Source organism: Castanea sativa, chromosome 9 (assembly GCF_040712315.1).
Source record: "Castanea sativa cultivar Marrone di Chiusa Pesio chromosome 9, ASM4071231v1".
In the NCBI taxonomy this organism is placed as follows: domain Eukaryota; kingdom Viridiplantae; phylum Streptophyta; class Magnoliopsida; order Fagales; family Fagaceae; genus Castanea; species Castanea sativa.
This window is the reverse complement of record NC_134021.1, coordinates 28,647,653-28,791,831: the sequence shown is the minus strand read 5'-3', so window position 1 is coordinate 28,791,831 and position 144,179 is coordinate 28,647,653. Positions and strand designations below refer to the sequence as shown.

The 144,179-nt window shown below is 36.3% G+C and overlaps 6 protein-coding genes and 3 pseudogenes across 12 annotated transcripts in view; 5 read left to right on the top strand and 4 right to left on the bottom strand.

Annotated features, from left to right (window-relative positions):
* Positions 1-34,824: 34,824 nt before the first annotated feature.
* Positions 34,825-35,670, bottom strand: LOC142609013 (uncharacterized). Its single transcript, XM_075780659.1, has 2 exons — positions 35,560-35,670; positions 34,825-35,343 (listed from the first exon to the last, which is right to left on the bottom strand). The coding sequence occupies exons 1-2, from the start codon at positions 35,668-35,670 to the stop codon at positions 34,825-34,827; spliced, it is 630 nt and encodes a 209-aa protein (XP_075636774.1).
* Positions 35,212-37,077, bottom strand: LOC142609617 (KH domain-containing protein At4g18375-like). Its single transcript, XM_075781245.1, has 4 exons — positions 36,964-37,077; positions 36,217-36,823; positions 35,957-36,060; positions 35,212-35,343 (listed from the first exon to the last, which is right to left on the bottom strand). The coding sequence occupies exons 1-3, from the start codon at positions 36,987-36,989 to the stop codon at positions 36,019-36,021; spliced, it is 675 nt and encodes a 224-aa protein (XP_075637360.1). The 5' UTR covers positions 36,990-37,077; the 3' UTR covers positions 35,212-35,343; positions 35,957-36,018.
* On the bottom strand, positions 37,001-41,993 carry LOC142609618 (putative receptor-like protein kinase At5g18500; annotated as a pseudogene).
* An 11,208-nt stretch (positions 41,994-53,201) lies between these two features.
* LOC142610974 (uncharacterized) lies at positions 53,202-79,837 on the top strand. Of its 5 annotated transcripts, none has more exons than XM_075782966.1 (24): positions 53,202-53,551; positions 53,657-53,757; positions 54,088-54,283; positions 54,387-54,468; positions 54,565-54,847; positions 55,582-55,684; positions 55,781-55,917; positions 56,748-56,921; positions 57,807-58,009; positions 58,112-58,255; positions 58,343-58,431; positions 62,922-63,069; positions 63,312-63,364; positions 63,941-63,996; positions 72,054-72,217; positions 72,545-72,735; positions 74,573-74,624; positions 74,704-74,776; positions 77,853-77,954; positions 78,080-78,176; positions 78,266-78,382; positions 78,468-78,709; positions 78,830-78,970; positions 79,356-79,837. In XM_075782966.1, exons 1-24 carry the CDS (start codon positions 53,356-53,358, stop codon positions 79,536-79,538), a joined length of 3,327 nt encoding a protein of 1,108 aa, XP_075639081.1. In that variant the 5' UTR covers positions 53,202-53,355; the 3' UTR covers positions 79,539-79,837. The 5 variants fall into 5 exon arrangements, with proteins under 5 accessions (XP_075639081.1, XP_075639080.1, XP_075639078.1 ...); XM_075782965.1 differs by having other exon boundaries at positions 72,542-72,735; XM_075782963.1 differs by having other exon boundaries at positions 58,340-58,431.
* A 14,744-nt stretch (positions 79,838-94,581) lies between these two features.
* LOC142609012 (uncharacterized) lies at positions 94,582-95,043 on the bottom strand. Its single transcript, XM_075780658.1, has one exon. The coding sequence runs from the start codon at positions 95,041-95,043 to the stop codon at positions 94,582-94,584; it is 462 nt and encodes a 153-aa protein (XP_075636773.1).
* Positions 95,044-112,867: 17,824 nt separating this feature from the next.
* LOC142609011 (zinc finger BED domain-containing protein RICESLEEPER 2-like) lies at positions 112,868-117,879 on the top strand (annotated as a pseudogene).
* A 4,783-nt stretch (positions 117,880-122,662) lies between these two features.
* Positions 122,663-126,910, top strand: LOC142609010 (uncharacterized; annotated as a pseudogene).
* A 2,220-nt stretch (positions 126,911-129,130) lies between these two features.
* LOC142611124 (uncharacterized) lies at positions 129,131-137,820 on the top strand. Of its 3 annotated transcripts, none has more exons than XR_012839954.1 (8): positions 129,131-129,309; positions 130,045-130,221; positions 130,401-130,597; positions 130,723-130,830; positions 130,985-132,829; positions 133,238-133,313; positions 134,280-134,466; positions 137,468-137,820. XR_012839954.1 is itself a non-coding variant. In XM_075783163.1 (8 exons), exons 2-7 carry the CDS (start codon positions 130,122-130,124, stop codon positions 134,436-134,438), a joined length of 2,631 nt encoding a protein of 876 aa, XP_075639278.1. In that variant the 5' UTR covers positions 129,131-129,309; positions 130,045-130,121; the 3' UTR covers positions 134,439-134,466; positions 137,468-137,820. The 3 variants fall into 3 exon arrangements, 1 of the variants encoding a protein (XP_075639278.1); XM_075783163.1 differs by having other exon boundaries at positions 130,985-132,975; XR_012839953.1 differs by lacking the exon at positions 133,238-133,313 and having other exon boundaries at positions 130,985-132,975.
* A 5,944-nt stretch (positions 137,821-143,764) lies between these two features.
* Positions 143,765-144,179, top strand: part of LOC142611336 (dehydration-responsive element-binding protein 2F) — a 1,243-nt gene continuing 828 nt past the window's right edge. The window contains exon 1 of the mRNA XM_075783448.1: positions 143,765-144,179. This exon is cut by the window's right edge and continues 828 nt beyond it. Coding sequence (XP_075639563.1) covers positions 143,825-144,179 — 355 coding nt within the window. The 5' untranslated portion in view covers positions 143,765-143,824.

The window sequence follows — 144,179 nt, the reverse complement described above, 5'->3', positions numbered from 1 at the left end:
TATCATTCACTCTCCACTCTCAAACGTTCACGTTCACTCTCCACTCTCAAACGTTCACTATCACCACAGAGACACTATATTTCAGTCTCTCAATTCCTCTACACTCTCAATCGTTGTCTACCACAAGGAAATTCGTTGTCCTCAATTCTTCTCCCTAAATCAAACCCTAAATCCACACACTCACCCAAACCCACACACTGAATCCCGCTACCTATACTTCACCCACGATCTTTAGAAGCTCGTGAAAAACTAGGTAATCCATTTTGTTAAATGCTTTTTTTTGTTTTGTGGGTTTGATTTTTTTTTTAACGCTTTTTTGTGTTGGTGGGTTGAATTGTTGATATATGGTTAAATCATTGAATCATGTATATCAGGTAAATCAAATTTCTATCTTGCATTTTGTCAAAAAATGGGAACGCATTGTTTTGTGATATGCATTGTTTTGGGAGAGCTTGTGTTGTGGTTTTTTGGATGTGCCTGGTGAAAAGGCCTAAACCCAATGGTTTTGTTTTCTGCTGGTTAAGAAATGAAATGAAAGTTAAATTTTACTTAGTGGAACTTTTAATTTTTAATTTTTTTTTTTATCTTTTGTAATAGATAAAAGAGAAATTAGCAATTAGTGAAAATTTAGGCCGTGATTCTTCTTCTGCCTACAGACATCTAATTTAGTGAGATTATATACGCAGCCTACACTCTGAAAACATATGCATACGCATATGCTATCTAGAGAAATTTTAAGAGGATTTCTTGCATGTGGGCCTTTGCATATATAACACATTGATATAAAATTAGGAATTGGTGTGTAGATTTTGCTGGTTGTAAAGTTACTTGCTTTTGGCATTGGCACAACATCTATCCCAAATCTAATTTTGGTTGTGTTTTAGGATTTATAATGTTGGTCTCTTTGGTTTAATGGAAGCATAATGATGCCACATTGAAATATCCTCTATATATGTTAATTTCTTTAAAATAAGTCTTACTTTTTATTTGAATAAACTTGTAACCCCATGCATATGCATGGACACGCTTAAAAATATACAATAAGATTCATAATATAATTCATACATATATAAGTTAAATATTATTAATAGTCATTTTTATATTTCGTTAACTTTTTAAAAAATTTTGTATGGATATTATTAGGTATAAAATGTAAATTGTCCATTTAAAAAAAAATTATTATGAAGTACTTTTTTTTTTTTTTTATGATTCATTTATTCTAGACTCTTTGATTTTTGTACTTAATAACTCATATGAATGAATATTTTATGATGTGATCCCACATTTAATTCTAAAATTAAGAAATAAACTCTTCAAGAATAAAAATTCAAGACACATGGCACAAAATTAGAACTCTAATTTGGAATTCTAATTTGAATTTCTTTCAGCTTCACCTATTATTACATATATATATATATATATATATATATATATATATATATATATATATATATATATATATATATATTAAAGCCATCCAAAACCTCAGTTGTCTTATTTTCTTTTTTGTTTTTCCCACTAGTCCCTACTAGCAAGGTTAAAGCTATAAGATATTGTTCTCGAAATATGTGCACTTTATTCATCTAAAGTATCATACACAAATTACCAGGCTATCAAGTGCTTCAAAGTCAAGTGAACTCAGATGAGGAGGTAGTTCCTTAAAAATGTTGACTTCATCCTTTAGGCTACTCATAAAATACTCCTCTTGATAAATATCACCAAACTGGTTTTACTTATGTCAAATTAAATGTGTGCATCAATAAATGAGGCTTGTACATCACAATTTTTTTTAAAAAAAAGCACTAACTGTAGTCTGTATCTAGGCATTGATTAAATCATAGAGGTCATTTAAAACCTATCAAGTAATCAACCAGAGATTCTTGGAATGGATTTACAATTCATCACGAGCAACATTTTATTGTTCATTAATTGATATCATTCAAATGCTCAGAAGTATGGTGTGCACAAAAAAGTACGGTATCATTAATTGATACCACTAGGCATACTGGGTTTCAAAGAGAAGAAAACTTTGGTTTTAACAAAAAATATTTTGTTGAAAGTATAGTGATAACTACAAGTCATGCCTGCTATGTGTTTGTTCAAGAAAAAGAATTGCTAAACAAGGCAATGTTTGTGAAGAGTATTGTGGTTTTTCCGTATTGGGAGAGCTTGTGTTTGAATCCCTTTGTTGTAAGTGAAAAAAATAATTTATCTTCATGTTAGGGAAAAAGGGTTCTTAACCAATTTGATGAATTGATTGATAATTTTATTTGTTATGAGTATGTATAATGATTGCAGCTTAGGTTGAGTTGCTAAACCTAGAAGGGCTTTGTGAATTCGCGTTTGCATTTTGATATTCTTATCAATTTTTTGTTGTATTACTAGATACGTGAATTCTTTATTGTTTTCCATTTGCATTGCGTATCAGATCTTGTATGGTGGGTTTTATTACCATCTGTGATGATGACTTGTTACCACTTGCATGACTCATCAATGCATGATGCGCACAATTTAGTTTTGATTGACCTTCTAATTATAAGATTTCTATTATCCTTTGCTACGTATATTATTAATGCGCACTTCACCGCCTCTTTATTTGCAAAAGTCAACCCTTTATTAAAATTCATCTCATATTTCCAAGTACAAACAAATGGTATCTGAAGACATGAAGGATCAACCATATTTTCTCAAGTATTTGCATAGAATGACGAGGTAGGAGGGGTGTAGGAAATGGTCGTATTTGTAACATGCTAGACACCAATATCATCATTCGCATCACCTTCATCACAATCAACCATATTTTCCTCTTCAAAACTGGGAGCAACTTCATGGTCATTAATATCCCTATCAAAATCGTCTCGCTCAATCCTCTCTTCGTACTTATCTATATCATCAAGATTTTCACCATTATTGGCAGCACGATCTTCATCGTTGTCTTCCTCCCCTAAATGTGTCTCTTGAGATGGGAGTGTATAACCTCTCATTGTATAGCCTCCTATTGTAGTGCATCCATCATCTAGGGCTGTAAATTGTAAAGATGTAGTTGTCTGTTGCACCTCCTTGGCATCAACTTCTACAAGCGGCTCTGAACTTACGTACAACTCAGTAGCATTAACTTAGGGCATTATATGGAACCTATTAAACATGATCTTTACATGTTTGTCTCTTTAATCGCCATATACCTATAATTTATCCGCTCATGAAAGACTTCTTGTGGGTAACGGTAAATAATCTTTATGTCATAACAAGCAGGGTTCAAATTCAATTCTTCCATAATTTTCATCTTTAAATCATTCAACGTCTTCAACTGACAACGTATCATCATATAATAGTACTAAATACCGGGCCCTTTAAATGAGAATCCATCAATCTTGTCAAGATTGACAAGGGGTCCACCGTAGTATATATTTATATCAATCATCTTCAGTTAGGATTGTGAACTTATTAGAGTCAAGTGTAATATATTAGTGACATATTTTATCTCTTTCATTTAACATCAATTACAAAACCATTTATCTAGTCAAAATACAAAAATTACAACTTGTTACATCATATGTATATACAAACACACCCTACATCACATACAAACACACTCAATCACTATCATTTCATACTCAAAAAAAAAAAAAAAAAAGACAAAACTCACCCCCATTACAAAATTTCAAATCATTCTAACAAAAAAATAAAGAAAAATATCAAACCAAAAAAAAAAATAGTCATGATACATACCTATGATAAAAACCTAACAATACAAATATATCTTAAATAATTTTTACTTTTTATAAAAACCTATCAAATATATACACTAACAACTAGATACACATGAACCTAGCAAATATATACATATACAAACCTAGCAAATATATACACAACCTAGCAAATATATACACTAACAACTAGATACATATGAACCTAGCAAATATATACATATAAAAACCTAGAAAATATATACACTAACAACTAGAGGATGTGTTAAGCCCTTACCTAACATGGGGATGTGTAAATGTGAGTGTTAGGATTGTATGAGAGTGAGAGAGGGAGAGTACAAGAGTGAAGAGAGGTTTTCTTCACTAAATGCCCGAGAGACCCATAACAGAGAGAGTTGGGATGTGAATGAGATTTATGAGGAATGGGGACCCTTCAGAAACCACCTGGATTAATATCCACCACAACTTGCAAATCGAGTCTTTAAAGCTCAATTTTGCTTTTAGGAAACCTAGCCTCCAAGGCTCGATTTCCAGGTAGATTCTATGTGGATAAACCACGTCATTCACAACACGGAAATTGAGCTTCTAAGGGTCGTTATGGAACTTGAGCCTCTAAGGATTGAGTTCTAGGTGGACTCCATGTGGAAAAAAAAACCAAATCAGAACATGAAAATTGAACCTTTGAGGCTAGAGTTTATAGGGGAAATCGAGTTTCTAAAACTCGAGATGCTAGTTTTGTATATAGTTTCAAAACATTGCCAACTAACTATATAGTTTGGGGATTGGTGTCAGATGGCAATTTTGGCCCGACCTCAATGTCAAGTATTGTTGGGCTAGCATAGGAGAATTTTGCAGGGGCAGAATTGTGCTGTAGTCATTATATTTAGATTTTAGTTACTTGAATGTTGGAACAAAAAAAATGGTGGCTAAAGGGATCATTTTAGTACATGGACGGATCATATTTTCGAACTTTTGGAGAAGGAAAAAATTGTTAATAACTTCAAGGAGTTATGTGATTTTAGCTCACTACTGCATCATTAAATTTGTGAATTTGTTATGCAGATTTTCACACCAATAATCAAAATTCCTTTCCTTTCAATATACATAAAAGCAAATTGCCACATGCAAGACAACATAAAATGATGCCCTTTTCACCATCGATTTGGGGAGATAGGATGATGTCATGCATAGGGCGAGCTTGAGGAATAATATCAACTTATCTCCAAATATGTGGTGTAATTTGTTGTCAATGAGATCTAGCTTAATGGCACCTCCTCCCTTTGTAAGAGTAAGTTGGAGGACTATCACTACAAAAAATTTGGCTATTTTCAACGGTTGAAACTGTGGAAAAAAATATTAAAAACCATCGAAAAAATTATTTTCAACGGTTGGAAAGACCATAGAGAACCGTTATTAAAAACCGTGTCAAGAACATTTTTCTACAGCCTATGCAACCGTTTAAAAAAGTATTACATATTTATCAATGGTTAATAACTGTTGAAATATATACACATAAATGTCGCTTATTACTTTTATCCACAGGCACCCAACCATTGAAATAAGTATTTTCTTAAAAAAAAAAAAATTTGGATGCATTCTTTCACATTAATCAAAATTTAATAACTTGAAACAAACTATAAAAATCAATACAACTCACCTACTTTGCCTACTGCCCTTTACACTCTTAAATTTACATTGTTCATCTACCTTTCAAAATAGAAGATTCTTATAACCTTTAACCTTCAAGACCAATTCATTGGAAATTTTAAAAACATAGTGACTCACATCTGCCATCCAGACATCTATAGCAGGGTCCTCTTCAATGCGAATGAGATCCCATTAATCACTAAGTTCTTTTGATGCCTGCAAAAAGTGTCGTCCATCAGTCATTGTTATAAGTGCCAAACCTAAATAAAAAGCCAAATAAGGGTAGTTCATTCTAGGAAGAAAATGCACCTGCCTAAAAAAAAAAAAAAACTAGCACAAAAAAAAGTCACATATTAGCAATTTACAAATGTATAGATGCAAACTTGGTAAGTGAAAGTGAATGATTGGACTGAACTATCAACATTTTAAGAGTGGTAATTTATTCTATTAACAGTTCCAAAATTCAAATTCAAATAAGAAAACACTTATAATTGAATAAACTCATTCCTTAAAATTAAAACTGATCATATCAAAACAGAGCAAACTAACTAAAACTAAAAGAAACGCAATAAACAAAAACAAATAACTATGCACATGCTTAAACTCATCTCCATTCCCTAACAGTAACAACAACTATTTTTTTTAAGGTCAAAATTTCCCTATAATGTTCCCAAAGAAGAAACAAAGTGTGTGTGTGTGTGTGTGTGTGTGTGTAACAGAAACTTGCAGTTTAAAATTAGCTATAAAAAAAATCCTCCAAAAAAAAAGGCTAAAATGTTCTAAGACCGATGCCAAAGAGAATGTATTGAATTTGAGTACCTTAACCTCAGCTTCAGTATATGGTGTTGTTCTGGACTGTTCCAAAGAAAGACGAGCAAACAAAAAAAAAAAAAAAAATTAAGTGAGCACTTTTCAAGATAAAAAACTGTAAAACCACTGTTTTCACTATCACAACATGAGAACAAGCATTTACAAAATCAAAGGCTAATTGTACTTCAAAAGGAAAACCAAAAAATAATTTTCTACAGCAATACCTTTAGCTTTAAAAAGGCTATGCAAAGAGATTCCAAAAAGAAGACATCCTTATATTTGCAGCAGCAGTAACAAACTCCTTAGCTAACTGATCATCTTTGTCAAAAGTCAAACTTCCAATCTCCTGCTTACCAACAAATTATAATATAAAAAAAATTAAAAATTAAAATAAAAGCCCTCAAAGTATAGTGTTGACTATAGACATCAAAAAATAAATCAAATGGTCAACAACTTTATCCAAAGTACAGAAATAGACCAAACCTTCATTTTGAAACATTTAATCCCGTTAATTCATATCAACATGATCCATATCTACCATTGAAATATCCACAAGAATGCTGGGTATGTCAGCCCTATCTAATGAAATAATAGAATCATCTTGATTAGTAGTACTTGTCAAACCCATTTGATGACCATGTGAATCATTATGTTGGTAAGGCTCTTGATCATCATCTTCTTCATCATCATCATTTTCCTCCTCTAAAGACAACATTGTAGACACTCGATTTTGCACTCATGATTTAATCAAGGAATATGACTGGAATGACCATTTATATACCCAAAATTCATGATCGCATTACATGCATTAATTCATTCATTACATATCATAAAAATGATCTTGATATTCTAACGGTTGCGACGGTATGTCCGATTTCCAAATCGGACTGTCGGTTTGAAAAATATCACAAGATCAAGTTTTTACGGTTTGCATGGATTGTATGGGGTGAAGCCAATCACGTGTGATTAATTGAAATTAATTTAGATTGGTTAATAATTAAAATTAATTAAATGAATTTTTGTGATTGGTTAAGTATTTTTCTTAAAGTGAGATTTGTTGCATGGGATTAAAACAAATAAGCTGATAATATTTAAAGACTGTAGATAATTAGGCTTTCGAGATAATTATATTCAAAATAATTATTTTAAAAGTCCTAATTATTACTTTGGAATGAGGTTTATCATAAAAATAGCTCTAGAATTTTTCCAAATACAGTTTTAGAGTTGGAAAACACTTCAAAAACGTGCTAATCAAGTAGCAGATTTCAAATTCATGTTCCAAGGTACTTTTGGCATAGTAGAACTCAAAATTCGGACTAGGCTATTTCTGGCAAAGTTGTATAGAATCGAATTTCCCTTTAGCTATCAAAATTTCAGCTTAATCCGAATCTCCTTTTTTTTTTTTTAGGATTTTTCCCCTTACATTTTTTGCTTATTTTTAAAGCATTCCAACCTCTATAAATAAGGGATGCCTCTCATAATTCGACACTTTTCACCCCTCTTCAACTCCCCTCTTTCTGACTTTTCTTTTCCTCTTACGTTAAAGACATTCTGCAGGCTTTAGCCTTAGGAATTTCTTTTTTGTAAGCAAGATATTTTAGGTCTCAAAGATAATTGAATAAATTTCTTTGAACTCTAAAATATTCCCTCAATAAGAAGAGCACGTCCATGCAAGAGGTAGTTTTTCTTTTTTTTTTCTTTTTTTTTTACTTGATGATGCATGAATGTATGTGTCCTTTTATTTTTAATTTTTGATGTTGTTGTTTAAGTCTTTAAAGCATGTTCTTAATATATGATTGCCATGATTAGATGCTTTTAGATGATTGTTTATTTCAATTGTCTCTAACTTGCAAGGACTATCTAAAATAAAACTGATTTGTATCTTCTTTAGATGCAAATCTAAATTTTTTTCAAAAATAAAACTGATCTATATCTTCCTTAGATGTAGATCTGAATTTTTTTCAAATATAAAACTGATCTATATCTTCCTTAGATGTAGATCTGAATTTTTTTCAAACATAAAAATTGATCTGTATCTTCCTTCGATGCAAATCTGAATTTTTTAAACACAAAAACTGATCAGTATCTTCCTTAGTTGCAGATCTGAAATTTTTAAACACAAAAATTGATCTGTATCTTCCTTAAATACAGATCTGAAGTTTTAAAAAAAAAAAACATAAAACAAATCTGTATCTTCTTTAAATGCAGATTTGAATTTTTTTTAAAACACAAAAATTGATCTGTATCTTCCTTAAATGCAGATCTGACTTTTATTTATTTATAAAATTGCAAATTTTGAAATTTGAAAGAAAGGATTGAAAGTTAGGTTGTAATTTTTTAATGTTTGATGCATGTAGCGTAGGTTTATTTCATGAGTGTAGTCCTCTTTTAAAAAATATTTTTCTTATTTTATTTCACATAAAAAACAGATCTGATTTTTTTTCTCTCTACAAATCTTAATTTTTTATCTGATTTTTTTATATATAAAACAAAAATCAATTTTTTACTTTGTTACAAAACATATATGAGATTTTTTAGCAAAAAACCTTGTTCTTTTTATTCGCCGAAAAACAAATCTGATTTTTCTTTACAAAACTAATTTTTTACACATACAAAAACAAATATAGTTTCTTTTTAATGAATCAAATCAATTTTTTTTTTCACAAAAATAGATTTGAATTTTTTTCTCAAAAAGAGGATGCATTCATAAAATAGATTCATGTGACTTTGTTTGGTTAAGTGTGTCATGTATGCAACATATCATTCACATAATGCATAAAGGGTATATTAGGCATGAGAGTCTAGAAGACCAGACTCTGCTTTGGCGGAATGGGTGCTTAACACCTTCCCATTCTGTAACCTAACCTCCGAGCTTAGTTTCTTTTGGATAAGTAGATCCAGGCCTTGTCTTTTTTTTTTTTTTTTTGGTAGATTGTAAATAGGACAAAAAGGCATGTATTTTGGTAGTTTGTAACTAAGACTCAAAGCGTTGTAATATTCAATCTATCAAAGTTTGTATTTTTTTATTCAATTAATGACAATAAAACTTTTTGGTCATGTAAAGTTGTATTTAACTTTTCCTTATTTTTTTGTATAAAAAATAAGTGGCGACTTCATACCACTTACCCAAAAAGAGAAGTGTCCTTAAAAAACACCTAAATCTCTCTTTTTTGAGAGCACCTAATTTCCCGGTCTCTCACAGGCATGTTGTAATAATTTTGAGGTTCTATTTTTATTACAAAATGCCACTAAGAATTCTTTATACTATTCACATAAAATACTTGCTCTGCTTGACATGCTAATACAAAAGGTTCATTACTCTTTAATGAACGTGTTACATTCGCAAGAGTTTGACCATATATATCAACCACAATCCCCTTACCATGATGATCAACATCCCTCCATTCACATTTAAACATTAATGAAGTAGAAAACTGCAGCTCGTCAGTATGCTCCTCATCACTGGTATGGATGACCGTTACTACCTGTTTCAAAGAAACAATGTAAGAGGGCACCTAGGGTCCCGGGGGAGCCTCCGATGCTTGAGTCAGTATCTCCTTGAGAAACAGAGTAATGTAAGAGACAGACTGAGTATCTTGTGGAAGTGTATGTGTCGATGCCTACTTACTTGTTGTTGTTTGTCTTATATAGCATGTCTGTGAGTAAATGCTCGGTGCATTTATTGTGCCAGACATTGGAGGCTTTGAATAGCCTGTTGAATGCCATTATATCCTTGTTTAAAGTCTTGTAACAGTTTTACACCGGTCAGCTTAGCTATCTAAGGCTGTCTGCTAAGGTTCGTAACATTCAGACCTTGTTAAGGAAATGATTTAAGACCGAATCATTAATGTGTGTAACGGTCGTCAGTATTATTAACGACCTACTTTACTCATGGTATGTAATCTTATAGTCAACCAAATTCATTGAAGGTTTGTTGGTCAAATGTGGCTTTTCATTTGCCCCTTATTCCTTAGTCGTTCCTTCTTTGAAACGAGTAGAGGAATAACTCTGGCATTTTTTGATTGTTTTTCCTCTTCTCGAAATTTTCATCCCATTACATTAATGGCAATGTGATTTTTTGTCAAGTACGGGCCACGTGTAGCTCATGCCTTGGTTGCGCGTGTGAGGGTTTTTATGCATCTTGAGCTTTTGGTGCCATAAACCGAGTTTCCTTTTTTAGAGAAAAGAAAAACTCTTCATCTCCTTCCTTCCTCTCTCTACACCGGTTTCATATTTGAGGTCTTGAAGTATCAAAACTCCTTGCTTCTCAAAATCTCGGTAAGATTCTCCTTCTTAGAACTCTATTTATGGTTGATTTGTCTTTGGTTTGGCATGAGTGTCCTTCTGTTTCCTTCTTCTTTGCTAGATTAGGAGTTTTTCTTAAGAATTCTGGTGGAAAACACCTTCGGGTGGGGTCATTTCTTCCCTATGATTGTGTTGCTTTTAGGCTTGTGCTTCTTGATTTTTACCCATTGATTCGACACTTATTGATCTCTTATTGCATAGAGATGGGTGATAGAGAAATTGAGGCTAGGGATAGTAAGTCTGAGTCTAGTTCCTCTTCTAGTAGTGACTCGATTTTTGAAATTACTTCGGTGAAGCCATCCTCTTCTTTAAAATCTTCAGTTTCCTCTACACTTCTCAAGTCCTCAACTCCTTATTCGCGTACTCGCTTTTCTTTGCAAGCTTCTTCATTCTCGTCTGTGACTCCATTCCATGCTCTTTTTGAGGAATGTTTCTTAGATGACAAGGATTTGGAATCCATTAGGGGCAGATCTCAAATTCCTGATGAGGCCTCTTTAGATTGCCGTATACTAGTGAGAAAGCATGTAGCTTTGCTCACGAGGAGGTGAGCTTCTATGGGGCTGCTTTCTCTTGTGGACTAAGGTTTCCTGTTCACCCTTTCGTACACCACCTTCTATCCAATCTTAATATCATTCCTGGGCAGCTTGTTCCCAATGCCTAGAGGATGATCATCAGTTGCATGGCCATATGGTTCATGGTTCATTACGGGGAGATGATTACCCTAAATGAATTCTTGTTTGTATATAAGTTGAAGCCTTCTACCCATTACGGGTATTTTGAACTCTCTCCTTGGGATAAGTAGACCAAGATAGTCCATGAGTTTCCTACTTCCTTTCGTGATTGGAAATCACATTACTTTTTTGTGTATGGAGAATTCGAGACATTAAGCAACGACCTTTGGGGTGAGGTTATGAGGTTATTGCGAAGATGGGAAATACCCACTCTTGGTGCGCTCTTTTTCTCTTCTCGTCTCTGTTTTCTTTTCATTTTGTTATTTTCTGATTCTCTAACCTTCTTTCTTATTTGTTTTGTAGCTATTGAGCGACCTGAGTTGGAGGAGCAATACCAAGGATGAGTTGAAGCTGCTTTGGAGTTTGCTCTTACTCTCTCGTCTGAGGATTTTAAGGGTCTTATAGGTGCTCGTCGGTTATATGAATGCTATCTTGGGCCTGAACCTTCTGAATTGGTGCTGGAGAAGATAGCTCTCGAAGTAAAGAGTAAGCTCTTTTTATTTTTTAATGACGAGCAATTTTCCTTACCTTGATGATTACGCACTTCTTATGACGAGATAGTTTATTGATAATGACGATTGTTTGACTTTTGCAGAGATGGCAACTAGGCAAAGCAAGGATAAGTATGCTCGTATGAGGAGCATGAAGAGTGAGCCTCTGTCTTTGCTGGCCCCTGATGCAAAGAGGCGAAAATTTGGCGAAGGAAAGTTTGAAGGGCCTACCCCTCTGGCCTTGTTCCAGGCTTCCGTTTCCCTAACTCTTTCTCTAGAGGTGGTGGCCACGCTTCCTTCGTCAACTATCACTCCTCTAGTTACCCGCTCTGAAGGGAAAGGCAAGGTTAGGAAGAGTGTTTGGGAGGACCTAGCTACTGCTGTTGGCTGAGCCCATAATATCATCACTAGCGAGAAGCTAAGGGGCCTTTCTGCTGTACCTTCTCATGAGCTTGTTAGTCTTCATATCCACAAGTTGGTGCAGGTATGTTATTTATTTATTTTTCCTTTGGCACTTCCTTGGATTTCATTCTGCAGAAATGTGAGATTCAACCATGCCTTTATCTTCCAGGCCCTTGGTGAGTCCCTTCAAATGACAACTGGCTACCTAAGTATTGAGGAAAAAGTGGTTGTCGCTCAATCTAAGGCTGAGTCTGCTAAGGCTAAAAGCTCACGTAGGAAGGACTCAGTTGAAGCTATGGACCAGGCCGTGAAATCCAAGGAGAAGGCGGATAAGCTCAAGAAGGCCTTAAAGGTTGAGAAGAAGCTCATTGCCCAGAAGGATGATGAACTCCAAGTTGTTCTCCTTCGGACTGTTGAGGCCAAGGAAGGGGTGATTGCTCAATTCCAAGAGTCCGAGCATTACTCCAACCTTCTGTTCACCCAGTACTTCAAGGGCTTTGAACTACTCCGCAGGTGGATGTTGAAGCACCAAGGTGAAGCCATTGACCTCTCAGCTTTGGATTTTGAAACCGTTGACATAGAGATGATTGATGATGAAGCCTATAAGAGGAGAGGCGAGCTGCTGAAGAGGTTGCTTTTGTTCTTGCTAATATTGAAACCAAAGTTGGAGCTAAAACTACTGCTGTTGGGGCAGAGACCACTGCTGCTGAAGGAGGTGAGGCTACCGACAATGTTGATGGATAGACCGTCATTGCACCTACTGATCATCCTTTAGAGCAAGCTAAGTTTTTTTTTTATCTCTATTATTTAAAATTCATGAACAATGGATGCCTCCTATTTTGAGGCTTTTATTTCCAAACAATGATTGCCTTCATGTTTTGAGGCTTATTTTGCTTGAAAACAATGACTGCCCTAAAGCTTCTCTTGCTTAAAAACAATGGTTGCCTTTTGTTTGAGGCCTTTTAAAATTTCATGCTTTGTTTGCTCTACTGTCTGCATTAAAGCTTACTTGTTTGAACCTTGGTATCATTCCCTTAGGAATTTTACAGCTTTGAGGTTTGTCATGTGATCAATAGAGTTTGCAATATTGTTATGTTGCAAATAAGTTGTAAGAGCTTTATAGAGAGAATGTAGGTTACCCACTTTTAAGCTCACCAATAGAGTGGGAATGATGTATATTGAGCTTTAAGCTTGTCAATAAAAGACATAGTTCAAGGTTATTCGTGAGGTTTGGCCTACCAATTGAGTTTGTACTATCAATTGTGCTGAAAACATGCTGTTGAAGCTTTGTAAAGATATTGTGAACTAGCTGCATGAACTTATGCTCGTCAGTGAAGTTTGTAGTTTTGAGATGATGTGAACTGACTACTGAGGATTTGACAGTAGAGTTCGTATCACTGCATTGATTTAAACTGGCTACTAAAGATTTGCTTTTTCTCAAAGTTGATCTTGGCAGTAGAGTTTGTATCACAAATTGCTCACTTGAGTTAATACTCGTCAGTGGAATCTGTTTTGATGTAGATTGACTGCTTGAACTTATGCTCTTAAGTAGAATTTGTATCGTTGGTCTGATGTAGATTGACTACTTGAGCTTATGCTTATCTGCAAAATCTGTATCGATGATTTGATGTAGATTGACTGCTTGAGCTCATACTCATCAGTAGAATCTGTATTAACGATTTGATGTAGGTTGACTACCTGAGCTCATGCTCATCAGTAGAATCTGTATCATAGACTTGCTACTGAAGCTTTGTGCTATCCTTGGAGCTTATATTACTTTTGAACAATCAAGTATTTGAATAGCTTGGAAGTTCTTGAATAGCTTGGAAGTTCTTTTGTTTCATTCACCTTAATAAGGGAATTGCAAGGGAAATAATCTTGACTAAAAAGAAATGCATTAATAAAATTATTTCTACTCATCTGATACTTCAACATTTTTTGCTAGTATCAAGCCATTGTTTAAGCTGCGTCGTCTCTGACTTCAGGTAGGTAGTCTAGGTTTGGCTTTAGTGTTGAGATGTTGAAAGACTTGTCATAATGAGTTCGTTTTAGACTTGATAATCCAACTCCAACAGGAATCGTAGTTTCAATACCAAAGACTAGCCTGAATGGAATTTTTCCTGTCGGTGTTCTTGCAGTGGTTTGATAGGCCTATAACACTCCGGTTAGTTATTCTGGCCATAGCCCCTTTGCCCTCTCAAGTCGAGCTTTGATGATTTTCAACAAAGTTCGATTTATAACTTCTGTCTGGCCGTTTGTTTAGGGGTGCCCAAGTGACGAATAATGGTTTTTTATGCCTAAATCTCCACAAAACTTTCTGAACTTATGGTTGTTGAACTGATGACCATTATTTAAGACGATTACTCTTGGGATTCCAAACTTGCAAACAATGATCTTCCTTGAATTGGAAAGGTCTGCAATCCTTCCATACTTGAGGTTGTCTGTATATCCAAGTGTACTCCCTGCTGGTTTGTGACATCACTGGATGAGGCCATTCTAGCCAGCTTTGTCAGCCCTTGGAATCTATTAAACTCTGACATCATCAAAGTAATCAACCAATTGTTGAGTTAGTCTTGAAAACTTTTACATTCTTATCTCTTTCGCCTTGTACTTGTTGGTCATCTGTCCAACGACGAGCATGTAGTCGGTTTTCAGTTTTAAGTTCATTGCCCCCAGAGCTTTGGCTATCCTCAAGCTGGTGAGAACGGCCTCATACTCTGCTTCATTGTTGGCGGTTGGGAATTGTAACTGCACTTTATATTTGAGGATGTCCCCCTCTGGTGAGATGATAACTACACCAGCTCCGCCAAGGCCTGTAACAGACGAACCATCTGCATATGCTATCTAGTATTCTAACTAAAGGTCTGGTTCGGGAAGCGTGAATTCAGAGATGAAGTCTACCAAAGCTTGAGCTTTGATTGCTGTTCTTGGTTCGTACTCAATTTCAATTTGACTAAGCTCAATTACCCATTGAATCATATGTGCTGCATCAGGCTTGCTCATAGACTTTTTAATGGGCTAGTTTGTTATTACAATGATGGCTTGAGCTTGAAAGTATGAACGAAGCTTCCTCAGAGCGATGACCAAAGCAAATTCCAATTTCTCCATCATTGGGTACTTCATCTCAACCTCTTTAAAAGCTTGAATTGTGTAGTATACCGGCCATTGGATCTTGTTCTCTTCACAAATTAAAACTCAACTGACTGCTGCCTAGGATACAAACAAATACAAGAACAAACCTTCTCCCTGTATTGATGGGCTCAGGGGTGGAGGCTTTGCTAAGTACTCCTTGAGGTTTTGAAAATCTTCTTCACACTCGTCTATCCACTGGAAAACCTCATTTCTAGTTCTTGGTGAAGCCATGTCCAATATATCCTTCTCCTCCTCTAGGCTTGCTACAATCCCTCGTTAAGAGACTATGACGTTAGGATTAGTGTCCTTAAATCCTATTGTATGATACTATATATGATATTAAGTATGACATTATGTATGACTTAATATTGTGATTAATAATTTTTTATTATTATTATCTAAAATAATAGTAACATGAATATTTGGACATTATCATATAGTCCATGAGATGCATAGTATGTGATTTATGTGAAAAGTCACAGAAGATATAAATCCCAAGTTCTTTGTAAATTCAGAATTTTAGTTCGTAGTCGGTGATGAAATTGAGCATTTCATCTGCGAAAACTATTAACATATCAACTAAGATGATTTGTCTTGATAATAGAAGTGGAGACTTCTAGTTGGTATGTTAATATGTTTTAAGAGTTAAAACATATTGAACTGGACCGTTGTGAGATTTATTATTCTCCTAACGACTATCAAATGAATAATAAATCTCACAACTTCTATTTACATGAACTCTTAATCCTGAAAGGATAATGGACCTGATCATGAAATGTAGGTTGCTTTGATATATTAGGAGTGGGATCTAAAATAATGATCAAAACCTCAGTATGTTGGGCAGCCACATTTAGTGTTGATGGAACATATATTCTCAAGATGGAATTCATAGTTTCTTAACGGAGATACAAAATATTCCCTTAAGATAAGTTTAATAGGTTTGGTTATTCAAAGTGTTAGGCCTAACCACTTTAGTAAGGAGTACTAAAGTATATATTTATGAAATTGAATTTTATAAATATATGAGAATAACATAGAGGATTAAACCGGGTACTCAAGGATTAAGATGTAGTAATTTATAAAGTAGCAGTCTACATTCATGACTTTGTATTATTACGAATATTTAATGAAGGGGTTGCATGTATAATAAAGTATTGGGATATAATTTATAAATAAGGCCTAGAGTGCAACTATATTTATATAGTGATATTAAATATAGTTAATGGTAACTTTGGACTTGTCAAGAGTTGAAAAAAAAGTCCAAGGCCCATTAGAGCTAGTGTCTTATTGGTCCCTTTTAGTCCCACACCAAGCCACATGTTAAAACCCAATTGGAAATGTCCAAAAGGCTAGCCCAATTAGATAATCAGTTATAAGGAGAGAAACATAAATTTTTTTTCTAAAAACATGAAATGGTGTGTATATGAGTGTAAGACACTTTCTTATTCTCCCTTTGAAAATTGATTGAGAGACCACACTTCTTGGGTGTAAAGTGGAATTGGAGTGAAGATTAAAAGTGTTCCCGAGTTCTTCTGATATTTTGTTTTGAATTTCACTACACCAAGGTACGCTCTCTTGTTCTTGAATTCTGAAATTTGCATAGTACATGTTAACAATTGCGAATGAAGTAGATCCGTTAATTTTCTGCTACATATGTTTTGTAAGCGATACAAACATGTATTTTTCCATCAATTGGTGTTAGAGCGGTCTTCAATTTCGAATCTGTATAACATGTTTTGTGAGTTTTGAAATTAGAGATAATAGTTTCATGATGTTAGAAGATTATATATGTATTTAATTTTCTGCATGGTTGTTGAAACTATGGTTTGATAAAAATTGATATTGATGTTATGATATTGTTCAAATTTGAATTCAAGTATGTTGAATTGAACTTTAAGGCTATAACATTAATGGAATTCAGTTTTGATATCAAATTCTATCTATTATATTCATATGGTGGTTGTTTGTTCATGGAAAACCGTTGAAAATTGTCCACTTTTTCCCTTTAAAAACTGAAAACACGAGTTTTTTGCCGGTTACCTTCTCGCGAAGTTACTCACGAAAAATGCCTTTGAAGCAAAAAACTTTTCGCGGGTAAGCTTTATTCGCGAAACAGTCACAAAAGTTTCTGTCTGAATTTTGTGTTGTCATTATTTTGCCTTAACTCATTTTCGCGGGAAGAGCTTAGTTGCGAGATTCTCGCGAAAATGCCACTGAAGGGAATTTTGAACTTTTTCCAAGTGTTTTCAAATTTAAAAAGTGCAAGGCTATGTGTGATTAAATTACACATGTTTCATGATTAAAAACCTTTAATTTAAAACATCTAGTGGGAGAGAGATACAAGGGTTGGATCTCATGGCCTCCATTGTCAGTTTATAGTAGTATGATTAAGCACCTCGTCTTGGCGTATATGCCTTACTCCCTTCGGAGGGTGTTTAATTCATGGAACTACAGATTAAATTTCTTAATGGTGGATGATATGTGTTTTTACATTAAAAACGACCACGCTACCGTGGAGTTACTAAATGACTCACATAGAATTCAATCAATGGTGTACACTAAACTAAATTTAATGTTAACCTCCCTTCGGAGCTATGTCATTATTACTTAGAGGCTATAGGGAATACGGCATGTTATTAGCGTTTGATAAGAGTTATCATGATAGCACTAATAATGAGAATAGTTCTCAATCAATCATAGTGTTTATAATTTACTTGCTTCCAATGAATTTTAAACATGGGATTGGGTTGTCGTTGCATATATTATATTATGGTTTTATTAAAGTTCTATACTATATGTTTATATGCTAAATTGATAACATCCAATTTACTTATTATATTCATGTTCATTATTTTTAGATTTGATCATGGCATCTTTTAGCCCACTTGTTACTATTCTTAATCAAAACAAACTAACTGGATCTAATTATGTTGACTGGAAAAGAAATTTGGACATTGTTCTTACATCTAATGTAGCACTTGGCCATCTTATTAGGTTTCTCCCTCTTGCTGCTTTATGGTCAACAAATATGAAGTGAGCCTTTTATGTCGCTGGCCTCCAATGAAGTGACGAACAAAGAAGTCGCTTAACTGCTTAAAGTTATCAATTGAGACCACTGGTAGCTTACTAAACCACTCTCTTGCAACCCTCCTTAGGGTGGCTGGGAAGGATTTGCATGTCACCTCGTCTGGTGTTTGCTAGAGGTTTAGGATTGTCTTGAATGCACCAATGTGATCAAGATGATCTTTCGTGCCGTCATAGACCTTCAATTGCGGAAGTTTAAACTTGGGGGGAAGAGGACACTCAAGTATTTGGGCAGTGAAAGGCTAGTTTTTCCTCTTGAACATGCCATCAAGGTTTACAGCAGTTTTCCCTTTCATGGAATTTTTGACCTCATCCAGCTCTTTTCTCATGGCTTCCATCATCTGATCTTTATTGAGCGTGGTCTGCCCAGTTCATTTAGAGGTAGCTCTACTGCTGCTTGGACTGTGGTCTTCATCATTGTTTCGATTACGTCATACCAGGGAAGTGTTACTGTTCTTAGGACATTCTCGGTTCTCGAGACGCCCTCATTGGTTTTGCTTCATCAACTCTTGGACGCTGACTATCCGAATACGGATCTACTCAGTCATCACAGTTGGGTCTGCAGGAGGTGATGAGGTGGAAGTGTCCATGTATCTCGAGGAACTTTGTTGGTAGAGATACGATGACTTGCCTGAGAGTATTGCAACTCAGTCGTTCCCCACAAACGGCACCAAACTAATGAAGCAGAAAACTGAAGCTCGTGAGTATACTCCTCGTCACTGGTATGGACGAGCGTCAGTACCTGTTTCTAAGAAACAGTGTAAGAGGGCACCTGGGGTCCTAAGAGAGCCTCCGATGCTTAAGTCAGTCTATCTCCTTGAAAAACAGAGTAATGTAAGAGACAGTCTGAGTATCTTGTGTAAGTGTATGTGTCGATGCCTGCTTACTTGTTGTTGTTTGCCTTATATAGCATGTCTGTGAGTAAATGCTCAAGGCATTTATTGTGCCAAACGTTGGAGGCTTTGAATAGCCTATTGAATGCCATTATATCCTTGTTTAAAGTCTCGTAACCGTATTACACCGGTCAGATTAGTTGTCTAAGGTTGTTTGCTGAGGTCTGTAATATTCAGACCTTGTTAAGGAAAGGATTTAAGACTGGATCATTAATGTGTGTAACTGTCGTCAATATTATTGACGACTTACTTTACTGATTGTCTGTAATCTTATAGTCGACCAAATTCACTAAAGGTCTGTTGATCAAATGTGGCTCTTCAAACATTACAATCTTATCGTCCCCATGTAGTGTAATTCAATGATATTGGTTAAGATACCATAATAGTCACGATTGCCTGTACTTGCATCTCCTTTTACCAAGACTCCACAACTTTGAGTATTTCTTTTACAATCACTTTCATTTTTACTAAATCTAAAACCATTAACAATGTACCCATTATAACATACGGCTTCTTCTGACAATCCACGAGCTAGATCTAAGAGTTCTTCTCACTTTCCCGTCATCATATAATTGAGTAATCTATTCAAAACAAGATCAAAATGAACACAATCATTGTAATTGTCTCAAATCAAGCATAAATCACAATTGTAATAATTTATATATAGATAGAACTTACATGATTTTCAAACCATAATTGGAACTGTTTGTTATGTCGATTGTCTATATTCCTAGCACTTGCTTGTAGGATCATGTACTTGTGCTCCCTAGATAACACATAATGCAATTAAATTGTAAATCAAGCTAACTCTTGAAGAAATTTATATTAACTACAATTCAACTTACTCAATATATGGGAGCTCGATTGACAGCCGCCACCAAACATTGCTTTGCCACGTGCTGATCTCCTTTTACCACTGTAATTCCTTGCTCGGTATGAAATTTCACCTTCACATGCAAAATAGACGGTACAGCTCCCATAGCGTGGATCCAGGGTCGGCCGAGAATTATTGTATATAGGGAGAAGGAATTCACCATAATGAAATTCACCATTACCTTTCTGTCTTCAATATTAACAAGCAAGGAGATCTGTCCCTCGAGGATCACCATTCTGCCATCAAATCCCACCAAGGGTACATTACCTCGACCCTGCTTCCTTGATCTACTAACACCCTTTTTACCACAAAACCACTGATTTTGGTAGTGACTACGAAGGTGTCGTCATGTGGTTGGGTCATCCCCTCCAAGTCTTCATCTCCAAATTCAATTGGTCCCTGACTCAATCTTAGCTTCTTTTCAAGCTGAGCGTCGCCTTTGGGATTCTCCACTAAAACCACACTCAAGATCCCCTTGCGTCGACTTAAACTTGTACCAATTAAAGCCGCATGTATAACTTCAATAACCCCTAATGGTGGTAGGAGTGCATGTTTGGCTCTTGGATCCTTAATTCCCTCCTCGGCCTTGGTTGAAAGCCCTCTAGTCGTGAATCCTTTGCATACTGTGAAGTAGCAAGTGTCTTGCCTTTACTTTGCTGCCGATCATCCTCGAGCCTTTTGTATTCCTCAATTTGCCTTATTAGTTGGTGCATATTCTCGGGGGGCCTCATGGTCAACGAATCTCTCAGTTTCGAATCTTGTATAAGTCCCAATCTAAAGGTGCTGGCCACCACCTTCTTATTGCCTCCCCTAATTTTATTATACAATTCCTAATACCTGTTAATGTAACTTCGAAGAGTTTCTCCAGCCCCTATCTTTATGGATAGCAGTACATTAATAGGTTGGGCACCGGACTACAAGCCATAAACCGAGCCCCAAACTCCTAAATTACCTCACCAAAATTATGGATCGACCCCTTCTTTAACCCATTGAACCATCTTAAAGCTGTAGGTCCGAAGCTAGAAGGAAATACCTTGCACATAAGTTCATCATTTTGACTGTACAACGACATCATCTGGATGTAATGGCTGACATGTTCTACAGGGTTAGCCGTACAGTCGTATGAAATAAACGGCGGTCGGTTAAAACATCATAGCATTTGAGAGCACTCAATCTCGTCAGAAAATGGTGACCGAGCCTCCCTTCATAGGGCCCGGCTCATCGCGTCCATCGCTGCACTATGATGCTTATGTTAGTTGGGGGAATTCGATAGTTGCTGGACAAAATCACGCGATCTCTCTCTTAATCGACTGGAGCCACTTCGATGAGAGGACTCCCACCCGACTTTCCCTCGTGCTGCTAGAGTCTTCAAGGGGTTCACCATGATTCCTTCTTCAACGCCTACCCTGTACTTCTAGCTCTAAATTTTAGACTTGCTTACATAAATGCTCTAACTCCTGATCCCTTCTGTCATACTCTTTGTATTCAGGAGTGTAGGACGCAAATCGGTACAGCTGAAAGGACCTTTCTCCCGAGTTCGACTACTCCCCATGATCATCGTACCTATAGTCCTGATCCCCTTTTTTGCCTCCTTTCTTGCCAACTCGAACCCCTGGATGAACCCTTGGACCGACTATCTGCGAAACTCATCGAGCGCTGATCAACCATACTCCAAAGTGACTAACTTCGCCCGGAACTACAGCTAAGTAGAAGATTCCCATAGACGACGCCAATTGTGCGGCCTAATCCTCAGTTAATGGGCTAACTCTCTTGTTGGGCTCATAATTTACTTGTTGTAATGGGTATATGGATATCCTACAATGGGAAGCTCCTCAAGACCAAATTTAATACTTGGGATAAGGTTGTCTATCTTCTACTTAAGGTTTCTTGCTCTCGGTTTCTCTCTCTCTCTCTCTCTCTCTCTCTCTCTCTCTCTCTTTATGTAGCTTTCTAGTTCCTTGCCCTTTAGTGTCTAACCCCCATTTCTCCTTCTTTTTCCCTATTTATATCATTCCTTAGTGGGTTAATAATGATTGATTTTCAGCAGTTTTTGTGCATGTGGGGCCCTTCAGGATTATTCCTGACGAAACTGGGCCCCACTTTGGAAACCGAGATTTCAGTCTTTGGGACTTACAACAGATGTTAGGCGTTGTTCGGTGCTGATGTTCCCCAAGGCATTACCGAGGTACCTCGAGCTGGGCCCTAAGCAAGGGCTGGTACCAAGGACTAAACAGTCCACGACTAAATCTAATAAGCATCATGGATTGGGCTTGCTAGGGAACCATTGTCCAACTTATAGAATATGGGCCTAACAATAATGGGCCAACAACCGTATAGTATATATTGCAATAATAATAAAAAGGCTGGCAATTGGTTGTATTAACTATGGATGCAAGCTCCCGTAAATGAGTGTGGTTTCTTTGTGGGAAGTACGCCTCAGCTTAGAATAGATTGAGTAAAGGGTGAAAAAATGGAACCGCCACCCAGATTAGGTCTAGAAACCATATCAAGTCTTTTGGGCCACTTACTTACATGCATAGGTCTACATACTAGATTATGGGTCCGGAGTTTGGGTTCAGCTTGGGAAGGTGTTAGGCACCCAAGACTGCCCGGCTTGTAGGCTAGCCTCCATTATGTATTGCTAGGCCATGTTAAAATAAAGAAGTTATCAAAGGAACCCTAATCCTTAACATAAACATACATCATGCACTTAAAAAAATAACACAACATGTTAAATATCATATCACAATATAAAATGAAACAAATCAAACAAAATAAATTAAACATGGAAAGTTGACAATTAAATAAAACACACAAGGAAAATATATCAAATAAACCAAACATAAAGAAAAGACTCAAACAACATGGAAAATGATTAAACATAAATAATTAACCTAAACAGAGTCAAACAAAATCAAATAACATATGAAAAATGATTAAAACAATAAAAACAGGATTTTGTTCATGTTTGGGTTTAAAGGTGTGTACGCACACTCAACTATGCATTCATATGGTCGAAACCATGCACATGTATATTCGATGATGTGAATGCATCCTTTAGCACAATATGTAAAAATCACATTGTTATGATTTAATCAATTACATACTTGAATCTAAATCAAACAGATAAACAAAGGAAACACAAAACTAAATAAAAACTACATCAAGGTTAGACTAACATGCATCAAATAAATATAACAACAATGAAATAAAGCACATGTGAATAATCAAACTAATATCAAAACAAAGAACATGTTAATATAACATAAAAACCAAATAAAATCACAGAAGCAACTTAGAACAAATTACAAACAACCTAAAATCAAATTAATACATATCATAGAATTAAAAAAAAAAAAAACAAAGATAACAATTAGAGAAACTACATTAAGAAACTCATGTGAATCATATTAAACAAATAAAGAATTCAAGGAAATAATACTCAAATTACTTAAGATTATGAGTTTAGAGATTGTTTAACTAACCCCTTAGTGTGTTATGATCCTAGCATCCCATATTGGTTAAGTGTAAGCTTAACTATTAGTTTATAAGCTCTTGAGCACCCTCCCCTTGCAAGCCGAGTTTCAAGGGTGAGTTCTATTCATGGGTTTGTAACATAGTGCATACAACACAAAGATTAGATTGAGAGGACAAGAATAATCAAAAGAACATAATAGTTTTTAGAAATCACAACTCAAAAACAAAGTTTAATTGAAAATAGTTTTGAAAAAAAATTAGAAGATAAAATTTTGGCCTTAAAACTAACTAAAGAGAGGTTTTGAATTTGTAAACAAAGTGCAAAGGTGTTGTGTGGGAGTTTAGAAAAGATTAACTAGGGTTTTAGAGAAGTTGGTGGCAAAAAATAAATTCTCTCTAGCTAGGGTTTTTATTGGAGACATAAGGTGAGTATTTTTATGTTAAAAATTAGGTTTTCGAGGCTTGTTAGAGGCCTTTGGACGTTCCTAAGGGTCTAGGGGCTGGCCCCATAAAAAATGATGTTTTGAGGGCCCAAAAATCATATTTAATAAATTGGAAATGAGCATGTGCGCGCATGTTTCGAGGGTGCGCACGCACCCTTGATTCATGCGTTCGCATGCTCCTAAAAAACCCTTTGGCTATTATGTTGGCCCAACTTCAAACGATCATAATGCATTCAATATAAGTCCAAGTTAAGCAAACGTTTTGTTTAAATTGAAGCCTAGGATGTCTACTTTCCAATGAAATAAACCTTACTTAAACTTTATTTGTGAATCAAAAGTTATGGTGAAAATAGTGAGCAAAGGTTACTTTTCAGTATCGTTTTCAAAGCGATTTAAACACTTTTGAGTTGTGATTTCTTTCAAACTATTGTGAACTCTTTAATTACCCTTGATTGACGTATGTTAAGCTCATTAGTAGGGCCAGGGACCAAACGTTATTAACGGGTACAAAATGAGGTGTCTACATTAATCATTACATTAATGTTTGGAAAATTTTCCTATCTAAAAACATTGACAACAGATATTCAAATTCTAATTAAATTTGAATTTCAAACTTTAGCAAAGCTTATGACATTTTTGCAAAAATATCCAACACCTCCTCTATTAGGCAACCAATTTTGGACGGGTGTGTTGCCCATGACTGTTGTGCTGAAATGATTGAATTAGCGTCCCCATCTAAATTGCATCTTGAATCCAATTTCCAGAGCAAATTCCATTGCTCTCCTTAGTACTTGCTGCCTCTACTTCTTCCCCATCAGATATTTTTTGGCCCTTAGAATTTAGCGCCATAAGCAAGTTTCCTTGCTCATCCCTTACGACGACAATTATGCCTAATATATGCTACTCATTAAAAACTTGTCAATCAAATTTATCATGTATAACTGGTGGTGGCGGTTGCCATGTAGATGTTTGTTATGCTTTGTCTCCTTGTTTACGCTGTGGTATTTATGGTCCTTGATGCATGCATTTTCATTTCCATAATATATAAATCTCATACAAGTGATACCTACAAATTGTGAGATGGAGAATGCAAACATCTAAAGTATGCAAGGAGAAAGATTTATAGAACATTGAATGAAGGGAACATTTATTGGTATTTGGTGTGCTAAAAGCCTAAAATATAGCAACCATCCAAGTTAAATAATGGCTTAGAGTGACCACTTTTAAATTTTTTTTTGTAGGTGCTAAAATTAATCTGTTTAATTGTCACTTTAAAAATTCATAGTAGATTTTGGAGGAGGGGGGAGGAGGTGAAGGTAAAATCTAACACCCACTATCTATCAAAAAACAAAAAAATAATAAGGAGAGAGAAGAGAGAAAAGAGAGATAGTTTGCATGGTTTTCAAACTTGGGCCGTTCAGAGAAACAAAAAGGGAGAGGTTCAAGGTTTTTAAGGTCGGACCGAGGTTCAACCGTAATGATATCATAATTAATTAAAATACAAATAAAAGTATTTTAAATATATAAATAGTTGCAAAATTGACTAAAAATATCTAAAAATAATTGAAACAGAATTTATAATAGAGATATTATAAGGTTAATATAATATAGTACAACATAAATAAGCATTAAAAAAAATATTTTATAATAATCCTACAAGTTTAAATCATTTTGATTAAATAAAAAATTGCTTTTGATTATTTTAGTAAATTCCCACGCAAAGGCATAATTCTTTAATCAAAAGTAAATTCATCAAAGAAAATAAATTTAGTAATATTTGATAAATTGAGAGAGATGTGATAGAATAAGTTGAAAAATTATAAATCACACAAATCTATAATAAATATAATATACTTCATAGTTGTTCACAAGCAACCTAAGTGGTGTGTTGATTATGATGCTGGATTTGGTTCTTAAATGAGGCATAAGTCTCAGGTTCTACATTCCATAACTCCCTTTTCTCTATTTTTAAAAAATAAATGCAACTCTTTGACCCGGTTGAACCGCCTCACAATTCGGTCGGTTTTTCAGGTTGAATCCCAGTTCAAGAGGTTCACTCAAAATATTTAAATGCCCGATTTTCACATATAAAAAACCGGATTTGTGATCGGTTCACGGTTTACCTAGTTTGACCGGCCAATCCGGGTTTGAGAACCTTGATAGTTAGTAGAGAGGAGAGAGAAATTAAAAAAAAATAGCACATAGCTAGAAATAAAGAGAGTTAGTAGAGAGGGGAGAGAAATTGTAGCATGTGTTAAAATAATTTGGCATGCCACGTGTGATGAAGGCGTTTTTTTGGTATTTGGTGTGCCAAATGCTAAAATTTTAGCATTCGGCATACTTGATGCCAATGCTATCATCTCATGAATGCTTTGGGTTAAAATTTAAATTAAAATAAGGATGTTTAAAAGGAAAATGATCAGATTGTATTATTTTGGCTGAGTGAAAGACTGAATTGACATAAATTAAATATTTAAAACTAATTTGACTATTGAAATAGAAAAAAAAATTTTAATTTAATTTAAAAAAAAAGACAAAAAAAAAAGAAAAAAAATATTAAATTACAATTTTGGTCTCTAAATTATTATTATTATTGTGGGGGGGGGGGGGGGGGGGAAAGCGAAACTAATGAGTAAATCGGGTTTTGATGTGTAACTTTTTGCTTATACAATTTATTTGTTAGAGGCGAGATGCAAGGTCAACTTTTAAATGCCCGTTAAAAGAAAAATAACCATAATCACATCAAACTATAGCGTAATATGATTGTATTCAATAAGGTAAAGCCTTGAAATGGCTAAGTGTTCATCCTTGGGTTTAGTCTAAGGATGAGGTTACAATTGGATAATTTCTCTCCTTTCTTTTTTTCCCAAAAACTCCCCCTTGATCCAGATGCTTCTTGGCTTTATATAGTTAGCCAAAATGCATTTGGAATCTACATTTGGAGGATTAGGATCAAACTTTCTTGATAGTCTCATCAAGGCCTTGCTAGAAGACTTTTACACTATGTTATGAACTATGTGGGCACTGTTCAAAGTCATTTCCCCATTAGTGCAGTCAGCTAAGTGGTTGCAGTGCATTGAATGCGGATGGGATGGTTGCTTTGTCCTTCATTTTTCCTTTCTTTCTTGCTCAACTCCAAGTCACCCTTTTCCACCCTTAGTGTATGTTGTGCTCCTAACTCCAACTCTCGTTTAGCTTCTACAGATAAGGGCTAAAGATAAGGGCTAACTATATAAAGCCAAGAAGCATCTGGATCAAGGGTTAGCCTTTCTCGTTTAGCTTTATAAGTACTTACCTATATAAAGATAAGGGCTTTATATAATTTCTCTCCTTTCTTTGTACTTCCCAAAAACCCTTGGTCGTTTAGCTTCTACATGAGTTAGGTAAGTACTTTCCGAGGGAATTCTGCCAATATTTCTCGAGGTTTAACTCTTCAGAAATGCCCTTATCTATTTTATCAATTGTTTTGGATCCTCGTCCCCCCAAAATTATTTTTTTTTTAATTTTTTTGTTATACAAGATAGAATTCTATTCTAGCCTAATATATATGTATATGTATGTGATGCTCACTCCTGGAGACTTGAACCTCATCTTTTGCCCCCTACACTCTACAAATACTTATACTTATGGAGTGACCATCACGCCAATGGTGCATGGTAGTGATCTCTACGTTTGACATTATTTTTATTTTAGCATTTTGGGTCTGTTTGATTGGAGAAAAGAGATGAAAGAAGAGAAAATATAAGAGAAAATGGTGTTTGGTTGGAGAGGAGAGGAGGAAGACAAAATGATGGAGCATAAGGCTTGTTTGGTTTAAGAGATGGAAAAGTAGAAGGGTAGAAAATAGTGGGATGATAAAAAAGTAAAAGGATAGAAAAGATTTAGTTTTCCTTTATGTGTGTTTGGTTAGAGAGATGGAAAAAGTGGAGGGATGGAAAACTCCTTTATTTGGTTGAGAAGAAAAATGAGATTATGAAAAATATAGTTGGTAAAAATTTACTTTTATACCCTTATTATATAAAATATTATATTTTTTATATTTAATTATATTACCCACAAATATATAAATATATTTATAAGCAAGTGAATCTAATTTTGTTAGGGCTTGTTTGGTAAGAGTATTTAAATAGTTTTTTGTTTTGCAATCTATAAAATGGTAGGTCCACACTTGAATTTATTGTTTGACTAATATTTTTTAAATATAGTTTTCAAAAAACTGTATTCTATTTTCTTGGTTTAGAATAAGATTTTGAAAACGGTTAAGAGGGTGTTTTTAGGATACATGATTTTGGGTGGCGAATTTAACGGCGTGAAATTTTGTGGGCGGCAAAGGGTGACGACGACTTGGCTAATGATCTACGTGGAGGACAACAACAACTTGCCTTTGACTCAGTCTTGACTGAGATGGACAATCTAAGGGGTATATGCATCATTTCAGGATTGAAGCTATTTCTCGCCTTTGTTTTCTTCCCGATTTAGGGAGATGAATTTTTGTGGGCCCAAGTGACGTGTTTTCTCCCTTATTTTCTCTCCCTTCAGTTTTCTCTCCCAAACCAAACAAGGAAAAAAAAACATTTTCTCCTCTATTTTCCTCTCTCCCTTGTTTTCACTCCAACTGTGATGTCCCAATTTGATTGATTGTGTGATGTGTGTGGGTGTGTGATGAGTCCCACACCGGGTATTTACTGGGTTGAACTGGGCTTTATTAACAATTACAAGGAGCCTCAATTGTGACTAGTCTTTTTAACGTATAGCGCAGATGCGGCTAGCGCAGATGCCCCAATTTTTTTCTTTAAGGAAAAAAAAAACCATTAGTCAAGAAGTGAAAGGCTGGTTTGGTAAGAGACTTCCCTTGTTTTGTGGGAACACGTGTAAAAAAAAAAACTGAAAATACGTGTAATGATTTTTAACTCTGAACCACTATTTTATAAAACAAAGCACCAAACACGGCGTTTTTTCAGAAGTAACTAAAAAACTCAAACTATATCATTAGTAAGCAAAGGTTTGAAACAAATTTGGTTTCTATCAAATTGAGTCCAATGGACTCGATTTTAGGCTTATAAATCAAATGCGTTGTTCTCAATTTCTCCATCGCGGCACTCGCTGAGCTGGACAAGAGTCCACGTAGACACAAAAATCAAGTTCAATGAACTCGATTTTTGGTCACACAAATCGAGTTCAATGAACTCGATTTCCAATTTCCACATATGGTCACGGGCGCACGTGAGCACTTTAAAGTAAATCGAGTCTACTAGACTCGATTTTTGGTCCCCATGGTTTTCGGGCACGTGGACATAACTCAAGTAAAAGAGACTCGATTTATTTGCTTCTAAAAATCGAGTCTCCTGAACTCGATTTCTGGGAATGGTCCCCAACCCATCCACGTGTCATGTGGGTCCCAACTGGGACCTTTTTCCCCCTTACCCGGCTCACACCCTCTGTTATGCTCTCATTTCTCTTCTGCTCTCACAGTAGCACCACTCACACAACCCTCATCACTCACACAACTTACTTCATCACTCACACAACAATCACACTCAACTTTCATCAACTCTCAGGTAATGTTTTTTACAATAGTGATAATATTTTTTGTTAGTTAAATATAGTGGTTGTTTGCTAGGTTATTTTTTTAAGAAACAATTAGAACATATTAGGAAAATTTTTTGTTTTTTTGTTTGTTAGTGTAAAATATTGTGATTAATTTATTTGTTAGTATATTGTGGGTAGTTTGTTAGTATATTGTGATTATTTGTTAGTTTTTTTTTAATTATTATTATGATTAATTATTGGAAATACTTAGTACTAAATATTGTGATTAATGTTATTACAACATATTTGGAAATATTTTTTTTTTGTTAGTGTAAATATTGTGATTAAATTATTTGCTAAGTTTTTTTTAGGAAATTAATATTGTGATTGTAAATTGGGAATTTTTAGTACCAAATATTGTGATTAATTATGTTATTACAACATATTGGGAATATTTGCTTATTTTTTGTTAGTGTAAATATTGTGATTAAATTATTTTCTAGGGTTTTTAAAAAAATTAATATTGTGATTAATTATTGGGAATATTTAGTATTGGGGAAATATTTAGTACCAAATATTGTGATTATGCTAGGTTTTTTTTTTAAATTAATATTGGGAATATTTAGTACTAAATATTGTGATCAATTGTTAGGAATATTTAGTACTTTTAGGTTTTTGTCATTGGTATGAAATGGATTATGAGTTTGATACCTAAGACACCCATTATAGTCTTTTTAGTATAAATTATTTCAAGATATAGTTGTTTCAGATTTGTAACAAAGATTTCAATGGGTAACTAGTTGCTATAATATTTTTGTTCATCATATCTTATTTGAATGGGTTTTGAAAGTCATGCCTCTAGAATGATTTGGATGTGAGTATATGCAAATTTGGTTGAGGTTAGTATTGTTGGCATGTCATACCCAAAGTTTTGTGATTGATGTTGATTGAGAGTTATAAATTTGTCACTAACACAATTGCACTTGATGATCTATAGGTTGATAATGATCTATATAAATATATACTACGGTGGATCCCTTAGCAATGCCAACCTTTATGACGGATTTCCATTTCAAGGTCCGGGTATCCAGTGCTGTTATATGATGATACGCCATAAGTTAAAGACCTTGAGTGATTTGAAGATAAAAATTATGGAAGAGCTGCAACTAAACCCTGCTTTGCATGACATACATATTACTTTCCATTCTCCACATGAAGTCCTCAATCAATGCATTAATTACAGATATATGGCGATAACAGAAGACAAACATGTGAAGTTCATGTTTCACAAGATGCGTCAATGGGAACAAGTAGCAAATTTTGAGTTGTACGTTAGTTTGGAGCCGTGTGCAGAAGTCGGCGCAGAGGATATTGTACAAACAACTACATCTCTACAGTTTGCAGTCCTAGATGATCAATGCACTACGTTGGGAGGCTATACACCCCCTTTTCAAGAGACACCAAGAACAGTTGAGAGCGAACCTGGCAATAGATATGAAGATCAATTGTGTATACATCGAGGTGAATCCTCTACAGTTCCAGTAGTTGAAGATGAAGACGAACACTGTGTTGGGGAAGATCTTGACGATAGAGATGAGTACGAAGAGAGGATTGAGCGATGTGACTTTGATAGGGGTGTTGATGACCATGAAATTACTCTCAATCCTAATGTTGATGATATGGATGAATGTGATGAAGATGATGCAAACCCTACTATTAGAGTTTAGCATGTTACAAATGCAACCCCCGTTTATGAACCTCCCGCCTTATCATTTTATAAAAATACTTGGGAAAATATGGTTGATCCTGAAGTTGGTGAGCAAGCATTTGCTTCTTCTTGGAATGCGAACATGAATTTTTGTACGGGGTTGATTTTTGCGAATAAAGAAGCGGTGAAACGTGCATTAACAATTTATGCCGCAAAGCATAACAGAAACTTTCTGACTAGTAGGTCGACCAAAAGTAGACTGTATGTGAAATGCATGGATGGGTCATGCAAGTGGTACGTTGGAGCAGTCATGAAGCCTAAACAGGGAACATGGATGGTCACATCTTATGGGGGTCCTCACAGTTGTATGACCCTTGGCATGGCTCTTGATGGTAGAATGATGGATTGTAATTTTCTTACAGCAGAATTTGTTCCAATGTTGCGAGAAAATCACATGGCAACAATTCAACACCTTAGAGATTACATCAAAGGGAAGTATTATGAACATAAGCTTTCTTACTATAAGATATGAGATGCGAAACAAAGGGCTATTGCAAAGATATTCGGCGATTGGGAAGAGTCTTACGAAAGGCTGAAAAAGTTGTTGTTGGCATACTTGGATCAAGAAGCTGGCACCCGGTACTGGTATCTCACTGAACCAAGGGAGGAAGGTGTTACAATATTGCGATATGTATTTTGGGCTTTCGCTCCTTGCATTGAAGGATTCAGACATTGTAAGCCAGTAATCAGTATTGATGGGACCCATTTGTATGGTAAATATCGAAGGGTGTTGATGATTGCAATGGCCACCGATGCCAACAACAAGGTTTTGCCTCTCGCCTTTGCTGTTGTGGACAAAGAGTCAGGGCCTAGTTGGAGGTGGTTTTTAGATTGCGTCAGGTTTGCACTGGGGGATGTGATAGCAAATAAGGACATGTGCATAATTTCTGACCGACATAAGGGTATTCGAAACGCAATTGCAAACTGGCCTAGAAATGATCATGGACGAGTACGAGTATACCACAGATATTGCTTTCGACATGTTGCTAGCAACTTCAACACGCATTTTCAAGAAGCCACTTTAAAGTCATTGGCCTTGAAAGAGGGGTATGCTACTCAGGAAGCTAAATTTGAGTTGTACATGCAACCTATCAAGGAAGCCGAGATCGAGGCCCTTAGGAAGAAATCAGCCACTAAACAACAGGTAAGTGAACCTGACCCATCCATCATGCCATACACATATCTAATGAAAGAGGATATAGAGAAGTGGACCCAGCTACGTGATGGTGGATACCATTATGGGGCTATGACAACCAATGTCTCGGAGTGCTTCAATGGAGTACTCAAAGGTGCTCGTGGCCTGCCCATTGCTGCACTGGTTGAATTCACTTGGGGCAAACTTGTCGCGTATTTCCATGATCGACACAAAAAAATTACTCATGATCTCTTGGAGGGCAAGGTGTGGAGTAAATATGCCTTAGAAATCTTTGATGCAAATTTGAAAAAATCTAAAACACACCAAGTAAGGCCGTTTAATAATGTCCATGGTGTATATCAAGTAACGACTGCGTACAACATCCATAGCTCTGGAGGGGGACAACATAGTCATGAAATAAACATATTGGCCAGAACATGTGGTTGTGGAAAGTGGCAAAATCGAAAGATCCCTTGTTCACATGCGATTACAGTTCTTCAGTACATGGGGTAAGATGCAAGTGCATATATTGACCCATGTTATAGTTTGGACAACGCCATTTGCACCTACTCACACCAATTTGTGGTGCCAAAGTCAGAGTCATTGTGGAGGGATGTGGAAGGTCCAAAGTGGGTGCCTGACCCAGACCTGTTGCGGGCCAAAGGTCGACCTGTGAAGTCTATGATACGGAATGAGATGGATGGGGTCCGGCGAAAACCGGGAAGCCAAAGGCTAGATTCTGACTTGAGGGAGATTCAACAAAAGCAGAGCTGTGGACTATGTCATCAACATGGGCATAACCGTAGAAGATGTCCGCTTTCCCGTGGGGCTTCGACAAGCAATACTGACCCAACCTAGGTAAGTGATGTTTTTATATAAAATGTCATGATTGTATCAATTATCCAAGTTACGTAGATTAGTACCATTGTTTTGGCTGTTGGTATCTAACGACAATATTTCAATTTTTCTCAAGTATGCAGATTCTCGATTTTGGAATGCCATTGTAGATGTAAATTGTGGTTCTCTTTATTGTGTATTCGAACTTACTACTGGGTTGTATCGGCACAATTATTATTTTCTTTTAGCACTGAATGCACTTGTAATCGAAGTATTCTGTATCCAATGTACCCATTTTCTTCCTCATCTGTATAGCTTTGGATTCTTTTACGACCTTATTTTCGTCAAGTCTTATCTTATTTTTACTCTGCATGACATTGTTCACTTATTTTTTATAGTTTTTAGTCTTGTTAAGTTGATGGTGGCATTACTTGTAAGGAAGGAAAATAACCAATAAGGTGGTTTTCTAAAAGTTTTGCTTATTCTTCAGTTAACATACTGAATAGAGAGAGCAAAATATCGTGTTTCTGCACTACAGGGAAAAAAAAGTAAGAAAAATAAAGGAAGAAAAAAAAAAGGAAAAAAAAAAGTAAGAAAAAAAGGAAAAAAAAATAGTAAGCAAAAAAAAGGAAAAAAATAGTAAGCAAAGAATAAGGTAAGAAAAAAAAAGGTAAGAAAAAAAAAGGTAAGAAAAAAAAGTAAGCAAAAGAAAGGAAAAAAAAAGTAAGCAAAAAGAAAGGAAAAAAACAAGGTAAGAAAAAAAAGTAAGCAAAAGAAAGGGAAAAAAAAGTAAGAATATAAAAGGTAAGAAAAAAAAGTACGCAAAAGAAAGGAAAAAAAAAGTAAGCAAAAAGAAAGGAAAAAAAAAAAGGTAAGAAAAAAAAGTAAGCAAAAGAAAGGAAAAATAACAGCAAGAAAAAAAACGGAAAAACAAATCCAAGCAAAAAAAGGATACGAAAAAAAGTAAGAAGGAAAAAAAAAAAAAAAACATAAAAATCGACTTCATAGGGATCGATTTTGTCCCAACTCTCTGCCTGGACACTCTGGGAGTCGAGTACTCAATGTAGAACTCGAGTCCATAGTACTCGATTTATAGCAACATAAATCGAGTTCAATGAACTCGATTTATAAGGCCATATAAATCAAGTTCAATGAACTCGATTTATAGGTTTTTTTAAGTTTTTTTTTTGGGTGGTTTCCTGTCACAAGCCCTACGTGTCAACCTCACAAAATCATAGTACTAATAATTTTACTTTTGATAGAAGCATAAATGGAACACAAAAAGTAAAATAGATGATTTTTATTTATCAAATTAGTATGATTGCGGTAAATCTCAACATAATTTAAAAGCTATACACAGAAAAATCCAACTACAAGCTATGCAATTCACATACAAAGCATTTCACAAACCAGCATACGGATTATCAAGAGGCTATACGACCATAAATAAGATCTAGCTAAATCCAATCCATTTAACCAAGGATGGAACAAAGTGACAGATTACATATCAAAAGCAATCAAATTATATAGCCAAAATGGATAGATGATACACAGCTACATTATTGTTGCTTATAGTAGCCACTTTGGTAAGGAGGAGGGTATGGAGCTGGGATGGTGTAAGGAGGCCGAGGATGAGATCCAGATTGTTGTGCATGGGCATTGTAGTATGGATCTCGCCACCCCGGATAAGCAGGTTGGCCATACTCATGGCTTGCATGTGACTGCTGCTGTTGGGCCTGAGGATGTGGATATGGAACAGAAGCAGGTGGAACATGGTAAGGAGAAGGCACCTGTGGCGAGCTATAATCAGCTTGTGGGGGACCATACCCAGGCATTGTAGGCTGCTCTGGTGGCTGATAGGAAGGTGCTTGTGGCCGAGGATCTGCTTGCTGTTGTGAATTGGATCTTTGATTCTTATGTCCTACTGAAGGGTAGTTGTTGTAAGCACTTGCGTTTTTATTATCCTGGAAATTGAGGCCCGCCATTTGTCTTTGCACATCTTCAGTCATTTCCCGGCACTGGATGTTTCTAGTCATGACAAAATCGCTGCATTGCTGCTTTACATTTGTGATTGCATCCTGTTGAAAAAAGACAGCTCATTTATCCACTCTTTTTTATGTTAATTCTATTGAAAAAAGAAAATCTTGCAAACACATGATGTATATACAAGTTACAAACATTCCTAAAGAATTAGGAAGAGAGTCCAACAAAAAATAATGCTCTAAAAGAAATAGTCTATATAATCTATAATGGAATGCTCATCCCTAGTTCCAAGAGTAAAGAACTACTCATACAACACTCTGACTCTCAAAAAAGAACATTTCAACTCCATAACTGGAATCTCCACACCAATTTAAAAGTGGAAGGAATTCCTCCCTCTCACTCCACACCAAATGCATTACCATGATTACCAATACTAATATGCCACCTAGGACCAAAAGATACACATCTCCCCAAAAAAAAAAACTAAAAAACTAAAATTTATGGTGCAGACAAAATAACGAGTCGCTTCTAAAAACTCCCCAATTTCAATAATGAAAAAATCACGTACACATGCTCACAAGGAGAGATCTATGCACATCAATAATATTAAATCTCACCCACAGCTACAAAGAGGAGCAAGCGTATAGTTGAACAATAACTTTATTAAATAAATACTTGCACCACACAGTCTAACCAAACAATTCTAACCTGTAGAGTAACATAAAATTTCAGTCCCTCATTGATGTTCTCCTTAATCTCTCGGAACTTTGCTATGGCAGCTTGAATCTGCTTGTAACATTTCTCACGAGATGCTGGAAAAAATAGAAGGGAAAAGATCAACACAAAACCTATAACAAACTTCAACAAAAATGGTATAAAAAGCAATTGAATGAGTTATAGTAATACTTTTTTTTATAAGTAAAAAGATTGATAATATCAAGGGAATAACGAGGTATAGTAATACTAACCATGAGAAAATTGTCGAAGTCGAAAGCACAGGAATGAGTTGGGTCAGTGGCATCCTTGGCTGTGACCTTAATGTTTGTCCTCGTCTTACCTCTCAGTTTTTTTATTGTTGCACCAGTCTTACCAATGATATTTGCAGATTGGCTAGATGGAACAAGAATTTGACATTCCTCCCTATCCTTCCGCTTCTTGTCAGAATCTCCAATGGAAGCCATAGCATTTGCAATGGCAGCATGAACTCTGAGAAGAGCATCCTGAGCAGCACATAAAGGTTCCCTGTTACTGAACTCATCATTAATTTCAACCTCCGCCTTTTCATTAATATAGCAGTAGATTGTTATGACACGGTCCTTAGCACCTGGATATGGATCCACAACCTTAACTTTTGCCCTCGTCTCTTGCCTAATAGAATTTATGACTTTCCCGCTCTTGCCAATAACACTACCAATGACAGCATCCCTACATAGTATTCTATAAACAACCACTTCATCATTCCCCTTTTCATCTTTGTCATTCATCCGTCTCTTCTGATTCTTATCCCCATCATAGTCCCTCTGCCCATGATATCGCTTCCCAGTCTCACCCATTTTTCTAATTTCAACTTGGCTCCTGAAAGTGTAAAATCAGTCTAAGTTTATATACTTTTTCCTACTCAACCTAAATGCACAATTTTCACAAAAAATTCATGCTGCACAAACGGTCATGGAAAAGCAAAATTCACCCTTGCTTCAATTTAATAAATAACATACCTTATTAGACAAATTAAATCCATCATAGTAAAACTTGAGTTTCTTTTGAACCCACAGATGATTATGGCTGATCAGCTAAGGAAAACAATGCTGGATAAAAACTAAACCCAGGGTGCTGCCAAAAGCCAAACCAGCCAATATAGGTCAATAAAAAAATAACTAAATCAAACAAATGGTCAGCATTTTGTACTTAGTGAATTCTTATTAGCAATAATAAAAAGGGCATCCCTAAAAATGATGAGAAGTAAGCTGTACAAAATTTATTAGTGTGAGAAAGGAGAAAGAAATTCCAGTAAATCTATTTGCGTCCCATTTCTTAGATACCAACTTCTCAGAAACTTAGAACATAAAGTCTAGTACTTTGTACAGTAGGAAAATGGATACTTTTTATTTTTGGTTGGGGGGGGGGGGGGGGGGGGTGGATTGCTAGGTGAAGGGTCAAATGGATGACACCCCCAAGATTTGAATTGAGGCATTCCCCATAGTGGAAAGCCAGACATGCCTTGCACTGGTGTCAATTATGCTTGCTGATGATTTGAAACTATCCTTGCAGCACTGCTCTAAAAGGGCAGTAAGCTAAAATCACAGTACTATCAATCCACATCCTATAATCTTTGCCACTTTCATAAACAAAATAATCTTCTTCCCAACATCTAAATCTAGGTATTAAAAAGGAACAGAATATGAACCATGCCGCAATCACTAATTTATGTTTCCATCCCTTGATCTCAACAAGGGCAGGCATAAGAATATATAAGTTTCAAAGAATGCAAGATTCAACCTTCAACCAATATCTCTCATCAGATCCTGTGATTGGCTTAATGAAATTGTCTATGCCCGATAGTTCCTTCTGCCATTTGATCTCAAATCTGGATTGTCAATCCTATCCATGTCAGAATTCTCTCTCTGAGAATCTTGCTCTGCATTGCCTGCTTGACTCCTCCTGCGTCTTCGATCCTGAAAATTCCAAGGACATCATACATGAAGGGTCAATTTGCGTATACATATATACATGAAGGAAGAAATTGACCTTTAAATTTTAGACTAAAGTACACTTTTGGCCCTTAAAGTTTGAGGCTATTTTAATTTTGGCCCTTCTACGTTTTAAAATTTTCCCTCTGTCACTTAATGTTTTTGTTTTTATATTGGCCTTGCACTCCATTTTCATTAGAATCTTGATCGTTAAGTGCCTTTCATTTTTAAATATTTCATGAAACACTAGCTTTGAAATGCTGTAGAATGCAAGAATTTCATTGAAGTAGGCAGAAAAATATAATATAGACAGTCAGAATACTGGCAAAAATGGATAATAGGACCGAATGAAAGTGGAATTAAACATGAAGGCCCAAACTTTTAGGACCAAAAGAGTGCTTTAGTCTACATTTTAGTAGTTAATCATTTTCGCATTCAAAACGAAATGTATTTTGTAAGCAAATATGGATTTCTAAACTTTCAGGTGTTGATTAACTTACACCCGAAGTGAAAAAGAGACACAAGTCTCATATGTTTCTAACATGTAAAATTTTGGTCGTAAGCATGCACTGCACCAAGATGTGTATATCTGGTTCTAAGAAGATTTTATAAGCTCTTAGACCGGAAAAAAAAAAAAAAAACAAAAAAAAAGAAGAGAAAGGATTTTAGAAGCAACCTCTCTAGGTATAGGATATTCCTCAGATTCAAGCATGCGAACAACTTGACTCATCTTCGGTCTTTTGTCACCATCTGGATCAACACATCTCAAAGCAGTCAAAAGGGCTCGCTTAAGGGCACTTGTTGATGGTCTAGCCTCAATGTTTGGATCTACCACCTCTTCTGAGCGCCTGCTTCCAACCATCAACTTCAGCCAGTCAACTAGATTTACCTGCAAGAACCACCCATGGGATCACACCGAGACAAGTGTGAGTTTGTAAGTGTATAGTGCCATGTCATGCATTTTGAGATAAATTTTGGAAGCAAAACTGCATGATATAACAAATTAAGCTGCTAAAAACTCCAAAGTAACTTTGGTATGCATGTATCCATTACATTGAAATTGCAAGTTATATTTAACTAACTCACAACATGCATCCATGAGAGGGGAAAGTGAAATCCTATAAAACACCTTCAGTAACTGCTACGCAACAAATACAGTGAAATAACAATACTCATGCGGAATTTCAAATAACTGTTGCAGCAGAAAGAAATATGATTGCATACCTCATGCTGGGGCCGGCCATAATCCACTGGGTCTCTTCCCGTAATTGCTTCCAGAAGCACCACCCCAAAACTATAGACATCACTCTTCTCATTTAGGAGGCCAGAATTAGCATATTCTAGAGCAACATAACTGACACACAATCAAAGCAGGGGAAGAAAAAGGATAGTTAAATACCAATCAGTTAAAGTAATATTTTCTCGTACATATACTAAATCTAGGAAACTAAAACAATGAAAAAGAAGAGCAAATAAATCGGTGCCTATTGACAATGCAAGAATCTGTTTATCAGAAAGGGGGGAAATACTCACCCAAAGGTACCCATAATTCTAGTTGTAATATAACTTGTCCCAGCACACAGCAATTTGGCCAGACCAAAATCAAATATCTTAGCATTGAAGTCATCATCAATCAATATATTGCTTCATTTGATATCTTGATGGACTACTTTAGGCTCAATAGCCTCATGTAAATAAGCCAGCCTGCAACATGTAATCATGAGTCTAAAGGCAACAAACTCAAGAGAAGGCTACATAATCAAATTAAGGTATGGCTGGACTTACGCCTTAGCAGTGCCAAGGAGAATTTTCATCCGAGCCTCCCAAGTAAGAAATCCATGTTGACGCATAGCTCCATGAACCCACTGCTCCAAATTGCCATTGTTGACATACTCATATGCCAACAACCTGACAAGGGAATCTATTCAATTGCAAAGATGCATGCAAAAATTAGTCAACTCATTCAGTTGCAAAGATTACAGTTTCTTTTGTTTTCTAGTAAAAAATATCCTAGTGAATTCTTGACACAATTTTATTATTTTCATATGAAGAGTATTAATCAATGCTCAATAGATTAGTGAAACACTGAGGGATAAGAAAATTTTCATTTTACAGTTCATTTGTATAAATTTATTTCAACACAGTCATGAAATTAAAATATAATTGACTAGTGCCAAAAATACAAAGAAGGAATATAAATGGATATGATACCTTTCTGTTCCTTCAACGCAATACCCCAAAAGACGAACTAAGTTCTTATGCCGAACATGACCAATAGCCTCAACTTCCACTCTAAATTCCTTCTCGGCTTGTCCTCTATAAGATAATTGATACAATTATAGAAAGAAAATTATAACCTACAGAAAGTCCACAAAGGAAAAAAAATGTAAGCGAAACAAGCATTGAAATAACTTACAGATTGTTGAACAGCTTCTTAACAGCCACAGGAGACCCATTAATGAACTGACCTCAAAAGACAGTTCCATAATTTCCCGGCACCGATAATATTTTCCTTTGAAAACCAATTTGTTGCACGATCTAGGTCCCTTAGTGTAAACCAGTGACCCCAACCAAGGTGAGAGAACTCAGGCAGACCAGACAAAGGTGAAGGAGCAGTTATGGGGTGAGAAGAAGGCCTGTGCACAGAAATTGTTCCCGCACCTCCCTCTTCTTCCCACAGGAGAACCAGCAGCTTCTTGCTGAACATTATTAAATGAACCTGATTGACTCCCATTATCTCCATTCTTTGATTGGATCAAAACCTTCTCCAACTCTTTGTCAGGGAACTTATCACTGAGGGTAAGAAAAGCACCATCTTGGGGAAAATAATGGTTTGCTGAAGCTTCATCAACCTAAGCTCTTTGATTTCCTCTGAAACAGCTGGAATTTGGCTAAGGGGAAGCATGTCATTACCCCTTTTAGATTTCTTTCGGGAAGTAAGACAAAATGATAGCAACACAAGGATTACTACAATAAACAACCCAACAGTGATCCCCATTAACACCCACACTTTCAAACCAAAAACAAATGTCTTTTTGGACAGTCCTGTGTTAAGATCAGTTGCCATTTTTTCTGATACCAAGTTGCCTGCAAATTACACAGTAAAAACATAAGAAAAATGCAATTCCATAAAACCAAAAACTCTACTTTTGCATTATGTCACCAAAGACCAAATCTTCCACCCAATTTTCACCATTCAAGATTCTCATCAACAGACAGCACAAGCCTGTCTCCTACTCAATACAAATGCCTATAACTAATCCGGATTTCAACCAAAGAAAGACAAAATCAAAATCAGACAGATAAACCGTGTAGTTGCTTTCTGAAAAACCAACACATTCAACAAGCACATTCATATATCATTTCATACAAACCAATAACCAAACAACCCAATCATCCATACACACACAAAAGAAGAAGAAAAAGAACCATACAACCCGGAAAGACAAACTTTCACCGTTTGGGGGCTACGAAAACCAAAATCTTCCCCAAACCTATCCTAAAACAACCACACCGACAACAAACCTACAGGTTTAAAAGTTATGAATTCTGGAAAACACTTAACAATTACAAAGTTCCATTATCTTTTAAAGATTTTCCCAGTTCTCTAAGCAAACAAATAGAGAATAAATGAATATATAAACACTCAAAGAAAAAACAAAAACAAAAAACACAAAGGCTCTATGCACAGAAAAGTTTCTCAATGCTTACCTGTTCACAGAACCACTTCTGAAATCACTTGCTCCACAAGGCCCTCCTAAAAAAAAAAGAACAAAACTCAAACCCCAGATCTCTTCTTAAAAGAACCTCAAAATCTCATTCCCAGGCTCCCAAATCCATTTAAATCAACCCCATTGTCCAAAATCTCCCAAATATGCAAGGATTCAGTTTTAGCTTTCCTTTCTGGGTTTTACTCAAACGGTCAAATGCTGTCACTATACTATCCCAAAGCCCCAAAAAAAGGAAGTTTCAGCTTCTCTCAAGCCACACTTGCCTGTTTTGGAACAACCCAAAACAAAACAACACAAAACAAATGTGATAGCAAAAGCAAAAGAGGCAAAAGACATTTTAGGTACTCCAAAAGAGACTATCTTCCTATAGCTCCAAACCAAACTATCCACAACCAACATCAATAGGTACTCCAAATTCGTTTGCTATGCATGCCAATGTATTGAGTTTGGATCCAATCTTACATCATGCAATGACATTTCATTGAGCAAATCATTGGACACATTAACAACAGGATCATCAACAAATTCTCTTGCACTGAACCACAATTATGATTAAAATCATGCACCAATGTAAAGATATGTATATAAAAATTGCAACCAAATCTCAGCACATAAAACCATAAATAAAATTGAAAAATTTTGGTGGTTCAGTTAACAATTTGTTAAGAATTTCCAACTAGATTTTCATTCATAAATCAACATGAATAGTCACGCTATCTATCAAATAAAGAAAATATTCATTTGCACTCTACAATGCTCATGAAAACCTGCATTGGCCGTGAACTTTGCCTTATAGTCTGTACATGAATACAGTGACTTGACACACACACAGTTCCATTTTCTCAGGTTGCGAATCCCAAATATCCATAAGTTCCCAGTTATCAATTGAAAGACCACCATATGTTGGGTCCATTTTTAGACAAGCATACCTCAAATCAGCAAGTTGATAACATTAGCTTTCAAGATGAGTCAAATTCTTCTTAAATTTTTGGAAGATAGAAAACGATTTAAAAAAATTTTAAGAAGAAAAGTTTGAAACCAGTTAGTTTTAGCAAAATTTTAGTATGCAATATACCAAGCAAGATTTTCAAAAGGCACACAAAAGGAATTGTATGAAGGTCAAGTACATTTACATGAATCTGAAAATACTAAATTCATGGACAAAGTTGGCTCAAAATAAAAAAATAACCTTGTAGGACCCAACATATCCCGCTTTCACCAAAATCTCTGATAGGTCATAATACTTGTCCACTTCCTGACACAATAACACCAGACACCATAAGTCCATAAGTTTACTATAAACTCCAATTTTAATGAATCACCTTACAAAGATCAACACAAATAATAATTAAGAACTAAGCCTTACTTGCAAACAGATTATATACATGCTGAATTGAACACCATTTGTAGGCAGATGGGGTGCTGACCCTATGGCACTTGACGCTTATGCTGTCTTGTATAATGTCTGGTATGTGGGGGAGGGGGTACCACATCTCCTTGGTCAGGCTCCTTGCGTTGTTGCAAAGACGAAGTTACAAAGAAACAAAGGATCAAATGAATTTTAATACCAACCATAACAGCAGTCACGAAAGTATTCAAAGCTAGTGAATGACCAATCATACCGTGGGGCCAGCCTTGTGTCCTGCTTTGTGACCACCTGTCCCACAAGGAGGTGCTTTTCTTGTGCGTTTAGGCCGACCTTGTGGGGGTGAGTGTAACCCAACTACTTGCTCATTCTCGACATGCACAGCTGGCTGATTTGCTTGACTCCCAACAACTGAAGATACTACAACGGCGTGGGAGGATGGTGTAGCGGACGAAATGTGAGTGAGGCTCATAGTCGTAGGAGCTGTATGCAGTCCAGGAGTGGGCATGAATGACATGGAGTCACTATGGGATGGTACATGGTGTATATGACCAATGCTGTATGAGGGAGATTGAGCGTGCATGACAGGAGGGGCGTCATTATAATCAATGCCGAGATCAAAGGATGGTGGAGTAAGGGATAGATGAGCGGGGTCAGAAAATGTACATAGCGTGGGTGAAGGGATCTCGGGGTGAAAAGATGCACGTGCAGTGGGTATAGGGATCTGTAGGTCAGGAAATGCAGGAGTAGTACGAGGAGGGATCTCTGGGGAAGGAGATGCATGTGGGGGTGGAGGGAACTCTGGGGCAAGTGATGCATGTGGGGGTGGAGGGAACTCTAGGGCAGGAGAAGCATGTGGGGGTGGAGGGGGTTGATTTTGCCGTTGATGGGGTGCAGCACACTGGCCATGGCTATGGCTGGCAGGAGTTGAGCTCGTGCTTGGTCGTCCATTATGTTCTGGCAGTTCTGGATTTGCTGTATCGGCATCTTCCAAGGGAAGATGGGTAGCTAGACGGTGAAGGCGATCCACTTCCTTTAGCATAGCTGTAATCAGCTTGTGCTCATGACTGTCTACTACATAACGTATCAACATCTGCTTGTGCATGGCGACCTGCAATTTGTGTAATACAATTAGTACACCTAACGCAAAAATGGTAATATGCAACAAAATTTGGAAAGAAAGATCAAAGCGATTACCGTAATAAGAAGTGAGGCGCTAGTGTGGTCGACAAACCTCCATGTGACTTTACCATACCAGCCGAAGTATGGATGAACACTCGACATAGCACCCTCTAGTCGTGCTCCATGACATAGTTTCTATGCTCTCGTATTCCATACTTGGATGTGGCTAAAATTTCTGACCCTCCAATCAACTTCAATCTTCCCCCTCAAGTCTATCTTATGAAGGGCATCGTCAATATCAACATCTTCAGGAATTTCTTGCACCATCCCAAACTGACGAAGAACATGATCCGGTGTATGTTTCTCTACTAGCCAGAAACATACAAGCGGCACCCTCGCCATCCACATGTCCCGTCCTGCTACACAGAACGCAGGCAAGTGGCCTAATTCGGCTTCATATGGTTGCCACACCACCTGTTGTAGTAAAAAAAAGGCGCAGCACATTATGCAATGTTCCATTATTTTGAATTGACATATTTTACAGTTATAACAATATACACTAAGATAACATTACAAGAAACACAATTTGGATACCTGGTTGGGATACATAGAATCTAGAAGCTGACGGTACCGAACCAAACAGATTTCGGCGGGGCTATTCTTCGTGCTCACGACCCAAACCAACCTACAATGAAGAAAGAGGAAATCAATATCTACCAATTATGCAATGTAATAAAAAAGAAAAAGGATATGTATGCTGATGGAAGCTTAAAAAATCCACATTTTATCGAGTTTTTCCTTGGAATACTACTACTACACTACATATGCATCTTTAATTGTAGAATAATACTTGAATAATGCTAAGTTCAATTATTTTGTAATGCTAAGTTCAAAAACTTAAGTAGTTGAATAATGCTAAGTTCAATGTGTCATATCGTTTAGAATGATGGATCCAAAAAAAATAGAGAGAATCGACCAAGAAAGAGACTTACTTAATAGACAATGGCGAAGATGGCAATGGTGGGCCATATGCACCATCTGGTGGGAGGTCCATCCTTGGGCACAAAAAAGAATATCTGGACCATGCCCAATATTGAACGAGTATTAAGGCCCCACCAATCTGACTAGCGTTTTTGTCGGTTGCCCTGCATAACTCTCTGTACAACCATGCAAGGCAAGCGCTCCCCCAACTGTACCGATGTGGATTATGAAGGTCCCTCAACATCTGCAACCACATCGTATGCACCCTATCGCCAGACTTGTCAGCAAAAATTGTGTCCCCTAGGAGTGCTAGAATATAACACCGTGCATACTGATGCACAGCAACCTCTTCTGCACCATCGGGCAACCCTTGGTCAATTTTTTCAAGTAGCTTCTTGATTTGGATCCTCTGTCCTTTAAGCACCACTGAATTAGTAACAATTCCAAGCATTTGCTGACATTCAACAGCCCACCTCAAGGCACAAGTTCCAACAATTGCCTCACCATCGATTGGAATCCCCAACAGAACCTCCATGTCTTGTAATGTGATCGTCATCTCACCATGTGGAAGGTGGAAGGTGTGGGTTTCAGGCCGCCATCGCTCAACAAAGGCCGTTATCAAATTATGATCAAGCTCTCTAAATGGGGTCCTATACAGCCCCTCTAATCCAATTCTCTTGACAATGTCGAGGATGCGATCATCCACCATCGGGCTTCGTTTTCGAAACTCCTCATTACGACCACGACATTTCAATACCCCCGGATCCTGCACATGATAGAACCATGGTGATGAGATGTAATATGCCATTACCTTTGTATAAATGATTGTAGCTATTGTTGGGAAAATAGACTATAAATTCTTCAATTGGAATTTCCATGAGTCTATGACAACTTATTTAACGAAGCGTTTGTAGTCTCCTTATTTTTTTTATACAAAAACCAAAAATACAAAAGCTATATATCAAGATTAAGGTTATGCTCAAGAAGAATTTCATCAACAAAATCAGGAGTATAGCCTAAAACAAAAATGATAAGAGGTAGATAATTATTTAGAAACCATTTTCAAAGAACATTACTATGCATTCAAAGCTAGTGATACCATTGACAAACTTAGGATTTTAGAAATGAAAAAAAAAAATCAACATAATGTAAAAGGATAAGAAAAGGAAGAGCTGGTATTCAGCAGGTCGTCGATTTTAATTTTACCTGGCCTTCCCAAACAGCGGATGATCGATGTTCTGTTAGAAACCTTAACACCGAAGGAACCTTGGGACCAGGACCGAACTCATCATCCACCTCAACAACGGCAGCCATACTACACAAATTTTAGGGAGTCAAGAGTAATATAAGCCCATGTTCAAGATAAATTGGCAAGGATCTCAATGTATAGCCTAATTTATTGCACAATTCTCCAAATACCACTATGCACACAACCTCCATAAGAGATAATATTTATGTCAATAAGATAGAATCAAGTGAATAGAAAAACTAGCTAAATAGAAGACATCAAGTTAAAACTACTAGGTAAGTTCGGGTGACATTGCAAGGAGAAAATTGGCATATAAAGATAATTTTCAAACATATATGTTAGTTAACATTGTTTTCAAACTAATTAGCAAACTAACATCTCAAGGTTTTTAAACTCGATTTCACTGTAACAACTCGAAACTCAGAAAATTGAGTTCCACGTGAACTCGACTCTTTAACACTCGATTTCCCTAAAACAAAAACAGAACCAAAAGGAGAAAATTGGCATAAGACACCCATTTTCAAACATATACGTTAGTTAACATCGTTTTCAAACTAATTAGCAAACTAACATTTCGAGTTTCTTAGACTCGATTTCACTGTAGCAACTACCAAAACGGTAACACGAAGCATGGGACTTCATCTAAGTTTTTTTCATCGCTCCTTGAAATTTAATTAGCAATTGGAGTCTAAAGCTAATTTTGCCACTCTACTTCAAACATCAAAAATCTAAAACATAAACTCATACTTCTGGGTATTTGTTTCGTTTACAATAATGATGCACTAGAGTTCAAAATTTTTGTGTAGTTTAATGATTTAACCATTGGATTCTTATAGACCTTCAAATCTCTATTTTAAAAGATCTAATATTAAAACCAAACGAAGAAGGGAGGAAGAAAATTAAAATAAAAAGGTTGCTACCATGTTCAGTAGAAGGTAACCATAGTTAAATAAAAAAATAATTATTCAACCTCATGATAAAAAGAAAAGGCTAAAGGAATCATTAAGAGGTTGATTAGCCCATGAAGAAAAAATCTAAAAGAACGAAGTAAAAAAAAAAGAAAAAAAAGAATTGCAACCGTTGTATGTTTACCTAGCTAGGCTCAAAGCCAAAATCCAAATAAAATTCTGCAACAATAAAAACATACAACATATTAATTGTAAATCATGCACCCAAAGATTCAATTTATCAAGAATTTCAATAAACACTATTGCCACATCTATGTTAGTTCTAGACATTTAATTTACACATAAACCAATAGCAACTGCAATTAGCTATCATGGTTACTCAATGCTTTGACAATCTTGACTCAAGCATTCTCCTCCTAAAATATCATCTCTTTCCTATAAACCAATTGAAGAAGAATGATCCATACATGCTAAGAACTACAGTAATGCAGAGAAACAAAAATGCCTATATTTAGCTGGAATATTGCAAGTAGAATAACAAAGACAAAGTCAAAAGCAAAACTCAAATGATATGATCCATATAGGCTAAGAACTACAATAATTCTTTGCATCGGAGTGGTAAAGGTTGAGCATGAGAAAATCAATTCACATCTATAAATAATTATAGATATAAACATGTTTGGAACTCTGTTTTAACATAGGAAAGTACAAAAGGCTACGGATATAATTCCTATTATAGTATTTGCTGTTGAAATTGTAACTTGGTCTAAAATATAAGTTATATAACTTAGTTATATATGATTACGCAGGATGGGCATAGTATTAGATATTATAAATTTGAGGCAAAGATTCAAAGAGAGGGTTGAGAGAGACTTAACAAATAGCAAGCTTTAATGAACACCTTTATCACTATGCAAAACTAAAAGGCATATTATAGATTCTTAAATGAATTTTAAGTTAGATGATACAAAAAAACTCAACACCAATTATGGAATCTTTTTTTTTTTTCCTACAAAAGAAACAAAAAAGTGGTATTAAAACAATTCTCCATTTATGGCTTGAATGAAACATACAAGATACAGATTGTGTTTGAACAAAGTAAATTAGTAAAACAATAGGTTATTAGCTTCCAAAATTAAAACTATACTCCTAATCCTTTACAGCTAACATGAATATTGGAGCAATATCATGCACTCCACATTCTCTAATAAGATGTTAAGCTCCAACAAATTACATCAGATGTAATCCTGAAAACAAATTTCTTTATTTATATATTTATATATTTTTTGGCTTGTGGTAGACCCACTTCCTTTGTAACTGAAATACTCCATGCTAGTCTAAAAAAAAAACTAAATACAAAAGCTGCTGCTCTTGGCATAATACACAAAGCTTCTAAATTTGATTAGCACTTATCTTAAAATAAGTAAGATTGACAAATTAATTAATTTCTACTTGACATACCAGCAATTTTTCAAGATCAGAGAAGGGATATTATCATTCATCTCTTTGAAGGCTTATAAGATGCAAAGATAAAATGCGTATAGTGAGGCTAAACTATCTACAATACAAAAATAAATATAAACATAGTGAGTCTACACCATCTAAGCTGCTCCACATCAAACACAGGGCGAGGAAAACCATCTAAACAAAAACTAATTGGAAAATTACATTTCAAACAAAACATGCATACACGCATTTATGTTACCAATTTCAGCATGTAATACAAATTTTGAAGAGTATCAAACCAAACCTATAAAAAAAAGTGAGTGATTGCTGTGTTTTTTTTTTTTGCAACAATTAGGAAAGCAGCCATTTTCACTATATTCAATCCTCAAATAATAGGTTGAGTCAAAATAATAAACAAATAGATAACATATCGTTTTTTTATTTCAATGCCTTAAAAAAAGATTTACCAAGCAGGTAACTAAATTCGAATGCTTGAAACAACTGAAACTACAACTCTTTTCAACTCTCAATGCATCTGTATGGCTGCATTGTACTAAAACAGAATAACAATGACTCAAAATTCAATGAATTCACCCGACATTGTGATACAATAATTGTTCAACACCTATAGTATTACATGCAACAAAAACAAATTCTTATATATATATATATATATATATATATATATATATATATATATATATATTATCTATTTCATTAATTATTTATCCAGATTTTTATCAACTGTATTTCTTTTGTAAAATAACCCTAAAACTAATCATAAACTAGTCTCAAAAACCAAATCTTGCTGGACTTTGAACATATAGCACAGATTATCCTCCTCCTCCTCAACAAATGCCCTCAAATTTCATTAGCCAATTAATAGTAAAAATTAAATTATGTAAATACAAAATCAACCATTTATTAACACAAGAATAAATTAAGAACCAGAAAAATAAAGGGGAAAATTAGTAAAAACTTACCTTTCAAAATTTTACAGACTCTCTCTCTCACTAAATTTTCTTTTTCTTTTTTCAGATAATTTTTTCTGCTATGTATATTGATTCAGTTGTTTTAATTATTTTTAAAACGTAGAATCAGTTGTTTTAATTATTTTTAAAAAGTAGAAAAGAAGTCTTGTTTCTGAGTATTTCTGCAAACAGGGAAAAACTTGTGTGGAGAAAATGTTTCCAAGTTGTTGCAGGAATAGAGAGAGAGAGAAGAATGTAAAGAAATAGAGGGAGAAGAAAGAAGTTTTTTTTTTTTTGGGGAAGGGGGGGAAGAGATATGAAACCACAGAATTTTTTTGTAACTACCTAGGCAGAACGTTGCTTCTATAGATTAATTTTTAGGCATTCTTTTGTTTCTCTAAAGATGTGCGACTGTGTGAGGTGTTTGAGAAAGTTTTCTGAATAACGCACCTTCGCCCAATTTAGAAGTTTCAATTGGAGATCTGAAAAAAGTGAGTCCTGTAAAAGAGAAATAAAATTTCCTAGATTGAAATATGACTCAATAACTTGACAATAACTTGAATCAAAAAACTAAAATGGAACTTAGCATTACAACCCGCAAAATGTTTTTGTAAAAACCAAAGGTTCACCACCGTTTAAAAAGAAAGGGTGAAGAATCAGAACCGAAGTTGAATTTTTGGTTCTTGATTTTTGTCCAAAGAAATATAAAGTGAAATTTATTTGTAACTGTATAAAATCTATAACTGCCCACTGTAATGGTGTTTCCCTGGGAAAAACAAAAAAGTACAAAGAGGAAAACAGATTAGGAATTGAAATCTATAATTGCAGCAAACCCTAATTAGGAACCCCAAATCCCAAACATTTGTGCCTCAAATTAATTTTATCTTTCGTCCTAATTCAAGAATGTTCAGAATGGAAACAAAAAACCACAAATTATTCATTAGCAAATAGATTAGGATAATTAACAATGTTATGCTGACCTTGCAAAAACGAAATAAACAGAGCGTGAAGAGGGAAGAGTTTCTTTTTTTTGCTTGTTTTTGTTGAACGAAACGGAAACAGCGGATGATAACATTTTTGTTGAGATGCAGCACCAAATTGAACCATGAAGATCTAAAGAGTAAAGACATATACCCAAAACAAATTGAACCCAAATATCCCAAAGAAAAACTAGATAACTGATATTAAAAACCATTGTAAACCGAATTCCTTACTCAAAACCGAACCTAAGCCAAAACCCAAATTCAATTCAATCATATTTAACCCCAAATTTAAAGAATCAAAAAACAAAAACTATACTAGTGGAGGGTACAGGGTTTGACAAAGGCAGAAGCGTGACTGTCTTCTCAAAATTTTTTCTCTCCATTTTCTATGCCTGATCACTGATCGAATTTTTCTCTCTATCGTTCTCTCTCCACTTTCTGTTTGGATGGGTTTAATGTTTGATTTTTTTAAGTGGTTAGTTTTTATACCGAAAGCCTATCAAAAGGAGTTTTCGCCTTCTGAAACAGTATAATTTATAGCAGTGTCGCTGGGGTTTTTTTAGTTGCAATGCTTTTTTTTTTTTTTAAATTATAAACAAAACTGTCAAACAGTGTTACGCTTGTAAAACAATATAATGCATTGCTTTATTAAGTTGTATGCGTCTAAATTTTAGATAGCCACTTTTCCTATATAGCAGCACCAAAGGGTGGATGCACGCACATATGAAATGCTGACCTTGGGTATAGGTGCTACAGAAAAGAAGCGAAACAGAATAGGTGTCAAATTAACAATTGGAAGGAGGGAGAGGTTTTATTTGGCTGGTTTTTCTTTTACCAACTGCCTGTCCCTGTGAATGTAGGCCATCTAATGGCTTAGATTGTCCTTGATGACATTGTGCACCTTTGTTGAGTATTATCTCTAATTTTCTATTTCAAAGAAGGCAGTAAATAATCAAAGAATATAATAATTCCAATTTGGAAAAGATTACAATGTTAGTAAAGTAGGAAAAACAAAGATTATAATCTAAGACCAAAACATTGTAAGAGAGAGAATAAACATCAGGATTTTAATTCAAATTCGAATAACAAAAAGTAGTGGTAAGGATGTGAAATAAGTAGAAGGGAGAATTGGCTAAAGAAATCAATTTGCAAAGACAGAAGCTGGCTAAAACATGCAAATCAAAGTTCGACCCAGATAACAACTTTCAACAGATTTATCAAATAACCCTTCAAAATAAACAAAATTTTTTTTTTCTCTTGAACAAACATGAATCAGTGAAAGTACCGGCGAGAAAAATCAGTGGTGACGCCAAAGTAGGTTTTGATGGGGGTGTTGGTGGAGAGAATGAGATAGACCGACCATGATCTTGAGCTCAATCTAACTTGTGATGTTTTTTGTGTTGTTGATGATGATGATGATGAGGATGGGCATGGTTTTGAAGGATTAGGGTTAGGGATTTTGACAGAGCGAAATGTCTTGGATAGCAGCCTCACCATATTGGGCAATTTATTTTCTTTGGAAAGTTTGTAAATTTTTGAATTTTCCCATTATATATATATGTCCAGAGAGTCGTTAACAAAATGTAAGAAAGCTAAATTCAGTAACTCGAGTAAAGGAGACTCGATTTATTGGTCCCCATGGAAACTAAAATCCTAAAAATATTATACCTAAAGTTCACACTACAATGGCTCCTTTAGACCCCTTCTCTGGTACTGTTACCAAGTACCAACAATGCAATTTTATGCTTGCTTTAAACTTAAAACTTTGAAATTAAGATTTGGTTACACCAATCAATTAGTTCAAATAAGCTATATGTACAGAACCCTTTAAAAAAAAAAAAAAAAAAACCAAGGATGAATCAATTACCTAAGAGTGAGAGAGAGACGGTGAATGACAGAGTGAGAGAGATGCTGGGCTCGCAGAGATGGTGGGTCAGAGACTGACGACAAGCGGAGCCAATGATGACAGACCGAGCCACCGATGAGGCCGAGTCGCCGATGAGTTGAGCGGAGAATGACAGACTGAGGGAGAGTCTCGTGTTTGAGTGGGTTTGAGCGTCTGTGGTTTGAGAGTGAGAGATGAGGGAGATTTTGAGATTCTGTGAGTGAGATCTGCAAGGTGTTTGAGAGTGAGATTTTGAGTGATTTCGAATTTTGGGAGTTTTGAGTGTGATCTGCGCACTGTGCGAGGGTGTTTTGGTGTGAGTGATCTGGGAGTTTGAGTGTTTGGAACACGTGGACGGCTGAACACAAATCGAGTCTGTTAGACTCGAGTTCTTAAAACGACTCCAATGCACCCGACTTTGTAATCTACGTGGACATTTTTATCCAGCTCAGCGGGTGCCGCGATGGAGAAATCGAGTACAATGTACTCGATTTCTGAGCCCAAAATCGAGTCCACAAAACTCGATTTGTTAGAATCCAAATTTGTTTGAAACATTGCCTAACTAATAATATTGTTTAGATTTTATAGTTATTTAAAATGTTTTTCCACCAAACACCCCGAAATACTCTAGAAACACAGTGAAACAGCAAGCAACCCCTAATTCATTTGTGTCTCAGTTTAGTATGGATCAGTACGAGGCGAGTAGATATGTGAATAGGGCGAATACTCTTTCTCGGTAGTAAGTTGTTGAATTTGAAATAAAAACGTCTCTCAGCAAATGGAAGTAGAAGAAGAAGAAACGCAACAATTAATATGGAAATCAGAAGAAGAGTCACCACCACCACGACAATCCATGCTCTCCGTTACGGTTGCCCGCGTCATCAACACTCTGCTCAGCGCTCGCCCCAAAAAACTCTACGACGCCGTTTCTAGCCTCTACCCAGACCCTAATAAAAAAACAACCTCAGGCTCAGGTAGTAATTATTCAACTCTAATCTTTTTGTGTGTACTGTACTGTACTGTAATGTAGTTCTTTGAATTGAATCTGTTTTTGTTTTTTATTTTATTTTGTCTTATAGGCTCTTTGGAGGACTCTCTCTGGTTTTTACACAAGTATGTAAACGACGCCGTTGAGGACCAGGATGCATTTGATCAAATCCTTCTCCCCATTATTCAACATGTACCATTTTTTACGCTCCCTTTGTTTCAATGAAGATAGTTTTTCGCATATTCCTGTTTTGTAGTATCAGATAAATTTAACTACTTGGAGTGAGATAGGGTTGTTTTCCGCTAAAATTTTCTGGAAAACAACTCTATCTCAGGCTAAATAAGGGAACTTAAGAGAGATTTGCAATTCATTTTAAGTCCACTACCAAACATAGGAAAGTGAGATAATTTTCTAGAAAATTCTTTTTTGGAAATTGTTAATGTTGAAACAAATATTCATTGTGTATTACTATGTTCTTGTTATTTGATTTTGATTTGTTATTATTATTATTTATAATAATAGTCATGGAAGAATGGAGGGCAGGCAATGATACTTGTTAACTGGCTATTTCAAGATGAGCTTCTTTTCCGACCTCTGGCGACTAATCTTGCCAACATTATCGTTAGAAAAGATGACCGTTACATAGCCCTTGGTTGGTGCATTCTTGTTCGCAATCTTCTCGAGTTTGAGACCTCCATGACTCAATTTTCAATGAATGGTAAACACCCCAACCACATTTTGACGGTTATTGTGTGTTAATCCGTGTGAATTGATGTATTAAGAAGTCTTAGTATATTACTTTAATTTGTTATTGATGGCAGGGATAAGGGAGAGGTACAATGATGTTTTGAAGATACTTTCTTCATGTATGCCACGTCTGTTAAGTATTGTATGTAAAGGAAGGTACTGCTCAATTTTGAGAAACTATGTGTCGTTTACTATGCATAGCAATTCCATTTTGTATATTATGTGTGTGTGTTTGACCATTTGTTTCTATAGCACTTTGCAGGATGGATTTGAGTTGCCATCTCGTCTCTCGGTGTCTGCAGCTGATTGTATGTTAGCTCTTACTGAAGCATTGGCAAAAAAGGTGTCAAGTGACAAGCTGAAATCAACTTCAAATGCTTTGAGTCGGCCGATTACTTTAGTGCTTGAATCATCTACTGGTGATAAGAAAGTGAAACCAGCTTCTAAATCTTCAGAAGTCTCAAACCTGGAAATGGGACTTTTATTTTGGGACCATTTAGAGGAACTTGTTAATTTAGTGCAGAGACTCATTGCTGTATGTTCTGTACTTGTGTTATATTTATTTGGCTCCAACACAGAACCTGCTTGCTCCTTGTTCATATCATGTCATTATATTTACTTTTAATTGGAAATGCTGAGTTGGTGATACACGTGCTTTTGCTATATGTGTGATTATGATAGATGTCATTAATTATGATTTGTGCTCTAGACAGAGGAAATTAGTTATATAAATGAGCTAAAAGAAAACTAATTGATATTCACAACATGTGCCTGTATGCAATTCAAATTCTTTATTGAAACCAAGAATTTTGCTCAAGGAGAGAATACATCTCCAGTGATATGTACCCAGTTTTGCCCTCCTTTTTCTTTTTACTAAACTCATAGCTTCCGTCTTGTCTTCTATATTTTTTCTCCATGAGTTTGAGAATAGAATCAGGAAGTTTTGTGTGAAATCCTGATAGATGAGCGAAGGAATTTCAGACAAAAATAATTCATGTATCTATACCTATGTGTAACATGCTGTTACGGTGCTTATTTTAAACAGTTACGTTTAACTTTTAATGAATGCCCCATGAAAGAGGTTGTAGAATAATATAGATGTCTGCAAAAGAAACATTTGCTTTTGTTTGGTGACAAGTTGCCTGAAATATTTAATCAGTTTCTACTCTTCTCAAAACCTTGCTTCAACCACTGATTTGATGGCACTATGTGTTACTTGAAGTTTGTCATGATAATGAACTGTAATGGGGATTTTCCCATGCTGTGCAGTGGAGCAGAAAAAGTCGATCTTTACATGCTAAAGGATTGGAAAAAGTGCTCAAGTGGTTGCAAGAGATAAAAGGGCAATATGGATGCTTTCAAGATGAGGCAGGTCCAACACCCAATACATGCTTTTGAGCATATCGTATATCTTAGTATGTCTAATTTTCTATACATTGTGATTTCTTTTGCTACGCATGGAAGACAGGCTCAAAGATAGTCAAGACTGGAGTAATGTTACTCTCTTCTTGTTGGAAGCATTATGGCATACTATTACACCTGGAAGATCGCAAATTTTCTCAGCATTACAAAGAATTGTTGGAACAGTACTTATCTGGCATCCAGGTTATTCATTTCTTTTCTTCTTCTGTCAATCAATATAACTTATTACTTATCAAAAAAAAAAAAAAAAAAATTTGTGTATCTGTTAATTTAGAGTCATGCTATAATTTGGTATTTTGTTTGTAAAACAAACTTGCCATCTTTTTTATCTTTTCTCGAAGAATTGTTTTTGCTTATATGATTGAATCAAGTTGATAAATTACCAATTGTCCCAAAAACTATTAGGAAATGTTGAATATAATCATTAACCATTTTTTTAATACTTCTCTTCATGTGTGGGCCCAAAATCCCCCTTTAACAAATGGAATCCATCACATGGGACTAAAATTTTTAAATGGGAGGGTGGAGTGGAGGTAGGACTCAAGACCCTAACTCTGATACCATAATAAATTAGCTATGGTCCCAAAAGCTTAGTTATTAGAAAATGGTGAATTTAACCATTTACGCATTATTCTAACAAAGGATATTTGGTATAGCCTGGTCATTCTTCAAGATTATAGAATAATGTTCATATTGTGACTGCAACCAAACTTATTGGCTGTAATATTATTGATAAATTACCGATTGTCACAAAAGGTCAAGTTGTTAGGAAATGGTGAATTTAATCACGTAACCAATATTGTAGCCCCCCCATACTTCTCACATGTGGGCTTAGACTCCCTAAGTGAGCTCAACATGTAAAATTTTAAATTTTTTAGTGGGGGGTAGATTGGAGATAGGATTTGAACTCATGACCACTTGCTTTGGTACCTTGGTAAATTATCGATTGTATTTGTGATGAAGCATATCCATTCTTCTTTCATTTCATGACGATAAATTGCTGATTCATGCAGTATTATACAGACAGCCATACTGGAGGGCATAGCGATAGTAAGGATGGTGGTGTAGAGACCAGAAAGTTTTTTATAAACTGTTTATGCCTTTTATTAGGACGTTTAGACAGCAAGAAATTTGAAAGCACCATTGTGGAATATGGGATGCAGATATCACGTGAACTTTTACCACAGGTATGCTTGAGGCCATGAAGAAACAAGTTGTGGTTATTTTGCATGGTAGACATATACGGCTTTAGGGTTCTTGCAATTTAGATCACATCCCAGTTTAATTTATGGATGCACTATTTCATTGAATGCTTTAGGGGTTGTTGTTTTAAGAATTGGTAAAGTCCCATGCTACTAAGTGCAGGAGCATGGGTTCATGATTTGCATCTTCAGTGTGACCACTTCATGCAAAAAATACTTAATGTTGGGACCTTATAAAGGACACCCCTCCCATGATCCCACTTAGGTGGGACCAATACCGGGTAATGATTCCATAGCTATTGGTCACTGTTTGCCTGTGTAATAGTCTATTGAACTTTTAGCTATGCATTGTGGACACAGCTGTGGGGAGCTGTGAGCAATTTTAACATGTCTTGGACATGGTTCTGGTGACATTATTTTGAAATTTAGACCTTTTTTAATGGTTGAGCATAGTAATATTACCAAAAATTCTTGTAGTAACTCTTTCAAAACACTTAACCTCCCACAACCTCCCCCCAAAAAAAAAAAACTTTAAAGACTTGGTCATGACGATATCAAAATTGGTTAGCTTTAGATTAGACAACAGGTGTTAGATGTTCTCCTATGTCTGTTTTAGAACTTTAGCCATTGTGGTCTGAACTGGCAAGATGGTTGTCACCACCTGTTGTGATAGGTTAGGTGTCTCTTGGTTAATTTTGATAGATAGATTGATTGCATTCAACCCTGGTATTCACATAATATTAATTAGGTTAACAGAACACACCATATATATAATAATAATAATTATTATTATTTTAATTTTAAGAATAGATTCATGGTTGGAATTCATTGTGTTCACTTGGTCATGCTTTTTCTCTGTTCTTTTTGAAGCTTCATTGCGCTGATGAAGATGTGATAGATGGGGTTGTTTGCATATTTAAGGCAGTTATATTTAAGCCAACTTATTCATCTGGAAGCAGTCTCACTGATACTAGACTGATGGACTCTGTGCTACCGTTGCTGCTTCACCTTCTAGATGAGCGGGATGGCGCAGCTAGAGCTGTTGTTAAGCTGATAGCAGAATACTGCTCAGTGTACTTTTTCCATTCTTTTCACCTTTTTAATACTTTGTGGCCGCAACATACTTATGGTCTCTCTTTGGGATTAAAACCTGACTTGCATTAATGATCCACCAGGAGCAGAGACAGTCGGTGCATTCAAGAAGTTTTAAAGCGAATTGCTTCTGGAAATGTTCTGCAGCGAAGGAATGCTGTTGATGTTATTTCAGAACTTATTTGCAAATCATCTGATCCAATAGATGAACTTTCTCATTTGGCATGGTTAAGATTACTCTAGTAGCTATTGTCATTTGTGATTTCACCCTTTTTAGCATCTTTATAAGTCTCTTCTTCCTACTACTATGGCAGGCAAGATGTAGCAAACCAATTGCTAGAGTGCCTTGGAGATGAAGAAAGTGTAATTCGTGAGCAAGCTTCTAGCTTGCTTCCAATGCTAGGTTGGTTTTGACTATCTAAAGTGTTTTATGATAATTCTTATATTGACATGATCTCAATATGTCTTTTGTACTCTAGTGTTTAACTATCTAAAATTACAAGGGATAGGTTACACAGATATGTTTATACTTGTTTAAACCAATGTGCACTTGGGCAACAAAAACTACTGCTGGCAATTGATGCTTGTTTGGAGACCTTGGGTTGAGAAATGATATTATTGTTGAGGCAACAACATACATTTCCTCTTGAGCTATGCATGTAGAAGTGTTGATGGGAACTTTCAACTTCCTGGTTATATGACTTGGGGTATTTTGGTACAAACAACCAATCTTCCCTCCTTTTTTGTTAGAACCATTGAGTTAAACAGGATCACGAAAGAAGTTACTGAATAGGAAGTGTTAGCATTAGCTCTGTTATTTTATATTGGCTTATTATTCTTATATTAGCTTAATGGTATTCTTGTAATCATTTAATATCATTCAATTAAAATGTATGCTACCATGATGGGAATAATTAACAAGGCCCTAAACCTATTTGTTAATCTTACTCTCCGTGTTCAATCTTCTCTCCCTTTTTCTCACCAAAACCTAATCTTTGATATTTTACAACACAACTTGGAATTAGATCATTCCAATCCAAGCTAATATAAAGAACTGTTAGAATAATGGTTAAATAATTCATCATTTCTTAGTAGCTTAAGCTTTTGAGACAAGTGGTAGTTTATCACGATAGCAAAGAAGGTTTGAACCTTGTATCTGCTTGTCTCCACTCTACCTCCAACTTAAAAACTTAAAAATTCCATGTGTTAGGTCCCACTTTTTATTGGAGTCTGTCCCCTGCATGAGAGGGGGAGTGTTAGTGACGTTGGAAAAATAAGGGGAATGTGTCTGTGTGCTTGTGGATTGTGGTGGATTAATTTGTAGGAGAATTTGGGGATCTAAGGTTAGGTTAAAGATAGGTTATAGGTTCCTGATTGTTACCCCTACTGATTAATTCCTAATGTACTCGGGTTGGCTGTGATTTTTGATAATATTTTACGTTAGTTATCAACAAAAAAAAAGGTTGTAGGTTGTGATAGGAATAAAAAGATGGTTTGATAAGTTATTTGATGGCTATTTGGTAGAAAAACATTTGTTAGGTTTTAGGGTTTTGATATGTAAGATAAACTACTTGATATGGGGTTGTAAGGAAGAAGAAAAAGAGACACGGTGTCTCAGGGCTGTATGAATATTATCTGTGAACAGTGCCACAAGAAAGAAGAAGATTAGAGAGAACCTGTGAACAGTACCACAAGAAAGTGAAGAAGAAAAGAGAGAACAAACAGGGAAAAAGAGAAAGGGTGGAAATGAACAATAAGGCCAACATGCCTAATACTTAGGGGCGGGCTCCTCTCCCATTATAATTTCTCTAGTTCTCTCATGTTTTTACAAAATAAAAGACAGTGGCAAGCAACAAATCCTAAGGTTAGAAATAAGCCACATAATTTTCTCTCTTTCAACCCTTTCAGTTTTCAATAAAATTTTTCTGGGTTTGCTTCTATCACCTGTTACGAAAAATGATATTTCAAAATCATCTTTTAATGTTTTCCACTATCACAAAATGATCAGCCACTCCAGACCCATATCTAGGTAGCTCAAGAACTCTTTCAAGACCTTCAAAGTTTGATGGGAACAACTTTTGATGGAGAACAGAACAATGAATTGGGTATTTGATTTGGGTTTTATTAATTGTGATTGAATGTGAAGAGAAAGGCCAATTAATTGGATAAGTGAATAAAAAAAATATTAAGGAATAAAAGATTAGAGAAGAATATCTTGGCTGCTTTCAAAGCTTTGAAGAAGGAGAGGAAGCTTTCAAAGCTTCCATGGCTGATTCTTTCACAGCTTTCAAAGTATATTCAGAAGTCTCATACCAAACCCACAACCCATCGGAACTCCCACAGCCAGAAATCCATATCAAACCCAATGTCTCACCTCCCCAAGCTCGCTGGAGGACCTCAATCTCACACGCCTCCGCTGGAACGAGCCTTGATGCTCATAGCGGCATAGCCATGAAACCCACTGCGTCAATCCAAACAGCCATGGTTTTTTATTCTGATATGCCAATCTTAGCTGTGAAATCCACAGTTTTAGTCCAAACCCATTGCCATCAAGTTCCGATCTGCGATTCTGGACACATCTGATGCTCAGGTAAGTGAGGTCCGTTAGGATGGGATGTTGGAGAAAGAAGCAAAGAAGAAATAAAGAGAAAATTGAGAGAAAAAAGTGGTATTTGACGTGTGATTTTTCTACCCTTAGGATTTGTTGCTTGCTACGTGTTTTTCATTGGTATAAAAACATGAGAGAACTGGAGAAATTATAACGGGAGGGCAGCCCTCCCCTAATACTTAAAACACATTATTTAATTAATCAACTCCATCTATTTCCTTGGAAAGCTATTTGGAGAGTTAAGGCCCCTAGGCGAGTTTCTTTTTTTGTTTGGTGTGTAGCTTGGAATAAGATCCTAACGGGAGACAATCTGAGATTGAGGAGATTGGTTTTTGTGGATTGGTGCATTATGTGCCGTCATTGTGGAGAGACGGTAGATCACCTTCTTCTTCATTGTGAGGTGGCCTATCGGTTATGGAGCTTTGTTTTTATAACTTTTGGCTTGGCTTGGCTTGGGTTATGCCTAGTTCGGTTCCAGACTTGCTTTTTGGATGGTGGAATTGGCTGGGGAAGCATTCGTCTAAGATCTGGAATTTAGTCCCGTTGTGCATCCTTTGGTGTATTTGGAAGGAGCGGAACCGGAGGACTTTTGAGGATTTGGTTAGCTCTAGGGATCAGTTGCTTGCTTCTTTTTGTGGAACTCTATTTGATTGGTCTCGGGCGTGGGGACTCACGTCTAGTGATTCCCTCCCTTCTTTTCTTTGTTCCCTTCTCCTTTTGTAATTTCTTTGTTGTTTGGTTTTCTCTCTTGTTTCTCTTTGTTTTCTTTTTCTTGTATTTCTGGGTTGCTTTGTGTTTTTCAGGCATAGAGTAACCTTCGTATATATATCATTCTTACTTATCAAAAAAAAAATTAATCAACTCCATCTACTCTTTGAGTACATTGAGAACAAATATACTAGGACTCTTTCTTGTCCTAGTAGTATTAGGACTCCTAGTTTGACCAGTGAACTAAAAATCTAATAAAAGACTAATTTGGACCCGAAAAAAACAATATCTAAGATACTTAGGATCTCTTAGAAAATTCTAAACTCAACTTAGGGTCCGTTTGGATAGAACTTATTTTGCTGAAATTGAAAACTAAAAACACTGTAGCAAAATGATTTTTAAATGTGTGAATAGTGTCGTAGGACCCATTTTTAATGAAAAAGTCGCTGAAAAGTGAAGTTTGTGGGTCTCATGAACAGTACAATGTGCACTGTTCACAGTGCATGAACAATAGCCATAACAGTGTTATTTGCTCTTGAAACGCGTGGCCAAAAAAAAAAAAAAAAGCAGACGTGGAAATTACACTAAATTTGCAGGAACTGTGGAAATTACAAATTTGCCCTTGAACACAAAGTTGACAGTAACTGATAAAATAAAAAACTATTTAACCCTAATATACTCATACCTAGACCTTTAAAACAACACGAATTTTACTTCAATTGGACTTTACATGTGGACCATATATAGCAATTCTTGAATAGGCGAATTTGCAAAGTAAAAGCAAATCAATTGTTTATGGCTGTGTCAATTATAATGAATCAATGATGTTTGCTCTATCTCGTCTTTCCTTAATTGCACCTTTGTACATGTACTTTGTTTTTATAGTGTATTTTTAGTTTTAAATTATGTACATACAAATATATGCATGTTTTATGTTTGTATGACTTCAATTTAGCCATGTCAATGTATTTCCTTAGTTTGGTTCCCACAATTTGATTGTCATGGTACTAGAGGTCCGTATCTTTTTCATATCTATAAAATTTCTTATTTACCTATCAACAATATATTTGTATGTTGCATCACACTAGTGTAACTCCTGTGAAAAGGATTATGAAAACATAAAATAACTACTAGCATTACTTTTGTAGTTCATAAGAAGCATCACGACCAGGGTTTGAGGTAAATTCAAAGGCAGCCACAAAATTTCCATCGAACAGTGATGATAAGAAAATTCTCAATACAGTTAAATAAACTAATCTGAACCATACATTATAATAGAATAAAACATAAGTAAAGGACTAGAAACCCTACTGATTAAACCCCTTATATTAGTAAAATTCAAAAGTTTGGCACTCTCTGAACATTTTTCTATAGTGCCGTGAACAGTGAATTTTCAGCCCTCTACTTTAGCTTAACTCCCATGTTGACCCACACCACAATCATTCCCCCAAATTAAAGCTTGGGGTTGATAAATCTGATGTTTCTTGTTTCTCTTATAAATAATTGGCTGATTTCTATCAGATTGTCATGTAGATTGCCGTACTATGCATTGCTGAATTCTATTATTCTTCTTGCAGATCCTTCATTAGTTCTGCCAGCATTAGTTCACCTTGTTTACTCTTCAGATGAAAGAGTTCAGTTATCTGCTGCTGATGCCTTAATTAGGGTGCTCAAATATCATAATCAGAAAGTTGAAGTTATTTTTATGCTGCTTGACTGTCTGAGGTATCTTGCCTTCCGTCCCCCCCCACCCTTTCCCCTTCTCTCTTCCAATTCCTAAAGTTCAATTAATCCTAAGCAAAATGGAATTTGTTAATGGAAAGAGGGGCAAGCATTTGTTGGAAGAAGAGGGTGGGGTTCTGACAACAACCCAAACATTTGATCAGTTGAAGCTCATAATTCTATCTAATAATATATTAGATGGCATTTTCACCTATTTATGCATTCTTTTCCCCCTTTTCTCACAGCAACCTCAATCAGAGCCTAGATCTTCCTCAAATTACAGGACATATAAGGGAAGGTTTGTTTCTCACTGTTTTAATGTTACGAGTTCTCAGTTGATGCAAGTTCTCATATGTACTTATATTATCTATAATTTTTCCTTGGATTGTGTGACCACTTTCATGCTGATTTATGTAAGTGTATTTTATCATTCTTTTTTAATAATCAATACTTAAAATTTTTGGCATTGAAGGTATCTATGATGGTTCTAAAATATGAGGGGAGCTATGGATCTGTTACATTACATCACCAATATTAACCAATTGTCTATTAGATTGTTAATGTAGATCACTGCATCTGTGTGTGTTTAAATAAATATTACATCAATTTTAATAAATTTTCAATCGGCTTATCCTTCTTTTGGTATTTTGGATTTGAAAAGAATAGAAATGTTTGGAATCTTGTAAGAATCTTCTAATTCAACATTATTATAAAGTTCTGAAGTTCCTTCTCATATGCTCCATCTTCCTAGCAATAATAGAAGTCAGCAATAGGTACTCATTCTGAATTGTTCTGACTGTTAGTGAGTTCTGTTAACTCACTTTGCCAAAAAAGGTAGATCCAATATATAATCATGCTTTTGTAACCATGGCAGGATCAAAGTTTGATTGCGATCAAGTGCTCAAGCTAATCCCAGAGTGGTCAAAAAGTGTAAGATTTATTATGCTAATATAAATTGGTTATATTTTTGCCTTTTTCTTCTCTTTTGAAAATTCACTCAAGTAGCATAGGCTCTCCATTGCTGTCCAAAGTGTTTTCTTTATACATTTTATGTATGAAATCACATCTATGTTTCTGTTTTTGTCCTGGTTTCTTTACTATTGGGGACTGTTGGCTTTCTAATAATAATAAATGCATATTTTTCTGTGTTTTTAATTGTTTGTGGTTTTGAACAAATGATATAAGACCTGCTTTTGACTTGTTGCAATCTGTTCCCTCTCTCTCTCTCTCTCTCTCTCTCTCTCTCTAATATGATGAGATCATTTTGTATCAATCCATCACCATTGCAGGCTGCACAATGGGGTATACCCTTCCCCCTCCCAAACAAATGATGACACCTAAACTACAGCATTTCTAACAATAGCTGAAAGAACTGCATAGCATAGCATTTGCAGACATTTTCCAGTTGCTTCTTTTGATGTCAAAAATATATAAGAAATGAAAATGAAGAGATGCAATACAAGTATAGTTTCTTTAAAGTTCGGGATTACATGTCTCACTCTTTGTTTCACACAAATGTGCACACAAAGGGACATACACTGTTATGATAACTACTTTTAAATTACGTGGAAAAGTGCATCAAGAGTATTGTGTATTTATAGAATACTTATTAAGTTAAGAGGGAAAGTTTTACAAAATTGCTATAAGACCAGCCATGCTATATTGTACTGAACATTGGGCTATTATGAAACATGTTCATAAAATAAGATAGCTACATGAGAAACCTATTTTCGTATTTGCTTCCTCTCAAATGGACTTACCTCACGGTCTTGTTGCTTGAGAGCTTAGTATTGGCAAATTGATGGCCAAGCTCAAGCTCATACTTTCACTTCTTCCTCCTGGCCTTCATCCCTCCTCTAGTGGCATGCCTCTTGTGCATAGAGTCACATGAGATACCCATGGTTCCCGCCCAGGGGAGGGCTGGGGGGGGGGGGGGGTTGGGGGAAGAGAGAGAGGGTGTACAAGCTCTTTTGCTTCATTAGCACCTCTATTGCTTGGGCTCACGTGTAGTTAACACTTGTAGCTGAAATGAGAATCTTAAGATTGATAAGTGGAAATATTCTAAGGTGTCTTCCTTAATAATGTTTACATAACATATATAAAGGTGACACAATAGAAAGTGAATTTTATAGATTTGACAAGGTTGTTACTTGTAACTTGATCTATAGAAATCCATGCTCTCTCTAGGGGAATAGTTTTTTTTTTTTTTTTTTGGGGAGGCCCAGCTACCTCAAATTAGTCAGAAATACTGTTTTAGTTTAATTCTTTGGATCGGTATGGGTGGTTTCCGAAGTTTTTTATTTTTTATTTATTTTTTTGAATCTAAGCTATTTCAATTGGTGGTTGAGGAAGGGGGAAATTTTTTCTCCCTTAAGATTTTTGAACGGGGAAAATACTACATGCAATCAGTTTTTATGGGCAAGAGTGCAACACTTTGGTTAATGAAAAACCTAGAATACACTGTGATTGGGGTTAATTCCAGCAGTTTTTCACGCTCAGGGAAGGAGATATTGCTTACACGTTGCAACGGGGGCCAACTTGTTTGGTCAATACTTATCAGTGACTGAGCTTAGAGTAGGCGGGTTGCGGAGATCTATCATTATTCCTATGGGAAAGTTACTGCAAGGTTGGAGGGCCTTTGGGATTGAATTAAGAAGAATGCTAGAACCTTCCCAATATGCGTTGGGTGGCTTGAAATTTGTATCGTACAAGTCTAAGCAGTTCTCAAAGTTTCGTTCTTCCCGGTCCTTTGTAGAAACTAAAAAAGCTCCAGTATAGGCAAGTTTGAAGCACTCTCAGTAGTCTTTCATTAGAGAAAAGGATAGGAATAGAGTCAGGGAGAAAATAGCGGAGCCTCTGAGAGACGAATCTTGCACACAGGCAGTAGTTTTCGAAGCTTAGGCCGGAAGATTTCTCCCATCAGCCGTGGGTGGTGTTGAGGGTAGAGACGGTGGTATTAATGGCAAGAATAATATTGAGGCGAAAATCCTGGAAGGAAATAATCTTAGATTTCCTTTGGAGTTTAATTCGAATTTAAAAACTTTTGATTTTGGAAAGGTGCATGATATTAGGAAGTCACGTTGGTTAGGGAAAGGGTTGATTGTGGATGTGAATGAGGATGGAAAGAGGCAGGGTATCTTGGGATCGTTCTAAGTGTGGTGAGCAAGCTGGCAACACGGGAGAGAAATGTTGTTCAAAATGAAAAAGTGGGGCTAGGCCCCTCCTAATAGAAAGCCCAAGTAACTCTTTTAGGCAATAAAAAAACAAACTTGGGCCCGTGTTTGTCAAGCCCAAGTGTTTTTGAGGTTGGTGACTGTTCCAAACACGCTCAAGTCAACCTTGGGTCTCTGCTTACGAGCCCAATTGTTCTAGAATCATCTAACCTGAAGCGCCCCTCTAACCCAAGCTTAGATACAAGTGGCTTGACTGATATGGAGCAACCTGGTACCTCTATGATCTTGCCTACACTATTGGTGAAGCTTGCGATGGTGCCCTTGGCCACGATTTCCTCCATAGTGATGGCGGAAGTGGCAGGCAATGATGGTTTTGGTGGTCAGATAAGCCCAATTTGACATACCCCGCCATCCACCATGCCGATCTTGCTAGTGGTGGTGGCCCAGGCATCTTTCAAACCAATATTGACTTCTAGTGCTTCGATGGGGTCAGCAATGGTGCTGATGGTGCCCTTGGCCACGGTTTCCTCCATAATGGTGTCGGAAGTGATGGGCGATGATGGTTTTGGTGGTTAGAGAAGCCCGATTCGGCATACCTAGTCCTCCACCATGCTGGTCTTGCCAGTGGTGGTTGCCTAAGCATCCCTTGAACTGATATCGGCTTCTAGTGCTTTGATAGGGTTGGCAATGGTGAATTTGACATATCTCAGGTGGCGATGGAAGATGGGGATGGGGATTTTGTGGGTTCGGAAGTATCGGCCACTGCTCATGAGGATTCTGATCTTGAGGGGGTTCGGTAGCCTTGCCCCACAATTAGTGAATTGGTTGGAGACTTGGATAAGTCTTGGGGTAACTCCAAAGAATGGATGCTACAATTGTGTGATGGACAGCAGTTAGTGCTTCCTTTGTCACTATATAGATCTCTAGAATGCATGTTGGTTTGCTCAAGCATGGAGGGAGAGTCTGTACCAGGTATTAGTTCTATTGTTAATGAAGGGCATAGGGTTAGTTGGGCAGATGAGGGTGATGGGCTAGTAGATTCTTTGTTTGTGGTTCTTGGGTTAGAGGATGAGATTTGTGAATTTGATGAAAGGTAGATGACTTGGGAGAGAGGTGGTGTGCCATTAGTATTGGTACCTTTGCCCACTGAAGGTCCTTCGGAATTGGAGTCTAGTCCTGTGAAGGAGCTTGGGTGCAAGGAGTGTTGATAATAGTTAGATATCACAATGGGTAACCAATTGGATAAAGGCTTTTAAAAAGTTTGTGGGAACTTCACTGAAAGGTTTTGAGGAGCAAATTACAGGATTATTGTTAGCTATAGAGGTCAGAAAAAAAATAAAATAAACAGCAACATGTGGTAGGTGATCAGACAAAGTTGGTCAAGGCGGGGCAGAAAGGTCAGTGGGAGTTGAAAATTTTATTGTCATCTTTGAATTCTGAATATGGTTCAAATAAATTAAGGATTGCAAGTATGGAGTGGGCTGTTGTGTCTCATCAATGAGTTTGAAGATTATTTCTTGGAATGTTAGAGGGTTGAATAAGCAGGATACAAGGCTCCGCGTTAGAAATTTGTTTAGGAAATGGGGGCTAGATGTTGTTTGCCTTCAAGAAACCAAAATGGAGTTGATAAATAGAGCTGTGATTCGCAGTTTGTGGGGTGGTCAACGTGTTGATTGGTCCTACTTAGGCTCGTCGAGCTTTTGGAGGGGTGTTATTGATGTGGGACACGTTGTGAATAAAGTGGAGGAAGCAGTGGGGAGATTTTCGGTTTCTTGTAAATTTACAAGTGTGTCAAATCAATTTGTATGGGCATTTATTGGTGTTTATGGTCCTAATTTACGAGGAGATGAGGTTTTTATGGGAGGTACTTTGTGGTTTGAATAGTTGGTGGAGGGTTCCAAGGTGTGTGGGTGGTGACTTTAATGTGGTAAGATTTTCTTCTGAACGTTTGGGTTCTAATTCTTTTATTACTGCTATGCTGGAGTTTTCCAATTTTGTTTTGAAGCAAGGCCTCATTGATCTCCCATTACAAGGGAGCGCTTTTACTTGGTCAAATTATTGAGAAGTTGCTTCGAAGGCTAGGTTGAATAGGTTCTTGTTCTTTGCAGATTGAGAGGACAAGTTTCCAACGGTTTCTCAAAGACGGATGTCTAGGTTGTTCTTGGATCATTTTCCAATTGTCCTTGAGGGTGGATCTTTTCAAAGGAGTAGGCCGTTTAGATTTGAGAATATGTGGCTTAAGAATGAGGGTTTTGTGGATAGGGTACGGTCTTGTTGGAAATCTTATTAGTTCCAAGGTGCTCCGAGTTTTGTACTGGCCAATAAACTTAAACTTTTGAAAAATGACTTGAAAAGATGGAATGTGGAGGTTTTTGGTAATGTTGAAGATCGGTTTAAAAAATTGTGGAAGGATTTGAATGTTCTGGAGAATATTGTGGATAGTCGAGGTCTATCAGCGAAGGAAGTGCTAGAATTGGGAAGAGTTCGTGATGAATTAGAAAAAGCTGCTTTGTGGAAGAAATTTGTTGGAGGTAGAAATCTAGAGATCTTTGTATTAGAGAAGGCAACAGGAATACTAAATTCTTCCAACGTTAGCTAACTCTCATAAGAGGTTTAACTCCATTGATAGGCTTATGGTGGATGGAGAATTGACTTCGGAACTGGCAGCTATAACATATTGTATCTCTCATTTCTATAGGCAGCTTTATTTTGACGATGTGGCTCATAGACATGTCTTAGATGATGTGGAATTTTCTAGTATCTCGGTGGAAGATGCAATTTGGTTAGATAGGCTTTTTGATGAGGAAGAGGTGTTTGGGGTGATTAATGATTTTAATGGTGATATGGCTCTTGGCTTGAATTGCTTTTCCATGGTGTTCTTCTAGTCTGTGTTATGAAAACAAAAATTATGGTTATGTTTCACAACTTTCATACTCAGGTAGTGTTTGAGAAGAGTCTTAATGCTTCTTTCCTTGCCCTTATTCCCAAGAAGGTGGATGCTGTGGAGGTCAGGGATTTTCGGCTAATTAGCTTAGTCGGTAGGATTTACAAGATTATTTCTAAGGTGTTGGCTAATTGGCTTTGTAGGGTGGCTCATGAGCTTATTTCAGATTCATAGAATGCCTTTGTGAAAGGTAGACAAATTTTGGATTCCGTTATGATTGCTTTTGAATGTATTGATAGTAGACTGAAGTCAGGAATTCCAGGTGTGTTGTGTAAGTTGGATGTGGAGAAGGCGTATGATTATGTGAGCTGGGTTTTTCTAATGTATATGCTTTAGCGTTGTGGGTTTGCAAAGAAATGGAGAAAATGGATAATGTACCGGATTTCAACTGTCAAATTTTCCATTCTACTCAATGGTAGTCCATCTGATTTCTTTGGAAGTTCTAGGGGGATTTGGCAAGGGGACCCGTTATCTCCCTTGCTTTTTGATATTGTTATGGAGGTGTTGAGTCGTATGTTGGATGTGGCTGCTTCCGCTAGGCAGTTCTTCGGCTTTTTTGTAGGTAGTACGACTGGTACATCCGTGATGGTGTCTCATCTTTTGTGATGCTAAACATACTCAGATTGCTAATTTAAGGGCGATTCTTGCTAGATTTGAGGAGGCATGAGTGTTTAAGAATTAATTTGGGAAAATCTAAGTTGGTACCTAATGGTGTGGTGCACAATTTGGAGGCTCTGGTGGGGCTATTGGGGTGTGGGCAGTCTTCTCTTCCCTTGAAATATTTGAGCCTTCCGTTAGGTGCTAAGTTTAAGGACCTATCTATCTGGAATCCTATCCTAGAGAAGATGGAGTGGAGATTAATAAGCTGGAAGAGACTGTATTTATCTAAGGGGGGTAAGGTAACACTTATTAAAAACACGCTCTCATCTTTACCTATATACTTTCTTTTCCTTTTGCCTTTACTTGGAAAGGTGGCAAAGTGTATGGAGAAATTACAGAGAGATTTTCAGTGGAGTGAAATTATTGGTGAACCTTAAATACATCTGGTTAAATGGGCCAAGGTTTGTAAGCCTTTGCAGATTGGGGGCTAAATATAAGACGATTGGGATGCTTTAATTCTGCCTTGCTACGTAAATGGTTTTGGAGGTATGGCATGGAGACCGATGCTTTATGGAGGAGGGTTATAGAGGCAAAATATGAGAATATTTGGGGTGGTTGGTGTACGGAAAAGGTGACAAGTTCTTATGGGGTCAGCTTGTGGAGATTCATTAGAAGTGGCTGGTTGAACTTTTCTAAACTCCTTGTGTATGATGCGGGGGAGGTACTACAGTGAAGTTTTGGAAGCATGTGTGGTGTGGGGACTGTACTTTCCAATAGGTTTTTCCGGAGCTTTATTGTCTTAGTAGGTCCAAGGATTCCTCGGTGGCTAAAGTTATGGGTTGGTTGGTTGGGAGGATTCATTGGAATGTGCAATTTCGTCCTCCACCACAAGATTGGGAACAATAATCTTTTGATTGGTTTATGGGTATGGTCTATTCTTCGACTGTGTGGGGATTTGGTCTTGACAAGGTTTGACGAAAGCCAGCAAGGAGCAGAGGTTTTGAGGTTAGAGGATTTTATTTTATCCTTCTACCCTCCTACTCTTTTACCCTTGGAGAATGATATGGAAATCGAAGGTTCCTCCAAGGGTAGCTTTCTTTTCTTGGTCTGCTTCCTGAGGCAAGATTTTAACAATAGACAACCTTCGTAAAAGACGTGTGCTTGTGCTTAACTGGTGCTATATGTGTAAGAGATGTAAGGAGTCAGTGGATCACCTTCTACTTCATTGCCCGTTAGCTTGGGAGTTGTGGTCATTGGTTTTTTGTTTGTTTGGTATTCACTGGGTTATGCCTCATACAATTATTGAGTTGTTTGAGTCTTGGCAGGGAAAGTTTGGGCGACATCATAACATTGATGTTTGGAGATTAGTGCCTCATTGTTTGATATGGTGCATTTGGTGTGAAAGGAATGCTAGAATCTTTGAGGGTTGTGAACGTTCTTTGTTAGAGATTAAATCTTTTTTCTTGCACACTCTCTTTGATTGGAGTGTGGTCTTTTCTCATTTTTCTTCTTCTTCCCTTCCTGTTTTTTTTTATCATTGTAATTTTGGTTCTTGATTTGTGCTCCCATAGTACATCTCCAATGTACTCGGTTTGGCACTTTTATTTATAATATTTTTATGTTATATCTCAAAAAAAAGATTGATAAGTGGAAATTTAACCAAAGATACGATATGAAATGAAGAATTTCGTTTGAGGATAGGGTAGCTCTTATTGAGGAAAAGATGAGGAAGAGTTGCTCGAAATGGTTTGGGCATTTTTATAGGAGAATGATTAATATATCGGTGAGGAAGAATGATTTGATTCAAGTCAAGAGGATCAAAAGAGTTAGGAAAAGATCTAAAATAGCACTATTAAAAGTATTAAAAAGCTGACATGTTAATTAAGTAGGTGACAGCGGATGATTTTGGACAAGATAGAATGATGGGAACGAACAAGTGGTCGACCAATTAGTTTGTTGAAGATCCACAGCTGACCCTAAAAGTTTTGGAACTAAGGTTTTGTTGTTTTGCTTTTGGTTTATCAATCCCGAAGCTTGAGTTTCGTGGGTTAACAATTCCATGCATTGTTGTTTATTTCTACATGGTGATGCAAACAATTGCCAGATATCTCATTACTTCCTCTTACACATTCATGGTTAGGTTTTGCAGTTGTTCCTTATGTGTCTCAGTGGACAAAAAATGGATCAATTGGATGTAGCTCAAATTTAGAAAAAGTATGCATTTGCTTCTCAAAAAAATTCCAGCTTTTTGATTTTTTGAAGTATCACAGGTTCAAGACTGGAACTGTTTGGTTGGGCCATTGATTGACAAGATGTTTGCAGAGCCATCGAATGCTATTATTGTTAAGTTTCTGAGTTATATAAGTGAACACCTTGGAGAAGCTGGTGATGTAGTCATTTACAATGTTCTATTGCATATGAAAGGACAGGACGAGTGAGTAAATTATTTTATTGTTTTTATCCAAATTTAATTGTAATATCTTGCATTTATTCCTCTTTTGTTATTTAATTCTTATTTTTAGATCTTAATGGTTTGTTTGTTTAAATTTATTATCAGTAAACTACTGCTTGTTGATTCACTTTAACTGAACATAATTGTGAACTGAGTAGCACAAATGCTTCCAAAAGGGAGTTGTGTCTGTGTAGCATATATCAGGATCTAATTTTTATTAAATATATATCATAATCTTAAAGAATTTTATCTCCTTTTGAAGGAACTGTTCCTTGTCTGTTATCTATCACGTCCATTTCTTTTTAGCAGGATTGATGAAGGCTTTCTATCACGATGCGAGGGTAGAACCTCTACCAATGATGACCCTGTGAAAATGCAGCAATCTCTGTTTGAACGCCTTTGCCCATTACTCATTATTAGGATGCTTCCACTGAGAATTTTTGATGACCTCAATTTGTCTGCCATGTATGATAAACTTCTCATTCAAGGCATTATGCATGGTATGCTTTTCTGCCTTCCATAAGCTCCTTTTCTCCTCTTCCCTTTACAATCCAGAGCTCATTTCAATTTACTACATGTTTTTCTCATAGTTGTCAAGTTCGTACTGTAAATGCAAAATCATGTGGATCAGGCTTAAAAAAAAAAATCGTGAAATATAATTCTGATTAAGTTTTGACTTGATTATTTTTACCATCTTCAGAATGCATTGACCCTTCTAATGTTCAACCCCTTAACTTTTGCATGACATAAAAACAGCAGTAATGCTTTACCGAGATTTCTTTAGGTGGTTAGTGTCTAACAATAGAAGTTTGTCCATATGTCTCTGCTTCCTTGGGCATGATCTTAGTGCATGATTGTAAACTATACAGAATATCTCCTTGTTACAAAATCACAAATTTTTGCCAAATCTTGGCTGGATGAATGTTTGAGTTTCCTCTTCACCCAACTTAGGCTTCTCATATAACAAAATAGTTTCTTTTTATCTTTTATTCAATAACAACAACAAAGCCTGAGTCCCAACAACTTAAAGGGCGGCTATGGATCCTTACCAAACTAATAATGGTTAGTCACATGTATTTTTCTCTACTATTCTATCCTATCCAATCCAAAAATCAAAATTTGTCAACTTCTTAATTAATATTGTTATTTTTTACTATTTCTATTAGTGTAATTTTATGTCTTAATCTCTCTCTCTCTCTTTTCATTCCTTTAACTTGAATCAAATTACTCTCTCACTAGTGCATTAATTGCTCTCTCCTTTGCTCATGACCAAAATGATTCTCACCCATCTTCATCAATAGGAACCATTCCTATTTTGAAACAGAGTTTTGCATTTTTTATCCTATATTTTCTTGTATTTTCATTTATCCATCTTGACATTCTCATTATGCCTATTCAGTTTATGAACATGTTGCTTCTTTATTATACCAATATTTAGTACCATAGCATAACTGGCCTTATAGCAATCTTGTGAAACTTTTCTTTTCTCTTAATAGGTATTCTTCAATCACATAATGACCTGGATGCACTTCTCTTCCACCCTTCTCTTATACTATAATTTGCATTCTCTTCAATCTTTCCATGCTTATGATATTGATGAAGATATCAAAAGCACTCACTCTTTGTTATCTTTTGACTATCAAGTTTTACAAACACTTCATCTTTGTCTCCTTTTACTAAAACACTTACACTTCATGTTCTTTGTCTTAATCCTACTTAACTTGAAGCCCTTAGATTCTTAGACATCCCTCCAGATTTTTTGCTTGGCATTGAGTCCATGTCTAGTTTCATATACTAAAATTGCATTGTTTACAAAAAGCATATGCCAAGGGCCTTCATTTGAATTGTTCTAATAAGTTCATTTATAACCAATACAAAGAGATATGGACTTAAAAGTTTATCCTTGGTGCAAAGCTTTGGTGATAGGTTTATCATCCCTTATTTCTTTTAAATATTAAGAGAGACTATTCTTTGGCACAATTAATAAAAAATATAAAACTTCCTTCTTTGGATAATATTATAACAAAATTTACCAAAGGGGCCAATTATAGCGTCTATACCAGCTTGGAAGCAATACTCTGAACTTGAATTCAACAATGAGCTTTGGTGGAAAGATCTTATTTATGAATTCTACATATATTATAGAGATCTATCCACTTGGAATTATATTCTGAAATTTGAATGGGTAGTAATTGAAGTCTATCTATTGGATCCATTCATGAAAAGCATGATTCACTTCTGTATGTCATTTGTTTATTGTCATGATGGCTCTATGCATATTGTTTAGTTGTAGTCATTTATATGCTTACTTTCACTTGTTATTTGGGGCAATTTCAGGCTATGGAGATTTCAACAAGCATGATAGTGTTGCTGCTTTCCTTCTAAATAGGTTGATCCACAAGCATAACCATAATCAAGTTTCAGTAAACTGAATAAGAGAGTCTGATCTTTCCTCTTCTTTTCTTTAGGGCATTTCATAAGTTTGAATTTGAAGATGTACGAAAACTTGCTGCTGAGCTCTGTGGTCGCATTCACCCTCAGGTATGCAAAAACTTTGCTCGACTTTGTTATTTGTGCATCCTAATTGGCTGCAAGGGATATTGTTTGATGTTTCCTTTATGTTATGTTATTTCTCAAATGAGGTCTTATTGTTGGGTTTACTATCTGGAAACAATCATTTTTGTCATTCCTACACATTCACTGAAAGGTATTTAAGGTATGCTCCTAAAAGCATAACTAACACTTCATATGTTTCTCTATAAAATGTTTTCAAATATAAAATATTTTCAATGAAAACATTTTACATTTGAAAACCTTTTCAGTAAAATATTTTTAAGTGTTTGGTGTGGCATGTAAAAATTTTTAAGCACAAACCACCAACATCAGTGGCTCACCAAAGCCTCCTGTCCGGCGATCGGACCACTGGCTTTGGCCATCGGACTGAGAATCCTCTTACCACATGGGGGGGTGGGGGGGAGAACCAATGTGTGTTTTTGTAAAATGTTTTACCAAGTTTTTAAGGTAAAACATTTTACTAATGATTTTATGGTCAATGGAAAACATTTCCAGGGTTGACCAAATTTTACAATGAAACAAACATGGTAAAATGTTGAAAATGTTTTTGGTAAAATATTTTATAGTGAAACAAACAAAGTGTACAACTTCCATAGAATGTGCCTTAAGATTGGCAACCTTAAGCTTTAAAGGCATGAATATGCAAGCCTAGTTGAGTGTGCGATTTCTGCAGGGATACAGTTTACATTTTTTTGATTGGTAAATAAAAACTTTATTGAAAAAAAGAGAAGTACAAGAAAAGAAACAAATTCCTTGGTACACAGGATGTGTACAAGGAAAGCAAATGTCCACCCAAAATTAAATAAATCTAAAAAATCCAAAAAAGAGGGTATGTCAAGACCACTCAAAGCAGTCCTCCATTAAAACAAAGACAGAAGGAAAATGCGCTTCAACTCGATGATAGAATGCTCCTCCCCCTCAAAGATACTGTTGTTCCATTCTTGCCATATGTTCCACATAATAAAATGCTGAATAAAATCCCAAACAGATGCCGACCTATGTCGCCCAACACCTCTAAACCAACAAGCAAGTAACTCAACCACTTGTTTAGGCATAACCCTGGAAATACCAAACAAGATTAATATGAAGGACCATAAATCAAAGGCAAAAGGACAATGAATGAACAGGTAGTCCACCGATTTCCAATCATTTTCACACATTCAACACCTATTAACAACGCAAATATTTCTCTTCCTCAGATTATCCAAAGTTAGAATCCTCCCTTTCACCGTTGTCCAAGTGAAAAAAGCTACCTTAGTAGGAGCTTTCACCTTCCAAATACTTTTTCAAGGGAATGGGTGAATACCTCTATCAGATAAGATTGAATAGAACAACTTTACATCAAAAGAACCACTCTGGGTAGCTACCCGCACAACTTTATCTTCCTCATTCCCATCCACCTTAGAAGAATAAAGAAGAGCAAAGAAAGATTCCAAACTTGCCAGTTCCCAATCTTGTCTCGGTCTAACTCAAAGAAAATCCTAGTGCGCAATCCCATTATGCCAACACAAATACTCTGCCATAAACGCATCCCTATTCCTTGCTATCCAATACAACATCAGAAATGCCTCCTTGAGAGATAATTCTCCTCCACACCATAAATCGTCCCAAAAACAGATTCAAAGACCCCTTTTCATCTTGAATCTGATATTTTGAGAAAATTATTCCCAACCACCTCTGACGTACTTCCATAAAGAAACCCCATAGGGTTTCTTTGTAGCTCCAGAACACCAACCAACCCTCATCACCGCCATATTTGTTAGCTATGACAGTTCTCCACATAGCATTTGTCTCCACAGCAAATCGCCATTATCATTTTCCCAATTATACTGTTAAAATGAGCGAACCTTTGAATCCCTAAAAGACTTGATTGTATTGGCTGACATACAGACTCCAGTTGACCAGGTACATTTTAATTTCATCATCCAAACCACCCCACAAAAAGTCCTGTTGTAATTTTTCCAAACGGTTAGTTACCCTAGCAGGGATCGGGAACAGTGCTAAGAAATAAGTAGGGAGGCTAGAGAGGGTACTCTTGATGAGAGTAATTCTCCCACCCTTAGGTAAATACCTCTTTTTTTTTATAATCTAGATAAATACCTCTTCTTCCATCCAGCAAGTTGCTTTTTCATCCTTTTTTTAGAATTGATGACCATATGGCTGTGGATTTAAATTGAGCTCCCAATGGCAAACCCAAATATTTCATGGGCACAGTTTACATTTAAATGGGGATATGGGTCTCCATAAACAATGTGTTAGAAAAGCCTTGTCTGGTCTCGGTTGATTGTTTCTTCTCTATATTATATGAGTTAAATTCAAATTACACTGGTATAACTTCTATTCATGTCACACCACTCATTACTTTGTATTGGATTTTTTTTTTTTGAAAAATTTACTATTGGATTATAATGTCTCCTTATATCTCTCATGCTTGCAAAATATTAAGATGATTAGAGATCAATAACTAAAGTATCTCATTTGTAACATGATCAAATTTTATTATATATTTATTTATAAAAAGTTATATTTTTATTTATTTTTAAATCTGAAAAGTATGCACATAACATAAGTTTATGGATCGGATAGTAAATAACATTCCATTAACATGAAATTCAATGTGTGCTACTATTAATCGCCGCACCCGCACCCGCACCCTACTGTTTCAAAAATTTCCGAGTCCTGCACTTGCACCCGCACCTGAACCCGGAAACGCACCCGTGCTTCATAGCATGAACCTTCCACCACGCACCCCCCCCCCCCCCCCTACCCTCAAGTTATCTATAAATTAATAGGAATCAATAATAAAAATGGAAACTGTTAGTGAAAACTTGCATTTACACAAATCTCAAGGGAGGAGTGGTGTCATTTTATTAAACCTCAATGGAGGTTTGTGTAATTGACCCTAACAAATATATATAAAGAATATGAACATGTTAGTTTTTTTTTGACAGATATTGTTTTCTTATTTCTTGTTATGCATTTATTGGTCTTCTCAATTTGTATTCCGACTATTTTAAACTGTTTCTGCCTTCTAATTCTATAGGTGCTATTTCCAATTCTCTGCTCTGAATTAGAACATGCAGCAGCTTCTCAGGATATATTGAAGATAAAAGCTTGTTTGTTTTCAGTTTGCACTTCCCTCGTGGTAATTATCTTACGCTGTCAACATATACCCATGCATTTGAGAACTATTGGTTTTCTCATATGCTTCAACTATAAGCAAATTTTATTCATACCACAGCTAATATAAAGGTTTCTTCTGGTTTGTAGATTAGGGGCAGCGATTCAGTTATGCATCCTGTTATGCTCAAGATTAGGAAGACACTAGAAACAGTTCTCTTATGGCCTTCACTGAATGGGGATGAAGGTATAACTAATTAATTTTCTTTTCCCATCTTTCTTCTGATACCTCTTATTGTTATTGGAGTAAAGGCTGTAAGTATACTCTTCCCTCAGTTTCCAAAGCACAACATGGATGCATTGATTGTCTAGCACTGATGATATGTGCCGAACTGCAAGCTTCAGAATCATTTGCCAACACCTCAGGAAAGAGTAGCATTCTTGGGAAGAAAGGTGGGATTTGTTTGGTTTCTTCTCCTTAATACAAGAATAAATATTTTCTGTTGTGCACATTTGATCTCTTTGTCTCAAATTGCAGGGGATGCTGCCTCGAGAAACTCCATCCTTGGTTATGTGATCCATCAATTTGTAGACGATAAGAACAAAGATGATCTAACCTCCAGGTTGGGTAATGAAAACTGTACACTTGAGGCACCAGTCCATCTCTCTTTCCGGCTGTGCATGGCTAATGTTCTCATCAGTGCTTGCCAGAAGATCTCTGACTCTCACAAGAAACTGTTTGCTTGGAAGGCTCTCCCATGTATCATCCGTTCTGTTGCGGTATTTCAGTTATTGAATTTATAATTTGTAGATCCTGCTTGCTTTGGGTCTTGTAAAGGTTGGGGTTCTTTAAGTCACCTTTTCTCCCATTTGCTTCTTACAATTGTATCAAATATGCAGGCGATAATGCAGTCAGAAATTAGAGCTGCATGCATCCAGGTTCTCTTTTCAGCTGTCTACCATTTGAAGGCTGTAGTACTTCCCTACTCATCTGATCTTCTTAAACTCTCACTAAAAGCTCTAAGAAGTGAATCAGAAAAGGTAATAGAATCTATTCTCACGTAAGATAAACAACTATTTTTGTGTTGTTGGTTGTGCTTTAGCACCTGTCATCTCTAGTTTATAAATGGCCCCCTTTTCTTACCATATCTGTGTGCGCACCCATGCATGCACTTGTGCTCGTGTGTGCACGCATGCAAATGCACATCTTTCTGAGGGATTTGGGGTGTGGGGGTTGAGTGACTGTGTGCCAGCAAGAACTGGACACTTAATCTGGCCGGGATTTTGTTATTTTTGCTAGAATATTGAACTGATTACTGTGCTGGTAAAGGGATTGGGTGCAGTAAATAAAAGCAGGGACAAAGAAAGTTATGCAAAATATTCTTTTATCTCTCACTTAACTTGGTTGCATACTATTGTCAATCAGGAAAGAATGGCAGGCGCAAAGCTTGTAGCATCTCTCATGGCCAGTGATGACATGATCTTGGGAAGTATATCAGGAGCACTACTAGAAGCTAGATCTGTGCTTTCAACTGTATCTTTGACGGATCCCTCCCAAGAGCTTCGACAAGTATGTAAACAGTTGCTGATGTGCATGACTTCTACCTGAGTTGGTTTGAGGCACTTCTCCAGGATTGAAGATCATAAGACCATCTATGTGCCTCATAATTACTTAATTTAATGAAATAATGCTTATTAGTAGTTGTACAGTTAACTCTCTTGTATAAGGATAGTTTTAAGGTGGACCTTGTTTTATTAGCTATATGAGGTGAGGGTCCTACATTTAAATTGGAGGACCCTCCAATTCGTGGTTTGTAGCATAACTGACGTGTAGCTTGTTAGCAGTGGTAGCTAATGATTTGGTCTTTGTAACCAATAATTTTTCAGAAAATAAATTAACAAATGGGTTGAAAATATTTTTAGAAAATGCAAAAAAAAGGGAAAATAAATATATTTTTAGTGCCTTTTGGACAACACTTTTTCAATTTAGTGTTTCATCATTTATAAATCTAGAACTTTAGAATGCTATTCATTCTAATTTGTATAACATTCAAAACACAAACTTTCCGGTAGTGCTTGATATTGAAAATTTACTACAAAGTACAATTTTGTTGAAGACAAGATGCTTATTTTTCTGCCCGAATAACATGATAATTATTTAGGCAAAAATACTATTTTGGTCTTTACATTTAGCGTCACTATTAATTCGGTCCCTACAATTTAATAACAATTAATTTGGTATTTATTATTTTTAACTGGCAATAAATATCAATTAGTGAGTTGATAGTAAAAACCAAATTGACTATAAGTTGAAAATAAAATGAGTGAAATTGACAATAACCTTAAAATGTAGGGACTTAATGATATTTTAGCCTTATAAATAATTGGAATAGGATTATGGGATTCTTGGGGCTTGTTTTTCATTATTTTCAAAATGACAAGATTTAGGTATAGTACTTAGGTGCTTTTCTTAAGTTCCCTCTTAAGATTCTGTCATGTGGATTTTATCTCATGGAATGGAAGTGTATTTTTTTGTTAAGTAGTCACATATTTCAATCTTAAGTAGGGAATTTAAAAAATAACACCTAAAGTATTGTGTACAAGTTTTGTCATTTTCAAAAACACTCCAGTTTAATTCAAATTGATTTTCTCACAAGTAGAAATTAAGGACAAACAAGTAGTAAAAAAGAAATGGGATCTAACTAAAAAATGAAATCATGAGGTGAAGTGCTGAACACAGTTTCTACCTACGGGGACTGAGTTCAAATTCAAAATATGATGCTAGGTCTTTAAGTTTTACTTTTACCACCAACATTGCTCCTTCTTTCATTTCCTTTTACCACTCATAGTCTCATCATACTGCTCCCTTTCTGCCTCATCCCACCAACATAAAACTTAGCCCAGCACACTCTCTCTTTCTCTCTCCTGATTGTAAATTTAATTTTTTTAGAATTAAAAGTGAATAATATGGGGTTTTGTTATGGGTTTGGTTTGCATCCATTTTTCTAGTGCATCAGATGCGATATGATTCAGACACGTGATTAAAATTGGTGGATAGAATGGCTAAAAAATTGGTTGATAAAAACTGTCCTTCTTTGATTCCTTTGGAGAACTCTGAAAGTGCTGTGCTGTGCTGTGCATGTTTATCAATTATCAAGTTCTCACTTGTTTTGTTGACCGACCGTTACGGAAGAATGTTACTAATTTTTGTAGGCGGCATTAAAAATTTAGAGTTTAATAGTAAAATATTATTTATTCTAACTATTAACATTATTTCTTTCCAAAAAAAAAAAAACACTATTTGTTTTCTGAAGTGTTCTATATGTCGAGGGTTTGAAATTTTTAAGACTTACGACTTCTACATTTTTTTATTAAAAAAAAAGGGTGGTTACTACTTACTGGTTAGCACTTGGCATGTGAGGGATTGGAGTTTTGTTTTGTTTAAATAAATAGAGTCTAGATCCAAACTTACACCACATGTTTTGTTTGGTTGACCCATAATTGTGCAAAAAAACTGAATTTGGTAAAAGTCCCTTCAGCTTCACGTTTTAGACCATTTGACTAGTCTTAGCGGCCCCAGGTTAAGTTTAACATAACAGTCTTCCTTTCTAGTTCTTCCTGTGGGCGGCATGCAGCATTTATTACTTTTCCAGTTTTCCAAAACAGGGCACCCATGTCCCATATCACTTTCCTCTTTTTTTTCTTTTTTTTTGAATTATCACTTTTCTCATCTATTCCTATTATTGTATGAACAATGTTATTTTTTCATAATATTCTTGCCTAATCAATAACGGTAAGAGTGACAATATCCATTTAGAAACACCTTAATTAATTTTTTGGTAAAAATAAATAAAGGAACTAAAGTTAAATAAAATAAATAAATAACTTAAGTAAGACCAATAAATAATAAAAAATAAAAAATAATCTGATTTATAAGTGCATCGTAGTACTTATTATTTTTTTGATCTTTCCGTACATGTGATTTGAAATTACATTCTTTCTCTATTATTTACTCTAAAATAAAAAGAAAAAAGAAAATTACTGTATTAAGGTTTTTTTTTTAATTTTTTTATAAACATTTTAAGTTTAATAATTTTAAAACCAGTCTATTTTTTTTATTGTATATATATATATATATATATTTTTTTTTTTCTGAATATTATATATCAGACTTTCAGTATGATTTAGCAATTATATATTATTATACAAAATCATGTCAATAGTAGTTATATTTTATTACCATTACTTTTAGATTTTTGATGATAAAAAGAAAGAAAAGTGACTTTCACCATTGGCTATTACAGGCCAAAATGGGAAATTAGCAATAATTTCCAAACAATATAATTAGTAGTTACTGTTTACAAACTATATTTTTTACTAGCATCTCGAGTCTAAAAGACTCGATTTTGGGCCTATAAATCGAGTTTTTGAGGGTCGATTTTTATAGTCTAATTCTGTCTCATGTGGCATTTTTTTCACGTGGCGCCTGCCTGAAAATCGAGTCTCAAAGACTCGATTTATGACCCTTTTTAACTTTACAGCTTCTCAGTTTCTCATCCACTTTACAGCTTCTCATCAGAGAAGAACTATAGAGAAAAAAAAAAAAAAAAACGGCGAGAACTTGGTTTGCGTCTCGGATCTCCCCACTCCGGATCTCGCATCTCGGTGGCTAGGTTGGATTAGAGGAAGCGGAGTTTTGCTTCTTGCTCTCGTCTCCCACTCTCTTTCTCTGGGTTGGGCCTCTACACCGACGAAGCAAAGATCAAGGCTGTAAGAAGCAGAACCGTGGGTTTCGGTCCAGGCCTTCACCGATCTACTAGTTGAGGGGTGAGTCGGATCTGGTGGCGGAGGGGTGGTGGTTTGTGAATCTGGGTCGTAGTGGGTATGGGGCGTGGTGGGTCGCGGTGGTCGTGGTGTAGCAGATCGGCGTGGTGGGTTTGCTGTTGTGGAGGTTGCCATGGTGGGTTGAATTTGGGTCGGACAGTTGCCGTGGGGGGGGGGGGGGTGAGCAGTAGATTGGCGGCAGGTGTGTCGTTGTGGCTGTGGAGTTTTGGGTTTGCCACCGTGGCCTACGTTTTGCTCGCCGTAGATTTGCCGCCGTGGATTTGGATGGTTCGGGTGGTTCGCCATTTTTGGGATGGCTTGGATGCACAGAATGGGCAAATCGTTCAATATTTTTTTGGGTAGAATGGTTCGGGTTGTTGTACATAAAGACTTACACTTAAATTTTTTTTGACTTATAAATCGAGTCTTAGAGACTCGATTTCCAAGTGTACGCCACGTGGAAAAAATGCCACGTCAGACAGAATCAGACTATAAAAATCGACCCTCAAAAACTCGATTTATAGGCCCAAAATCGAGTCTTTTAGACTCGAGATGCTATAAAAAATATAATTTGTAAACAGTAACTACTAATTATATTGTTTGAAAATTATTGCTAATTTTTCATTTTGGCCGCTATTACATATAAAGAAAGATTAGAAATTTAGAAACCAGTATAAATATAAGGAAAACGTCTTTATACATCACACAAACAATAATAATATCCAAAACAAAACAAAGGCACAAGTAGAATCGACAGACAAAACCGATCATCAACAAAAACAACTTGCAGAAAGAAGAGTGAAGAACTTATTAGCTCCTGGTGCTGCTATTTGTTGAAATTCAATGTTGCAACTACTCTTTGCTGTGGCCTTCTCGGCTGTACCTTTGACTCTGTACGTACCGCCGATCCGAAGCCTAAATCTGTTCGTCGCGACCATAGAAGAGCTTCTTCGCCAGACCACAACCTATACAGTCAGAGCCTATCCTCGTATACGCCTCGCTTTTTCTCGTATCCTCAACTCTCTTATCCGCTTAACCAGGTAGACTCTTTTTCATTCAACCCCACAATCAAGAATTGTATAAATTTAAGACCCAACTCAATTATTGTCTGCTTATTTTTGGTGGGTTTGTTGTAATTTGTGGGATTAAATTTTTTTTATTTTTTATTTTAGGGGGGATTTAATCTTCGAGATGATTCATGATTTGCTTTGTTGTACATGGATTTGGTGTTGTTGTTGCAACTTGCAAATGACCCATAATAATATCAATTGGGTTTTTTAGTAGAGCTCAAAGTTTTTATGGTTCTCTTTTGATCTGATAGTTCTTTGATTTGTGGGATTAATTACTTGATGTTCATGGACTATATGGTTGTACTCGTAATAATATTACTCATGGTTCTTGTAATTTTGTTGAACTAATTGATGGGGTAAATTTTGATGGCTGGATCTTAAATAAGGAATTGTTCTTGAGGAGAAATTGCATGCTGAACTAATTTAGTTTTTTTTTTCATTTTGGGGTCTTTTAAAATTATCATATTCTATCATTTTGTCAAAAAAAAAAAAAAAATTATCATAGTTTTAGCCTAACTGCTGGCTGCTGCTTTGCCCACCAATCAGATGGATGATGTTAGAAATTGTGGCGTTAGATTCTTCTGTCTTTTGGAGAAACAAAGAAAGAGTGAATTTCATTTTACTCTTTTCATTTTTTTTTTTTTGAACTAAACCTAATAGTCTAGTACAATTCATTTTGGTTTTACTTTTTCATTACTTCTTTATTTTCATTTTTTTTTTTTCTGAATAGTACTTCTTTATTTAAATCTAATACAACTATTCGATAATAATATCAATCTAGCACAATTATTGTCTTCAATTATTCAATGAAATTTTATATATGTACTATTTTCTGATATCATTAATTTCTATTAAGAAATTTTCGTGAAGAGGTTTGTTGGATTCAGCTATCAAAATGTGTGCGTGTCACAGAGAGAGAGAGAGAGAGAGAGAGTTTTTGACATTTTGTTGTCTGCTATTCAACTGGTGACAACTGGTGAGAGGGTTTTGGTAGTTGGTTGTTGCTACAAACTTGGTTGGAGTTTACAATCCTCACTAAAGTTCCAAAATTTTAAAATCTAACTATGCACTTAATGTTCTTAACATATATGTTAATTTTTTGTGTCAATAAGATATTATTTATTATTTAATTTATATATCTATTTTTTATGCATAATTTAAATTACAAAAATTTGAAACTTAAATATTTGATTTTTTATTTCTGAAAATTTTGTTACGGAGGATATAAGAAAAAAATATAATTCATTGGTGGATTTGTTAACATTCACATCTAATAAAAATATATTAAATAAAGTTATAGCATTTCGCTATAACTTAGTTATAGCAGAACTTTATCATAAAATTAATATGTAACCCATACTAAGGGTGCGTTTTTTTCAACAGTAAATTAGTTTCAGAAAATATTTTACACATTTGCGTGTGTTTGGCGGCAATTAAAAATTTGGTCAAATGAAAATCACTTACCCATTGACCGTAAAATATCCCTTCCCACTCGTAAAACAATTTCCATTTTTATTTTACCTTCAAATAGAATTTTCTAGACTGAAAACAGAAAAGGAGAGAGAGAGCAACGACTCACACCAGAAAAGAGAGAGAGAGAGAGAGAGCTAGAGGGAGATTGTCGAATCCGGTCAGATCATGCCGGTGAAGCCTAGATCATCGTCCTCAACCCAAAGCCCCGCTGTCGAGCTTGCATTGGGCGAGCTCGACGGCGCGAGATCGCGTCGGTGAGATCGGTGACCCACCGACCACCAATCTCTCTCTTCCTCCTCCCTCTCTCAGTTTGACCGAATGATTTATTTGCCCAGAATGATGTTGTTTTGATTTTTGTTTGTTTAAAAGTTGATGGATTGCAATTTTCTATTATAAAATTTGTTTGGAATGTGAGAAAATATGAAAAATTAGTAGAAAATTTGCATTTTCAAAATGTTACCAAACACTTGAAATTATTTTCTAATATAATTTTTAAAATGCAACCAAACACTAGAAAATATTTTCCTTTCTTGAAAATATTTTCACCTAAAATTATTTTACACTCAGAAAATATTTTACACTCAAACAAACGCACCCTAACATACAAGAATGATAAATTATAGTAGTGTTATACTTAAGTTATTAAATATATAGGACATTAGTTTGACTAGGACATTTAGAGGTATTAAGATGGTTTTTTCTTGCAATTTTTATGATATTAGCTATGTCAAATTTCTCATTAAAGTGCTATTACATATATAATATTTAAAATTATTATTGGATACTACATATACAATATCAATTCACAATCACTATTCGTGAAATTCTACTAAATATAACACAAAATAAAAGAATAAATTTGTCCAATAGTATCTCTTATTAGGGATAGGTACATGAAATCGTTTAGCTCAATTATAGTTTGTTATATTCGAATTGAATTCTAATTTTGGAATGTTTTAAAGAATTTAAAAAAAAAAAACTATAGAAATTTTGGGATAAAAATGAGTAGTTTTTACTTTTTACATGAGGTATTTTTTTTTTAGAAGAAGTAATTTTGTATTTTTTTTTATAAAGATAATTGAAGTATTTGATTCAAATAGATAACAAATACAAATGAGAATCAGACATTTGAATACAAATGGGTGATGAGAATAACTGTTTTTTTTTTTTTTTCCTTTTATACGTGAGATAGTATTACTGTTTTAACTTTTATGCTTTTTTGTAAGAAAAAAATTAAACTAAAGGGTATGTTATTTCAAAATTTGTATAAAGATATTTTAGTACGCCAAAAATTGAAGATGAAATATGGGAATCTTTTTATTAATAGTATAAATTATCCTTATCCAGCTCAAAAAAGATCACCTAATAATTTTCAAGGTAAGTTAAAAAAAAAAAAAAGACCAAATATTTTGCAAGGTCAAAATATGATTTTTAATTCCTTAAACTTGTGCCATATTTTAATTACGTTTTTGAACTATCAACTATCCATAGTCCATAGTTCCAATGTAGATCTTTAAAGTTTCAAAAACATCATTTGTGAGTTCCAATTAACTTAACTGGTAAAGTCTCTGATGGTTGTATAAGAGATCTGGGGTTTAATCCCCGCCTATACCAAAAACTGATTGGTGTCTTAGTCTGATGATAAAAAGCTATCATCAGGAGCGAACGCCATAGGTTGAAACTCTAAAAAAAAAAAACCATTTGCTCTCCCTTGTTATCACCATGTCAATGACAAATTGACAATTACTAATGTGGCAAACCTATCTTGTACGCACTTTTATAATGCTAAGTTGCCAACATAGCATATTAAGCTACAATGACAAATTGACAATTACATAGAGCATCCACATCAGTGGATGCATAATTTTTGTAAATTTACACATCCAAAATCTACTTTTTCTATTTACACTGCTATTTTTACAAAACACCCACATCAGTTTGTCTATTATACACATTTATTCAAATAAAATATTCATTCTTGAATCAACACCCAGCCACCATCAACGCTCAGAGCAGCGGTGATCATCAACCAACCTCCATCAACAACCCACACAACCACCACCATCAAGCCAGCCTCCATCATCAACCCACCATCAAAATCCCAAAACCACTAATCAAAATCATCAAAACTCACTAATCAAAACCCACTGATCAAAATCCCAAAACCCACTAATCAAAATCATCAAACCCACAAATCAAAACTATCAAAATCCATGGATCAAAATCACAAAACCATCAAACAAAGATTGAGCTACATCAACGATCAGAGCAACGGCGAGGCAAAACCATTAACAATCAGGGCAGCGGCGAGGTGAAAGCAGCGGTGATCAGATCGTTGATGTAGTGGCGAGTGATCGTTGATGTAGCGGCGAGTGAGGTGATCGGCGGTAGCACGACTGTGGCGAGACTTGAGAGAGCAATGGAGATTAGTGGAGGAGGCGAGAGCATGAGGTGAGAGTCAACAACCCGAGAGAAAAAGAGAGAGTAAGGAGGAGAAAGAAAAAATTAATAAAATACCTTATGCACGAGCTACAATAACCGTGTAAATATACACGGTTACTCTAGCTCATGGAAATATTTACACATCTTTACACATTTTTACACCCACTGATGTGGGTATTGTTTTTGTTCAAAATGTGTAAAATTTGTACTTTTTTCTATTTTAGAAGACTATAGATGAATTGATGTGGTTGCTCTAATGTGTCAAACCTATCTTGTACGCGCTTTTATAATGCTAAGTTGCCAATGCAGCATATTAAGTTACATTCTTTTTCTTTTTGCTGAATATATTAAGTTACATTCTAATCTCATAAAATAATATACAGGTATGTTTGACAACCGACTAAAAGTCAACTTTTTACTGAAATTATATATTGTTTGCATGTTTTATATTACTTTTTGTCTCAACTTAGTTCTAAATTATTTAACTTTTAGCTTTTTAAAAATAAGTTAAAATTTAACTTTTTGGCCCACATTATGAAAATAAGCAATTCATAGACAGACACAAATTTTTTTTTTTATAGATATGATAGGAGACTTTAATAGTTGAGCTAATTGGAACATATAGAGACCCATTAATTTAATATTTTAAAAATACCAAACTAAGTAGAAAATATTGTGATCTTTAATGTGTTTGCCATGTGTTTTCATACGTTATTAATTCTTGCCTTCTTGGAGACCAATATGTGAAGTAAATTCATAAAATATACTTTGATGTATTTTTTTAATTTCAATGATTAAATTGATACCTCACACATAATTAAGAGATGAAAATTGTATTTTTTTTAACCTAATTTGCAACTTGATGCCATGATCTTTGAACAAAATCCTCTTGGTGTTCACTGATGATGTCGAAAATCGTCAGTAAGTTATATAGTCCTCCTGTTGCTCAAACGACACCTGTACAACACCGAAAAAGAAGCCCTCAAGAGAGTACCGGTGTGGTACTGGCTAAATATCCTTCAAAGGTTAAATCACAAAACTTTGCAACTCTAGAGTGCCAGAGCTGGGATGAATTATGCGTACCTTGGTCTCTGAGAGTTTTGAATTTTTATAGTAGTGGGGAACTAACCTTGGTTCCTTGGCGAAGAGAAATATTTCCTTGTAGAGAAGATCATCATAGATGCGCGTATTTTATAGGATCCTTTCCATGTAGAGGTTCTGTTGACTAGGGTTAATCGTGGAACGCAAGCTATTTCCATTTGAAGTTTCTTGAGGACCAATAAAACCACGTGGGCGTTACATGGCATTGCCACCATCTACTTTTTATCCGTCTACTTCCCTATTTGTCCACCAAGGGTAATCCGTCCACTTACTACGTGTGTTGTCTTGTTACCTCCTCTCTTTGTCCGTCAACCTACTATAGCCATCCATGTAAAATTTGACAGTCTACCATAATTTTATCCTCTTCAGCTACCCCCTCACTCTATGGGTCTGTCTAGGAAACATGGTGACGGACCCGTAGAGTGATGGTTTAACACAACTTTTTAGGAAATGTGTCCTAATTAGATAGGCTAGCCTAGTGCATTTAATGCAGTAGGGGCACGTGGCATGTTCCTATTGGTCAATTGCTCGTACTGAAGCGTTCCTTCGTCTTCCGCGTCGTTCCCTCTATATATACATATCTGTTGCCTGCCCTTCTCATTTTTACTTTTCATAAATTTTTAGAGCTAGAGCGTTACCGTCTGCTTTCCATTTTGGCGTTTGCCTTTTCCGTCACTTCTTAGAGATCGTCCACCAATTTCGCCCCTCAGCTACGCTGTGTCCATTTCTTCATCAAACCGTCAACTGGTAAGCATTCGTTGCCTTCTTATTTTTAGTTTCATCTTTTAGCTTAAATATTGTTAGCCTGTCACCTTCATAGACCTATAGAGAGTCTTAGGGGTTTACCCGTCATGTGTAGGTGACAGATGTCTAGTGAGGCGTCGAGTGATCAATCGTGGGTCCGCGAAGGAATGGGCTACGATGAGGTGTACCTATCTGGTCATGACGACCCCGACACATCTTATGATGAAAGAGATCCGTTTGCCAATTCTCCTTTGGAGGAGGATGTGGACGTGGTCGGATTAGAGGGAGGTTCAGGTGGTGATTCAAACAGTTCCAACGTCATCTATGTTGATCCTTCAGTCTAGTCTGTCATAGGTCTAGATGGCCTTAGGGAGTTCATCCTCCTTCCATTATGGATGGTGAATGACTTTAATTCATTTGTCAAGCAAAGGCATTTTGAAACCCTTAGGGAGAGGTACCAGATCCCCGCCAACATACCCATCCGTCTACCTCACAAGTTTGAGAAATGTTACTACGACGGGGTCAAGGACGTTGGTGTGTATGAGCAAATGTTTAAAGCTGGTCTTCGGTTTCCACTAAGTGCTCTTCACCGTCCCCTTTTTCAGTACCTCGGAGTTGCCGTCACCCAGATCTCTCTAAATGCTTGGAAGGTCTTCCTTGGTGCTGAAGTCCTATACGGAGTCTTGAGCGACGGGGTGCAAAAGATGACAGTGGAGGAGTTCTTCCATTGTTACCATCCGTCAGAGATCGTCCAATCTGGAGGTATGTACAACTTCCTACCACGGAAGCCTGTACTTAGGCTGGTGTGTGACACTCTAGACTCCAACAAGAACTGGAAGAGTCGTTACTTTTTTATGCAGGGTGACGACTGGATGGTCACCCTAATGACTAGGAGTTCATGCCTGTAGACAAGACTTGGGGCATAATACCTTTGTCTGGTGAGAATCCGTCCTCTTTAAGCTTCATCTTTTATTCCCCGTCTCCGTTCTAACTGTCCTTTTTTTTGCAGCCCAATATTGTCCACAAGTGACCTTGGAGCAGTGGAGCTTTTTGGAAAAAAAAAAATTGCAATCAAGTTGAAAATGCTTTAAGCTCGAAACCTTGGAGACAATCCACTGGTATTACGACGATCCCGAACCTAGTGTAGCTGCCCGTCGCTACAACAATCAAGCTCGCAGACGTAAGACCATCTCCCTTAATCTTATTTTTTCAAATTGCAATTTACCTAACTCTTTCTTTCCGTCCATATTGATATAGAAATGGAAGAAGGCAGAAGGAGGGCTTACATAAAGCAGCAGGCTACTGCCAAGAAGAAACAGGAGGGTAACTTGCCTTTTAAGTTCGTCACCCAAATTCCTCCATCGAAGAAAAGACCGTCAAAGAAGTATGACTGTCCCCCACAAAAGCCCAAGGTGGCAGAGACAGTCGTCGGGGTGAAAGCTAAGGCAAAGGAGGCGACCACGCTTCCTGGTCCAGGAAAGGGCAAGGGTTTGATGAAGGGCCAGTTCCCCTTTGCCCCAAAGCCACCCGTCCTCCTTCGTGAGGACCCTCAGTATGCCCTTGAACAACCTTCTTCCATCATTAAGGGGGAAGGGGGAAGATTATAAGGAATAAAGTAATCACGCGATGGAGGTGATGGGGGAGACGGGGCATTTCAACGCCATGCAAGTAAGTTGTTTTTTCTTTCGTTGCCTTTTGCTTATTAAAGTTATCTCCGTCTCCTTTTAATCCCTTCATTGGTTTTACAAAGCTTGGTGATGATGAAGGGTCTAATGGACCGTTGCCTTTCCCACGATACCGCCTTGGAACGGGTCAGGGCGTAGGCAAAGGCAAAGGTAGCGGAGCTGGAGGAGTTGCAGGCCTGGAGGGTGGTCCAAAAGTGAAAACTTGAGGCATCTGAGCAGCTCTGGGGCAAGCTGGAGAAGCAGACGGAGGTGTTGAGAAATGTCCTCGAGGACAAGGAAAAGGAAATCATAGACACCAAAGACTAGCTTCGTCAGGCTAACGAGGATGCTCTATAGGAGTATCATGACTCCAACGCCCTCTTAGCGGAGCTCGGCAGCTCGTTTGCTGATGGGTTTGACGACTGCTTCTGTCAGTAAAGGCGTCCTATCGGACCTGGATCTTTCTCACATCTCCATCGACCCCCAGGCCTAGACACCAGCCTAGCTTGTTTAATCCGAAAGAAAAAATGAGTTGTTCAATGATGACGTCGTCGCTGACCCCTAAGGTGAAAAGGAGACGGCTCTAGTAGCCCAAGCTACCCCCATCGGTGATGACGCCCATCCACTTGAGGGGGACTATATGACCAAGGACGGAGAAAACTAAATTATCTTAGGCTTAGATTTTCTTTCTTTTTTGTTTGTAAAAACCTTTTGGTAGAACAATACTTTTATTTTACCGTCGCCTATTGTTAGGCCCAACATGTTGATATTTTGCCCTTATTGGGCTTTTAATAATATATTGGTATTTTGATTATGCGTTTGTTAATACATGTTTGCCATATACTCGTCTACTTTATGTGCTTCAGCCTCTACCCATTTGGTGAAGTAGTCTATATCGACTAGTAGAAATTTCAGCTGCCTGACTACTGTAGGAAACGGTCCCATGATATCTAGCCCTCATTGAGCGAAAGGCCACGGGGCAATCATTAGGGTGAGCTCCTCTGTTGGTTGCCTGATGAGATTGCCAAACCTTTGACACTTGTCGCAAGTTTTGATGTATGCCTAGGCATCCTTCTGCATGGTGGGCTAATAGTATCCAGCCCTAATCAACTTGTGAACTAAGGATCATGATCCTGAATGGTTCCCGCATACCCCTTCGTAGACTTCTCTTATGACATAGTCTACTTCCTCGGGGATAAGCCACCGCAAGTATGGCCGGGAGAAACCTTTCTTGTATAAGATATCTTTGATCAGTACGAATCGTGCAGCATAGACCCTCAACTTCCTTGCAGCTTCCTTATAGTTAGGCAACACACCGTCTTTTAGGTAGGAGGTAATTGGTGTCATTCAGTTATTCTCTGTACCTATCTCCTGCACACTAACTATGTTTATCACAGGTGAAACCTGAATAAAGAAGAGTACCTGACTGGGAAAAGATATGTGCTCTGCTGATGCCGCTTTAGCAAGACGGTCGGCTCGCTCATTTTCCTCCCTTGGGATTTCAACGAACTCTGCATCGAGGTTGTTCATCCAATTTTCACTTGTTCAAGGTACTCCTTCATCCGTTCTCCTCTGCACTCATAACCGCCGTTTATCTGACTAGTAACCACTTGGGAGTCGCAATGCATAATCACATTTATGGCTCCTGCTGCTTGTGCGAGATCCAGTCCTGCTATTAGAACTTCGTACTTAGCCTCATTGTTTATTGTGGGGAAGTCAAGTCGGACCAGGCACTCGACCTTGTCCCCTTCCGGGCTGCAAAGTACTACTCCAGCTCCTCCTGCAAGTTTGTTTGACGACCCGTCCGTGTGGATCATCCATTGGGGATTCCCTCCTACCCCCTGCTCATTTGTGTGGGTAAATTCTGCGATAAAATCGGCAATAACTTGTTATTTTATGGCTGTATGCGGGTGGTACTATATTTCAAACTCACTTAGCTCAATCGCCTATAGGGCCACCCATCCAGCCGCCTCCGGGCTGCTCATTGCTCTCCTCAGGGGTTTGTCTATCAAGACAACAATAGTGTGGGCCTGGAAGTGTGGTTTGAGCTTATGCGATGCGGTTACCAACGCGAAGGCGAGCTTTTCCATAGGGGTCTCTTCTGTGCCTCGGAGCGCTTGGCTCGTGAAGTATACAGGCTTTTGGACCCAGTCTTCTTCCCTGACTAAGGCTGTGCTAACAACGGCTGAGGAGACAACTAAATAGAGAAACAACTCCTATCCTGGTTTGGATGAGCTCAGTAGAGGTGGGAAAGAAAGGTATGCCTTCAGATCCTCGAATGTGCGTTGACACTCGGTCATCCATTCAAAGGCCTTCTTTAATGCTCGTTGACACTCTGTACCTCCTTAGTGGTCTTTGGTGGAGCTAACTCCATGATGGCCTATATCTTGTTCGGGTTGACTTCAATACTCTTTTAGGATACCATGAATGCCAAGAACTTCCTTGTCGTCACTCCGAATGCACACTTTTTGGATTCAGCTTCATGTTGTAGTGCCTAAGTGTTTCGAAAGTCTCCTTGAGGTCATCCATGTGGTCTTCCTCGCGTAGGCTTTTCATCAGCATGTCGTTGACGTACACTTGGACGTTCCTCCAAATCTGGTTCGCAAACATCTTGTTCATAAGCCTTTGATATGTTGCGCTTGCGTTCTTGAGGCCGAATGGCATCACCTTATAGTAGAAGAGACCCTGGCTTGTGACGAAAGAAGTCTTCTCCTGGTCAGTTTCGTCTAGTTTGACCTGGTTGTACCCAGAAAATGCGTCCATGAAGCTCAACAGCTGGTGTCTTGCCGTTGAATCCACCAAGATATCAATCCGGGGAAGTGGGTAGCTGTCCTTGGGGCACGCCCTATTTAAGTCCGTGAAATCCACACACATTCTCTACCTTCCGTTGGCTTTTTTAACCATCACCACATTGGCCAGCCAGTCGTGGTAGTATACTTCTCGTATTTAATTTTGCTTACTGCAGCTTGCGAACCTCTTTTGCTATGGCCCGGTCCCGTTCTTGAATGAATACCCACTTCTTCTAGTGGATGGGAGAGAAAGAGGGCGATATGTTCAGCTTATGAACTATGACCGAAGGTTCGATCCCGGGCATGTCTTCGTGGCTCCAAGCGAAGACGTCCCGGTTCTCTCTTAGAAATGATATTAAGGCCTGATGGACTAGTAGGCTAGCAAGAGTACCTATTTTTGTCGTCTGCTCAGGTTTAGATTCATCAAAGGGCACCTCTTCTAGCCTTTCTACTGGTTTTGCCACTGTTTACTGCTCTTCAATGCACATTGTTGGTAAATGGTCGTCCATTTCTAGCATGGCGATGTAACATTCATGCGCCGCTACCTAATCTCCCCGTACTTCTCCTACCCCGTACTCGGTGGGGAACTTCACCATTAAGTGGTAAGTGGATGTTACGACCTTCCATGAGTTAAGGGTTGGGTGGCCCAAGATGGCATTGTACGCAGATGAATAGTCCACAACTAGGAATGTGACATCCCTGGTGATCTGTTGAGGATAATCGCTGACGGTTACGGATAATGTGACAGCGCCGAGTGGGTACACTATTGTTTCTCCGAATCCGGCGAGAGGTGCGTTAGCTGGGATTAACTGTTTTCTCCCAATCCTCATCTGTTGGAAGGTCGGGTAGTATAGTATATCGACGGAGCTCCTGATGTCTACTAGGACCCTGTGAGTATTGTAATCCCCAATTTGTATACTCACAATAAGCGCGTCGTTGTGTGGATGATGGAGGCGTCGAGCGTTTTCTTCTGAGAACCGGATTACAGGGTTATCGATGCGCGCCATCTTCAGGCCACACCCATCAATTGGACGTTTTGAACCATCTGGAGGTAGGTCTTGCGCGCCTTCCTAGTCAAATAGGAGATTACGATGCCCCCTACAATCATCCTTATGTCCCTATGGATGGCTTGGGGCTCTCATTTTCCCTCCGAGGGCCCTGCTCTTATGGCTGGTCCGTCTTCTCTTTGCTGACGAACCTCTGCAATTTTGCTTGTTTGATCAGGGCTTCTATCTGCTGCTTTAAATCGTAGCATTCGGACGTATCATGGCCATGGTCTCGATGGAAGCAATAGTACTTGTCCTTGGACCTCTTGTTGGGGTCACCTTTCAGCTTGCCGGGAAACGTCAAGGATTCTTCATCTTTGATCTCTACATAAGTACCTAATCGATGGGGACGTTTAGTGGGGTGAAATTTGCGAATCTTCCAGTAAGGGGCTTGGAGCATCTATCCTCTTGCCCGTCTCTTGTCCTCGTGGCCTTCCATTCTCTTTCCTGTCGTCTTTCTTCTAGCCTTTCTTTTCCTGGCCTTCTCCTCCCGCGCAAGCAGCGCGTCTTTTGCGTTCATGTATTTGGTAGCCCTATAAAGAACGTCCAACATGGTCTTCGGGTTGTTTTTGTAAAGGGAAAACACAAACTTCTCTTTCCATAACCCATTGGTGAATGCAGCCACGAGTATCTTGTAGTCAGCTTCATCAATCGAAAGGGCCTTCTTGTTGAAGCGGGTGATGTAAGACCTTAGCGTCTCATTCTCTCGTTGCTTGATGTTCATCAGGCATGCGGTTGACTTCTTGTATTTGTGTCTCCTGATAAAGTGCAAGGCAAACTAGGTGCTCAATTCCTTGAAGGTACTGATGGAGTTTGGCATCAACCTGCTAAACCATACTTTTACGGGACCCCTCAGTGTAGTGGGAAAGGCCCTGCACATGATCTCGTTCGCTACGCCTTGCAGGCGCATGAGGGTCTTGAAGGTCTCCAAGTGGTCCAAAGGATCCCTTTACCCGTCGTAGGCTTCTACTTGCGATATACGAAACTTCAATGGAGAGAGGGAACGAAGTAACAGGTGTAGTGAAAGGCGAATCCGTTCGGTGAACTAGTTTGTCGAGATCACTTGTACCCGTCCCCTGAGGGCGTTCATCATCAAGTCCATTTTTTCCTTCATCATCTGCATATCTGCAACCAGGTTCGGGGGGCGATATCTGTGGCTGTCTTCTGGCCCTTCCTTATTCTACCTACCGTTAATGTGTGGAAGGTTGTCGCCCTCCTGCTCCTTTTCTGGATTTTGGGGCTCGGCGTACCTTTGGCGCAACTGCTCTTCTAAATCATGGTTCTGCTTGGTGAGGCATTCAATGGCCGCGGCGACAGTCTGGACTTGTCTCTTAAGGGTCGCAGTACGGGGTTTGTCTCCTTGGTTGTTGGTGGTGGTTGCCATCGAGCGAGTAGGCACCATGCAACTTTTTGTCTGAGAGGCAGTAGTACGGCTCTCCTACATTCCCACAAACGGTGCCAACTGTTGATGTCGAAAATTGTCAGTAAGCTACACAGTCCTCACGTTGCTCAAATGACACCTGCACAACATTGAAAAAGAAGACCTCAAAAGAGTACCGGTATGGTACTGGCCAAATACCCTTCGAAGATTAAGTTAGAAAACTTTCACAACTCTAGAGTGTCAGAGTTAGGGTGAATTATGTGTACCTTGGTCTCTGAGGGTTTTGGGTTTTTATAGTAGTGGGGAACCAACCTTGGTTCCTTGGCAAAGAGAAATATTTCCTTGTAGAGAAGATCCTCGTAGATGCACGTATATTACGGGATCCTTTCCATGCAGAGGTTTTGTTGACTAGGTTAATCGAGGAGCACAAGCTCTTTCCATTTGAAGTTTCCTGAGGACTAATAAAACCACGTGGGTGTTACGTGGCATTGCCACTATCTACTTTGTATCCGTCTACTTCCTTGTCCGTCCAACAAAGGCAATCCGTCCACTTACTACGTGTGTCATCTCGTTACCTCCTCTCCTTGTCCGTCAACTTACTGTAGCCGTCCATGTAAAATCTGATAGTCTACCTTAATTTTATCCTCTTCATTCGCAATGTTTGACAAAGGGGGAGAATTATGTTTGGAAGCTTTGGGAATTGAAATCTGTACTATGGTTTACATCCTTTTCACTTAGGCCCTATATCCACGTAAACTTTTGGGCCTGCAAGAGTCTTCCACCAAGTTCAACAAGTGGGTGGCAACAGAATTTCTTTTACCTGCGCTCGGGTAGGAAGAAGATCTTGCTGAAACAGCCTGGCTCTTATAATGAATGCCCAACATGCAGTTTCTGCATTGAGCAAATTTAGTTACATTCATAGGAAGACCAAGAAAAAAAAAAAAAAAGGTATCACGATCTATACTACTGAACTTCACTAATAATAATTAGATTGTTTGTGTAGCTAGTAGCTTCATTGGATTGGAGCAATGCTTGATCTCATATCCTCTAGAACCCTTCCACGATAATAAATGACTTGCAATCATCAATAATACTCTGTTTAGATTAAGATTCTAACCGGAACCTACCTAATACTTTTAACAGTTGTATCGCAACATTAGAATCAAGTTGTTGTTGATACCTGTCCCTGGCTAGCTCGAGTCTATCACATCAAAACCTACAGCTCTGCTGCCATGCTGGTTGTGTGACCAATGGCACGAGCTAACCGCTAACCCATGGCCCAAATAATTTCTAATAATCCCCACCACCTATTATCCAACATTTTCCTCTTATGTTGAGATTACTCATCTATATTTCTATCATATTTTGCAAAGGAAACAATGCATGGCCTTGGGATTCCAAGTTGATTAAAAAAAAATTATGAACCTATGGCACCCTTTAAGAACATGCGTTATAGATTCATAGTGAGAATTGCGAAAGGCAATTTTACTCCCCTTTTGAATTTGTTTTGCATCCTCATCCCCATCCCTCTTCCTTTATTTTGTATTAACTTTTAGCGGACGCATGGAGTGTTGCTTACCTTAAACTTTGTACTTCTTAATTTCTTTAATTTAATCTCCATATCACCAACAACAAAAAAAAGGGGGGGGGGGGGGGGGGGGCCCCCCGGGTTTAGAGAACAATTATTTTGTGGGGGGACATTTAAGAGTGAGGATAAAACCAGAGGTTTATGGATACTAGGAGTGAAGAGTGGTTGGGTTCCAAATTTAGCTTCAAGATTTTGAGGCTTTTGACCTAGCGGAGTTTATTTGTTTTTTTTATTTTATTTTAAGGACACAGCGAAGGAGTTGATATTTAACCACGGGTAAGCGAACTTAGTGGAAAGTTGGACATTAAAGCTAAGCAAAACTACACTATTGGTCCCGGAAATTTATTTTGTGAATGCATTTGGTCCCTCAAGTTTTAAGTAAGCACTATTGGTCCTTAAAGTTTAAAAAATGAGTGATATTAGTCCTTCGGCTAACTTTTGTTAAAAATATTGCTTACGTGGCTAATGGAAAAGTGACATGGCATTTATAATTTTACTGCAGACATTTATAAACTAAACTAACGTGGCAACTTAAGTGTCCTATATCATATCAGCTATTTAATTATAAAGTTGCCATGTAATCTTTAATTGTATTTTATTTATTCTTATGCCAAAAAAGAAAAAGAAAAAAGATAGGATTGGCTTCAGCCCCGCACTCTCTCCTCCCCTATTTTCACTTTCTTCGCTTCACCATTTTCCAGTTTTCCAATCAAGTGGCCAGACCACCTCAAAGCCAACAATAATTTACTGGAAACTCTCTTAACAAAAATCCAGATATGAGTTGAAGAGAACCGCCTTTGAGGATACAAAGTCTTTTACGTAACTCTCTTTCTAATCTAAATTGATTGGCCACAAATCCTCTCTTGTTAACGAGAGTAGTCTAGTGTTAGGAGCAAGAAATCAGCAAATATTTTGAGAGCAACAATAGTGCTAGGTAACAAATATTCCCACAATGACTACCATTGGTTCATGGCAGAGAAAGAAAAAGGACCAATTTTTTTCAATTTTTTTTAAGGAAAATAAAACTTGAATATAATACTTCAAACATTTGAAGATTTATAATGAAACATATTTAAACATTTTTTCATGCTATTTATGGATCCTTTGGAAACAAATCTGAACAAAGAAACATAAAGATCTTTAGGAGATAAGCAATCGATGGACATTCATGGAGAATGGCGAAGGACAGAGCTTGTGTTGGCTGCTGCGGTGGCAACGAAGGCCATTTGGAGGAGTCGCTACGGCAGAGGAAGAGCGGCAGCTACAGCCACAATGGTTGGGAGAATGGCAGGAAAGGAAGATGAAGTGCTTGGGTCACAGGAAGATATTGGAGAGTAAGATTTTTTTAGCAAAAAAAAAAAAAAAAAAAGATAAAGACTCATATGCCACTCATCAGTTTGTAAAAGCACTTGTAATAAACTATAAAAGATGTACCAATTGTAAATAATTTTGTAATTTTTTATTTAAAATGCCACATCATTAAAAAATAATGACAACTTAGTTTTCCATTAACCACATAAGCAATACTTCTAACAGAAGTTAACCAAATGACTAATACCACTCATTTTTAAAACTTAAGGGACTAATAACGCTCGCTTGAAACTTGAGGGACTAATTGCACTCACAGTGTACATTTTAGAGACCAATAGTATAGTTTTGCCTTAAAGCTAAGACTCAAGCAATTGAACTTTAATATTGAGAGTTCCATTTAACCAAAATGGCAAAGGCAACCTTCAAAGTAAGGGGGAATGTCAAACTTAAGACATACAGGAGAAATCAAATCCCATATCCCAGTGAAGTACATAGTTTAGCATCTTAATGGGCTAAACCTTGTCCTTTTATCCCCCCAAACTTAAGTATTAAGACCATTTTGAGTATTTTCTGTGAGCCCAAGTGGAGGAGTTTGTTGCTTTTTATCTTTTATCAAACCTCTCCAAACATAAGAACAGCTCATAGTTTGGCTCATTGGGTTATGACCTGGCAAACAGGTCAGATAAATTGGGTTTGGGTAAAAAATATGTCATTATAAACAAGCTACGAGTGGGTCATGTCGATTGAGGTATGACTTACAAATCAAATGGGGTTACAAGTCAATTCGTAATCTTTCTTCTTTCATATGCAAAAATAAATAAATAAATGAAAAAAATGTAAAAAATAACAAAATATAAAAAAAAATAAGTTAAATGCTGCGCGATTATTACGATTCAGAATTTACTAATAATATCATTATCAGAAAAGTTAGCTTATTTGCAATTAAATGCCCAAAAATAACATAATTTTGGTTTTTTTTTTAAATAAAAAATCTTAAATTAAAAAAAAAATTTTAGGAAAAACAAAAATTAAAAAATAAAAAGGAAAAAAGAAAAAAAATCCCATAACTCTTATGACATTCTAGGCCCTAAGGCAATAACGACACATTCCTTGGACTCTCTTCTTAGATGCATACTTTATTTCCCTTTGGAGAGAGTGAAAGATATGTTAGTTCACTTGCAAGAATAAAACTGACAATGGCAAGGATCTTATGAGTTTTATTGCATGAATTTGGGGTTTAGACTAGTGTTTTAAGCCTTTTAGCACACTAAAGGATGTAGAAATGTTTTAACCTAAGCTACTTGATGCTCTCAAAATTTATACTCTAAGCTCATTTTTCTCTTAATCTTGTTGCCCCATGTACATAACACCACAAGGCATGAGAGAATGCATGAATGGTTGAATCTGGACTCTACACGTGGAGTAGCTATGAGGTAAGGGAGAGTAGGTGATGGTTAAGAGATTTTGTCTTGGTTAGTGCTAAAGGTGTGACTGCCTTTGGAAGGAAGTGAGATTTACACCTAACACAGTACTCAAGTGATTACCAAAAAGGGACATAGTGACTTTTAGGGTTAAAAGCTATGAGGACACACCTTATTGGTTGAATGCACAATGAGTCGCCTTGGAGACACGTGTACCAATTACAGTATTCCTGATGTCCCTCTTGATGACCAAGACTTGTCTCCCAAACAGTGGCAAAGCTACCTACCTATGGGTTTCAATGCCACGTTGGCGCAATTCTTATCCCCTTAGTCAGCAGATAACATCATAGCTGTGAAAAGATCTCAAAAGAGAGAATATGATGACTTGACACCTGTCCTTGTACTCAGTCATGTTCCTTAGAGTATAAAAGGAACATGCAGCTAAACTTCTAGGCTAATAACCCAAATAGATATTTTGAGATGAAAGTGGAGATTTGGTAGGGAAGAAAGGCAACTTCATTGTAAACTAATCTCTTTCTGATACATAATATTGTCAGGGTTTGTACCCTAAAATCCAATTTATTGGCATGTCATAAATAATTTAATTGTTAATTGTATGAGACTATTAGCAAATGAACTAATGGGATATTATCATAGTCCATGAGATGCATTGTATGTTATTTATGTGATTTAGTCACAGAAAATATAAAATGTAGTTCGTAGTAGATGGTGAAATTGAGTGTTTCATCTGTGAAAACTATATCATATCAACTAAGATGGTTTGTCTTGATCATGGAAGTGGAGATTTCTAGTTGATGTGTCTTAAGTGTTAAGACATATTGAACTGGACCGTTGTGAGATTAATTATTCAATCAACAACTGTCATTTGAATGATTAATTTCACGACTTCTAATTTCATAGACTCTTAATCTTGAAAGGATAGTGAACCCGTTCATGAAATATAGGTTACTTTGATATATCTGGAGTGAGATCTAATATTGATGGTTAAAACCTCAGTATATTGGGTAACCACATGTAGTGTTGAGGGAATACATATTCTTAAGATGGAGTCCATAATTACTTTTTATAAAGAAACGAAATATCACCTTGAGGTAAGTTTAATGGGAACTGATTATTCAGGGCGCCCACTTTAGTAAGAAGTTACTAAAATTTATATTTATTGAAATTGCATTTCAATAAATGTGAATACTAAAAGATTAAACCGGGTACTCAAGAATAAAATAGTTATTTACAAAGTGACAGTTCATTATGACTTTGTTCACTATGAATATTTCATGGAGGGGTCAAATGATATCATTAGAGTCTTGCGATATAAATTATTAATAAGACTTAGAGTGCAATTATATTTATATAGTGGTATTAAATATAATTAATGGTATCTTTGGACTTGTCTAGAGTTGAAAGATACCCACAAGGCCTATTGGAGCTAGAGTCTTATTTGTTCCCTTTGGTCCTATCTCAAGCCACAAACTAAAGCCCAATTGGGTAGGCTCAAAAAGCTGACCTAATTAGATAATCAGTTTTTATTTAATAAGAGTTATTAAATAAAGTAACTACCAAGAGTAGTTAGAATGTACGTATGATTAAAAGAAAAGAAAATAGTTTTTCTCTACAGATTTTGGGAATACACTTTTCCAAAGGAAAATCAACATACACAAGAACTGATTGAGAGATCACTCATCTTGGGCACCATGTGGAATTGGGATGAAAATTGAAGGTATTCTCAAGTCTTGTTTTTGAATTTCACTGCATCAAGGTACGCTTTCTATTCTTTGTTCTAAAATTCAAGGTTACATGTTATCTCTCATGAATGAAGTAGATTTGTGTTTGTTGCTTCCGCTGTGTATTTTGTATGAGATGCAAAACTAGATTTTCCAACAAATATACTCTGAGCCGAGCAAGAATGTTATGTTCTTGCTCAAATCATGGTTTTTTTTATCCCTTCTCTAGGGTTTGCCATGTACATCTTGTGTTGTTTTGATTATTAGCTTCTTCTTCTTGTTTAAATGTACGTCTTTTTCATGTCCTACCATCCCTTTCTTTATTTCTTGTTCGAGTTTCATGTCAAAACTTGCATATTTTCAAGCTTTCTCATGTAAACGTATTGTTAGATAACTTATTTCACTCCCATAAATAAGCTCAAATCTAACTTGCAAGTACATTTTTGGCGACTCCACTAGGGATCTCTGGCTATTTTCCTTCTTAAGGGTGTTTTGCTGGGTTGTACACCTCTGTTTGTAGTCACTTTCTCCATGCCTTCGAGGAAGAAGGTGGTTACTAGGATACTGACTAGTGTGGGTGAGAACCATTGGTCAAAACTAAGTACATATCGTATATCCATGCATTCTAAAGGCGCAAAATCTTCAGGTGGGAACTACTTATCGTGAGAGCAGAGAGATGATGGCTGTCATTGAAGATCTTCAACATTCTCAAGCTGCTATGTGGGCAGAGTTTCAATCCTTACGTCACAGCTGTATTTCAAACTCCTCAAGGTCTTTAGGGATCTCCTTATCTGACTAGGGAAGAGATACATGCTATTTTGTTTGAAGTTAAAAAGATGGAAAGTGCTGTTTATGTTGATGCCAGGCCTTTTTATCCTAAAGAAATACCTAGGAAACCTTACCCTACTAACTACACACCTTTTATATTCCCTAAGTATGATGGCATAACAAGGAACGCTAGAGAGCATATCAGACGGTATGTAGATGCACTGATAGCTCACTCTTATGACCACAAGTTGAGGCTCAGAGAGCTCTCTAAGTCTCTAGAAGGTCGAGCTTTTACTTGGTATACCAGTCTAGCACCAGGATTAGTTCTAAGTTGGAGCGATTTGGCAACACAATTCATGAAAAAGTTCTTTGCTTTGGAGGAAAAGCTCACGTTGTCAGATCTACAACACGAGAAGCAAAGGGTGTTTGAAGGAATGCTGTAGTATATTCGCAAGTTTCAAGATCTCTCTTTGTTGTGTTATGATCTTGTAGAGGAAGCAAGGTAGGTGGATGTTTGTATCATGGGTATATTGTATGAATATAGGCCTTACTTAGAGGATCTTCAAGTCTTTAGTTTTATGAGACTTGTAGAAGTTGCAAGGAGAACAAGTATGTCCATAAGGAAGCCTTCAAAAGGTTCAACTTTACAAACTGTGAGTGCTCCTAGACAACCGTGGAGGAGAGAAAACAAGAAAATGGAGGTTGTTGTGACAGAAGAACCTAAAAAGGTAGCCAAAGGAAAGAAAAGGGACAGAAGTGGCATTCCCCCTCCTTTTACTATGTCCACTGAAGAGTTGTATAGCATCTTAGAAGATTGGGTGAAAGATGGTGTAGTGACATTGCCTTAATGTAAGCATGAACCTACAGAAGAGGAAAAGCGAAATTCACTTTATTGTAGGTACCACAAGAGATATGACCACCATACTATGGATTGCTATGCTTTGAGAAATATCTTCCATGATAGGGTAGTCAAGGGAGATTTGGTTATCGAAGCTAGAAAGAGAGCTAACCCAAGAATGCGTAGACCAAAGGTGGCAATTACTTTCTTCATAGGTCTTGAGGATCCTATGGAAGAAGAAGCAGAGAATATGGCTAGCAGTAGCTCAGCGCTGCTACCATTGGTAGATGAAGAGATGATAACAAAAATCCAGTAGGAAGATAAAATACATTCCTATTGTGAAGAAATAGGTCTTAGACCGATGGCTAAAAGAGAACTAGCCCAAGCCTTGACCAGGGTGATGGAAAGGAATCATGAATTGGCCGCTGTTGAAGGGAGTTTGATGCAAGTGGCATACCAGGAAGTAAAGGATTCAATCACCTTTTCTAATAAAGATCTAGTCAATAGAGCTATTGATGGTGATAGACCTTTATATATCACTACCTTTGTGGGAGCATCTTGAATCAAAAGGGCATTGGTAGACACTAGTGCATCCACTAATATTCTACCTCTCCCAACTTTTGATGCCTTGGAAATTTCGAGGGAAAGAATCATTCCAAAGCCAATGTAGGTGGCAGGAATAGGAGTTTTATAGTAGAATATGCTTAGGCATGTGTCTTTGGACCTTAGGGTTGGGCCAATTCGAGCACCTACTCTTATGCACATAATGGAAGAGAATACATCTTACCATATCATCTTAGGTTGTCCATGGCTAAAGGCGTATAAAGCAGTGGCTTGCACATATCATCAATGTGTGAAGACCATTTGGAGGAACAAGTTGGTAGTCATTGAAGCCACCAAGATGCCTTTTGATAAAGCAGAACTTCATTTTGCTCAAGCAGCTGTATAGCAAGAGTACGAACCTGAAGGCGAGAATAGAATTCTTCCTTTCAATCCTATTGCTTTGCAAGCAGAAAAAGAAGATGATGGTGAAGTGGTAGAACCAGAAAGGCCTTCCAAGATAAATAAATAAAAAAATTTACTGGGCCTAATGGCGGGTGGTATATGAATTCTAACAGTTAAAGGAAGGGGATGAGGAGGATGGCGAGCCTAATTCCCTTAATCTGACACAACAATCAAAGGAAGTTCATACAGCTAATGAGTTTTTGAAAGAAGCCCCTACGTGTATAAATGATGGTGTTAAGAATGTGCAAGAAGAACTTGTTGAGGTCAACCTAGGTGATGGTGGTGAAGAAGATGAGAAAATGGTAAAGATCAGCAAGAATCCGTCTGAAAATGAGAGAGGAAAGCTGGTAGCTTTGTTGAAAGAATACAAGGATGTTTTTGAGAAATGCTAGATTTAAGTCCAAACTTGGTAGTGCATAAGCTAAAGGTGGATCCTAATGCAAAACCTGCGAAATAGCCGCCTAGGAAATATCGTTTAGATGTGGAGGAAAAGATAAAGCTTGAAGTGCAAAAACTTTTAAAGGCAAGATTCATTGAGGAGATTGAATACCCGAGCTAGTTAGTTAACATAGTTCCTGTAAAGAAGAAAAATGGTCAAATAAGAATCTATGTAGATTTTTGGGATCTCAATAAAGCCTGCCCAAAGGATGAATTCCCACTTCCTAATGTTGATATCCTGGTAGATGCAGCGGCTGGTCACAAGCATTTCTCTTTTATGGATGGTTATAGTGGGTATAATCAGATCCTTATGGACCTAACAGATGCCTCGAATACTGCTTTCAAAACACCTTTTGGGAATTACTTCTATAGGGTGATGCCTTTTGGACTAAAGAATGCCGGTGCAACATACCAAAGAACCATGACCTTGATCTTTGGGGACATGCTACATAAGTAGGTAGAAGATTACGTTGATGATCTTGTAGTAAAAGCAAATAATCCTTTTAAGCATTTGGTGCACTTGAGACAAGTCTTTGAAAGATGTAGAGAGCATAGTTTGAGGATGAATCCTTCCAAGTTTGCCTTTGGGGTATCTTCAAGAAAGTTCTTAGGATTTCTTGTTCATCATAGGGGAATTGATTTGGACCCTACGAAGGCTGAAGCAATAACTACTCTTAGTCCTCCTACAACTTTGAAGGAGTTGAGAAACTTTGTGGAAAAAGTTTCTTATTTAAGAATGAGAGTTTGTTTGGACCCCTTAAACAAATTTTTTAACCTAATTTATTAACCAAGTGATTACTTAGATTAATTTTCAGATCTAGGTTAAAAAAAAATCATATCAAGCAAAGTTGCGGAAAAGTAAATAACACCATGATATGATTACCTTGGAAAACCAATGAAACTAACCCGTTTCAAGGTAACAACCTGGGGAGGATTTGACCTAACTATCCTCAAGGTAAACCAAATCCACTATAAGAGAATTGAATTCTTTACAAAAGATTTAACCCTAAATCTAATGCTACCTCATGTAGTAACTCACTAACACGACCATGTGCAAGCTTCGAACCCATGGACTTCTTCTCTTCTTGGAATAACAGCAACACAAGCACACCTTTGCTTATGACTTTTAGACTCCACTCAAAGGTTTCATATCACCATCAGTAGTTGATCTTGAATGCAGCAACTAGGTCTACCAATCCTTGATTGTAGTTTAAGCTTCGGTAGAATCTTATGTAGTTAGAAGGTACAGAACCTCTCAAATCTCACAAAGAGTAATACACAAGTCTTCCAACAGTCTCCAAAACGTAGCTAGGGTTTTCTTTTTATATGTGAAGAAGTTTAAGTGAAACCCTAAACGTTTTTGTTGTGATTGGACTAAAATAACCTTCTACAGAAAACCCTATCTGTGATTTTCGATCAGTCGGGTCTATTTCTCGATTGGTTGAGAAAGGCAGATCTTGACTTCACTTTTCTGTAATCAGCTGGACTTTGAAATCTTGAAACACACTTATTTAAGCATACTCAAAATACTTAGACTAGACTTGTTTTGCTCTCGGTTTGCCAACCCTACACAATCATGATTCTAAACATTTAACCTAAATCTTTAGAATCTAACAAAGAAGATTCATTCCAGGCTTAGCCGAGATCTTAAAGCCTCTCATGGAGCAAAAAAAGAAAGGAGTAACTTTTGTATGATGTGATCAATGCCAGAAAGCATTTAAGAAGGAAGGGGTAGAGAAGCCAGTGTACTATATAAGCAGGTTTATGAAGGGACTAGAGTTAAGGTACTCAACCGCCGAGAAAGTATGTTTGTCGTTAGCTTTTGCTGTGACAAAGTTCAATCATTACTTTTTAGGACACCGTGTGCAGTTGGTGACTAAGAGTATCTCGTAAAGTATCTTTTGACACGACCTCAGTTATCAAGGAAAATGGTGCAATGAGCCATCCTAACATCATGCCTTGATATCGAATGCATACGGCCAACTACCATGAAACGCCAGGTAGTGGCTAATCTGCTAACTAATTTTCCTGGGACAAGTGATTTTTCACCCCCTCAAGAGGAAATTTTGGTGATAGAAGCAAGAGTGGTCAATGTATTTTGATGAGTCATCTACAGTTCAAGGAGGAGGGATAGGAGTAGTCTTAAAATCACAAGGGAAAGAGCATACGTTTGCCTATAAACTATACTTCCCTTGTTCTAATAATGAAGCAGAATATGAAGCCTTGTTGGTAGGGCTAAAGGCTGCTAGAAGGTTAGGCATAAAAAGGTTGAAGGTATTTGGTGACTTTGAGTTGGTGATAAGACATGTTGAGGAATCTATGGAGTAAAGAATCCTAGTTTAGCTGCTTATAGAGCTACAGTGCAAAAGGTCATAGAATACTTTACTTTTATAGAGTACAAAGTGGTCAATAGAGGTGAAAACAAACTTGCTGACTCGCTAGCTACTCCAGCCACTAAGTTTGTATTAAAGAAAGAAAAGATGACACTCCGAATTGAGAAGCAGCCTGGTTTAGTTCAAGATGAACTATGTTTCCCTCAAGATTGGCGAGAGCCCTTGTTAAAGGCAATGGCTTAAGGGAAGTATGTTAGGTCAGAATTACCAGCAAATATGAAAGACTTCCTCTGGATTAATGGAGATTTGTTTCTCAGGGGAGCAGAAGGTTTGTTAAAGAAATGTGTTTCAAGGCAGGAGGGATTGACATTGTTACACAAATTGCACTATGATATTTGTGGTGTAAATCTTGATGTTAGCCTCTATAGAAGATTGCAAAGGCTAGTGATCTTCTGGCCAGAAATGGCCAGTGATGCTAAGGAAGAACAAAGGAGTTGTAAAATTTGTTTTATTATTCCTCTAGATCAAGCAGAAGTGCTTAATGGCGAGTTGCTGGAAGAATATTAGCAGGATCCATGATGCAAATCAAGGAGCTAGTCATGCTGATCATACACGTGGAAATGGAGTTGAATTTGCACATGACCCTTTGTCACTTCCTAGTGGCCTAATCACAAGACTTAGAGCCAAATGTCTCAAGGAAGCACTAAATGGGCTAGTCCAAGAGAATTGGGTTGATTCTGAAAAGACCAAGATGGGCTCAGATAATAATCAAGGCTTAGTCCATGTCATCAAAGCAATTAAAGAGGCTAATTAACATGTAAATTCGCACCCAGCATGGTCTAACCATTAAAGGGTGTTAAAATACATTAAATCTAGTCATTTAACTATGTTTGACTGCCTTTAAAAGTCCAAGAATCCAAAAAAAAACGTGGAAACTTGTTTAGGTTAATTTTTGTGCTGTTCTTAAAGCTGTAATTATGACTTTGCCTATTCTTGGAGGGTTGTTCTAGGTATATAGATGGGTAGTACGAATTTTAAAAATCAATTTTTGGTTTTTTAGAAAATTATTCTCCTGGTGAGGTCTTGTGTTCCTCTTGGTTCTTAAAAGCACTCTTGAACTTATCAAGTTAATCTTGTGGTGTTCAAACAATCAAACTTATCACCTTGATTCTTGAGAGTTTCTTAGGAATTCTTGGTGTGGTGTTTTCAATCCATCGTAGTCTTGGTTTTTCATCTGATTAGATGATGGGTCAAGTCTCAACAAATCTTGTCTACACGATCTTGGGGTTCCAAACCATCATTGTTATCGGGTTTCATCACAATTGTTGGTGGACTTCATATCAACCTATACTTGAGATACCTTTTGAAAGGTATTTTGCCTACTGATCGTGTACAAAGAAAGAAGTTGAAAAAATATGTGACCAGGTTTAAAGTGGTAGATGGGAAATTTTTTAAGAGAAGTTTCCAAGGGAGATGGATGGTATGTATTCCTACTAAAGAAGTTCATTGCGTTCTTTCAGGCCTGCATGAAGGAGAACCAGCAGGACACCTGGGTAAGAGAAAGTTGTGGCAAATGGCTTTGCACCAAGGATATTACTGGCCCATAATGCAAAGGGATGCTCAAGACTTTGCAAAGAAGTGTCAAGAATGCCAAAAGCAGGGAGATGAAATACACACCAGCCATCAGAGTCTTCATCCAACTATGGCTCCATATCCATTCCACAACTAGGGGCTAGATTTTATAGGACCTATAAACCCCCCCCCCTCTGAAGGATGTATATAGATACTGGTAGCTACTGAGCTATTTACTAACTGGGTAGAGACTATGGCTATGAAGAAGGCAACAAGTAGCTCAGTGGCTAATTTCTTAAAGGAGAATATAATATGTTGTTTTAGGGTACCTAACAAAATTATTTCTGATAATGGTACACCATTCCTGAATAAGGATGTGCGTTGTTTAATAGACTGACACTCCATTTCTCACACGACATCCACACCTTATTATCCCAAAGGAAATGGTCAAGCTACGGCCTCTAACAGAAGATTGCTGAAGATATTCAGAAAAACGACTAAGGAGAATGGAAAGGGGTGGAAGGAGGAGCTTGTGCAGCTTTGTGGGCTCATAAAACAGCCAAATCACAAGCTACAATAGCTTCACCTTTTTCTTTAGTCTATGACACAGAGACTGTTATCCAAGTAGATTTAGTAAGTCCAGCGGTGAAACTAGCAGAGATTGCAGGAATACCCAGAGAAGACACTTTGGAAGTTATCGAGGAAATGTGCGACAATGCTGCCTCCCATAATCGCCTTTACCAAGCTAACATAAAGGCTAGAAATGAAGGCCAAGTCAAAGAAAGAAAGTTTTATGTGGGATAACTTGTTTGGAAAGCTGCCCCGCATGTACAAGGAGTTGTTGGAGCTGTTAAACATAAGTTTTATTCGAAATGGGAAGGACCATACATAGTAGAGGAAGCACATGCAACTGGACATTATTGTCTTAAGGATCAAGCAAGTATAAAAGCGTATAGCCCCATTAGCAAAGCTCACCTAAAGAAATATCATGCTTAACCTTGTAAAAACATTTTTTGTGGCCATCATGTCAAAAATGATTTTGTGTTTTGCAAAACTCATACTATTATAAACAAAGACTTATATGCAGTTATTTCATATGATGTTGTTCATAATATGCATGCAAAGTCTAAATAGTTTGGTGAAATAAGGCATGGTAAAGTTAGAGTACAACCCCATGGCCTTTCAAGACCACAAAAAATATTATAACTTGAAAAATTAGAGAATGTTTGTAAGAAAACTAAAATTTTTAAGGGAGAAATCTGGATCACTCAAAGCTCCTAAATCACCTTCTAACTTCTCAATCTCTTTTCTTAAAGAGTTACATTCTACAGTGACACCTTCTATTTGATCTTGAAGGGCAAAACTTGCTTCTTGCTGGGATGATAATTCTACTTGAAGTCTTTTGATTGATTCTTGGAGCTGAGTGATTGAAGTGACATGCACCTGTAGCACTGATTTCTGCTTTCCTTTACTTTGTTGATACACGAGTTTTCTTTAACTCTTAATTCACGAAGTGAGGACAAGGAAGCATGAATAGAGGGTATTGTCTTCTTTAAGTCCCTTAATGCAGTGACACTAGGAATGGCAACGGGCCGGGTTTTTTCATACCCGGACCCGATTGTGGCCCAGACCCGGCCCGATTATTAAACGGATTTTTTTTTCCGGGGCCCAAACTTGCCCCGCCAGGCCCCATTTAAGCCAACCAGATTTGGGCCCAATACGTGGCCCAATTGAAAAAAAAATTGAAGCCCAAATTCATTTTTGCCTAGATTCAAGCCCTATAACGTGTAAATTCAAGCCCATATAACGTGGTCCAAATGCCAAATCAGTCCAAATCATAGGCTATTCATCATAAATCAATAAATCACTTGTTAATTATAAATCTATAAATCAATAAATCATAGCTAATATTATAACAATAAATCCCCTGTTAATTATAAATCAATAAGTCATAACTAAGATATAAATCAATAAATCACCTAGCTAAGATAATCATTTAATCATAAATCAATAAATCATAGCTAAAATTACTTGCTAAACATAAAAATAAAATAAATCCAACAAGTCTAAGAAATAAGTATCACAAGTCCAACAAGTCTAAGAAATTAAAAAGCTACAAAATAAATCTCACAAGTTGAGAATAATTACAAACCAACAAATTAATCCAACAAGTCTAAGAAATTAAAAAGGCTACTAAATCAATATAAAAAGTCTAATCCTCCACAGTTGTGACACAACTCCCATCCTCTTCTTTAGGCCCCCCATCTTCAAGAATTGATTGAAGTGTAAAATCTCCAGGCATAGTTGAAGAACCTACAATAATGAATTAAAAAAAGGAATAAACTTCATCAAATTATAACTAACAATTATAAAAATACAATTTTGATTTCATTTTATAAATACCAATTAATCAATTGCTCACCGTTGATTTCACTCCATAACCAATTCTGAGCACACATCATTGCCTCTGTAGTCTTGGGGTGAAGTCTACTACGGTGTAGACTTAACAGTCTCCCACTAGTGCTAAAGGTAGATTCTGAAGTAACAGTTGTGACAGGAATGACTAAAATATCTCTTGCAATCCTTTGTAAAGTAGGATACTTGAGACCATTACTTTTCCACCATGCCAAAATATCAAAGTCTTCACTCCTTTTCAACACTCCCTCATCAATGAAACGATCAAATTCCATCCTAGCACTTCCATGTTTCTTTGAACTACTTGAATTATTGTTCGCAAACAAATCAAAATATGACATTTCCCCACTCAACCTACATTTCATTTGTGCCACATAATTTGAAGTACTTGCAGGCATATGAGAACTTCCTTCATTATCTACAGGGGACTCATCTACTTCTTCATACTCATCAAGCAAATCATAACAAAGATTCTTAATTTTTTCAATCTTCAAATCAGAATTATCACCATAAATGTTTGGATAATAAAACTCTAACAACTTCATCTTATATCTTGGATCCAAGATAGTAGCAACTAGGGCTGTTCAACGGTTCTCTGACCCGCCCAAACCGATCGGGTCCAATCGACCCGAAGCCCAACAGGTCGACTCGAAACCCATAGTGAGTCAGATTTGGGTTTGCTTATTTCAAAACCTGATGATTCGGGTTGGGTAGCGGATTAAGGAAGAAAAAAACCCGTACTACCCGACCCGACCTATATTTTCAAATAAAAAAAATTGGTAATTCGAGGAAAAGATTTAGGAACCTGTGAAGACTGAAGAGAGAAGACTGATTGGACTTAAAGCACTGAGTTTTTTCAGTTTTTCACGCAAAGTCTCAAATCAACAGCCTGTTGCTAAGACTTTTACACACAAAGCCTAAGAGTGATTGGACTAAGCACTATATCTACACAGTTACACTGGTGGGATGCACCATGGCATGCGATTTGAGCGTGATTAACGATCTTGATCCTTCTGAAGATCAACAAAATCGTTCCTACACGGTTACACACAAAAGAAAATCACATGAAATCTTTCTCTGAAGATTCAGAATGGCTAACCCTCAAAACATAATCAATTTTCCACTTCCCCAAGCCATGGCCAGTTACCCTCCCTCAGCCTCAAGGCCTTGAGGCCCTCAACCCTCATCTCTCTCTCTCTCTTTTAAATCAATCTGATTCTTCTCTCTGTTCTACTTTTCTCTGCTCTCTAGTCTCAAGGGCTGATTCAAAATCTCTCTTATATTTTGAAACACTTGACTTCGCTCCAAGTCTCCAAGACTCCCAACTCTCCAACAAACCAAACACCAAACCTTGATGGTTCTCATCTTCACACGTATCCCCGTTGAGTAAAGGATCGAAGTGTTATCGCTGGTTTGCAAGTCGCGGTCCCAATGCCTTTGTGGGCCATATTGCTGGGCTGATATTGATATCGAGCAATGGTGTCGCAAGACCAACCGCATCGTCTTCAAAATTGACTCTGTCGTCTGTAAGCTTGTCCATCGCACCAAGGGCACTGTCCAACGCCTCTATGCCTTCAAGCCCGGCGACCGCAGTTTTGCTTTCCTCGCCAACTAGTTCATGTTGCATAAACAACCTTAAAAATCTGTTCTTTCACTTTTTTATTAGTTATTTAGATTCTTCTGAGTGTTTTTTTTATGCTTTTAAGATTATTTGATTTCCTTATTGTAAAAAGAGTGGTGAGGATTTAACGAATCATACAGACACCAAACAAAGTTCGTAATTTTTGAAGAAAAAAAATATTTGAGGTGACGGATTGTGATTAGTGCACAATTACTTTTATTGTACATCTACATCAACATTGGTGAAAAGTGAGACATTACAACAAATAGGAAGTGAGTTTGAGCTCAAGCACCTCCTTTCCTTGTAAGAACACTGTGATGTTGAGGAAGTTTGTTCAAAAACCATTGGCTATGTGTAACTAAGCAATTTTTTTTTATAAAAAAAAAAACAGAGAACAAATTAAAGACAATGAGAGATTACTTCAATTGAAGTTGTGTCTATGATCAGTTCAAAAATCAAATTTTATTTTTATCTCTGAACCCAAATAAATTTGATAAAAAAGAAAAAAAAAAAAAAAGAGAGAAAGGAATGGATTAGATTTATTACACATAAAATGTGAATTTAAAATTTAACATAAATAGCAAAATTTTAACACAAAACCTCTCTATCTGATAGGGGGTGCAAAAAACCGACGAACCGAAAAAACCGCTTCAAACCGACCGAACCGTTGTAAAAATTTCGGTTCGGTTCGGTTTTATTTCGGTTTCGGTTTTACTATATAAAAAACCAAAATTTTCGGTTCGGTTTTCGGTGGCAGATTTGAATGCACCGAACTGACCGAACCGAAATATATTATTATATTATATTTTTTTATTAAATATATATAAAATAATATAAATTTATAAACGTAGGCTAGGCCTTGCCAAAATTACTCAAGCCCACTGCCTTTTTTTTTTTTTTTTTTAAAAGAAGCCCACTGCCCATTTTTTTTAAAGAAGCCCACTGCCCATTAGATAATCTAGATTAACTAACTAAACTTAAACTAATTAACTTAAACTAATTAAATTAAACAGAAACTAATAAAATAAAAACCCTACCCTTACCCCACTTTAACTTACACGCCTCCATCTCCCTCATCTGAGTCTCCCTCACGCCTCCATCTCCCTAATCTCCCTTATCTCCCTCCTCCATCTCCCTCATCTCCCTCACGCCTCCATCTCCCTCACGCCTCAGTCCTCCATTGCCCTCATCTCCCTCACGCCTCCATCTCCTCCATCTCCCTCACGCCTCTGTTGCCGCCTCCACATGCCGGCCTTCACACGCCGGCCTCCCCACGTAGCTTGATATTTTCATTCTCACGGTGACCTTCTCTAGCCTCTTTTTAATTTTTGGATAACCCTTTCTCTTTTTTGTATTTTGGGTTTTGTTTAATACTAAATCAATGCTATTTTTTGTGAATCTGATGTTGAGCTGTTATTTTCTTATGGAAAAAATGTGATGTTGAGTTGTTTTTTTCTTTTTGTGATTGTGAATCTGTGAAGTTGACTGCAACCGAACATTGGCCGAAAAACCGACCGAAACCGAAACAAACCGAAACCGACGGTGTTTCAACTATTTCGGTCGGTTTCAGTTGACAACTTTGGAAACCGAAAATTTCGGTTTCGGTTGGCCAGTTAAAAAAAAACCGGCCGAAACCGAACCGAAACTCCCCTACTATCTGATTGTATTTTATTGCTCATTTGTTTGATTCATTTTGCTTTCTTAACTTAAAAGATTGAAATCCTAATTTAATACAGGAGTTGAAAGTTGTTCAAGTAGCTACTCTTTTTGCTTCCTTTTCAAGGTTGAATCCCTAACAGCTAAGAGTTCTCTGAGGTATCATTTCTCTTCTGTTGTTTATTTTTATACTTTTTGTTATTGTTTGTTTGTTACTTTTGTCGTTGTTTTTGTTGTCGCTTTGACCTGTTGTTGTTGTTGTGTCACTTGTGTGTTCTTGTTACTGGGTTAGTAGTATCATTGTTATGGTAGTTGCTAATGCTTAAATTTGAATAAGGACAATTTCTTTCAAATGCTTATTGTTATATTAGTTCTTAATTTTGTCTTGACTCTTAAACATACATACTTGTAATTTAAATGAAATCATGAAGTGCCATGTAATTACCTTGATACAGAACACTGAGTGTTAAATGAAATCAGTACTTGTGAAGTCAATTCTTATGCATAATGATATTTCTTATTCTACAAAGCTCCAGTGTATGTGACTTTGCCATTTAAGAGGTCAACTACAATAATCTTTCTTAGTATTAGTTTTTTTATGGTTGTTTGCTAATGCTTAAATTTGATGTCTTTAGGTTATGGAACCCTCTAGTGATGCACCCCCTTCCCAAACAACACTCGCTGCCCAAGCTGGACCCGCTGTCCAAGCTGAACCTGTTGACACTCCAACTAATGCTAAGGTACTTCCACCTAAACCAAATGAAAAAACCAAGGTGAGTGAGATAGTTGCTGATTGTGGTAATAATAGGAAAAAGTCTATTGCTTGGGATCATTTTGAAAAAATAAAGATTAGTGAGGGTCAATTTAAGGTTGTTTGCCATTATTGCCAAAAAAACTCATCATGCTAATAGTAAGGGTCATGGTACGACTAAGGGAAGCTGTAAATTAGGGATATCCCATCTTGTCAAACTATAACTAGGGAAGTGATTAGCATTTATGGTGTTGAGAGAGAGAAACTAAGGGAAGCCTTGAAAGGTCGTAGGGTGTGCTTTACTACGGACACATGGACTAGTATTCAAAATCTGAATTATATGTCCCTCAGATGTCATTTTATTGATGATGATTGGAACTTACATAAGAGAATTTTGAATTTTTGTCAAGTGGAAGACCATAGGGGGGAGACTATAGGTAGAAAGATTGAGATGTGTTTGGGTGAGTGGGGTGTTAATGGCATATTCACCTTGACAGTGGATAATGCTTCCTTTAATGGTACTACCATTAAATTTTTACAAACAGTAACTAAAGATTAGAAGGGGACTGTTTTAGAACATGAGTTCTTGCATATAAAGTGTTGTGCACATATCCTAAATCTAATTGTAGGAGATGGTTTGAAAAAAATTGATGCGTCCATTGCTAGGGTGCGTGAAGCGGTGAGGTATGTGAAGTCCTCACCAAATAGAAATCAAACTTTTAGGAGTTTTATGGAGAGATTAGGTATTGAATCCAAGTGTTTACTAAATCTTGATGTACCTACTAGGTGGAACTCTACCTATCTCATGTTAGATTTTGTTAAAAAATTTGAGAAAGTGTTTCTAAGAATGGACTTTGAGGATGATAGCTATTCTTCATAATTTTTAAATAAGGAAAATAATGGTGGTTTGGGATCTCCTTGTGGGGTTGAAATTCAAAATTGTAGGACATTTGTGGGTTTCTTGAAACTTTTTTATAATGCAACAAAAAAATTCTCCGGTTCTTTGTATGTGACTTCAAATACCTTCTTTGATGAGATGTTTGTGATTCAAGAGAATATTGCTCATCTAATTAAATCTCAAAATCATCTCTTGAAAAACATGGCAACTAAAATGAAGCTAAATTTGAAAAGTACTGGGGGAAAGGGGATAAAATTAATTAGCTTTTGTATGTGACTGTGGTTCTTGATCCAAGGAAGAAAATAAGGTTTTTGAAGTTTTCTTTTTCTAAATTTATGGGGATGAAGTGGCTGATGAGATGGTTGATTTGGTGAGGAAGATCATGGATAGGTTGTATGATGATTACTCTAGGGTTGATTCACCAAATGTGGTAGTACCAAGTGAGAATGAGAGGACACACATGGAAGGTGATACAATTGGTTGTAGTGATCCATATGCGATGGTTAATTCACGATATGAGCGATTTTTAGAGGCTGAGAAGTCTATAGGGTGTAACAATGAGATTGAAAAATATTTGGCTAAAAATTGTGAGAGTAGAAGGGACGTGAAATTTGAGATTTTGGGGTGGTGGAAAGTCAATTCAGATAGGTACCAAGTGCTGTCCAAAATGGTTAGGGATGCGCTGGCTGTACCTGTTTCTCGGCATTTAGTATTGGAGGGCGCATACTTGATCCATTTCGAAGTTCACTCTCTCCTCTCATGGTTCAAAATCTTGTTTGTGCTCAAAATTGGCTGCAAGCCCATGTCCCAATTTCTTTTTGCAAGTCAAAGGACGAGATGGAGGCCTTGGAGGATGAATTTCATGAATTAGGTAATATGTTTAACTTCCAAACTTCTTGTCTATTAAGAGTTATTAAATGTGTCATATACTTGAGCAAAATTTAATCTATTGTCTCAATTTTTTCTTTTCTAGTTTTAAATCAAGCAACAACAGCAGCAATTTCTAGTTCCCGCTCAAGCAAAGGTGGTACTCGTAACACAGTTAGTATTGATGAATGATCACTGATTGGGTATGTTTCTGCCCTTATAATTTTTGTTCATAATGGTTACTTCCCTTTTGGTTATTCTGTAACTTTTGTTCTTTGTCTTTATATATTATTGATAAATATTTTCTCCCCTTGTATTGTAGGAGGATGGAAGGTCGCATTTTGTATAGGAGGCAGTTTTTGGGGATATATTTTGAAACTTTTTTTTGGATAGATGTGTAGCTTTTCTAATTATACATGAACTCTTGTCTTACTTATAGGAAGGAAAACTTAGCATCTGTGTAGGCTTTCCTTTCTATAAGTTATGGACTTGTTAACTATAGATAACAGAGTAGTTCTTTACTGCTTTAGGAAAGCTATTTTTTGGAAATACTTATAGTATTTCATAATTGTAACTAATTACATATACTGCTGGGAATATTGCCTACTGCTTTGGTAGTTTACTGCCTTGTGCAGTAACTGCCTTCTCTGTTGCCTTTATGGCTTTATATATATATGGAATTATGAAGATGTAGTATTTTTAGTAATGCTTGCTGCTGTGTGGTTCTGAAAATTTATTTGATGTATGGAATGGTTGGTAGGTATGTGTTCAAATTGATAAATGTGGAAACAAAATGGTACTGCCCAGGCCTTAAGGCTTAGGTAATTTGGATATTTGTTATAATGCGTGGATGATTAACAGGTGGTAACAAAATGGTATTGTGTTTTTATTTGTTTGATTAATGCTTAGGTTTTACATGCTATTGATGTTTAACAGGTACCCAAGTTTTACCTTGTATTTTTTTGTTCCCAAATGTCAATACTCAATATGTGGGTTCTGGCCAAATTCATATAGAGTTGTAGGGAGTATGAATTCATACTTAATATCTAGGAAGTATGAATTTGGAGTTTTGGACAAATTCAAGTAGAGTTGAAAGCCCATTTTTTAAAAAATTAAGTAAAAAATAGGCCCAATCTGATATGTCTAGATTCAAAAACTATTAATTCCTTGAAAAGCCCAATAATTTCGGCCAAAAAGGCCTAAAAAAATTAAATCCAATAAAATTTATGAAAAAACCCAATAAGTGGTCCAACCCGCCAAACCATTAAATCCGACCCGTTCTAACCGATGATCTGACCCAGCAGGTCCAACCCATATTTCGGTTGATTGCGAGTTAGTTTTTCAATGACTCGACCTAATCGGGTCGAGTGCGAGTTGGGCCCAAACTTGAGCTGACTCGACCTGCGGACAGCCTTAGCAGCAACAGCCATAACAACATTAACATTAGCCCGATAAGAATTAAATTTATCAAGCATGCTTTCTGTCATCCTACTTATCATCTCATTTGAAGACAAACTCCATTCATTCAATGTTATATTCAACTCACACACCAAAGTAAAATACATATTAGTTGTGGGGTAATTATGACCAAAAATAAAAAACTCAGTCACACTATAAAACAACTCCAACCTCCCACAAATATCTTTGGCTACCTCCTAACCATGGTCATGTGGCAAACAAGTATAAGATGTTTCACGTTTAGCCAAACGAGAGAAAACATCTTTATAAATCAATGCAGTAGAAAGCATTAAGTAAGTTGAATTCCAACGTGTCTTACAATCTAAGACCAACTCTTTAGTGCATTGAACATGCAATTGACATGCATTTTCATCAAATTTCTGCCTCCTTTTTGGCGATCCAATCCAATAAATCACACTATCACGAATCCTTTCAATACCATCACCAATAAGAGACAACCCATCTTGAACAATCAAATTCAAAATATGTGCAGCATACCTCATATGCAACATAGACCCACCCAACATAAGAGAACTAGTATCAAGCTTGTTCAAGAGAAGTCTTATCATGGCATCATTAGTACTACAATTATTAGTAGTTATTATATACAACTTCCTACTAATGTTCCTCTTTAAAAAACAATCAACAAAGACTTCAGCAAGAACATCTTTTGTGTGTGGAGAAGGAACATAAACAAACCTAGAAAAATAATAGGAATAATTATAACATAACTCAATTAACATTTAATTTAACATAAAGTCTAAACATTCAATTTAACAAAACTCAATAAACATTCTAAATATAAAGTTTTTAACATTCAATTTAACATAACTCAATAAACATTCTAAACATAAAGTCTTTAACATTCAATTTAACCCAATATCATAAACTCAATTCATATGGTTTAATAGATTTAACATTCATAGATCAAAAAATTACCTTAAAACCCGGCTTTGCAACATCCAATTTTGATCGATAAAGTGAGTGGTAATGACCATGAACCCTCTCTTTTTGTTACTCGAAGTCCACATATCAGTTGTAATTACCATCCTACTTCCATTCTTATTTGTCATCTTCAAAACTTTCTCCCTCCCATTATCATAAATTTTAAGAATGTCACTCTTCAAAGTGTTTCTTGAGACAAGTTTAAACAAAGGTTGAAGAGAATCCACAAATTCTCTAAACCCAATGTGGTCAACCATTGAAAGTGGGTATTCATGTAGGACGACCATACGAGCAAGATTATTTCTCACTTTGGCTTGATTGAATTGGTAAGCATTTAAACTCATCGTTCGATCCACTGTATTTTGTTGTCTAATTAACACTTGTTGTTGCATATCCCTTATATCTTTAAACTTCAACCATGGACATCTTACTAAATAGTTATGCAAATGGGTTATACCTTGGCTAGAATCACCCAAGTAAAACTTGCTACAATGATAGCATTGGGCTTTAAACTTCAACCATGGATATCTTGCTAAATGATTACGCAAATGAGTTGTACCTTGGCTAGAATCACCTAGGTAAAACTTGCTACAATGATGGCATTGAGTTTTAAATTTTTCTTCCTTGTAAAATGCTCCCAAACATCTGAGGTAGTCCTTTGTTTTTTTTTTTACCTGTATCCACATCCTCATTTGTACCCTCTTGCTCTCCATCTTCCTCTGTCCCTTGACTCCCTTCTTGTTCCTCTACCTCCAATTCCTCTCCCACTAAGTCCACCATTGGGGATTTTGGACTCCCAATTGGTTCAGAAGTTTGGGAGTTAGAAATTTTATCAATAAAAACAAATATTTACAAATTCATTATTACACATACTCATTGATTAATGGGCACAAATTCATAATTACACCTATTCACAAATATAGCTCAATACTATTAATCCAATCATAATTAAACGTGATTAACTACAAATTCAAACACTAACTCATTGTTTAATGGGCATAAAGGTGATGGTGATCCTAAGGGTGAACTACCAGAAGGTGACAATGGCAAGGGTGATCATGAAAATGGCGAAGGAGACCGCATAGCTAGCAAGGGACAATGTCCGGTTCTCAAGGGAGAGCTGCTTGGCGAGGGAGAATGATGCAAATCAAGGAGCTGGTCATGCTGATCATACACGTGGAAATGGAGTTGAATTTGTACATGACCCTTTGTCACTTCCTAGTGGCCCAATTACAAGATTTAGAGCCAAACGTTTCAAGGAAGCACTAAATGGGCTAGTCCAAGAAAATTGGGCTGATTCTGAAAAGACCAAGATGGGCTCAGATAATAATCAAGGCTTGGTCCATGTCATCAAAGCAATTGAAGAGGCTAATTAGCATGTAAATTCGCACCCAGCATGGTCTGACCATTAAAGGGTGTTAAAATACATTAAATCTAGTCATTTAGCTATGTTCAACTGCCTTTAAAAATCCAAGAATAAAAAAAAACGTGGGAACTTGTTTAGTTTAATTTTTATGCTGTTTTTAAAGCTGTAATTATGATGGGTCAAGACTCAACAAATCTTGTCTACATGATCTTGGGGTTCTAAACCATCATTGTTATCGGGTTTCATCACAATTGTTGGTGAAGTTCATATCATTTGGTATCAGAGCTTTGGTTTTAAGATGAGTTTGACTATCTTTTATTTTCATTCTATTTCCTATTCCTTACTCAAAAAACAAAAAAAAAATTCTCAATCTTGTTCCTCACCTTATTCTTGACCTTTTGATGAGTTTTGGTTGTTTCTCATTCTAAATTACTGCTGGATTATTTTGAATTAGTTTCTTGAAGTTCGATTAAGAACTAAAGAAGACATAAAAGAGTGGAAAAAGGCAAGAGTGTGTGAGACCATAAGAGGGTAAAAGCCGTTTAGAGTGAAAATATGAGTGCGAGTGTATCAATTCTTGAGTGAAACACGTGAGGGTGGGCCTGTGAGGATTCTAAATTTGTTTTGCAGATTTTAAACATGACCAACAATCAAGAAGAAGACACAACCGAAGAACTTCGACAACCGATAGATCAGAACCTCCAAATGCAAGCACTGCTAGGGGAGATGAGGCGTATGTTGAGGGCTGAAATTGAACCTATTCATGAGAGATTGGATAGGGTAGAAGCGGGAACTCCTAGAGGCCAGCAACATGACATCCACAACAGGCAGCAAGGTGGGCGTGTTCCATGGCGGAATGTTGAGGAAGAGGCAGAGTCAGAGGAGGTTAATGAGCCATATGTGAACCGAGGCAGGTTTGAGCGTGGGTCTGGGAATAGAGAAGCTAGGATGGGTAGGCCTAGGAGGGATAATGATTTAGGAAACATAAAGATTAAAATCCCATCTTTTCAAGGCAAAAATGATCTTGAAGTTTATTTGGAGTGGGAAACTAAAATGGAGATAGTGTTTGATTGTCACAACTATACGAAGATAAAGAAGGTTAAGTTGGCTGCAATTGAATTTACCGATTATGCCATTGTGTGGTGGGATCAATTATTGATTAATAGGAGGACGAATAGAGAGCCACCCGTGGACACTTAGGAGGAGATGAAAATACTTATGAGGAAGCGTTTTGTACCCAATCACTATTATAGGGGATTGTATCAAAAGTTGCAAAGGTTAACTCAAGGTTCCAAGAGTGTGGATGAGTATTACAAGGAGATGGAGGTAGCTATGATCCGGGCAAATGTAGAAGAGGACCGGGAAGCCACAATGGCTAGGTTCTTGCACGGTTTAAATCGTGAGATTGCGGATATAGTTGAGATGCAGCACTATGTTGAATTGACGGATATGGTGCATCAAGCCATAAAGGTGGAGGAGCAATTCAAACGGAAGTGATTGGTGAGGAGGGTACAACCTATGGCTACCACCAGTCAGTGGAAGACAGCTCCAAAAAGAGACGAGTAGCTACAAAATAAGCCAAAATTTGAACCATCTAAGAGTGCCAACTCAAAGACCGCCACTACTTTAGGTAACACCGAGGCTTCAAGTTCTAAAACCCGTGATATTAAGTGTTTTAAATGTCAGGGGCGGGGACACATAGCCAGCTAGTGTGTAAACAAAATGGTGATGGTGATAAATGCTCAAGGCGAGCTTGAGTCGGAGAATGAGGAAGAAGTAGATAATGTTGACATGCCATCTTTGGAGGATGCCGATGATGAGCAAAATGTTGTGGTTGGAGATTTATTAGTAACAAGGCGAGTCCTCAATGTGTAGGTTAAGGAGGAAGAAAGTAACCAAAGGGAGAACTTGTTTCATACTCGGTGCTTTGTAAATAACAAAGTTTGCAGTGTCATTCTCGATGTAGGGAGTTGCACAAACGTAGCCAGCACTTATTTGGTGGAAATGGCCTTAACTACCTTGAAACATCCTCAACCTTACCGGCTTCAGTGGCTGAATGAATGTGGCGAAATCAAGGTGACAAGACAAGTGTTGGTGGCATTATCCATTGGCAAATATGAGGATGAGGTGCTATGTGATGTGGTTCCCATGCATGCATGCCATTTATTGTTGGGAAAACTATGGCAGTATGATCGGAGGGTTACGCATGATGGATTCACAAATAAGTATTCTTTCACTCTTAAAGGGCAACCTATTACTCTTGTGCCATTAACTCCAAAACAGGTCAGGGAGGACCAATTAAAGTTACAAAGATCAAATGAAAAAAAAAAAAAAAAAAAAGGAAAAAGAAAGGAAGGCTGAAATTGAAAAAAAAGAGTTTAAAAAAAAGGAGAGAAAAACATTGATCAGGGTGAAAAAGAAAGAGAGATGATTTCGGCAATAATGAGAGCAAGAGAGGAAAAGTTCAATTACATTGCAAAAAAAAGTGAGATCAAGAAGGCATTATTTTCACACCAGCCCCTTATTGTACTCATGTACAAGGAGGCTCTTTTATGTACTAATGATCTTGTCGGTCCTTTGCCGAGCGATATTGTTTCTCTTTTGCAGGAGTTTGAAGATGTCCTTCCTGAAGAGGTACCTCATGGTTTACCTCCAATTCAAGGGATTGAACATCAAATTGATTTTATACCTGGTGCATCAATTCCAAACCGACCTGCTTATAGGAGTAATCGCGAGGAGACCAAGGAACTTCAGAGGCAAGTAGGTGAATTATTGGAGAAGGGATACGTGCGTGAAAGCATAAGTCCTTGTGCGGTCCCGGTGTTATTAGTTCCTAAGAAGGATGGAACATGGAGGATGTGTGTTGACTGCCGAGCCATCAACAACATAACGGTAAAATATCGTCATCCCATTCCTGGATTAGATGATATGCTGGATGAATTACATGGTTCTTGTGTCTTTACAAAAATTGATCTTAAGAGTGGTTATCATCAGATTAGAATGAAGAAAGGTGATGAATGGACAACTGCTTTTAAGACTAAATATGGTTTGTATGAGTGGTTAGTGATGCCTTTCGGCTTAACTAATGCTCCAAGCACTTTTATGTGCTTGATGAACCATGTTTTGCGTGCATTTATTGGTAGATTTGTAGTTGTGTATTTTGATGATATCCTAATTTATAGCAAAAATTTGGAAGAACATGTAATGCATTTGAAATCTGTTTTGGAAATTCTAAGGAAAGAAAGATTGTTTGCTAACCTCAAAAAGTGCACCTTTTGTATGGATAAGCTTGTGTTTCTTGGTTTTGTTGTTAGTAAAAAAGGAATTGAGGTGGATGAGGAAAAGGTGAAGGCAATCCAAGAGTGGCCAACGCCTACAACAATCAGCCAAGTGAGGAGTTTCCACGGCTTAGCTAGTTTCTATAGACGGTTTGTGCGTGATTTTAGTAGCTTAGCCACCCCTCTTACTGAATTCATCAAGAAAAATGTGTCGTTTAAGTGGGAGGAAGAACAAGAAAAGGCATTTAATCAGATCAAAGAAAAGTTAGCTAATGCACCTTTGCTTGTTTTACCTAACTTTGCTAAAACTTTTGAAATTGAGTGCGATGCTTCAGGAATAGGTATTGGAGTTGTTTTGATGCAAGAAGGCCGTCCAGTTGCTTATTTCAGTGAAAAGTTGGGTGGGGCAGCCCTAAATTACCCCACTTATGATAAGGAGATGTATGCCTTGGGAAGGGCTTTGGAAAATTGGCAACACTACCTATGGCCAAAGGAATTTGTGATTCACACAAATCATGAATCTTTGAAGCATTTGAAAAAATAGCAAAGGTTGAACAAACGCCATGCCGAGTGGGTGGAATTCATTGAAACATTTCCTTAAGTGATCAGATACAAGCAAGGTAAGGAAAATATGGTGGCTGATGCATTGTCCCGAAGGTATGCTTTACTTTCCATTTTAGATACAAAAATGCTTGGCTTTGAATACATTAAGGATTTGTATGCACAAGATTCTGATTTTGGTGATGTGTTCAATGCATGTGAAAAAGTGGCATTTGGTAAGTTTTATAGGCATGATGGATTTTTGTTTCAGGAGAATAAACTATGTGTGCCTAGGTGTTCTTTGCGTGAATTGCTTGTGAGAAAAACTCATGGTGGTGGTTTGATGGGTCATTTTGGTGTAACTAAGACTTTAGGAATTTTGCATGGTCATTTTTTTTGGCCTCATATGAAACGTGATATGGAAAGAATCTGTGAGAAGTGTATCACGTGTAAACAGGCTAAGTCTAAGTTGAAACCTCATGGTTTGTACACCCCTTTGCCAATACCTAGTGAACCTTGGACTGATATTTCTATGGATTTTGTTTTAGGTTTACCTAGGACTAAAAGGGGGAGAGATTCAGTTTTTGTGGTGGTAGATAGATTTTCCAAGATGGCACACTTCATTACATGTCACAAAACTGATGATGCATCACATATAGCTGATTTATTCTTCAAAGAAATTGTTAGGTTACATGGTATGCCTAGGACCATCGTTTCTGATAGGGATGCAAAGTTTTTGAGTTACTTTTGGAAGACTTTGTGGGGAAAGTTGGGAACCAAGTTGTTGTTTTCTACTACTTGTCATCCACAAACGGATGGTCAAACTGAAGTAGTAAATAGAACTTTATCTTCTTTGTTGCGTGCTATCATTAAAAAGAACTTGAAAACATGGGAAGATTGTTTGCCACATGTTGAATTTGCTTACAATAGAAGTATACATTCTGCATTTAAGTTTTCACCATTTGAAATTGTTTATGATTTTAACCCGTTGTCACCTTTGGATTTAACTTCTTTACCTTTGAGTGAACGTGTGAACTTAGATGGCAAAAAGAAAGCAGAATTTGTAAAGATGATTCATGAAAAGGCACGGCTAAACATTGAAAGGAGGACTCAACAATATGTCCATCAAGCCAACAAGGGGCACAAGAAGGTAGTGTTTGAACCAGGAGATTGGGTTTGGTTGCACCTCAGGAAGGATCGTTTTCCAGAAAAACGGCGTTCAAAACTCCTACCACGGGGTGATGGACCATTTCAAGTAGTGGAGCGCATCAATGATAATGCCTACAAGCTTGACTTACCAGGTGAGTATGGTGTTAATGCAAGCATTAATGTTGCTGATTTGTCTCCTTTTGATGTAGGTGATGATTTGAGGACAAATCCTTCTCAAGAGGGGGAGAATGATGCAAATCAAGGAGCTGGTCATGCTGATCATACACGTGGAAATGGAGTTGAATTTGCACATGACCCTTTGTCACTTCCTAGTGGCCCAATTACAAGACTTAGAGCCAAACGTTTCAAGGAAACGCTAAATGGGCTAGTCCAAGAAAATTGGGCTGATTTTGAAAAGACCAAGATGGGCTCAGATTATAATCAAGGCATGGTCCATGTCATCAAAGCAATTGAAGAGGCTAATTAGCGTGTAAATTCGCACCCAGCATGGTCTGACCATTAAAGGGTGTTAAAATACATTAAAGCTAGTCATTTAGCTATGTTTGACTGCCTTTAAAAGTCCAAGAATAAAAAAAAAACGCGGGAACTTATTTAGGTTAATTTTTGTGCTGATTTTAAAGCTGTAATTATGACTTTACCTATTCTTGGAGGGTTGTTCCAGGTATATAGATGGGTAGTACGAATTTTAAAAATCAACTTTTGGCTTTCAGAAAAATTATTCTCCTTGTGAGGTCTTGTGTTCCTCTTGGTTCTTAAAAGTACTCTTGAACTTATCAAGTTAATCTTGTGGCGTTCAAACAACCAAACTTATTACCTTGATTCTTGAGAGTTTCTTAGGAATTCTTGGTGTGGCGTTTTCAATCCATCGTAGTCTTGGTTTTTCATCTGATTAGATGATGGGTCAAGGCTCAACAAATCTTGTCTACACAATCTTGGGGTTCTAAACCATCATTGTTATCAGGTTTCATCACAATTGTTGGTGAAGTTCATATCAGAGAACTAGATTTTTTTGAGTTCCCATCTACGTTTTAGGCACTGCATTCACAACAAATACACAAAAAAAAAAAAAACAATAAAATCGGAATGTAAAATTTATTGAGAGAGTGTATATGTGTGTTCCCTACAATTTAGTTTTTTGGGAATGTAAAATTTAATGAGAATTTAGGGCATCAAAACTATTATAGACCATTTGAGGACAAATAGCAATTCCTCATATTTTAGGGGAATAGTTATTGCTAAGGAGTCATTCTTTATAATTAAAGTGAAACCAAAAAATCGATTAGATATTGTCTAGGAATATTCATTCCATTCCTAGGAATGCAAAAGGTGAACCATGATTTACCATGGGTAAAAGTGAATCAAATTCGATGAAAATCTTGTTAAGATTTATGGTTTTAGCACCAAAAACAAGATTCTTGTATAATCATTTAGCACTATCTATTTTACTTAAGAATGAAGCAACAAAAGTTGTAAGATTTTTTATAGTTTATAAAAGTTGTAAGACTTCCAATTTCTTCCCCTTAACTTTCTCAGCTACTCAACAATTAGTTACTGAAAATTCATGATTTATTTTATTTATAGCTATTAAAACGAAGTACATACACTCTCAAAAATCATAATAGCACTTCACAAAGCTATTTCTTCTCTTGCATTCAAAAGCAAAAGCCAATGAAATTTTCTGCTTCAAAAGCAAAATGGCAAACCAAACATTGCCAAACTCAACAAATACCAAAAACCCAATACAAAACAAACAAAATTGAACAAACTGTGTGAGCCAAAAACTAACCAATTGCTGCTGATTCGACCCTGAATTACGGTCCGACTCATCGCTGGACACCGTAGTGAACAATACCAAATACATCAATATCAAAAAAAAAAAAAAAAAAAAAAAGAAGAGAAGTAGAGAACAGAAAAAATCGAGACCGGTGGTGACACTGACAGAGCAAGGGCGACGGAGAATGATTAAGAATGAGTGAGAGATTGAGAGTGAGTGAGAGTGTGAGAGAAGAGTTTGGTGAAGTGAAACTGAGTCCGAGTGAGATAAGAGGCGGCTGAGTGAGGTTTGAGATGTGAGCTGAAGATTGAAGTGTTAGGGTTTATAGATATATAGATATATATATATAGGGGTATTTTAGTAATTTAGGAAATAATCGGGTCGGGTCAGAGTCCAAGTTCGGGCCGGGTTTTAATAAAACCCAGACCTGACCCTAGTCTTTATCGGGTTAGGTAAAACCTGACCCATTAGAGTTGGGTCGGACAGAAATTGTTATCCCTGCTTGTCGAGTAAGTTCGAGCTTATTCATGAACTACTTGATTAATTTATTCTTTATATATATATATATATATATATATATGTATATAAAATTATACAGTTATAAAATTATATATATATTTAAATTGTGCCCCATGTTGAAGAAAAATATTTTTAGACAAGCTTTTTTTAAAGTTAAGGTTGAAATACAGCCCGGTTTATTTAAAAAAAAAAAAAAAAGAGAAAGAATAGAGTTAGAAATATTTAGGGGGTGTTTGGTAGAGTAGTTTGAGATGAGATTTTTGTAATTTTTTAAAATACATGTGAGTAAAAAAGTGTGTAAAAATATAAATAATATTATTTAAAATGTAAAAATGTGAGTTTAGGATTATTCCCCAAACAACCCTTATTAACTTCTGTTAATAATTTGAGGTTGGCGAGTTTTAATTAGGCTACCTGGATATCCAATCCATTACAGTCTACAGAGAGGAAATGCAAATTAACAGACAGTCATTTTTTGAAGCTTTCGCCCTTCTTAGTTCTTCCGTCTTCCCTCTGTCACAGTGTCAGTAAGTTCTTTCTTCTTCTGTGCTATTGTTGGAGAAATTAGAAAGGTATGAACTCTAACCCCTCATTTCAATCCAATTTCATTACTTTACTTTACTATCATTTTGTTTCTTTTCGCCGAAACTAAACTCAACCCCTAAACCTAAAGTATTCAAAATCTCTCTCAATATTTTAAATTTTTTTCCTTTATCGATTGACGTGCTGATGATAAATTAGAATTATATTTTAGGGTTTAATCTAAGTGCGTATCAATGGCCTTTCAAATTGTCAATTCTATGACATTGAGAACAAATTACAACATAGGCTGTTGCTGAGGCCCCCCTTTTTTGGGTACATTTTTCCGACACGGGAACTTTTTTAAAATGTTATTGGAAGAGTTCATTGACCCTACTATGATCAACCTGCTTCAATTTTTTTTTTTTCATTTTTAGTTTAAATTTATAGCATTGTGTTAATTTGGTGGAATATCAATCTGGAAAATTAATAGGCACTCCTGGAATATTGCGACATGGAACTCCCTCCTCTCACAGAAGTGGTGAGTCCTACCATAAATTTAATTAGTGGGACTAATTATTACGTGGGGGCTGTATTCCTGAATAATTAATTCATTAGTCTTAATCTCATGATGTATTCATGCAAATTTTATTGGGGCATATTATGAGTCATTTTGTTCGCAAAATGGTAGGATATAGAAAGAGTAGTTGTAGCAGTTATACTTTAATCTTTTTAAATAGTTGCCTACCATGCTGTTAGAATCTCAATTTTGGTTTCATTGATTTCAGCCCTTCTTCCTCATCAATTTAAGTTCAAAGCTCTTGCACTTGTATGTGGCGTGGGGTCAATAAATTTGTGGTCTCCCATGGACGAAGATTTATCTAATCGTGCTTCAATCCTTCCATGGATTTGGGTCATTGAAGCTCTTGCACGCTTCAAGCAAGTGGACGTTTCTGTTTTGCATGGTATTCAGAATCCAAATCTACAAATATATATATATATATATATATATATATATATATATATATATATATATATATATATATATTGTTATAGTAATAGTTTAATTTTTGGATTATCTTTTTAATTAATCTTTTAGCCAAAGGTGGCAGTTTGGGAATATTACATGATTTCTTTGTTTCAGATTTGATTGAATTGGTTCCAGAATTACCTGATGATTTGGGGAAAAACATGAGGGAAATGTTGGCCTTGAGATGTTTGGAGTGTTTATTTGATCCCTCTAATGGAGTCAGAAATGGTGATAGTTCTACGCTGGATTCAAAAGTTGGGCTTGATTTTTCAAAAAGCTGTGAAGATGTTCTCCAACACATATTGCATGAGGTATTTTTAAAAAAAATATAATTTCAACACTTCATTTGTATGTAATATCGTGTGTATTTTATCATCTGCTTCTAAATTATAGGAGCTTGGATTTCCATTTTGATGTTGAACATTTCTTTTGTTAGACATCATTATCAGATCTTAAAATTGCTGGACCTGAGCTCCTAAAATGGGATGTTCACCCCTTTATTATTCATAAAAGAGCTGGAATGCCTAAGCTTGCCTTACAACAGGTAAAGGGAGATTTTTTTCCCCCTGTTTCTCTCTCCTGACCTTTTTTTTGTTTTATCTATTATCATTCATTATTATCTGAAAAATTATTTATAAAAATAAATAAATAAATTCTATTGTCATTCGTTATTTGGTTTTGTGTTTCTATATCAACAGCTGAAAGATTCAATTCTTGAAGGTATTCATCCATATGCTGATTCCTTGAAGGAAAGGAGTGGATTGACATTGACAAGTGCAGGTGATGGAATTCCTATGAATAATGGTAATCAAAATGCACTTACACATAGAGTTAATGGGAGCTGCTTTGATACTCAACACATGGGAGCAAAAGGGAACTTTATACCAACAACGCTTGAGAATGGGAATCAGCCTTTGAAAAATGATCCTTGTAATAGGAATTTATTACTTTCCAAGAGGAGAAGAAATAGGTCTGCTACTGAAAATATGGTTGGCGACTTCCATGAGAACGAAAATACATTAAATGATGTTGACAATCTCCACATAAATGCCAAAAAGCAGAAGCAATGTCCCTCTTCTTCAATTCAGTCCATAGAAGAGAACCCAGTCCCTCTACATGGAACAGAACCGTTAGAAGATTCTTCTGCAAGAGTCATGTCAGTTTCTGAAAGAGAAGGTTGTGATTTGGCAAAAGATCAGATAGGAACTCTGAAAGAAGGCAGGGTTCTAGAGGATGGTCATGATGAGCATACTGTCTCGGTGAGATGTGGCCACAACAGTGATGATGAATTCCATCATAATCAGTCAGAGACTTCTGATAATGCCACAATGATATGTCAAGATCCTTCTGCAGATGAACCTTGTAAAAATATCGCTGTCAACAAAGACATAGATGATAGTGAGCATTGCGTTGAACCAAGACCATTAATTGGTCCCTATAGTGCAACCATGATGGTTCAAGACATGTCTGTTGATGAAGTCAAAGATGATAGTGAGCATTGTGCTGAACCTAGAACATCAAGTGGTCCTCTCCTGAACAAGACTTTAGAAGATGAATTCCATCATAATCAGTTAGGGACTCTTGATAGTGCCACAATAATACTTCAAGATCCATCTGCGGATAAATCTTTCCAACATGTCTCTGTCAACAAAGACAAAAATGATGGTGAGCATTGTGTTGAACCAAGACCATATACTGGTTCTCTCCCTCCTTGTAGTGCCAGTGTGATGGTTCAGGACATGTCTGAAGTTAAACCTGGTCAAAAGATCTCTGTTGATGAAACCAAAGATGTTAGTGACAATTGTGCTGAACCTAGAACATCAAGTGTTCCTCTCTTGAACAAGACTCTAGAAAATGAATCCCAATGTAATTGTGGACATGATTTTCAACTAAAAGCACCATATGCTGCATCACTGGATGGATCCCAGCAGAAGATTATCACTAATGAAGCTGAAGAGGTTATGGATCGTTGTTGTGAAGCAGAGACATCAAATGACAGCGATGAGTGTCACAATTATAAAATTGATGTTTCCAAGAAAAAACTTGAATTCTTGCGCTCCCAGTGCAAGTATAGTCATGATTCCTTAGCATCAGCTGGTTGTACAGAGCATAACTTTTGTGTGAGGTGTAATGAAGGTGGTCAGTTGTTAGTATGTAACACCAGGAATTGCCCATTGGTGGTTCATGAGAACTGTTTGGGTTTCTCATCCAGATTTGATGACAATGGAAACTTTTACTGCCCCTTCTGTGTATATTCTCTAGCTATTTCGGAGTACCTTGAAGCTAAGAAAAAGGCCTCCTTAGCAGAGACAGAACTAAATAAGTTTATTCATATGGATTTGAAGCATCAGCCAAAAGAACTCATGCAACAAGCAGAACCTTCTGCATCATGTGATAATGTCAATGCAACACTTAGAGAGGAAGAGGCAACTGTAACTACTGGGACGCTAAATGAATTCACTAACAAAGGACAAGCTCACCGTGAGGAAAATACAGATGTTATTCCTGTCAATCAAAGACAGGCAGAAGAAGGATTTCATCAGGTAGTTTCAGGGCAACAGATTGCTGATCCACCACAGGAACCTGTTTGGGCACTTAATATTGATGGAGAAGGAACTTCTGGAGATGAAACTAATAAGTCTATCATTTTTAATTATTCAATAAGATTACGAAGGCGGGAGAGTTATCAGTAAGTTGTTCGTGTATCAAGTCCTTTTAATGCAATTATCATCTTCCCTTCATGTCATTCTAGGCGTTAGGTATTTCTACCTTGCATAGTCAGAAGCTGTCTTAAAAATTTGTAATGTCCTCTGGTAACAATATTTGGTCTTGAAATCATGTTTTCTTACCCCATGCACTCTGGTTATGAGTGGCAGTCTAGGTTTGCATTGCATTGAATGTCCTTCATTGATAAAGACTTTTTATTTTAATTTATTTTTTTTAATTTGTAGTACATACCCAGTACTTCCTCCTCTGCTAAGGCGAAAAAGGGTTCCATGGACTGCCGAGGAGGAAGAGAGACTAAAGGTATTTGTTTTACCTTTTGAATGCATCACTTCATATTGACAAGTAGTTTAAAAGTCCATAGTTTTACTTATCACATTTGTATGTAGTCATTGTTAGTTTAAGTGTATTCAAGTTCATATTTGAGACTGGGTCTCAAAATTTTATATTTTCTCTTTCAGAATTTCGCCAAAAGAAAAAATTATAGATTTTATATGTGCTTTACATGCATTTGATGAAGAATGAGAGTTGCTAGCAGTCAGTGTGATAAGTTTTATACTTGTGGCTCTCATTTAGGACTAATGGCCAGTGGTTCATTGATGAGATATACAACAACAGGTCTTATATTCTTAATTTTTGTTTTTCCACTAAGAAGCACTGGTACTTCAAACTAGTGGTCATAGATGTATCAAACATCAATTCAATACAGAAACTCTCAGATATGGGGGGATAATTCTTTTTGATGACATGCAACCTCACCAGGGCAGGGCCCTTTGGACCCACCTTTAGGGAGTAAACCACTAATGCACAACCCCACCCACTTGAACCGTTTATCAGGTTATCCGAGGGAACTCCTAGTGGGGATTGAACTTGGATGTCTGGGTCTACAATTTATCCCAAGCCTCCAACCGCTAGGCCTCACCCTGACAGGTATGGGGGGATACTTAACTTTCCTATTCTTTCTCCCTCACTCTCACTTCTCTCTATGAAACTAATAATGTCTTAATTAGTTTTATTATTCAAACATATTTTATGTCCTTTAGGATTTGTTATCTATGCTTTGTACTAAAATTTAGCATAATATGAGTTTAAGAATATTTATTTATGTAAATCATTGATTAAAGTACTCTTGTATCATATTGTAATTTTCAAGAATTAACATGTCTGCTGTGTTCATCTCAGATTATATATATATCATTGCTTTTAGGAGGTCGCATATGTCTTAAGTTCTTATGTTGATTTTTCTTTTTTTTTTCCCCCCCTTTTTAGGAGGGAGTGCAGAAATTTACAAACCCCAACGACAGTAATATCCCATGGAAGAACATTTTGGAATTTGGTGGCGATGTGTTTCAATCAGATCGTACGACAATAGACCTAAAGGACAAATGGAGGAACATGTGCAAAAGAAGCCCTAAGTCAAAACGGTAGTTTGTAATTTATAGACGGATTATATATGGTAAGAGTTACATACGTGTTTCATTCAGTTCAAGTTTTTAAAAACCTTTTTTAAAAATTTGGCATAAAAAACAGTATGAATAAAGCGTAAATAGAAACACTTACAGGTATATAAGTATATTGTGAATTTGTGTGAAAATTTTTGGGCTAAAAGAACATCTGTATGTTAATCATTTCTTTGATTATATTCAAACTTAGTAGCTTACGTATGTTATTTGTATATTCTCATATAATGTTATCAAAAGCCAACTAAATAGTAATATATTTACTTATTCAGTTTTCAATTTTTTGTTGTATTTCAAACGACCTTCCTTCTCCCACAAGAATGGGTAGGAGGGTAAGGTCACGGGTTCTATAGATTTGATTTTTGTTTTTTTAAACCTAGTAATAATAATATACATACATACATAGGACGTTGAGATTCAACCATTCAAATAATAATTAAAAAAAATCGGTAAATCAAATAAAAATTCAAGATTATTAATAATAGTATGAAAATGGTTTTTTTTTTTTTTTTATGATGTGGAACCTCACCAAGGCAGGAATAATAGTATGAAAATGCTGACATTTGATATAAATAGCTAAACATTTAAATATATATATATATATTAATTTTTTATAATGTTATTGTTTTAAATAATAATACTCCTTAGCACATTAAACAATTTTAGTGCCAATAAGAGTATCAAAGTTTAGTCAAATTGAAGTAGTTTTGTTCGAGTATAATTACGGAAAAGTTTAATATGTATTTAATGCTTTAATTTTTTTTTTTTTATCTTTTTAAAAGTGTGTTTTCAGAGAATTTTTTATTTCAGACAGTAAATTAGAGTTCTTTTATAATAAAAAAATAAGCACATGTAGCATACCTTATATTATGAGTGTATTACTAACTATGATCAAAACAAAGTGCTTTGTTCTGGTCAGCTTGCATATTGATATAGGTATATATTTTGCCCTTTTGATCTGCCCTTGATATCTCACTTTGTCTTTGACCCAATGATTTATTTTTTTAATTTTTTTTTTTATGAATCACTTTGATCCAATGACTTGTAGTTATTATGATTGCCTATGGTGGTCAAAGTTTAAATAAGACCAATCTTATCTTGAAATATTTTAATAAGGTTTTTAAATTTGATAATATTTGCCAGGATAACTGTATATACTTTATAAAAAGAAAATTGTATTTACTTATTGATCACTAGCCTCTAAGCACGCACGTTGCATATGCTCAGAGGCTTTTCTATTTCTTTGGATAAAAGTTAATAATTTGCATTTATTATAATTTGTAAATATTTATTTATTTATTTTTCAAACAAATTAAAATGATAAACTTTAAAAGTTAATGATTTGCATCTATTATAATTCAGGAGTTCTCTTAGTTTTTTATTTTTAAAATTAGGGTGTTTTACTATAAAAATGCTAAATTTTAGAGAATAAAAAGATGAACATTAAAGGAAAAAAATCCTAAATTTTAGAAGTTTTCTTTTTTAATACAAAATAAAATTTGTTATTTGCATTTATGACATAATTTCTAAGATAAGTTATGCTTCATTAATGAGGGTATTTTTGAACTACATAAAAGTCCAGTTCAAAAAGGGGATCATTTTATATATAGTATAGATAATAACAACTTGTAAGGGCTAATTTAAACCTACCATTGAAATTACTTTTTTGCTCACTAATAACAACTTGTAATAACCTATCACTTATGGATAATGTATACTAATAAAAAAATATTAAAAAAATCCTATGGATGATTTGATTATTTTTTATGGTGGGACCTAAGGGCCCATTTGGTTGGAGTGATTATTGTGGGGATGGGAAATGAGGGAGAGAAAGGTGGGGAGAAAATGTTATGGGACAGTGTTTGGTTGAGGGGGGGGAAAATGGTAGAGAAAATGATGGGGCCTAGTAGTTTTCCCCGGGTCCACCATTTCGGGTGATTTTGGAATCTCCTCAATTTGGGGAGAAAATATGAGGAGAAGAGGGGGCTTGATTGGAAATTACCCTCCTATTTCCTTCGCCTCCCACCTGTGTTTAATGTTAGGTTTTTTTCTTTTTCTTTTTTTTCTTTTGAATTTTATATATATATATATATATATATTAATTTAATATGCTATCAATGAAGTGTTTATTGTATTAAATGATTTTCATTGTCTGTTGAGTTTTCTTATTCATATTTTTTTTTTGATAAGTGTTTTCTTATTCATATTTTTATAGAGGCTCAATAGATTTTTACTATTTAGTGTACAATCTAAAAGCATGGATTCATGCTGAGGGTGTCCCTTGAAATTGAAATCATTTGTTGATGAAAATAGGAACCAGTTAACAACCATGGAATATATTATGATTAATATTATTGAGCTGGGGTTTGGAACCTCAAATAAAAACCTAATGCGCATGCTCTCAAGCTCAATTGGTATGGTGGACTGGGATCCCAGTCTGTCTAGGGACAATTTTTTCTACATTCAGAATCTGTACAGTGGACTCCCAATTGTTGGTACATATTAAGGCTTGGGACGGTTTTTCTGCTTTTGGAAAACTACAGGAACAATAGATTAGCTGGTCTTAAGTTTTTAATTGCTGGTCTCTTATGGATTGGTCCTGATAAAAAACTAGGACATAGAGCAGTTTGCAATTACTAGTTAAATGTTGAGCTTTTACAGAATATTAGTTGTGTGCCAGTCATTGTGGATAAATTTTTGGGAATTAAACCATGAATAATGAAAATCAATTATATATTTATAAGAATTTAAATAACATTTTCTTTATGAGATTCGTACTGGTTCTTTTGTTTGGAGTTTACTTTATGACTTAAGACCTATGTTGCTAGGGATTTTTCACAACACGTTATGTTTGGGAATTCTCACAAAGAGTTCCTTTAGGTTTAGTGGTAAAAAGATGTGGTGGGGTGATTCTCTTATTGCTGTTTTGTTTATCACTATTATCCCAGTGGCTGTTAAGTTAATCTAAATAACGTATTTCTTCACAATTTTTGACAGCTGTACAGGTGGTCAACTTGAAGAGGGAGGGAGAAGGTTCTTTTTGATTCTTGACCTCGGAGATCACACTGTTAGGTTTCTTCTTTGATTTTGTTATCTGGATTCTGGGTGCTAAAAGTGACAATCACTTGTCACTTGGCCTTTGCGTGAGTTGAATAGGGATTTTGCTTCTCTTGTTATCATCATTCCCAATACAAAGGAAAATATATAGAATGCGTTTTATACTTGCTTGTTGCCGTTTCTTTCTCCCAGGCCGATGCACTTTTAACTTGTCTTGATAGTTCAACTTTTATTGAGAACAAAAGCTACCGTGTATATATAATGTATATATTGATGAGCCAAGAATCTATTCACCCCTTGTGATAAATTATTTGATTAATTACTCAAGTTTATTAATTAATCAAATTAACATACAATGTACATGGCAACACAAACAAATTACTAACTAAAGTAAAATGCAACAGAAAATAAAGTTGACATGGTGATTTTTTTACGAATGAGAAAAACTTTCGAGGCAAAAACTCCACCAGGTGATTTTAAGGTCACCACTTTCAAAAATCAACTATTATCAAAACAAGCGGTTACAAGTAAAAGAATTTCAATACCTTATACTAACCTATAGTTGAGTTTTTACTCCAATATCCAATTGGACTTATTTTGTAGTGATAATTTCTCCTTGTATTGCATAGGTCCAGTACACGACTAATCAAAAGATACACGGATCTCAGTATGCAACTTGATCACCAACTTGAGAAAGATGTTAGTTGCAAAATTCTTCAGTTCATCACAGATGAAGATCACAAAATTGCTTGGTCACAAAACCTTACAATGTACAAACATAGCAGCTTCTTCAAGATGAACTAAGGCAAATTAGGTTTCCGGTCACAATTTGTATGAACAACACTTTGCTTAACACTTGTGTAATTGTGCTCTCTGTGACGGCTCTTAAAATAATCCTTATATATGTTTAAGGTTGTGAGAAAAGAAAACTCAAACACATACTCACGGATTGGATGAAAATCAGAACAAAAAATTTGTTTTTCATAAACCTCGACAGATATCCTATCTACCGAGCAGCTGTCGAATCTCGGGCTAAAACAGCTTTTTAAACCTCGATAGATACTAACTTTCGAGTTTTAATGACCAACAATTCTTCACTTTATTCTTGGACAGACTTGCATGATTTTAACACTTGAACTTGAAACCTTATTTCTTGAAGCATTAAATATATCCTAGATTTACTTAAATACAAGTAAAGTGCGTTATGTTAAATGATTAGCCAATTACATAAAATGTTGACATATGTTCCTAACATGAATCACATATGTCTTAACATATATAATGAGAAATGTCATGTTTGCAACATTTTCTCAGCATTCTTACAATAAATCTTAAGTGGTATGTTGTTGTTAGTTGTTATTAGTGGGACAAAAATAGGTTTAATAGATTCAAATTAGAACCAATAATGACTAACCATTTATAATTTGTTGTAAAAATACTCTAAAAATGTTTTGAACGTGGCACTATTCATTTATACTATTAATAATAGGATTTTTTGTTTGGTTCTCAACATTTTGCATACTAAAATATCTTCACACAAATTCTTAAATTCTCTAAAAATATTTTAGTTAAATAATTTTAAATTAAAAAATACAAAATGATTAAAAGAATAATTTACTGTTTTTAAGTTTTTGGTTTTCTCCTTTATCTTCTCCATTCAACCTAAAAGAACACTCTCTATTTATTTTTTAAACATTATTTCACGTTACCTTACCTCTTTATTTTTTTTTAAAAAATATGTACGATTATTTATTTATCACTTTTTTTTTTTTTTAGAAAACAGTAATACTTATTAGAATATACGAACATGAAAGTAGTATATAGAGTTTTTAAAAAAAACTTATAATATATTACATAATTAGAGTATCACTACAAAAGTACTTAACTTTTATCACTTTTAAACATTATGACACTAAACCAAAATAAAAAAGAGCAGTATTGTACGTACAAAGCGCGTGTGATGAATCTAGTATATAATAATAATTCGATTGGAAAGGAAGAATGATATTGAATGAACTAAAAGGGATTTTTTAAGAATTTTTGATTCATTCTTATGATTGAGAGTTTAAGAAGAAAGAATAAAAAGGTTAAAATGGAATTTTTCTATTCCTTCCCCTTTTAGGCATTTCTCACTAAAGTGGGAGTAACGTTATGTTTGGGTGCAAGATAAAAAGTGGGGGGACAGTAAACATAGGAAGGATGAAAAGAAAATAAGAGGAAAGAAGATATTCTTGTTTGTCATGTGTTTGGTAGAAAGGAGAGAAAAATGTAATTAGTTAAATGAGAGAGAGAGAGAAAAAAAAAAACAAAAAACAAAAAACAAAAAAAAGGAGGAAAGAAGATACTCTTGCTTGTCCTGTGTTTGGTAGAAATGAGAGAATTTTAATTATTAGAAGACATCATATAAAAGTAAATGTATTATATTTATTATTTTATTTTATTTTCTCTATCCATCAATTTTATATGAGAATAAAATAATTGGATAAATTGAAATGCTTAACATTATACCTTAAAAATACATTTGAGAAATATGAATCAAACTGCAAATTTGCCAACTTATCTTAGCCGGGGACTATCGAACCCAAACCCAATTCCAATTTTTTTGGGGAGAGAGATTTTGTGGGCTTAGGGAGAAAATACTCTTCCAACTTTTTCTTTGTGCTGCATTTTCCTCCTTACCAAATAGAGGAATATTGTAATTACCCCCACCATTCTCAGTTTCCCACTTTTTGCTTTCCACTCCAACAGAGAGAATATGAGGATTTGAATTTTGACAACTGACAAAGTAATAAACTTATAAGAATTCTTGCTTATTCACGAATAGTCGCATGGCGTAATATCTTATAACATAGAAAAGGCTAATCTATCTCAGGTTAAATTGCAAGCCATATAAGATTGAAGAACGCAACTCCTAAACGGAAAATCGTAAAAATCCTATACATAATTTCAGCTGAAAATGATTGTCAACACACAAAGGTCAACTTCATGGTTCTCCTCTCATTTGACTTTGTTTCATTAATTGGGTTTTACTTTTAGTTTTACCATCTCTGATTGGGAGTATCGTTGATGCTGAGTGAGTTATGAGCTGAAAATTTTCTAGTAAACTTACACTCATGATGTATTTATGATGAGATACGTCCATCACAGTCCTAGAGTAGAATTCTCTCAAGTCTCAAATTCAAATACTTTATATTCATAAAATTTATATATAAAAAAATCTTCATTCCTAAGATATGGTTTGCAATCATGCTGTGTTGTATGTCTTGCAACTTGGCCCATGTTAAAATTTAAAAATCTCTTAGCTATTGTAATATTCTCCTTGTTAACATGTTTGACAAAGAGAAAGAGAAAGTTTCAACTTTAAAACCACAATTACAAGATTAGCAAATTGCAAAATTCTTGCACAGTTATCATCCTCTTTATTGTGACGATTACATAACCATTAATCGTGATTATCTCATGTCATAATCCTCGTTTAAAAATGAGATGATTTTGGGATTTGCAGGACTTATTGGTAGGAATGTACTTCCATTGTGTGAGAGAGAGAGAGAGAGAGAGCATGGGATAAAGGTGAGGGGGAGAGTCCCGGGAATCAGGTTGTGAATGGCAGGAAAACATGTGAAATAAAGCTCGTGAAAATGAAAAATGTTTGTGAGGTGCGCCTTCACTCTTCTTCTTCCTCTTCTTCTTCTTTCTCTCTCTCTAAGTAAAAATTCAGCTCTTTAGATTTATGGAGAACCAACGCTTATAGAATCCAAGGAAGAGATAGTGGGACTTCATTCAAAGCATTCATCACTTGACTCAAAAAAGCAATCTTGCCAAAAATTCCACTCACCACCTCAACATTTAATGCAATCTAACTAGTAATCAGTATTCACTCACACTCACTACTTGTTCAATTGACACTTCGGTATGACTCCAGTGGCACCTATGAGGACAAGAATATTAAAAACTATTAGAAAATTGAAGTTTTTGAGACGGTAATTTGTCATGGTATCAAAGTAAGAGATCATTATATATTAGAAAATTGTGTATTTTTCTCTTTTGAATTTTTAAAAGTTATATTTATCTATAACATTGTTAGAAATTGCACAATTTGGGTAACTGTTTTAAATCATATTATTGGAGTTCAACTCGATCAGTCTCTTATCTCATTCAAGCATGTTCAAATTTATTCTCACGTAGTCATAAATATTTACTCCATATGTTTTTGGTTTCGTAGATATACTCAAAAAGTATAAATTTACGAGCGGTCCATTGAGCATAAACGATAAATCAAATGAAGTATATATTCCTACCCAAAAAAAAAAAATGAAGTACATATTCTGTGAGAGAGAGCTACACTTTTTACCCACTTTAGTTGTGAACATCATGGCAAGGAAACAGAGATTCGGTTTAAACCTGCAAAGTTTCTATAAAAAAAATTTCTAGGTAACCTCCATCTCATATCGAGTATGTTTGTAGGTAGAGTACCTCGCTTGTAATTCCTTTTGGTTTATAGTCATTGAAGCATAGCAAAAAGAAAAAGATCCCCTTTTTTTAATTATAAAAATAAAATGGTTATCCATTGAATATTGTAACAACTCAAAAAAGTTTGAATTGGTAACTAGTTCTCCTAAAAGGCTACAACATTTTTGTTATTATATCTTAGACATGGGATCACAAATTTGGAGTGGCATTATGAAATCTAGGAATTTCCAACAAAGAGTGTTCATTGGTCGGGTTGGGTTTGATGATTTTTTCAACTCAACCTAAGTTTGTCAAGTTGAGAAATTCCCAACTCAACCCATTACATGCATAGAAACCAACCCAACCCAACTCAACCCACATGGATCAGGTTGAGTTGAATCAACTCGGAGGGTTGTGTATATATGTTTCAAGCATTGTATAAAAATTGCATTTTTATTAATTTTTTAATAAATTATTACAATCAACATAATATGCTAAAATCATGGTGCAGATTTTCAAATTCATGAAAACTAATTCTTAAATACAAAAATAAATCAAACTAAATAAACTTATATTTATGATGGGTCTGGTTGGGTCAAATTTGTTAAAATAACTATCAATCTAAACCCAACCCAATCCGAAACTCAAAATGAAATTTCAAATCAATTTACTAACCTACAAAAACCAATCCGAGATGTTGGATTGGGTCGGTCCTTTTGGGGTGATAGGTTGGATACACACCACTACTAATTAACAAGTACAAAGGTGTTAAGAGTGTTAATATGATATTTGTTACCTGGTCCATCTTAAAAGTATCAAATCTTAAGGCAGAAAAAGGCAAAAGACTTTCTTGTTTGATATATACTTTAATTCAAGGAAGGTATCCTTTTTCTTTTCTTTTCTTTTTAATAATGCTATATAAAGAAGTTGCTGATTATGTTGATTGTTAAATCTGTTGGCTTCATATTATAATTTTGGAATCAAAGCCTACCTCCACCAAGATTGCGAAGTTTAAAGGAAGAGATGCTATTTCGAATTTTAAAAGCTAAAACGAAAAAGAAAGGAAGGGAAGCTATATATGAACCATGAGAGTCTTCCAATCTAGCCTTTATATATAGTTATAGGATTAAACATAAAACCAACCAATACATGGTAATGTTGAATTATTTATGTATTCCTAAAATTTTGATACTTTTTCTTTCTATACTTAAAATTTTGGAGTTCAATCCATTGTAATATAGTGAATTTTAGTGAGTTTGGATAGCGTTCTAGGTCTGACGTTGCACATTTGCATTTTATTTCTGTGGGTCCCATGCATTGTTCACAGGACTCGCAAGTACGGAATTCAGCAAAATCAATTTTAAAACTGAATCCTACAGCACTATTCATACATTTAAAAATTATTTTGCTACAGTATTTTCAATTTTCAGCAATGAGCGATATCTAAACAAACTCTTAGAATTAAATGGTTTTTTTGTTTATCATTTTGATGAAAAAGAAAATTCAAAACGAAGACTCATCACAAAAATAAATGGAGTGAAATAATGCAATGATCAAGAGTAAGAACTAAGCACATGCATAGATTCATCCACATATCCATTGATGTTAACGTTAGCAAACAGAGCTGATTTGAAACTCTCTGACTATTATTAGACATAGACTTAACTGAGGGTCACATGGGCTAGAAAAGTTTCCCCAAACGTGAACACATTTAAACCAAGCTACACTCTCACTCCCTACATATCCCGCGCCTTTGAACCCATTTTCCTCACTCCCCCAACTCCTACTGCTACTAACACACTCACTCCCTCACTCAGCTTCCTCTAACCCACCAAATCAAACAAAGCCATGGAAAATTGCAGAAAATCCCCATTAAAACCATGGAAGAAAGGTCCAACAAGAGGCAAAGGTGGCCCTCAGAACGCCTCGTGTGAGTATCGAGGTGTTCGACAAAGAACTTGGGGCAAATGGGTTGCTGAGATAAGAGAGCCTAAGAAGAGAACTAGACTGTGGTTAGGCTCTTTTGCCACAGCTGAAGAAGCTGCCATGGCTTATGATGACGCAGCAAGGAGATTGTATGGCCCAGATGCTTATCTCAATCTTCCTCACCTTCAGCCTCACCACTCCAATTCTCTTATCAAAGCCCAAAAATTCAAATGGTTTCCTTCCAAGAATTTTATTTCCATGTTTCCTTCTTGTGGGT

What these genes read in the sequence shown, in the direction of transcription:
- LOC142609013 (XM_075780659.1), bottom strand. Translation starts at nt 35,670, where the DNA reads ATGGTAATGCATTTGGTGTGGAGTGAGAGGGAGGAATTCCTTCCACTT. An exon ending in TTTTTGAGAGTCAGAGTGTT is followed by an intron (nt 35,344 to 35,559) that starts GTATGAGTAGTT and finishes TTTTTTCAACAG; the next exon opens with GATGCAATCACAAATGTAAA.
- LOC142609617 (XM_075781245.1), bottom strand. Translation starts at nt 36,989, where the DNA reads ATGATGGATTTAATTTGTCTAATAAG. An exon ending in GATTTAATTTGTCTAATAAG is followed by an intron (nt 36,824 to 36,963) that starts GTATGTTATTTA and finishes TTACACTTTCAG; the next exon opens with GAGCCAAGTTGAAATTAGAA. An exon ending in ACTTCGACAATTTTCTCATG is followed by an intron (nt 36,061 to 36,216) that starts GTTAGTATTACT and finishes TATTTTTTCCAG; the next exon opens with CATCTCGTGAGAAATGTTAC.
- LOC142610974 (XM_075782962.1), top strand. Translation starts at nt 53,356, where the DNA reads ATGGAAGTAGAAGAAGAAGAAACGCAACAATTAATATGGAAATCAGAA. An exon ending in AGTACTTATCTGGCATCCAG is followed by an intron (nt 55,918 to 56,747) that starts GTTATTCATTTC and finishes TGATTCATGCAG; the next exon opens with TATTATACAGACAGCCATAC. An exon ending in GAACTTTCTCATTTGGCATG is followed by an intron (nt 58,256 to 58,339) that starts GTTAAGATTACT and finishes CTACTACTATGG; the next exon opens with CAGGCAAGATGTAGCAAACC.
- LOC142609012 (XM_075780658.1), bottom strand. Translation starts at nt 95,043, where the DNA reads ATGGCGCGCATCGATAACCCTGTAATCCGGTTCTCAGAAGAAAACGCT.
- LOC142611124 (XM_075783163.1), top strand. Translation starts at nt 130,122, where the DNA reads ATGGACGAAGATTTATCTAATCGTGCTTCAATCCTTCCATGGATTTGG. An exon ending in TCCAACACATATTGCATGAG is followed by an intron (nt 130,598 to 130,722) that starts GTATTTTTAAAA and finishes TTCTTTTGTTAG; the next exon opens with ACATCATTATCAGATCTTAA. An exon ending in CGAAGGCGGGAGAGTTATCA is followed by an intron (nt 132,976 to 133,237) that starts GTAAGTTGTTCG and finishes TTTAATTTGTAG; the next exon opens with TACATACCCAGTACTTCCTC.